The following is a 144,033-nucleotide window of genomic DNA, read 5'->3' on the forward strand; positions in this document are numbered from 1 at the left end:
GCAATGTTTAACTTTCTATTCCTGGCTTATCTTACTTAACATAATGTCCTACAGTTCAATCCATGTTGCTGCAAATGACTGAATTTTATTTTGTGATGTATATGCACCACATTTTCTTTATTTGTTCATCTGTTGTTGAACATCTATGCTGAGTCCATATCTTGGCTATTCTGAATAGTGCTGCAGTAAACATGAGGGTTCAGATGTGTCTCTGATATAATAATTTCCTTTTTTTGGATAAATTCCCAGTAGTAGGATTGTTGAATCATATGGTAGTTCTATTTGCAGTTTTTTTTTTTTTTTTTTTTTTTTTTTGAGGAACTTTCATACTGTTCTCCAAAGTGGCTGTAATATTCTACATTCGCATCAACAGTGGATAAGAGTTCCCTTTTCTCCCCATCCTTGCCAACATTTGCTGTTTATCATCTCGTTGGTGATAGCCATCTTAACTGGAGTAAGACGATACCTCATTGTCATTTTCATTTGCATTTCCCTGATAATTAGTGACGTTGAGCATGTTTTCTTCATATACCTGTTGGCCATTTGTATATCTTCTTTTGAGGAATGTCTGTTCAGATCATTTGTCCATTCTTTAATCAGATTGTTTTATTATCTAGATATTTCAGTTCCTTGTGTATTTTAGATATTAATCTCCTGTCAAGTGAATAGTTCAAAAATACTGTCTCCATTCTGCAGATTCTCTTTTCACTCTGTTGATTGCTTCCTTTGTTGTGCAGAAGCTTTTTAGATATTAATCTCCAGTCAAATGAGTAGCTTGCAAATATTTTCTCCATTCTGCAGGTTCTTTTTTCACTCTGTTGATTGTTTCCTTTGTTATACAGAAGCTTTTTAGTTTAATATAATCTCATTTGTCTTTGCTTTTGTTACCTATGCTTTGGAAGTGTTATTCATAAAATCTTTTCCAAGTCCAGTGTCCTAGGCTTTTTGAAATATAAGATAAGACCATGTCATCTGCAAACAGAGACTATTTGACTTGCTCTTTTTCAATATGAATGCCATTTTTTTCCTCTTGCCAGATTGTTCTAGTTAGGACTTCTAGTACTATGCTGAATATAAATGGTTAATGTGGGTATCCTTATCTTATTCCAGTTCTTAGGCAAAAGCCTTTCAGTTTTTTTCTCCATTCAGTATAATGTTAGCTAAGGGTTTGTCATATATGTACTTTATGATGTTGAGGAACTTTCCTTCTGTACCTAATTTATTAAGAGTTTTTACTATTAAGTGAGATTAAATCTTATCAAAAGCTTTTTCTGAATCTATTGAATTGATATGATCATATGAGTTTTGTCCTTCATTCTATTGATGTAATGTATAGCACTTATTAATTTGCATATTTTGAACTATCTTTGCATTCCTAGGATAAATCTCACTTGACTGTGGTATATTATTGTTTTGATGTGTTGTTGGTTTCGGTTTGTTGGCATTTTGTTTAAGATTTTTGCACCTGTGTTCATCAGGAATATTGAATTGTGGTTTTCCTTTTCATTGCTGTGTCTTTGTCTGGTTTTGGTATCGGGGTTATGCTGGCCTCATAAAATGAGTTATGAAAAATTCCTTCTGCTTTAAATTTTGGAATAGTTTGAGAACAATTGGTATTAATTGTTATTCAAAGGAATGCTACTTTAAAACTTCTACTCATCAATTCAGCATCATTATCTGGCACATTTCCTTTTAGCATGATCAGGTGAACTAGTGAGTTTACCTTGGGTTAGAATAGAGCTACTTGGCTTACCAGAGTTTTAGAAGTAATCATTCTGGATTTATTTCTGCTCAGTTGCATTCATTTTTAACTCCAAATCTGGCTTGTGTTTCTCTTTCATTCTTCTCCTCCTCATATTACCACCAGATGGTTTCTGAGGTCAAGTTATCCTAGCCTCAGAGGCAGTTTTTCTTATGGTATTTGCAGTGTTGACTTTGACTTATTTAGAGGTATCCCCTGAGTCTTTTGTGGACTTCACATACTCTCATTCCTCCTTATTTTACATAAAATGTCTTAGGAAGAGTCTTTATAGATCTTTTGTGTTACTTTAAGATGTACTGGTTCATTGCTTTATCCCTCACTTTGGTCCACATTTTATTGAAACTAGTAGATTGTGTGTGTGTTCCCATAATTATTTATTTGTTTTGCCACTCATTTCTGAACTTGTAGATATTACATTCTTTAAATTTTAAACTGTTTTTGGTACTATTGGTAGATTCCAAGGAAGGGTGTAGAATAAATATGTCTTTAATATGATATATTTTCCTTAAATTCAAAACCCAAACAGTTTCGTAAAGATAGGGCTAAATGTAAGGCCCAGCTTGTTTCTTTTTCAATGTAAACCTGGAGGATAGTCCTTTGATGTGGTATAATAGGAGAAGCTAGCTGCAAAGTGGCCAAACCAAACAGCAGAACAAGGAAAAGAGTGCATGCACTATAAACATCTTTTCAAAAAAAAAACATTTTTAGAGGAATCCCTTTCTCTCATGTTATTTGTATCATGAAGTGACACCTTGCATTCCAGTTTTTATCCTCCAGAGTCTTATAGCATTTTGAATACAAAAACGTTATGTGAGCTTTCACTATACCTGACCCTCTCTGTAAAACTCAGACACTGGTTCACATTGAGAGTGGAATATGAGCCAAAGGACAAACTCAGACAAGAGTAACCTCCAACAACAGAAGCATTTTTACAATATATGATCATGTTGAGGTCTTCTTAAGATGTTTCTCTGTCTTGTCATTATGGCAACCTGATGCTCCATGGGACCCAATATATTCCTGACTATGTTTGTACAGAGTTGATAATTTCTATTCAAAGAACATTATTGGGTGGAATTAAAATTTTAGTCAGAATTTGTTTAATACTTACTGTATATACTCCAGTACTCTTCAACTCTAAGATATATGCTATCTTGGATGGGCACGATGGCTCATGCCTGTAATCCTAGCACTTTGGGAGGCTGAGGTGGGTGGATCGCGAGGTCAGGAGATTGAGACTATCCTGGCTAACATGGGGAAACCCCATCTCTACGAAAAATACAAAAAGTTCGCCGGGCATGGTGGCGGGCGCCTGTAGTCCTAGCCACTCAGGAGGCTGAGGCAGGAGAATGGCATAAACCTGGGAGGCGGAGCTTGCAGTGAGCCAAGATCACACCACTGCACTCCAGCCTGGGTGACAGAGTGAGACTCTGTCTCAAAAAAAAAAAAAAAAAAAAAAAGTGCATAGTATCTCCCCACTCTCTCTCTCCCTCTTGCTCTGGCCATGTGAAGTGTCTTACTTTCTCTTTGGCTTCTGCCATTATTGTAAGTTCTTAGGCCTCCCCAGAAGTAGATGCTGCCATGCTTCCTGTGCAGCCTGCAGGACTGTGAGCCAATTTAACCTCTCTCTCTCTCTTTTTTTTTTATAAATTACCCAGTCTCAGGTATTTATAGCAATGCAAGGACTGACTAATACAGAAAATTAGTACCAAAGAATGGGGCATTGCTATAAATATACCTGAAAAATGTGGAAGCAACTTTGGAACTGGGTAACAGGTAGAGGCTGGAAGAGTGTGGAGGGCTAAGAAGACAGGAAGATGAGGAAAAGTTAGCAACTTCCTAGAGACTTGTTAAATTGTTGTGACTGAATGCTCATCATCACTGGCCATCAGAGAAATGCAAATCAAAACCACAATGAGATACCATCTCACACCAGTTAGAATGACAATCATTAAAAAGTCAGGAAACAACAGGTGCTGGAGAGGATGTGGAGAAATAGGAACACTTTTATACTGTTGGTGGGATTGTAAACTAGTTCAACCATTATGGAAAACAGTATGGCAATTCCTCAAGGATCTAGAAATGGAAGTACCATATGACCCAGCCATCCCATTATTGGGTATATACCCAAAGGATTACAAATCATGCTGCTATAAAGACACATGCACGCGTATGTTTATTGCAGCACTATTCACAATAGCAAAGACTTGGAATCAACCCAAATGTCCATCAGTGACAGACTGGATTAAGAAAATGTGGCACATATACACCATGGAATACTATGCAGCCATAAAAAAGGATGAGTTTGTGTCCTTTGTAGGGACATGGATGCAGTTGGAAACCATCATTCTCAGCAAACTATTGCAAGAACAGAAAACCAAACACTGCATGTTCTCACTCATAGGTGAGAACTGAACAATGAGATCACTTGGACTTGGGAAGGGGAACATCACACACCGGGGCCTATCACGGGGAGGGGGTCGGGGGGAGGGATTGCACTGGGAGTTATACTTGATGTAAAGGACGAGTTGATGGGTGCTGACGAGTTGATGGGTGCAGCACACCAACATGGCACAAGTATACATATGTAACAAACCTGCACGTTATGCACATGTACCCTAGAACTTAAAGTATAACAACAACAACAAAAAAGTGTTGTGACTGAAATGCTGATAATAATATGGACAGTGAAGGCCAGGCTGATAAGGTCTCAGATGGAAATGAGGAACTTATTGGGAATTGGAGCAAAGATCACTTTTGGTATGCATTAACAAAGAGGTTGGGATTGTGCTCCTGCTCTAGGGATCTGTGGATCTTTGAACATGAGAGAAATAATTTAAATTATCCAGAAGAAGAAATTTCTAAGCAGCAAAGTGTTCAAGATGTAGCCTGGCTGCCTCTAACAACCTAAGCTAAGATGCATGAGCAAAAAACTGACCTGAAACTGGAACTTACATTTAAAAGGAAAGCAGAGTGTAAAAGTTTGGAAAACATGCAGCCCAGCCATGTGGTAGAAAAGAAAACCCATTTTCAGAGGAGGAATTCAAGCAGGCTGCACAAATTTGCATAACTAAAAGGAAGGCATTTCAGAGAGGTAGTTCCTGCCATCATAGGTCAGATGCCTAGGAAGGAAGAATGGTTTCGTGGGCCAGATTCAGGGCCTCATTGGCCTTTGCAGCCTAGGGACATTGAACATCCCAGTTGCTCCAGCTTCAGCTGTGGCTAAAAGGGGTCCAGGTACAGCTTGGGCCACTGCTTCAGAGAGTGCAAGCCATTAGCCTTGGTGGCTTCCACATGGTAGCAAACCTGTGGGTGTGCAGAGTGCAAGGGTGAGGCTTGGTAGCCTCCAACCAGATTTCAGAAGATGCATGGAAAAGCCTGGAAGTCCAGGCATAATCCTACAGGAGAGGTGGAGCCCTCAAGGAGAACCTCTACCAAGGGAAGTGTGGAGGAGAAATGTGGAATTGGATCCCCAAACAGAGTCCCCATGAAGGCATCGCCTAGTGGATCTCTGAGAAGAGAGCTATCATCTCCAGACCCCAGAATGGTAGATCCACTGGTAGCTTGCAATCCATGCCTGGAAAAGTGATAGGTACTCAATGCCAACCCATGAGAGCAATTGTGGAGGCTGAACCCTGAAAAGACACAGGAATGAAACTGCCCAAGACCTTGGGAGCCCACCCTTTGCATCAATGTGCCCTGGATGTGAGACACAGAGTTAAAAGAGATTATTTTGGAGTTTTAAGATTTAATGACTGTCTGCTGGGTTTCAGACTTGCATGGACCCTGTTGCCCCTTTCTTTTGGTTGATTTCTCCCTTTTGGAATGGGCATATTTACCTAATGCCTCTACACCCATTGTATCTTGGAAGTAACTACTGTGTTTTTTATTTTATAGACTCATAGGTGAAAGGGACTAGGCTTGTCCCTGATGCAACTTCGGATTTTGGAACTTTGAGTTAATGCTGGAATGTGTTAAGTCTTTGGGAACTGTTGGGAAGACATGACTGTATTTCAAAATATGAGAAGGACATGATATTTGGGAGGGGCCAGGGCAGAATGATATATGGGTTGGATCTGTGTCTTTGCCCAAATCTCGTGTTGAATTGTAATCTTCAGTGTTGGAGGTGGGGCTTGATGGAAGGTGATTACTTGATGAGTGTGAATTTTTCCCTTTAACTCCATTCTCATAATAGAATTACAGTGAGATCTGATTGTCTAAAAGTGTGTAGTACATCCCCATTCTCTTTCCCTCCTGCTCTGGCCATGTGAAGTGCCTCACTTCCACTTTGCCTTCCATCATGACTGTAATTTCCCTGAGGCCTCCCCAGAAGCAAATGCCACCATGCTTCCTGTCCAGTCTATGGAACAATGAGCCAATTAAACCTCTTTTTTAAGAAAATCAATTACCCAGTCTCAGGTATTTCTTTATAGCAGGGCAAGAACAGACTAATGCATATGTCTTTCTCAGGACTCACATAACTGGTAAAATTTGAAAGTATCCTATTCTATGATGACTAAGATCTTGAGTTTGTAGTCACATCGCTCTGGAATCAAACCTTGTTCTTACTTTTTACTGGGTTTGTGATATTGGGCAGGACATTTCTCTGGGCCTTTGTTTCCTGGGCTATAACATGAAGATAATAGCAGCACCTACCTGTAGGGATTTGTAAGGATGCAATGGGATAAGTTATTAATATGTATAGCAATTAGCACAATGGTTGGCATATAGTAAGCATTCAGTAAGTGCTATCTACAAGGACTGTAAGTAATTTATTTATTTCTCTATTGAATGCAGGAGGTTATATCAGAGGAGAGAATTCTTGCAAATCAGTGTGACAGTCAAAGTTTAGTAAAATTGGGATCTAGTGATAGTGGTGAAAGAAAAATAAAATGGGAAGAGTTTTGCTTATAAATTCTTTTGAAAAAATAACTCCCAAAATCCCAATATAACTTTCATGAGCTCTTTAAGAAAATAATACCAAACAGTCAGACTATATCTCATGTGATACAGTTCCTTTTGAGGAATTTGATTCTGAAAGGTAAACACCAGGAGGCTGTAATTGGTAACTGGAAATATTTGAACAGAAGCTCATGAAAATTACCAGTCTTGGCAAAGAGTACAGTAAAGTAGTTGAAAATTTGGCCTTTGGAATCAGATGCCAGTATTCTCTAATAGTTGTGTGACCTTTGCCTATTTCCTCATCTTTAAAACAGAGGTTAAATTGTTGCATAACTCACAGAGTTGTTGGATGAGTAAATAAGGTCATTAGGCAAATCAAAACCACAATGAGATACCATCTCACACCAGTTAGAATGGCAATCATTAAAAAATCAGGAAACAACGGGTGCTGGAGAGGATATGGAGAAATAGGAACACTTTTACACTGTTGGTGGGACTGTAAACTAATCTAACCAGTGTGGAAGACAGTGTGGCAAGTCCTCAAGGATCTAGAACTAGAAATACCATTTGACCCAGTGATCCCATTACTGGGTATATACCCAAAGGATTATAAATCATGCTGCTATAAAGACACATGCACGCGTATGTTTATTGCAGCACTATTCATAACAGCAAAGACTTGGAATCAACCCAAATGTCCATCTGTGACAGACTGGATTAAGAAAATGTGGCACATATACACCATGGAATACTATGCAGCCATAAAAAAGGATGAGTTTGTGTCCTTTGTAAGGACATGGATGCAGCTGGAAACCATCATTCTCAGCAAACTATCACAAGAACAGAAAACCAAATACTGCATGTTCTCACTCATAGGTGGGAATTGAACAATGAGATCACTTGGACTTGGGAAGGGGAACATCACACACTGGGGCCTATTGTGGGGAGGGGATGGGGGGAGGGATAGCGTTAGGAGATATACCTAATGTAAATGACGAGTTAATGGGTACAGCACACCAACATGGCACATGTACACATATGTAACAAACCTCCATGTTGTGCACATGTACCCTAGAATTTAAAGTATAATAATAATAAAAAAATTAAAAAGAAAGAAAAATATAAGGTCACTAGTGGAGGCTCTCAGTACAGTGTCTGGTCCATAAGAAAGATTCAGCCAGTGTTAATTATGTTTAGAAACTGCCATACTTTGACTTCTGTCTTCCAAACTCTTTTAAAAGGATGAAAATTGAGAAACATTTTCACTAGTTCTAGAATTTCTGTGTATTTATAGATAATCTCACTTGAGCTCCTGTAATGCAGATCATTACTTTCAACTAATAAAATTCACCTTGTATAAATCCACATTTGGTGCTCTTCTCTAGAAACTCTGCTAACTTTTCCAGAAATGCCTTACAGCGAAGAAATTTCCTGATTTTGTGAGCTTCTTACTTGAATATATTCTCTTTCTTTCTAAGCCTATAAACAAGGCAAGTTTCCTATTGTTACCTGAGCTTCTAAGGTAACAGGAAGAAGTGTATTTGTGTAAAGAGGTGGTTAATGCCCTGCCACTGATAAAATGCTCCAGATGTAATTACAGAGGGGGATGCAGTATTTTAAAGGAAAATTGAAAGATAGATTTTTTTTTTTGAGACAGCATCTCACTCTGTTGCCCAAGCTGGAGTGCAGTGGTGGTCACAGCTCCCTGCAGCCTTGAACTCCCAGTGTCAAGTAATTCTCCCACCTCAGCTTCCTGAGTAGCTGGAACTACGAGTGCATGCCACCAAACCTGGCTAATATTTTTAAGTTTTGTAGATACAGGGTCTCACTATGTTGCCCAGGCTGGTCTCGAACTCATGGTCTCAAGTGAGCTTCCTGCCTCAGTTTCCCAAAGTGCTAGGATATTGGTTTGAGCCACCACACCCAACTAATTCTTGTAGTTTTAAAATTTCTTGAACAAATGTTGGTTTTCTTTGAATACAAGTTGATATACCTTTGCTATCTATGTCAGTGAAGACCCTGTGAAGTAGATGTGCAGGTGTTTTAGATATTATTTACCATGAGTCGGGTACTTATAAGGTAGTATAGACATTTATAAACATCTCTAAGCTAGAGACATTTATTTCTTCTGATAGCCCCATGAGATTGATTTTTGAATCTTTATTTTATAGTTAAGGACATTGCAGCTCAGAAAGGTGAAGCAACTGGCCCGAGATCAGTTTCCGGTGAGAGGTAGAGTATGGATACAAACACGTCTTTCTTATTAGGTACTCTGTGCTTTTTTTTTTTTTTTTTTTTTTTTTGCAATACCATAAGGCTTTCCAGTCAAGTAGACTAAATACATGGATTAAGCTATAATGCATGGTCTTGCCTTTGATATATATATTTTTTAGATTATGCTAAAAAAAATGCTAGTTCTTTTCCCTCCATTGGTGGAAAATATTATTTCCAGAGTAGCACACTGATACTTGCTGATGACCACAAAAGGAAAACTTGTTCTTTAGTTTCATATCACAAAAAATAATGAGCACCATCTCCAGCCCCATTATCCAATTTACCTTGGTTATTTTACCATGAAACATTCTGTATAAATACTTATTTAGTGAAGCAATACCTTCAATTTTAACTGAAGTACCACTTTTATTTATTCATGTTGACAAAACATCTTCTGTAACTGGGTAAAAGAGTTTAAGGCTCTGAACCTTTAAATTTCTTCTACCCTTTGTGATGTGGCTAAATGGAGCTGAATATTTCCTAGATGCCATGAGCTGGTAAAACAGGATGTTTACAGTTACATTGAGACATACAGAAGTAAACTTCATACAATTTTCTACAACTTAAGTCTGCTTTCATGATGTCCTTATGGAAATTTGATTGCATCATTTATAAGGCTATAAAACTAGGTTTACCAAAGTACCTGGGCCATGAAATTCAAGGTAGACATTTTCTATCAGAAGCCTTGTACAATCATATTTGTACTTCAAGGACTTAGTCTGAGACCCCATGCTATTCTTCCACAAAATACAAAGAATCCTGGGCATTATCCCTGTGATACAAACACAGATTGCAGACTTTTTCTCTTATTTGTTACTGTTCACCTTCACAAATACAAAGTCTTGACAAACATAACATGATTATTTCAAATTCTCTTCACAGATAGTTTAGACCTTTGCATTGCCTGGCAGCCTGGTAAACTGCTCCTAGATTAGCCAACAAAGAAGACAGAAAGAAAGAAAGGGGAAAAAAAACAGAGAGGAAAGGCCTGAAGTGCAGTGGCTCAGAGCTTCAATTCTCTGCAGTTTTGCTTTCAGTGTTCATAAAGGTTGGCTCACTCGACTCATCTTTCACTAAGAGAATTAACTTATTGAACCAAAAGATTAGGTTTGGATTTTTTTTCCACTGAGAAGCTCATTAGAGGTTCTAAATATGCCTCTCTTGAGTAGACTCAGTTTAAATTTTTCTGTTAACAAAGACACTTCATCAGTCTTGGCCACCTTTTGAACTCATTCAGTTCAAAACCTCCTCAGTTCAAAAGTACACAGAAGCTGATAATTAGAAATGCACGGTTTTTTTTTTTTGCACTTTCCAGGCATATTTCAGGTCTTTGTTTTCTATTTTTTTAATCGTCATTGCCTTCGCATTTTCTTTTTCACTTTTATTTTGTTTTCTCTGCATTTTTTACATCTCTGCTCACCAAACTTTATTAAGATTAGATAACATGTTGGCGGGGCTTAATGAAACACTGTGCAAAATCTATGGTCTTGTGTAAAATGTAAAGACAGAACTAGTCTGTTACAAGAAAGAGACAGAAAATTTTACAAACCCTAGGATCCCTGGTCTTCCTACAATGATCACAAAAGCTAGAGACAATATTTATTTTTGTTCCCACAGGTCTCACAATACAATGCTTTGTAATTCTTTCATATCTGGTCAATGCTTCCTCATTCTCCAACCTTCTACTGTGTAGATACTCCTTATTTTTAATGTTACCTTTGAACTCCTACCAGGAAATACAGTGAGCACCATAAGATAGACTGAGAAATAAAGTATATAAGTTGTTGCCTTGATTCCTTTTTTTATTTTGTAAATCACATCAGTCAGAGGAGCACATTGGTTTTACCTTTATAGTATATCCTAAATCTGACCACCATTTTTGCTACTCATCTCCCTGCATTGGTAATCTAAGCCATCAGCTGTTTTTGCCTATACTACTGAATGTTTCAAATATCTAAATGATTTCCCTTCTTTCATTCCTATTTCCACCCCCATCTAACCAGAGTAAGCTTTTAAAATATAAATTAAATCATATTACTTCTTTGCTCAAAATTCCCCAATTGTTTCTCATTGAACTTGGGTTAAATCCATTCACCTCCACAATTATTGTTGAGGGATCTGTCTCTTGCCTACCACACTGACCATATTTCTTGTATTCTTGAGGGATCTGTCTCTTGCCTAACACATTGACTGTAATTCCAACCATACTCTGACTTCTATGCTTCAGCCACACTGGCCTCTTTTCTCTAAACATGACATGCTTACCATTGTGGTTCCCTGTGGCTATAATTGTTCTTCCTGCCAGGGTTTGCTTGGCAGGCTTCCTCTCATTCAGTTCTTCACTTCTTAGAGAGCTTGTCTTAGTTACCTAATCTAAATAAGCTCTTCCTTTTTCCCATCTCTGTTGATTTTCCTTATTCTATTATCATTAATTTTCTTTATAACACTTACCTTCATCTGAAATTATGTATTAATTTATTTCCTTGTTTACTGTTTGCCATATTAAAAAAACAGAATTGTGGGTTTATTCAAGCATTGTACTCATTTGTCTTGTTGATTGCAGTATCCTGTGTCCTGAAAACAGTGCCTGGTACATTGTGCATGCACAACAAATGCTTGTTGAATGAATGAATATCCAAAGAGAGTCATGCATTGAGAAAAAAAGAAGATATGTGGCATCTCCTACTTAGATCATGAGATCTTTATAAGTTAGCCACATCAGGAAGATACGTTTCAAACAAATCTAGATTATGAACATAAAGATATTTAAATAACTCATCCTCATGTCATTTCAGTAACCAAGAATTTACTGCAGCTTTTCAGCTGCTCAGTGAAATGATTCCCAGAGGCTAAATGTGTAACACATTAAAATAAACATTTTTTAAAAACACCTTGGATATGTGTATGACAAAAACCACACAGGGCATCTATTTTTAGAGTAATATGTCATGTGATGCTTAATTATTATCTCTGCTTATGCCAGAGAACAAGAAATGTGTCATGACAGTCTCCGGGGTGTTTCCCCTAGGATTTCTTGTCTAAGCTGTAACTCAATTTGGCTTGCACAGCTTAATATGAAATATAAAATAATTGGTGGTTCTATACTTATGAGTCATTCAGGAAAATTAAATGGTAGAAAAGTTGGGGAGAGAAAGAGGAGAACTGAGGTAGAAAAGCTGAATGGTAATAAGTCAGTCATCTAGGAGGATGCCTGAAAATTTTTTGCCCACTTGAAAATTTTAAATGTCTAATTTTCTTTTGTATGCCAAACAGATATTCTATAGTTGTTTGAAAAAGCCTATTTTGCTAGCTGAGGAAGACAAAATCAATGATATAAACTATTTCTGGATTATTGGTTAAGAGTATTATAAAGATTTTGCAAGTTATGAAGAATTATCATACTGGTAAAATTTAATTTCCACACCTTGAAAGTCCAGTGATGATTTCTCAGTTTTCAAATGGGGAAACTGAGTCTCAGACAGATAAAGAGATTTGCTTAAATTCAGCATGTAAGAGCCAAGGTGGAATGTGTAACACACTTAGGTATGCCTGTATGTTTATATCTTATTGTCATTTCTCTTTGATCTCACTTATTAATAAAAGGTCTGGATTAGAAGCATCTGTTGGAAGAAGTAATAGTATTTCAATTAGGCTGTATTAGTCTGTTCTCACGATGCTATAAAGAACTGCCCAAAACTAGGTAATTTATAGAGGAAAGAAGTTTAATTGACTCACAGTTCTGCATCACTGAGGGTGGGGGAGTTCAGGAAACTTACAATCATGGCAGAAGGGGAAGCAAACATGTCCTTCTTCACATGATGGTTGGAAGGAGAAGAATGAGAATCAAGCGAAGGGGGAGGCCACCTTATAAAAACATCAGATCTCATGAGAACTTGCTCACTATCATGAGAATAGCATGGAGGAACTGCCTCCATGATTCAATTCCCTCCCACCGGGCCCCTCCCATGAGACATGGGGATTATGGGAACTACAATTCAAGATAAGACTTGGGTGGGGATGCAGCCAAACCATATCATTCTACCACTGGTCCCTCCCAAATTTCATGTCCTCACTTTTCAAAACACAATCGTGCCCTTCTAAATGTGCCCCAAAGTCTTAATTCATTCTAGTATTAACCCAAAAGTCCATGTTCAAAGTCTTGTCTGAGACAAGGCAAGTCCCTTTTGCCTATGAGCCTGTAAATTCAAAATCAAGTCAGTTGCTTCCAAGATACAATGGGGGCACAGGGATTAGGTAAATGTTTCCATTCCAAATGGGAGAAATTAGCCAAAACAAAGGGGCTACACGTTCCATGCAAGTCCAAAATCCAATAAGGCAGTCATTAAATCTTAAACTTCCACAGTGATCTCCTTTGACTCCATGTCTTTGACTCCAGGTCACGCTGATGCAAGAAGTGGACTCCCATGACCTTGTGCAGCTCCACCCCTGTGGCTTTGCAGGGTACAGCCCCCTCCTTGCTTTCATGGGTGGTGTTGAGTGTCTGTGGCTTTTCCAGGCACAGAGTGCAAGTGTTGGTGGATCTAGCATTCTAGCATCTGGAGGATGGTGGTCCTCTTCTAACAGCTCTACCAGGCAGTGACCCAGTGGGGACTCTGTGTGGGGGGCTCCAATCCCACATTTCCCTTCTGCACTGCCCTAGAAGAGGTTTTCCATGAGGGCTCTGCCCCTGCAGCAGACTTCTGCCTGGACATCCAGACATTTTCACACATCCACTGAAATCTAGGCAGAGGTTCCCAAACCTCAATTCTTGACTTCTGTTCATGCGCAGGCTCAACACCATGTGGAAGCTGCCAGGACTTGGGGCTTGCACCTTCCAAAGCCACAGCCTGAGCTATACCTTTGCCTCTTTTACCCACAGCTGGAGAGGCTGGGAGGCAGGGCACCAAGTCCTGAGACTACAGAAAGAAGCAAGGCCCTGGGCCTGGCCCAGGAAACCACTTTTTCCTCCTAGGCCTCCAGGCCTGTAGTGGGAGGGGCTGTTGTGAAGGTCTCTGACATGCCACGGAGACTTTACTTTGTCTTGCTGATTAACATTTGACTCCTTCTCTATCGCATCACCAGGATGCACACTTTCCAAAGTTTTACACTCTGTCACCTCTTGAATGCTTTGCTGCTTAGAAATTTCTTCTGCCAGATACCCTAAATTATTTCTCTCAAATTCAAAGTTCCACAGATCTCCAGGGAAGGGGGAATATGCCACCAGTCTCGTTGCATAGCAAGAGCTACCATTATTCCAGTTCCCAACAAGTTTCTCATCTCCATTTGAGACTACCTCAGCCTGGACTTCATTGTTCATATCACTATCAGCATTTTGGTCAAAGCCATTCAACAAGTCTCTAGGAAGTTCCAAACTTTTCCACATTTTCCTGTCTTCTGAGCCCCCCACATCTCTAGGAAGTTTCAATCTTTCCCACATTTTTCTGTCTTCTTCTGAACCCTCCAAACTGTCCCAACCTCTGCCTGTTACCCAGTTCCAAAGTTGCTTCCACACTTCCAGGTATCTTTATAGCAGTGCCCCACTCTCTGTGGTACCAATTTACTGTGCTTGTCTGTTCTCACAATGCTATAAAGAACTGCCTGAGATTGGATAATTTCTAAAAGAAAGAGGTTTAGTTGATTCACAGTTCCACATGACGGGGGAAGCCTCAGGAAACTTACAATCATGGCAGAAGAAAAAGCAAACATGTCCTTCTTCACATGATGGTTGGGAGGAGAAAAATGAGAGCTGAGCAAAGGGGGAAGCCTCTTATAAAACCATCAGATCTCATGAGAACTTGCTCACTATCACGAGAATAGTATGGGAGAATCCACCCCCAGTGATCAATTACCTCCCACCGGGCCTCTCTCATGACTTGTGGGGATTATGGGAACTACAATTCAAGATTAGATTTGGGTAAGGACACAACCAAACCATATCATAGGCTTTGTATTAAATATGATACCAGTAAACCTATTCTTTCCATAAGCCCTAATATTTTTTTAATCAATATTAAGAAACAATAATAATGGCTTAGAGCTATACATTCATGTAGTAGAACATTAGTGTTGGAAGGGACTTTTGAGATTTTATTTAACCTCTAATACACAACAGAAGCATCTTCTAGAGTATTTCTATGAGATGGTGGTCCTGGATAGTCCATTTATAGTGTCCACCATTTATTCCCTCTTAAGAACTTCCTTCATATAGGTTGCAGTGTTTGCTGTCTTGTGACCCTAATGTTCTGGTCACAGCTGAGAGGATTATGGCTGGGTAGCTGCTACAAAGGCAACTATTTGGAGAAAGAAATTTGTAAGATGGCCTGGTGAGAGGAACTTAAGAGTGATGCACTGTATTCGATGTTGACAGGACAATTAAATAAGATTATCTAGTCTGGGTGTGGTGGTTCATGCCTGTAGTCCCAGCACTTTGGGAGGCTAAGGTGGGTGGATTGCTTGAGCTCAGTAGTTTGAGACCAGCCTGGGTAACATGGGAAAGCCCTGTTTCTACAAAAAATACAATAATTAGCAGGGTGTGGTGACATGCACTATGGTCCCAGCTACTCAAGAGGCTGAGATAGGAAGATCACTTGAACCTGGGATGTCAAGGCTGCAGTGAGCCTGCACTCCAGCCTGGGTGGCAGAGTGAGACTCTTTCTCAAGAAACAAAAAAGATTATCTAGCAGGGCATTTTAAAGTAAATCATGGAGAAAAATCAGCAGATAGCAGAGACGTCAGAAGACAAAACACCATAGAAAAAAAAAACTGGTGTGGAGAAGTCATGGGGCAGGAGAAGGCTAGAATAGGAGTAGCCATGAGAAGCAAAGACATCAGTTGCTTGTGGGGGAGTTACATTATTTAGAGCAGAAAAGAGAAGTCAGATCTCAAGCGTAGTTGATGCCATTGAGTCAAGACAGCAGTTCTTTGATGACCAAAGATGCTATTGAATTATGGACATCCATACATACATTTCCATTTCTTCTTTAAATTCATCTATGAGATTTCTAATATTTCCTTTTTTACTAATAAATTTCCAGGGTAAGTAAGGTAAGTTAGGTAACTGGACAATGCCTCTTTTCTGTGGCAAGTTCTAAGAAACTATTTAATTTGATTGGATTTTCACTAATTTTCATCAGCCTATTTTCTTCTGAGACAGCTTGTTGAAACATTTTATTTATGTTAAACCTAAACTTAATTCCTTATCATTTGTTAGTCCTCGTCCAGGACTCTAGAGAAATACCAATTAAGTCTACATCTTTATTTTAATGGCGATCTGTTAACTATAGGAACATAAGCATCACATCTTAGATACCCTTAACAATCCTAAACCAGCCATGTATTTATGTCAATTAAAATATTATTTCCAATTTCTCCAGTAATATTATATAACATCATTTCTACAACTTTCAACTTAATTGTCAATGTCTGTTCCTCCTTTTATTTGTCAACATTCTATTTAAAGGCTTAATTCAGAGCCAGACATAAACCTTAACCTCCCTTGATATAGACAGTACACTTCTATTAATTTAGCCTAAGATTTCATTAACCATCAGTTTCATCATCATCTTCTGACTCATGGTAGCCCACCTCCAGGGCATTTAAAAGGCACTCTTGGCCTGAATTTTGTTCTTGAATAATGGGACTTTAAAAATATCAATGCTAGATTTAAATTTGTCTCTATTAAATTTAGCATTAGTGATTTGGCTCTATTATAGCTTTTTGCTGTCTTTCCAAATTGTGTTCTGTGGAAGATTCATGTCCACAAAGGTAGTAATTACACACACACATTTATACAACACATGCACACATACACATAGTTCCCACCATGTTATAAGTTTGATAAGTTTTAGGGTAAAGAAGGATTTAACAAGTTATATCTGTATAACCTTAGAGCCTAATCTCTAGCTGAGAGAAATAGTGTTGGCTGTTTCTCAAACATTTTATTATGGAACTATTTTGTTGAATGCCTACTAATATTTACAGGAACACAAATACCCTTTTGGCCTTAAACACGTTATTAATCTTCCTGAATCATAGCCTCCTAATCCATAACATGGGGATAATATTTGTCTCATAAGGTTACTGTGAATGTTAAAGGAGATGATGTATTTGAAGCACCTCTTTTAGTGCTTGAACCATATAAAGGGCTCAAACAATGTTTACTCTTATTACTATCTTTTAAGATTTTTATTTCACTATGTGATTTTTCTTGGTATATTTTTATATTTTGTCATCAAAATTTACAAAAAATGCTTATGTACATCTTCATTTTTAAATAAAATTACCAGACCTCTTCTCTTCTGAATTATTTATTTATTCTTCATATTATGTACTTTTATGTAGAATTATCTTAGTCTCTTATTCAAATACCAAACTAAAATTTCAGTTTACCAGCTAGTTTTGATTAAGTTCAATTCAACAGCTGTTTCTTGAGAATTCTTGTCGTTCACACTGACTTTGGCTTTCTTTTGCTATGCCTCATAAATCTTTCCTCTTTTCCATCCTTTTTCTCACTTCTCTCAGTGTCATCACATTGGGTCTAGGGGTTTTTAGATTTTGTTGACTGTCTCAACCCAACCTCTAAATCAGACACACAGCTTTTGCATACTGAGCCTGTTGAGATGATGGCTGTTTATAATAAATACTCCAAATGAGAATTCAATCTCAAAATAATATTTTCTGATATTTGCAAATGTTTTCCAGGTTAAAAATCGTTTTGTCTCTTGCTATTTTGCCTGTGGCAGAAATTGAAAGAAGAATTAAAGAAATATATGAAAATGACACAAGGATTAGGACCATATTTGTAACTTCTCTGTTTCGGTGTGCCCTTTCTTCATGCAAAATAGTAATGCCTCCCCTGTGTCTCTCCACTCAGATGTCTGGGGGTAGTCCCAGAGAATATCCCAGCTGCCTCTTTCACCTGTGATGTGAAGTGACCCAGAAATGGAAAAGACAGGGAAGAATGAGAGCTGGTGGGGGAAAAGATGTGGCTAAGACAGAACATTTGTTTTAGGCATCTGTGTCAGGAATTGGAGCCCGTGGGGGACAGAGCTAATACTAAAGATGCTGAACAAATAGAGAGGGTAGAGAGAAAACTATGGCTTTTGCCTTTCTTGCTCTCTGTGTTCCAGCAAAGCCCTATCTGTATAATTCAGCTGACATAGAAGCCTAGGAAATGCAGCCCCAAGTAATCCAGACCAGGGAAAGATGAATACATTTGAAGTCAAATAGGTTCAGGACTTAGCACAGAAGTCCCTGGCAGGGTACATAGACCATGAGTCCTCAGGTTCCTCATCTATGAATTAGGAATAATAAAAGTACTTGCTCATGATTAAGTAATATTATATACAAAAACGTTCTGAACAGATCGTGTAACCAGTAATGGTGATACAAATAATGTAATAGAGTACCTAGAGCAGACTAAATTTTAATTTTTGTTGTTTCCGGCTATTTGTTATTTTGCAGGCTTAACTTTATTAAAATTTGTTACTTGGGAGGTGAAAATGGAATCTTTGAGGCAGAAATTGCATTTATTCTAGGAAGGATTGCCATAGTGAGCCTGGCAGATGCAAGTCATGCATGCATCTACCCATTGCTTTGGGAAGACTGAATCAGTGAAGTCATCTGAGTGCTGATGTATCACAGAAATGTTGAATCCAACTTAGTAATACAGATTGCATACATTTTAGCTTTATACCTAAAGACTTAGAGACACTCCTTTCCTAAGTCTTGATCTCTTCCACCTTTTGGCTAAAATATTTGTTTGTTCTGTGGTGATATGTGGGACTCTGCATTCAAGTCCTCAAGATTTGGAGGTGAGTCTGAGCACCATCTGAAAGATGTGTTGCTTACCATCTCTCTGTATCAATTCGAAGGTTAAAACAATCAAGTAAGCTAGATAAAGCTTGACGTAATACAGTGCGATGTAATACAACTAAATGTTTGGTACATCTCACATGATTGTTTAAGACTAAGACTGGGAAATGTGCTGTCATATATGATGATTTTCTTTTTGTCTGGCCATGGAGTAAAAAACAGACTGTAAATACAGATAGTGTGTGATTTCCTCTAAAGGAAATGGACATTCCCATTGTCAATCATCTTAAAGCAAGAAAGAAAGCAAGTCTGAAATTAGGATGTAGACTAACCTGCTTCTCTGTCTGAGACTTACAGAATTATGATCAGGACCCTATAATGGAGGGATTCCTGGATATTCCCACTCGTGGGGACAGAGTGGACTCCCTGTGACTTGGAACGTGCCAGATCCTAAGCCTGGAGAGGGAAGTTTGGTGAAGATTGGTAGTTCTTTAAGAGTACTTATTTTTTTCTCAGGATACTAAGCTTCAAGCATTTTCAAGCTTTTAATAAATATAGCCCAGGGAATTAAGAACTGAGCCTCATTCCATGTTTTGAAGGCAGGACAGTGCAAACAGCATTTGTTCGAAGACTTCATTTACAAAATAGCAAAGTGAGACCAGTGGGAAAGCTTGAGTTGGGTCTGAAGGTGCTAATCAATCATACCACTCTCTGTGCCAACCTGTCCCAACTAAGAAACAGTCGCAGCAGTAAGACAGGCATGAGAAGATCTACTTCATTGTTATTATATAATGGAGAATGTGTCTTGAATCAAAGGCCAAATACGCTTCTTGCTACCTTCTCTTGAATTGAACTTATATACCTAGGCAGACGCAGAACAACTGGACAGCAGTAAATTTCCTCTAATGACAGGAACAGAGAGAGAAGAGAGAGAGGTGTAAAGGAAGAAGGAGCTGGAAAGAAGAATATATTCAATCTGCAGGAAGGGAAGGTCCTGAAGTAAGAGAGGAGAAAGGCAAGAATAGATTGGGCTACACATGCTTAGTTTCATCTCCTCAGTGTCAACAATAAAGGCATTCCTCCAGAGTGAGTCATGGTGGAGAAGAGAAGGCCATCCTCCCAAACTGCTTTCTCTTAGGAGAGGTATGGAAGTTTGTTCTCGATGGGAACTGAAGAGTGGTGGTAATAAGCTGTCCCACTAAACGATAATGATAGTGGGCTTTCTTTCTCCTTGCTATTTTGTTGGTATTTCTGAAAACTGCATCCTAAGGACTTTTAGAACTTCACAAAAGCATTCTTGGGGTGGGAGAGCCTGTTGTGTTTTCTCCTAACACTTTGTTTGTTGGAAGAACTCAGGAAAATGTGGCACAAATGTAGAAAGAGGGTATGTTTCAGAGAGTAAACCGAAAAAGAATTTTGACTTACAGATACTATGAAGGAAGAAAACTTTGTTCAGAGACGTGAAGACAAAAATAATCTGGATATAAAATGAACATACTCTAGAGTGCCTCTACTGCAATAAGGAGATGCCAACACGCATTGCTGGTCAGAAAATTTCAGAATCACTGACTTCCGCATGGAAGCTTTTTGCAGGCAGCCAATTATTCCAAACTTTGTTTTCCTCTAGATGGAATCTTGTCTTCTTTGAGCAAGCCAAGGGGATCATAGGATATTTCTCCACGGCCTGATTATACATACATGGGGGAAGTGATATTTGCAGAGTGCTCAGGCTTATTACATTTCCAATTGCTGTTGGTAGGTGGGAGTGTTGTTAAAGAGCTCCAGGAGGTATGACTTTCTTGAACTGGATAAAAAAGCAACAGTCAAAAGTTAGTGGTAAAAAAGAAACCACAGAAGGTAAATAGAAAAGCAGAATTTAAACAGCAGCTTAGGAGTCTGAATGACAGACCATTATAATTGGAAGCCCATTTTTTTATATTGTTTCTGGAGAAGGAAAAAGGCATAGTATCCATCTTTCATTCTAATCATATATATACAAGCATACCTTGGAGATATTGTGGGTTTTGTTCAGGACCACCCTGATAAAGCAAGTATCACAATAAAGTGAGTTGCACATTTTTTTTTTTTGTTTCCCAGAGCATATACAAGTTATATTTACACTATACTGTAGTCTATTAAGTGTGCAAGAACATTATGTCTAAAAAATGTACTACCTTGATTCAAAAATACTTTATTGTTAAAATGCTAATGATCACATGCAACTTCAACCTGAGTTGTAATGTTCTTGCTAGTGCAGGGTCTTGCCTTAATGTTGATGGCCACTGAGTAATCAGGGTGGTGGTTGCTGAAGGTTGGTGTGGCAGTGGTAGTTTCTTAAAATAAGACGACAATGAAGTTTGCCGCATCAATTGACTCTTCCACTCATAAAAAATTTATCTTTAGCATGTGATGCTGTCTGACAGCATTTCACCCACAGTAGAATTTCTTTCAAGATTGGAGTCAGGCCTCTCGAATCCTGCCACTGCTTTATCAACTAAATTTATGGAATATTCTAAATCTTCTGCTGTCATTTCAATGATGTTCACAGCATCCTCACCAGGAGTAAATTTCATCTCAAGAAACCACTTTCTTCACTTATCTAAAAGAAGTAAGTCCTCATCTGTCAAAGTGTTATCATAAGATTGTAGCAATTCACTCTCAACTTCAGGATCCACTTCTAATTCTATTCCTTTTTCTATTTCCATCACATCTGCTGTGACTTCCTTCATTGAAATCTTGAATCCATCTGATATGGTTTGGCTGTGTCCCCACTCAAATCTCATCTTGAACTGTAGCTCCCATAATTTCCACATGTTGTGGGAGGGACCCAGTGGAGATCATTGAATCATGGGGCAGTTTTCCCCATACTGTTCTCACAGTAGTGAATAAGTCTCACAAGATCTGATGGTTTTATAAGGGGTCTCCCCTTTCACTTGGTTCTCATTCTCTCTTCCCTACCACCATGTAAGAAGGGCTTTTTGCTTTCTGTCTTTCTGATTATGACTCCTCCCCAGTCACATGGAACTGTGAGTCAGTTAAACCTCTTTTTCTTTATAAATTACTCAGTCTTGGGTATGGCTTTATCAGCAGTGTGAAAACGGACTGTTACACCATCTAAGTCACCCATGAGGGTTGAAATCAATTTATTTCTAAATCCTGTTCATGTCGACATTTTGACCTTCTCCCATGAATCATGAATATTCTTAATGGCACCTGGAATAGTGACTCCTTTACAGAAGGTTTCCAATTTTCTTTGCCTAGATACATCAGAGGAATCACCATCTATGGTAGCAACAGCCTTATAAAATACATTTCTTAAATAATAAGACTGGATACTTTGGGAGGCCAAGGCTGGAGGATTGCTTGAGCCCAGGAGTTAAAGACCAGCCTGGGCAACATAGTGATGCCCTGTCTCTAGAAAAAAAAAATTTAAATTAGCTTGGTGTGGTGGCAAATGCCTGTAGTTCCAGCGACTCAGAAGGCGGAGGAGAGAGGACAGCATAAGCCTAGGAGGTCAAGGCTGCAGGAGGTTGATAATAATACTTTCGAGTCAAAATTACTTCTTGATCCATAGGCTGCAGAGTGAATATTGTAGTAGCAGACATGGAAAGAACATAAAATTCCTTGTACATTTCCATTAGAGCTCTCGGGTGACCAGGTACATTGTCAAGCAGCAGTAATATTTTCAAAGGAATCTTTTCTTCTGAGCAGCAGATCTTAACAATGAGCTTAAAATATTCAGTAAATCGCTGGGTGCGGTGACTCACATCTGTAATGCCAGCACTTTGGGAGGCCGAGGTAGGCAGATCACCTGAGGTTGGGAGCTTGAGACCAGCCTTACCAACATAGAGAAACCCCGTCTCTACTAAAAATACAAAATTAGCCAGGCATGGTGGCGCACACCTGTAATCGCAGCTACTTGGGAGGCTGAGGCACAAGAATCACTTGAACCCAGGAAACAGAGGTTGTGGTGAGCCAAGCTCATTCCATTGCACTCCAGCCTGGGCAACAAGAGTAAAACTCCATCTCAAAAAAAAAAAAAAAAATCAGTAAATTATGCTATAAACAAATGTGCTGTCATCCAGGCAATGTTGTTTTATTTATAGAGCACAAACAGAATAGATTTAGCAAAATTCTCAAGGGCCCTAGAATTTTTAGTATGGTAAGTGAATACTGGCTTCAAATTAAAGTTACCAACTGTATTAGCTCCAAATAAGAGAGTTGGCCAGTCTTTTGAAGCTTTGAAGCCAGACGCTAACTTCTCCTCTTTAGTTGTAAAGTCCTAGATGGCATCTTCTTCCAGTGAAAGTCTGTTTTACTTCCTTATCATTCATGTTTTGACTGGAGTAGTACTTTTAATTTTCTTCAAGGTATTTTCTTTTATATTTACTACTTGGCTAATTGTTTGGCACAAGATGCCTGGCATTTATCAATCTTGGCCTTCAACATGCCTTCCTCATTAAGCTTAAGTATTTCCTGCTTTTGATTTAAAGTGAGAGACTATTCCTTTCACTTGGACAATTAGAGACCAATGTAGGGTTAATTGGCTGAATTTTGATACTGTTGTGTCTTGGAAAATTGTGGATGCCCAAGGAACTGTTGGGGGAGGGGAGAAATGGCTGGTCAGTGGAGTAGTTAGAATACACACAACATTTATCAATTAAGTTCACCGTCTTATACAGGTACAGTTTGTTTGTGGCACCCCAAAACAATTACAATAGTAACATCAAAGATCAGTGATTGTCCAAGCGTGGTGGTGCATACCCTGTGGTCCCAGTTACTCTGGAAGCTGAGGCAGGAGGATCATGTGAGCCCAGGCAGTTGAGGCTGCAGTGAGCCATGCTTGTGCCACTGCACTTCAGCCTGAGTGAGAGAGTGAGACCCTGTCTCAAATTCTCAAAAAAAAAAAAAAAAAAGAAAGCAAACAGACAGTAGAAGAAGATCACTGATCACCATAACAGATATAATAATAAAGATAAACTTTGAAATATTGCAAAAGTACCAAAGTATGACACAGAGGCAAGATACAAAGTGAGCACAGTTGTTGTTAAAGAGATGCTGATAGACTCGCTCCATGCAGTATAGTTTCCCCAAACCTTCAATTTCTAAGAAATATCTGCAAAGAGCAATAAAGTGAGGAACAATAAAACAAGGTATGCTTGCATGAAGCAACAGCAGCAGCATTTGAATATTGGAGTTGTTTTATCATCAAAAGTTGCTGGAGATGATATTTAACAGCTGTTAAGAGTTGAGTATCTGATTGGACAGATGAGGAAGAATAGTGGCTTCCTAAAGCAAGTGATAAGCTGATATTAAAGACAAGTTAATATTTCGTTTACTATTGTCAAGTTTTCTTAATATTCGCTTTTTGAATAACACCATTATGGAGCTGGCTGGTATAGTAGAAAGAAATGGATTTTCCCATCCTACAGACTTGAATTTTAACCACACTCTGCCCTTCACTAGTTCCATGACCTGGAGCAACTTATTTAACTTTCTAAGCTCAGGTTTCCTACTCCATATGATACAGTTAATAAGACCTATCTTATTGGGCTGCTGGGAGGATGATGGGAGAATTCATATATAAAGGGAAAATCAGGGCTTGGCTTTTCCCAGATTCCTTCCTGAGGGCAGATTAGATGGAAGTCTGGTTGAATGTTTGAACCATCAGCTGGCAGTCAGCCAGCCTGATATTCAAAAGTTTCAAAATCTAGGCTCCAATGGACCACCTAGCAACCCAGACAAATGTTAGAATTTTGGATTCTAGCCAATTGTGTATGTATATGTATGTGCTTGTCAGCCATCTGTGCTACTTTTTAATTAAGGACTTTAACACCAAGAGTCAGAGATAAAGGAAATGTATAGAACTAGTTGAGAGGATTACATAGATTTAGAGAAGATGCTAATCAAATGGAATTGGTGTGAGTTCTACAAACACAGCTTCAAGGGCAGAACATTTTAAATCTACTGTTAACTTGCCTACTTCTGCAGCCTTTGGGTTCCTCTTTAGATATTTTAATGGTAAATAATGTTTCTCATGAACATTGAAATATCTCACTCAAGAATTCTGGCAACATTTTGCATACTGTATTGGGCTTAGGACTTTGAACAATTTCTTTGTGATCAGAAGGTAAAGATATTATTTTCCCCTTCCTATTAGTTATATAGAATGTAAGTTCTTCAGACATTAAAATTACAAGAACCCACAAGCAGAGAAAATGGATGTGGATAAGATACTTGAAGAGAAAAGTCAAAAGGTCTGATCTCATGACTGTTGGTAAAGACTCTCTTTATAGGATGTGTGTTGTCATGGCATTGGAGAGCAGGGACTGAATTGGGAAGAAATTAAAGACTTTACACTGTGGTAAAGGGACTTAGCATATATAAGCAATGGAGAAAAGTATATTTCCTTTATCTGGTCTTGACATCATACAGCCAGCTTACAGGATGCTGGCAGACATTATGGAAATGACAAATAGCTAAGGCTTCTGTGATTCAGACTGGTCTCCACATTATCTCAGCTATAACTTCAGAGTTGAGAGGGAAATTGGGTGGAAATTGCCCTGGTAATGTTAACAGCTGGAGGTTCTTTGAGAAGAGCAGGGGAGGCACACATACATCAACCACAAACATTTTTGACACACCTAAATGTCAATTCAGCACATTTGAATATTTACTTAGAAACACTTGTGCACTCAGCCTTCTAATAGATGCTGTAGAGCATATAAAGAAGGTAGATATTACCCCTAACCTAGAGGAAATAAAAGTCAGATATCAAATGCAAACTTTCTTTTTATAGTGAATCTTTTAAAACCTCTGTATGAGAAGCTTCGAGAATCATGCTTAGGAACCTGTAAAGCACAAATTTTTCAAAGACTTATTTTTTAATAATTATTAGTAAAAATATAACTTCATTGATAATAACAGGCAAATAGATTAAAAATATGTATATTACATTTAGAATGTTTCCTCAAACTTCCGTATACTAACTTTATAATTTTTGCCAAACCTCAAATCACCTGTAATACATTTACTTATTATTTAAAACAAGTTATTTCTTTTTATTTAAATTAATTCATTTGAAAAAGAAATGGGAGGCAAGAGAATCGCTTGAACTCAGGAGGTGGAGGTTGCAGTGAGCTGAGATTATGCCACTGCACTCCAGCCCAGGCAACAGTGCCAGACTCCGTCTCAAGAAAAAAAAAAAAAAAGGGAACTTGAAAAGAAATATTGTTTGCCATAATAAAATATAATTGTAAAAGTAAGTACAATTAAAACAAAATAATGTAATTCAATTCAAGAAAAATACTTCTGCCTGCTGAAGGAAGGCCTGTTACCTACTCTTCCTTTGCTTAAAAGGGAGAATAATAAGTGCTAGAAAGTGTGAAAACATACTGGCACCAAATAGGGATTTTCCTTTTTACATAATTACAAGGATTAAAATAAAATTGAAGTAATTTTCATACCATGTGGTTTAATATTATTGAATGCATGTTCAATAGTCATCTAAAATCATCATGTTCCATACTTTGGTATTCACTGCCTTAAGGCTTCCAAGGTCAAGTGTATGTACTTAATTTTGTTTAGACTTACAAGAATAACAACATATTCATTTATTAATCCAGTTTTACAGATGAAGAGACAAAGGCACAAAGAGGTTAAAAGGCACCCATCTGTGTTTAATCAGTGGTAGATATGGACACAAACCCAGATTTTGGAGGAACAAAAGTTGTTTCCCATTATACAATGATTATATTATTATGTTATATACTATTATGTATTATATATTGTGCAGCTATTATTTCATACAATTTTATTATTAATGAACTCAAATAAGTGAGTAATAACAATTACTGAATTTTTTTTTATCAAGCTATAGGGAGCTGATTTTTCCATATTTTAATACCCTGATGATAAGCATTTTATTAATTAGAGAAACACTCAGCCTCTGCTAATGGTGTGCTTTAAGAGGGACGTAGTTTGGTAAGTAAATTTTATTTGTCTGTTTTTGTATATTGTAATAGATATATGGAGAGGAAAGAGATGTGACCCTGGGTGGCAGTATAGAGAATGTACTCCAGTGACCTCAGATTTAGAGCAATGGAAATGGGGTCTCCTAACGTTGAAAAATACAAGGCAACTATAGAGGGAGAAGCAAAGAATTGAAGATAAGATTTAGAAAGACTAAAGATATAAAATGGGTTGCAACTTTTGATAAAGCCAATGATAACCAGAAGACCCTAGTTACATTAGGGTAAGAATCAGATCATCAAATGAATAAACTCAGTGCTGTGGTTTAGAGTGTAAAGTTTGATGGTTGAAGTAGGAGAGAACTCTTTAATCTCTATTTTGCTTTGTCTTTTCTCTTAAAGAGACTGATTTCAACACTAAGCTGTGTAGAACAAACACTGATTGGGAGGAACAGAAGATGAAAATGGGATAAAATATTATAAGAGATAATCCTACTGCTAAAAATGAGTTCGAGTTTCATCCTGTGAGCAAATTTAACCCCAGAATATAATATTCTAGTGTGCAAATGAGGACAGTGATATGTGAAGGAGAAAAGGAAAATGGAAAAGAGGAAAATGTAAATGTAGATTCACATTTTAGAGGATAGAAAGATATATGCTGCTATTCAGGACTAGAGAGCTTTAAGTTGACCCTGGACAAGGTCCTAGAATGAACTATTAAAGATACGATTCATAAAAATCTAGAGGAGATCCAGTAAGAGATCACTAAGATTACTTCACAATGGAATAACATCATTTTGTTCTTTAGCAGGAAATAGTGACTGTTAAATGAGTGTATCTGATATTCCACAGGCATTTTGGGAACACTTTCACGATATTTCTGGAGAAATCATGAAGAATGGGTTTAATGCAATAATAAATACCCAGTTGGAAGTTGGTTCCTATGTATCCGAACAAGGGCTGCTTAACAAAATGACAGCATTCAAAGAGGAGGTTCTTAATGTTGCTTCCCAGGATTTTTCCATGTTTAAAATTTGTTGCAGGCTAGATCTGCTGGTGACGAAGCTTAGTTTTTGTTTGTCTGAGAAAATCTTTATTTCCCCTTCTTTTATTTTTATTTTTATCTTTTTGAGATGACATTTCACTCTTGTTGCCCAGGCTGGAGTCTGCCTCGGCCTCCTGAGTAGCTGGGATTACAGGCACCTGTCACCACACCCGGCTAGTTTTTGTATTTTTGGTAGAGATGGGGTTTCACCATATTGGTCAGGCTCGTCTTGAACTCCCAACCTTAGGAGATCCACCTGCCTCGTCCTCCCAAAGTGCTGGGATTACAGGAATAAGCCACCATGCCCTGCCTTTTTTTTTTTTTTTTTTTTTTTTTAAGATGGGGTCTTGCTCTGTCACCCAGGCTGGAGTTCAATGGCATGATCTTGGCTCACTGCAACCTTCGCCTCCTGGGTTCAAGCGATTCTCCTGCCTCAGCCTCCTGAGTAGCTGGGACTACAAACATGTGCCACCATGCCTGGCTAATTTTTGTATTCTTAGTAGAAATGGGGTTTTGTCATGTTGGCCAGGCTGACCTAAACTCCTGACCTCAGGTGATCCGCCAGCCTCAGCCTCCTAAAGTGCTGAGATTACAGGTGTGAGCCACCACACCCGGCTCTCCTTCACTTTGGAAGGACTATTTGACTGGATATAGAATTCAAGCTTGTTGGGTTTTTTTGCTTTCAAGACTAAATATTTTATGTGACTCTCCTTTTGTTTATATAGTTTCTGATAAGAAGTCTATTTTAATTGCTATGTTCATTCATCTAAGGCAAAGTTTTCTCTCCCTCTAGCTTCTTTCATAACATTCTCTTTATGTTTGGTTTTCTGCAGTTTGTTTTGTTTTTGGTATTTATCTGGCTTGATATTCTCTGATATTCCTGAATTTGTGATGTGGTGTCTGTCATTAATTTTGGAAAGTTTTTAACCATTACTACTTCAGCTATTTCTTTTTCTCTGTTCTCTTTAATTTTTTTCCTTCTGATATTCCAATTACATGTATGTTATACCTTTTAAAAGTGTCTATAGTTCTTAGAGAATACGTTATTTTTTAAAAATTCTTTTTTCTCTTTGCATTTCAGTTTGCTATTGATGATCTTCAGTCTCACTGATTGTTTTTTCTCAGCTGTTTTTGTTTTTTATTTTGATCATCTGGTTTGCTTCTTAGAGTTTCCATCTCACTGCTTACATTACTCATCTCTTCTTACATGTTGTCTACTTTTTCTACTAAAACCCTTGACATATTAATTATAGTTATGATATTGCAAATTCCATGTCTGATCATTTCATCATCTGTGTCATGGCTAAGCCTGATTCTCGTGATTGCTTCGTTTCCTTAGACTGCTTGTGTTTGTTTTTTCTTGGCATGCTTTGTAATTTTTTGTTCAAACCAGACAGGAAAATAGACAAATAGGCAAGTAGGCCTTTATTGTGAGGATTTATGTTAATCTAGCTAAGTGCTGGGCTATGTTTACTGTTTGCTATTGGTGTAAGTGTCAGAAGCCTCAAATTCTTCCTTAATTTTGTCTCTCACCTTGACTTTAGGCTTCCCTAAGTACTTCTCAGAATCTCTGTTTTGCAGATTTTTCAACTGTAATCAACTGTCATACAGGAGCACTATTGCTGAGGTGAGAAGGTTCTGGGAGGGAGAAGCATTCCGTAATTTTGTTAAAACTCCATCTTTTGGGGGGCCCATGTTTCTTAACTGTCAGCTGCACAAGTGTTTCTCTAGTGTCATAGCTTTTTAATTTTTCCTTTAGAGGGTACTAGAAGGCTAGAGAAGACAGGAGAGAGAGGAATACCTTTCCTTCCTTAATTCCTCCCTCCCTCCCTTCCTTCCTTCCTTCCTTCCTTCCTTCCTTCCTTCCTTCCTTCCTTCCTTCCTTCCTTCCTTCCTTCCTTCCGTCCGTCCTTCCTTCCTTCCTTCCTTCCTTTCTTCCCTCTTTCTCCCTTCCTTCCTTCCTTCCTTCCTTCCTTCCTTCCTTCCTTCCTTCCTTCCTTCCTTCCTTCCTTCCTTCCTTCCTTCCTTCCTTCCTTCTGGAATAAGGCCCTGGAAAAGTCCTTCCCCTGCAAAGTAGGCCTTTGTTATGGAGAATTCTCCAAGGGGATTTCATCCTCTTTTCCTGTCAAATCTAGGGGAGGATCTTTCTCACATCCTTACTATGAGAATTTGGTCATGTTCTTGGAGGTGAAGCTCACAAATGTGTGAGGGTACCCTTAGAACTGTGGCCCCCCTGAACTTTTTTTCTCACATGAGTCCACACACAGCCTCCAGCAATTTGTCAATATTACCATGTAAGTGCTCCTAACAATTTAAGGCTCCAGCACCTTCTTTTCCAGGTAAGGAGATCCCAACAGCTTCTTTCCCATGTAAGCAGATCCCAGCTGTGTGTCTCTAGATACACCTGACTCTCCAAATTTGGGGGTAGTGTTTTGCCCTGAAACTTCAGTTATTTGATGGGTCCAAGAAAAGTGATTGTTTTTGTTTATCTAGCTTGTTGTTCTTGTTGTTGTAGGAATGGAAGTGGTGACTTTTCATGTCATTACAGTTATGTGCATCCATGTGAAGAGACCACCACACAGGCTTTGTGTGAGCAATAAAGGTTTTTAATCACCTGTGTGCAGGTGGGCAGAATCCAAAAAAGGAGTCAGCAAAGGGAGATAGGAGTCGGTCAGTTTTATGGGATTTGAGGAGGGAGTGGAAAATTAGAATTAAAGGGGGTTGTTCTCTTGCGGGCAGGGGTGGGGGTCACAAGGTGCTCTGTGGGGAACTCCTGAGACTCATTGTCCAGGAGAAGGAATGTCACAAGGTCAACTGATCAGTTAGGGTAGGGCAGGAACAAATCACAATGGTGGAATGTCATCAGTTAAGGTAGGAACTGCCTATTTTCACTTCTTTTGTGGTTCTTCATTTGCTTCAGGCCATCTGGATGTATACACGCAAGTTACGGGGGATATGATGGCTTAGCTTGGGCTCAGAGGCCTGACATTCCTGCCTTCTTATATTAATAAGAAAAACAAAACAAGATAGTGGTGAAGTGTTGGGGTGGCAAAAATTTGGGGGGATGGTATGGAGAGATAATGGGTGATGTTTCTCAGGGCTGCTTCAAGTGGGATTAGGGGCAGCATGGGAATGTAGAGGGGAGATATTAAACTGGAGAAAGATTTTGGGGTAAACGGTGATATTTTGGGGTTTTAGAAGGAGCATTTGTCGTATAGAATGATTGGTGACGGCCTGGATTCAGTTTTGTATGAGCTGAGAAACCAAACAGAAGACACAAGATCTGAATAAGAGAAGGAGAAAAATAGGTATCAAAGGACTAAGAATTGGGGGGACCCAGGACATACAATTAGAAAGTGCCCAAAGGGGTTTAGTATAAGTGTTTGCTTGGTTGGCGAGTTTTAGGGCTCTATCCTTGAGTTTTTTTTATGTTGTCATATACCAGGCCAGACTGATTTAGGTAAAAACAACACTCTTCATTTAAAAATACACAGAGTCCTCCTTTTTCAGCAATGAGTAAATCAAGGCCTCGGTGGTTCTGGAGGACAACTGCAGCTGAAGAGTCAACCAGGGCTTGGAGGACAGATAAAGTTTGTGATATATCTGTAATGCTAGCAGAGAAGTCATTATAGAGGCTGCGGAATCTTGTGACAGAGGTTGATATGGCCGGTATTCCAGTTCCAAGTGCAACAGTGGAGGAAGAAAGTCCTAGACCCACCAGTAAAGGGATTACTGGGATGACTTTTTTGTTATGTTGGTGTCATGAAGGGGACAGGCAGTTGTTCATTCCCATCTGCAAACTGGATTTTGGGGGTAAGGAAGACTAGAGTACATGTGCCCATCCAGTTGGCAGGTAGGCACATGTAGGTGGAAGAATCACATAAAAGAAGAGACTTTGTGTCAGGCAGAACTGGAAATGTAAAGTGAAAACATGAGAGGGTGTACTGAAAGAGGAGTCCTGCACCCAAAGTGCTAGAGCTCCAGCAAGGGCAGCAGCCATTACAGGTTGTAATGGGGATTGATGGTGCAGCTCATAGAGGGAGAGTTTTGGTTTTCATGGTATATGAGAAAGCACATAGTGTCTATGAGTAACCTTTCACTGCTATTCATGGGGCAGGGTATAAGAAAGCAAGAGGAGGGGCTAGGAAGAGATTCAGACAAGCAGGGGGAGGGTAGCCAAGGATGGAGTGAGATGCAGGATAAGTGTCTTCCTAAGCAATAGTGACTGCCAATGTTTTTTAGTTTGTCAATAATGATAGAGGGCTTATCAGTAATGCAAAGTTGGAATACTCCCATCTGTTTGGTAATGTATGTGGCTGGGTTCTGGAGATAGAGTGAAGGAACATTTGGACGGTGGAAGGTTGCCTAAAGGGATTCCAGTAGGCTGATGTTGGGAGATGCATAAAGGAGTAGCAACAGGAATAGTTGTTTGTGTCATGAGGGGTCCAAATATTGGGGGAGGGGGTGGAATTGACATAAGGAGAAAGTTGCCTTTCTTTCCTTTTGGAATAAGACTCTGTGACCTGCACATATACATCCAGATGACCTGAAGCAACTGAAGAACCACAAAAGAAGTGAAAATGTTCAGTTTTTGCCTCAACTGACATTCCACCATTGTGATTTGTTCCTGCCCCACCCAAACTGATCAATTGACCTTGTGACATTCCTTCTCCTGGACAAAGAATCTCAGGAGCTCCTTGCCGAGCACCTTGTGACCCCCACCTCTGCCCGCAACAGAACAACCCCCTTTAACTCTAATTTTCCACTATCTACCCAAATCCTATAAAACTGCCCCACCCCTATCTCCCTTTGCTGACTCCTTGTTTTGGATTCAGCCTGCCTGCACCCAGGTGATTAAAAAGCTTTATTGCTCACACAAAGCCTGTTTGGTAGTCTCTTCACATGGACATGCATAACATTTGGTGCTGAAGACCTGGGACAGGGGACTCCTTCAGGAGACTGGTCCCCTGTCCTTGCCCTCACCCCGTGAGGAGATCCACCTATGACCTCAGGTCCTCAGACCAGCCCAAGGAACATCTCACCAATTTTAAATCAGGTAAGCGGCCTCTTTTTATTCTCTTCTCTAACCTCTCCTGCTAGCCCTCCACTCTTCAAACTCTCCCTTCCTTAATTTTGGTTCCTTTCCCTTTATGGTAGAGACAGAGGAGACACGTTTTATCCATGAACTCAAAAATCTGGCGCTGGTCACGGACTCGGGAAGATAGTCTTCCCTTGGCATTTAATTACTGCGGGGACACCTGCCTTGATCCCTCATGTTGGTGGCAAGTACCACCTTCCCTGGGTGGCAAGTACCACCTCCCCATCCCCCGCCCCCTGCACCACCTCCCCACCCCGCACCATGTCTCTACCTCTCTTTTCTCTAAACTTACCTTTTAACTATGGGCAAACTTCCACCCTCCATTCCTCTTTTTTCTCCGTTAGCCTGTGTTCTCAAGAATTTAAAACCTCTTCAACTCACACATGACCTAAAACCTAAATGCTTTATTTTCTTCTGCAATACTGCTTGGCCCCAATACAAACTTGACAGTGGTTCTAAATGACCAGAAAATGGCATTTTTGATTTCTCCATCCTATAAGATCCAAATCATTTTTGTCAAAAAATGGGCAAATAGTCTGAGGTGCTTGACGTCCAAGCATTCTTTTACACATTGGTCCCTCCCTAGTCTCTGCTCCCAATGTGACTTGTCCCAAATCTTTCTTCCTTCTCTCCTATCTGTTCCTTCAGTCTCCACCCCAAGCTCTGAGTCCTTTGAATTCTCCTGTTCTATGAACCCATCTGACCTCTCCCCTCCTCCCCAGCTGCTCCTCACCAGGCCAAGCCAGGTCCCAATTCTTCCTCAGCCTCTGCTCCCCCACACTATAATCCTTCTATCGCCTCCCTTCCTCACACCCATTCTGGCTTACAGCTTTGTTCCGTGACTAGCTCTCTCCCACCTGCCCAACAATTTCCTCTTAGAGAGGTGACTGGAGCTGAAGGCATAGTCAAGGTTAATGCTCCTTTTTGTTTATCCAACTTCTCCCAAATCAGTTAGCATTTAGGCTGTTTTACATCAAGTATAAACACTTAGCCCAGTTCATGGCATGTTTGGCAAGAACCCTTAGGTGCTTTACCACCCTAGACACAGAGGGGCCGGAAGGCCATCTGATTCTCAATATGCATTTTATTACGCAATCCACTCCCGATTTTAGAAAAAGCTCCAAAAATTAGATTCTGGCCCTCAAGCCCTACAACAGGACTTAATTAATCTCGCCTTCAAGGTGTACAATAATAGAGAAAAGGCAGCCAAGTGGCAATGTATTTCTGAGTTGGAATTACTTGCCTCCACTGTGAGGGAGAGAAACCCTAGCCACATCTGCATCGCACAAGAACTTCCAAACACCTAAACCGCAGTGGCCAGGCATTCCTCCAGGACCTCCTTCCCCAGGATCTTGCTTCAAGTGCTGGAAATCTGGCCACTGAGCCAAGGAATGCCCAGCTTGGGATTCCTCCTAAGCTGTGTCCCATCTGTGTGGGAACCCACTGGAAATTGGGCTGTCTAACTCACCCAGCAGCCACTCCCAGAGCCCCTGGAACTCTGGCCCAAGGCTGTCTGACTGACTCCTTCCCAGATCTTCTCAGGTCAGTGGCTGAAGACTGATGCTGCCTGATCACCTTAGAAGCCTGCTGAACAATCACAGATGCTTTGGGTAACTCTTACAGTGGATGGTAAGTCCACCTCCTTCTTAATCAATACAGAGGCTACCCACTCCACATTACCTTCTTTTTCAAGGGCCTGTTACCCTTGCCTCCATAACTGTTGTGGATACTGATGCCCAGGCTTCTAAGCCTCTTAAAACTCGCTGACTCTGGTGCCAACTTGGACAACATTCTTTTATGTACTCCTTTTCAGTTGTCCCCACCCACCCCGCTCCCTTATTAGGTCGAGGCATTTTAACTCAAGTATCTGCTCCCCTGACTATTCCTGGGTTTTGGCACCAAATGTCATGTCTGTCTGTGTGAAGAGAGTCTACCAACAGGCTTTGTGTTACTCTCTTCACATGGATGTGCATGACATTTACATATCAGACCTGAAACTGGAAGTCCTCAATTCTTCTATGTTTAACATTTATGAATTGTCTAGGTGAAGATGTAAAGAATTTGGTCAGCCAGTTGAAGATGAATTAAACCAATAAGAACAGTGACAATATAAGGTGGCAGGTTTGTGATACTATTAAACTGGACAATGACATGAATTTAACCAAATGTATCATATGAAGGATAACTTTAAGTTCCTGCTTTGGTTTCAAAACATACCTTTCATGGATAGGAAAGAGGAGTGGATCCTTAACGATGACATTCATGGAAACAATGTGGGGCTCTGAGTCATCATTTTTATTATCATGAGTCAACAGTGGGGATCAGCTTCCAATATAATTAAAGCATCAGTTTGCCAAAGTGCTTGTGTCAGAGGTATGTGAACCAGAGCAACTGTATCTTAAATAGGAGCTGGGTAAAATGAGGCTGAAATTTACTGGGCTGCGTTCCCAGACGTTTAGATCTTTAAGGCTTTCTAAGTCACAGGATAAGATAGGAGGTCAGCACAAAATATAGGTCATAAAGACCTTGCTGATAAAACAGGTTGCAGGAAAGGGGCTGGCCAAAACCCACCAAAAGTAAAATCGCTATGAGAATGACCTCTGGTCGGCTTCACTACTACACTCCCACCAGAGCCATGACAGTTTATAAATGCCACGGCAACATCAGGAAGCTACCCTATATGGTCTAAAAAGAGGAGGCATGAATAATCCACCCCTTGTTTAGCATATCATCAAGAAATAACCATAAAAATAGACAACCTGCAGCCCTCAGGGCTGCTTTGACTATGGAGCAACATTGTTTTATTCCTTTACTTTCTTTTTTTTTTTTTCTTTTTTGAGACGGAGTCTCGCTCTGTCGCCCAGGCTGGAGTGCAGTGGCCTGATCTCAGCTCACTGCAAGCTCCACCTCCTGGGTTCACGCCATTCTCCTGCCTCAGCCTCCCGAGCAGCTGGGATTATAGGCGCCCACCACACACCCGGCTAATTTTTTGTATTTTTAGTAGAGACGGGGTTTCACTGTGTTAGCCAGGATGGTCTCAATCTCCAGACCTCGTGATCCGCCCGCCTCAGCCTCCCAAAGTGCTGGGATTACAGGTGTCAGCCACCGCGCCTGGCCTATTCCTTAACTTTCTTAATAAATGTGCTTTCACTTTGCCCTGAGGACTTGCCCTGAATTCTTTCTTGCGAGAAATTCAATAATCCTCTCTTAGGGTCTGGATGGGGACCCCTGTCCTGTAACACTTATAGGTATTAAACAAGAAAAAGACCCAATCTCAAATACACTGGGTTAAACCTCTTTCTTTAATGAAGAACTTCTTAGAAACTTTCATTGCTCAATTTCAAGTGAATAAAGAACCTGTATTATTTTTCAAATTTATTTGACCGTAAATCTGTTTTGGAATTCTTGTTCTGGAATTTAACAATTGTGAAAACACTAGGCAAGACACTCTGAGGATCTTAGTTAGCTTATTTATAGAGTAGAAATAATGATTCCTATTTCACAGTCTTGCTGTGAATATTAAATAAGGATAAGGTTAAAAACACGCCATAATGCTGGGCAAATAAGCAGTTCTGAGTAGATGTTGGTCGGTTCTTTTTTTTAAAGTTTTTTTTTCAATTGATTTCTGGACAAAATCTTTAAAAGGATATTTAGGAATGAGTCTGACTTATTTAGTAACTGGTATGATTTGGGCATTTACCAATGAAAAAGGACATTGATTCAGGAACAACCCCTTGGTTATTGGTCATAATGATGTCAGGAGGGTCCCAAGTGATGGGCACTTGGTGAGAGAATTAGAACTATGGCTTTTTATCAACTTTAGTAAAACCATTTCCATATTTTAATTCACATTATATCTATCCCAGTATATATCTGTCCACCATCAGCTTTGTATATAGGCAAATAAGAGTATGTTCAGAGAAGAATACTAAACAGGGTGAAGACACTCACTATAAAGGTATATGAGGATCTGTTAAAGGAAGCAGAGATGTTTATTCCAGAAAGGAGAAGACTTGGGGGAAGGGGGTTGGCATGAAAGCTGTCTTCAAATATCTGTCTTCAAATATCTGATTGTCAGGTGGAAGACAGGCTAGACTCATTCTGTGTGTCTCCAAAGGGTTCAATCAAGAACAATCAACGTGTGAAAGCTTTAGAGCATGAAAGTTCAACTCTACACAAGTAAAAGTTTTCAGAACTCAGAGTAGTTCAAAGAATAGCTGCCCCCATCAAGTGCTGAATTCCCCATTACCTTAAGATGTTCAAAAAGGCAACAGTCAAATGCCTGGAATGGATGTTGTAGAGAAGATACAATTATCAGATAGTCAGTTTTATAGACTCAACTCAAAGATCCCTTAGTCCCTGAGCAACTTTGTTTCTATGACCAAAAGGTGGAGGTTCTTAGTGGTAATTCTCCCATTTCTGTAAACCATATGCATTACGTTGAGTTTATTTGCATCTTTAGCCATAAAAAAGAGAGCTAAGAACTATATAAATTAACTAGCAAGACAAGCTGCTGGTAAATTAGAACATGAGTTGAGAACTTCTTCATTTGTCAGGGCTATTAATCCAAAGAGAGACAAATAAAAGCAGTTCACTATCACAGAGGAGTACGCAACTCAAACCTGAGGTCAGTTTATTTTTTAAGGAGAGTTTTAAAATGCCGACATTTGCCTTAATTCTACACATAAACACATTTTAGTTACATATTAATACTAGTTACTTTAGTAAAGAAGGAACCAAAGGAGCATAAGAAAGACTCAGAGACATACAGAGAAAGAAGGATGAGAAAAACCTAGAAAAAGGAGGGAAGCAGGCAGAGGGAAGTTCTCTTTTATTTTCCTGACTCCCTTGACTAATCTTCATGCCTTCACTGCTGCCTCATTAAATTTTCCACCTCTATGAAGTCTGGGTCTTTCATCTATAAAAGGAAGCAGATGGGTGTGATACTTTGTTTATTCATTCAACAAACATTTATGAAGTACAAACTTGGTAAGCAGGCACTGTCCTAGCTCTCTGTGTGTGATGAAAAGACACAGGTCTTTGCTCACCCTCAGCTTCTCTAAGCCCATGTCATGTCAATGACAAGACGTCTGTGATCCCAGGCTGCCAGGTGTTGCCTTTGAATAGCTCACGATTGCCTTCAGCCTGAAATGATTTGCTTCAATCATCGCAAATGAATGGCTGGTTGTGAAAGGGCTGTGAAACCTGGAACACGCCATCTGCATGCATATTATTATTATCCGAAAGTCTGTGCAGAAGGAGCATGGGGGCTTAGACATGGGAAAGAAAACAAATCACTTTTGAATTGCCACGAATTTCTTCTTAGGAATGACTGTGAGTTCTGATTCCTGCCATTCTCTTACTCCTTTTCCTCTTTTCCCTCAGGATTTTGGATGGAAAAAGTGGCAAGTCTCTCCTTAAAATTTGTTACAAAAGTCTGCCCTAGGCATGGATTTTATTCTTAGGTATAAAATCTCATGAGAACATAGCCTGGGAGATGCTACCCATTAAATGATATTTCTTATTGTAGATGGTAAAAATGAGCTGTAACCTTTAGGCTTTCTGCTGTATGTTATTAATTTCCCTCAAAACTGGCCTTTTATAGAGGTTGTGATAATATAAAAAAAGAAGCAGAGACCATCCTGATTCAGATTAACTAAAACACCACACACACACACACACACACACACACACACACACACACACACACAATGGTAGAATGCATCAGAAAGAGAGTCAGTGACTGCCATATTAATTACCTTTTCTCCCGGGGCTACCACTAAATAGGAAAGCACTATAGAAAACTTGGCCTCTTATATGGAAGAGGTCTATGTGATTTGGTGAGACAGTGAATTTTGCTATAGTTTTAATGAAGTACAGATTTGTGTTTAGGAGCATAGGTTCTGAAGCTGGACTTCTTTGATTCAAATCCTGGCTTTGTCCATTTCTATATAGATGACTTAGGCAAGGTGCTCAAACTTTCTGTGCCTCAATTTTCTCATTTATAAAATGATGAGAATAAGAGTACATGCCTCAAAAAGTTGTTGTAAAGATTAAAGCGTTATTGTATGAAAAGCTCTTTGACCAATGCTTGAAATATCATAAGTGCTAGATGTGTGTGTTATTATTATTAGTTATTCCTAGTTTATTGTCACAAGGCTTTAAGTTCTTAAGTAATATGAATGAAAAAAGTTTTGTCTTCCAAGAGAGTTGCTTTCATTTATCTCTGTTTGGGTTGAAAATTGCAAACTATAGCATTGCTTATTAGGATTTTTACTAGAATCACCTAAGTGCTTATTTATAATGCACATTTTGGGCTGGGCGTAGTGGCTCAAGCCTGTAATCCCAGCACTTTGGGAGGCCAAGGCGGGCAGATCACGAGGTCAGGAGATGGAGACCATCTTGGCCAATACGGTGAAACCCTATCTCTACTAAAAATACAAAAACATTAGCCGGGCATAGTGGCAGGCCCCTGTAGTCCCAGCTACTGGGGAGGCTGAGGCAGGAGAATGGCGTGAACCCGGGAGGCGGAGCTTGGAGTGAGCCGAGATCGCGCCACTGCACTCCAGCCTGGGCGACAGAGCAAGACTCCGTCTCAAAAAAAAAAAAAAAAAAAAAAAAAAAAAAAAAAAAAAAAAAATGCACATTTTGGTCTGCAACAAAATCAGAATATCTGGGAGGGTAATCTAGAAATGTGTATTTTAAATGAGGTGCCCAGAAGATCCTGAGGCAAATTGAAGACAACGGAGTAAAGCAAGCATGGCCGGTATTAGCTTAATCACAGCAACAAGTCAATTTCTGGAGGGTACATTATACACCAGCCACTGGGCTCTTGGGATATAATCTTATTAAATCCTCACAAGAGGCCTCTGAGGGCAGATGCTATTATGAACTGAGTTTTTCAGATCAGAAATTGTGGCTTTCACAATATCTAGGTTAAATGATTTGCTCAAGATCTGCTGGTGAGGGGCGCATCAGGAATGGAATTGGGTTTACCTGTTCCGAATTGGTATTCCTAAACATTCTGAACATTTTACATCCTGTGTGAATCCAAGCTCCTCCTCTGTTGAGGCTTTCTGTTTTGGGGAACGTGACGCATAATATTCACCTCCCAGTTAGTCAAAGATGACACAGATCCACCTCCACATGAGTAATACATTAGCCAATGTATATCTTCCTGAGCAGGGGCTGTCCGCAAACAGCCAGGAGGGTGGGTGAAGAGCAAAGGCTGGGAGAACCATCTTCTGTTTGGTCGTGGTTTATTTCATTTTCTAACATCAACTCTGCCAGTAGGGGGCGTCTGCTAAATGCACACCCCAATTCTACACCGTAGGAAATTCGATCCTTAGACTCTGAATCCCTAATATATTTTTTTAAACAGATAGAAACAGATTTATACAGGAAGAATGGAAAATAGGGCAAGGAATATGTTCAGATAAATGTACTGTCACACTATAATGCTGGAAACCTCTAATTATTGCCAACTCAAAGCATATTTATGTAACATAAACCATGAACCAGGTGCTATGCTTGTCTACGCTGGAATGCAAGAATGAATCACACAAAGTCTGCAAAGACCTGACAACATTTTAATAAGTAGCGCTGTTACTATTATTCAGCTCTCACTAGGTGTCAGGCACTGTACCAGATGATCTACACATATTTTGTCATGCAATTTAATCCTTTTAAAAACTCCACAAGGTAGGCATTTTCCAGATGCCCTGAGGCTCTGAAAATTTTAAAAATTGCCTAAGTTCAGGTAGCTTTTCAGTGGCAGAACTGAGATTTAATTTGAGGTTTTTCTATTGCAATATAAGCTTTTCTGGTAACAAAGTAAGACAATTGCTTAAATAATAATGGAAGGCCAAATAATGAGTATCATTAAAACAACATAAAGATAAATTACTAAGAGGGCTCAAAGAAAAGTACAAGTAGAGCCTTTGGGTAAAAGTGTCATGAAGTACATAGTAGAGGTTGTAACATATGAGCTGGGCTTTGAAATGTGGCCCTGGCTTTGGTAGAGACGGTGAGAAGGATCCTAGGTGATTGTGAGGAGGCAGATATTCCAGACATGAGGAAATAATAAGCCAAGACATGGAAATGGAAACCATGTTTGGAGATACAAAAGAGTTCACTGTGGCAAGAGTAGAATAAAGGGACTGGGCAATTTGGGTGATAAACCTAAATGGTAGTTAGATCCTGTTATAAGGAGTTTGTACTTAATATGACAAGCAATGGTGGAAAGGAAAAAGCTGAGTTTTTAAGTGTGTCTATGTGTGTGTGTGTGTGTGTGTGTGTGTGCGTGTGTGTGTGTGTGGTGGGGGGGAAATTTGGGCAAGTAGAGAATCTTTTAAAAATTACTTTTTTAATCAAACACTATGAACCAGATAATGTGCTATCAGATTTATGATAATATCTTAATTATTTTTTCTGCCCATGTTTAGAAACTTGCTGTCAGAATATATGAATCTGGTGGTAGTGGGAATGATGGATGGAGGTGGGGAGAAGGGGATTAGAGATCAAAAGTGGGAGACCAGTTAGATGACTATTACAATGGTGCGGATGAGCAATTCTGAGAGCTTCCATTTCAGTTACTGGGTAGATCCCACTGAGTGTGCTGCTCTTCCCACGTTTCTCTGAGTGGCATGACTCCTGAAGAGCATTTCTTGTCTGGCTTCAAGTTCTTGGGGGTGAGTAAGCTAATTATGGAGTATAGGTTTAAAAATCATTGTTCTCCCATCCAAAATGTCAGTAGAATCTGCACAGCTGTCCAATGTTCCTTTCTTGGATTCAACACAAAAGCTTGACAAGAGATCCTGATATATCTGCATTTATTTCACTCAGGGAGAGTGTATGAATTTTTCCTACTTACCCTGAGACAAAGTTTACTCAGCTAAATTTTCAAAGATATCCTAGGAGAAATTGTATTTGTTCATAGTCACATTACTATCACTTTCTTACAAAGCAGGCTCACAGCAGACTTGCTTTCTCTTTTTTTTCCTTAAGGAAAAATGTGTTTAATTATTTTCTTGCCTTTCTCCTCTGAAAAACAACATGTTGCCTTAACTCCTAGTGACATTCAAAATAGTTTGGGAGGAATGACGCTGACAGTGATATCACTTTCCTACAGTTCTGCTTCCCCAGGCGGACTGAAAATGCTTTCAAACGACCAAAGAGCGTGTATGCATATATAATTCAAAATTCTCTTTCTGTGGTTTTATAAATACCCACACAAATTCCATTTCTATCTATTTAACACTTATGGAGTCTCCATGAATAGAGAAACCATTCTTTCTATTTAAAATGCATCAAGAAATATCCCATTGTAAGTAAAACAGAATTATAATTGCCTAGCTAAAAGCTATAGAGAGCCCAGTCCACTGGGGACACTCCTTTATCCATTTAGGATGATATACTCTTAATATTATGACCAAGAGAGTGAGATGATTTTATTTTATGGGAATTTAGCCTTTCTTACGTGTACAATTGCTCTGCAACAGTTTAAAATACAATTCATTCTCTACCTGCATGGATTCTTGTGAGAGACAGATCTATAGGTCAACGTCTACGGAGTCACCCCACTATTTTATATTCTCATAGGGTCAGTTGCTACCAAGTCCATGCATTGGGATGTTTGTGGTGGTCACAGGCCGGTGCTCACACACGAACCTCAATCAGAGATGAGAAGGTGAAGCCGTGTTACTTGCCTGGGTGTGTATTATTAGAGGGAATAGATGCCACTCGCCATTATTTTCAGTGACCCCCAACCACAAGCCATTCTAAAGGGTGCCAGTGACTGAAGCTTTCCCCAGGACTACAGCAAGGAACAGGACTGAAATCATATTAGATGTGAACTCCACATCAATGGGCCAGTGTTAGGAGCAGGCGCATCTCTGCAGCTACCCTGCTTCTTACTGAGTAAAAAGAGCTCTTCAGTAATCTAACCCTAGACCATCTCAGAATTCGAATTTTAGAATTTGGCTTGTAAAAAGATTCATGAATATGTAGATGAGACATGTGTATCTTATTCCTTCAGGAGACTTTCCTTCTTAAATAGCAATAAAAATAATATCATGTATCCACAGGTCTCTACCATCTGCCAGTCCTGTGCTAGGTACCTTGTGCCTATTAACTTTCATTGTTTTGCTGCAAGGTGTGTGTCATCGGCCCTTTGAAAAGAAGAAGAAATGAGTCAGGTGGGTAAAGTGACTTTCCAAAGTTACATGACTAGGAGTAATAATAATAGTAATTAACAGTAGTAGTAAGAGTAACACAATAAAAACACATATTGAAAGAACACCTACTATGCCACATTGTGCTAAATGCTTTCCCTGGACTAATTCATTTCATTTTTACAGCGGTCCTAAGAAGTATATCATATTATTATCCACCTGTAACAGATGAGGGATCTTCGTTTGTTAATGTTGTGGGCATCTGCTTCCTTTCAGTTTGTTTATTTTGTTTGTTTGCCTTACAGTCTCTCATTTTCTATGCCCGTTTTTCTGCTCAGGGGTGGACACTGTCCTAGACCTGGACAATTGGAATATTCTATCCTTTGTAGTCACAGCATCTGGCTCGGGGATTAACTCATATCCCAAACTAGCTCAGTGAGGGCCATCCCAGGGACTTGGGCTGCAATTAATGAGAAAGAAAGGCTCCTTTCTTTTGAATCACTAGTTATCTTGATAATGTAAGCTTAGGGATGCCAGAGGAATATTTGCCATGACCTAGGGAGAACCTACTTGAGAAAAATCCAATATAAAAGAAAGTAGAACAATGAGAGTGGTGAGAGAGAAAGACAGAGAAGGAGAGAGAGAGAGAACCTCCCAGAAGCCAGATTAAGTCCCATTTCTGTTTAATCTGTTTTGGATTAAATCTCTTTCACTGTCAACCAATGAAACATTGTGTATATATATATATAAAAGGGACACCAAGGATGGGATGCGATTACAGACCCAAGGATGGGGTTGGCTCATTAGAGGCGCAATGGGAAGTGGTACAAATTCACCCATCCCTACTTCTGAAAGCTGACCGTAATTACTATAAACGGTCTTCGGGAATCTTGATTCAAACCACTTCCTACTGAAGGTTAAATTTTAGAGACTTGTTGGAAAAATATCAGGATGCTGGAGGGTTTGTGATTTTCTTATACCTTTTATAAACTGTTACAAGTAAGTTTCAGTCAAACCTGGACTGTCAGAAAGCTGAGAGAAAAAACACAACCTTGCAAAGAGAGGTGTTTTCAGTGAACAGAAAGCAATCCAAGATAGCTGAGATTCAAAAATACATATCCTGTAAAAGGTTGGAAAAGCTAAATTTTCTGGCCTTTGCCAGTCCATGAAAATGAAGGCAGAGGCCAGGCAAGGTGGCTCACGCCTGTAATTCCAGCACTTTGGGAGGCCGGGACAGGCAGACCACAAGGACAGGAGTTTGAGACCAGCCTGACCAACATGGTGAAACCCTGTCTCTACTAAAAATACAAAAATTAGCTGGGTGTGGTGGTGTGCACCTGTAATTTCAGCTACTCAGCAGGCTGAGAGGCAGGAGAACTGCTTGAACCTGGGAGGCAAAGGTTGCAGTGAGCCGAGATCGTGCCACTGCACTCCAGCCTGGGCGACAGAGTGAGACTCTGTCTCAAAAAAAAAAAAAAAAAAAAAAAAAGAAAAAGAAAATGAACGCAGAGAAGCAGGAAACTAGTAATTAGTTTCTTATTACTACTGTAACAAATTACCACAAATTTAGTGACTTAAAAGCAGTACCACCCCATTCAGTTCTGGAGGTGAGAAGTCTAAAATCGAGGTGTTGGCAGGGCTGCATGCCACACAGAGGTTTCAGAGGAGTACATTTCCTTGCCTTTTTCAGCTTCTAGAGCAAAGCTTGTCCAACTCATGGCCTGCAGGCTGCATGCAGCCCAGGACGACTTTGAATGTGACCCAACACAGATTCATAAATTTTCTTAAAACATAAAATTTTTCATGATTTTTTTTTCTCTATCTCATCAGCTAGCATTAGTGTATTTTATGTGTGCCCAGGACAATCTTTCTTCTTCCAATGTGTCCCAGGGAAGCCACAAGATTGGACACGCCTGTTCCAGAGGCTGCTCATGTTTGTTAGCACATGACCACTTCTTGAATTACTACAGCATCTTGCTTCCGTGTCACATTTTCTACCACTGTCTTTGACCTTCCTGCCCCCCTCTTGTTAGAACTCTTGTGATTATTACATTGGATCCCATCCTATAATCCAGGATAATCTCCCATCCTTAATTTAATTAATCCCATTTGCAAAGTCCCTTTTACCTGGTAAGGTAACAATTCACAGGTTCTGGGGACTAGGATGTGCACATCTTTGAGGGTGGTCATCATTTAGCCTATAAGTCAGCTAGAGCCATTAGGGACCCTCAGATCCACCCAGGTACCTCCTAATATGCACTTTCTTTGTGATCAAAAAAGACCAGTTACCTGGTACATTGTTTAAATCTTTGTTTTTGTTTTGTTTTGAGATGGAGTCTCACTGTGTCGCCCAGGCTGGAGTGCAGTGGCACAATCTCAGCTCACTGCAACCTCCACCTCCCAGGTTCAAGCGATTCTCCCCTCTCAGTCTCCTGAGTAGTTGGGACTACAGGCACATACCACCACGCCCAGCTGAATTTTGTATTTTTAATAGAGGTGGGGTTTCATCATGTTGGCCAGGTTGGTCTTGAACTCCTGACCTCAGGTGATCCACACAGCTTGGCCTCCCAAACTGTTGGGATTACAGGCGTGAGCCATGGTGCCCGGCCTTGTTTAAATCTTTGGATCCAAAAAAGTACAAAGCCACTTCTGAACTTACCAGTCAAATTAGCTATTGAGTTCAGAGTCTATGATTCTTTGAACTAAGTTTCTGTAATCTCTAACCCAAATGTGCCTGATTTGTATACTTGCCCAAGGTCATACAGGAGTAGGCTAAGACTCTCCTCTTTACCTTATGAGGGTCACTGATGAGAATGCTTGTTTGTCCACTATTCGAAGGGGACTCTTAACTGTCAGTTAGTACTCTCCCTCCCAGTCTCCACTTCTGCTCCTTTTGGCCACAGGGTCCTATGTTCAGGGCTATACTCTCCTCTTATCCTCACCAAATACTCAGCCTATTTATTTCAGTGCTTTTCTTTAAAATGGTATTCACTGGATCACTGGAAGGGCAGGCTGCAGATGCTAGAACCACAGAGATATACCTTTCCTAAAGTATAAAAAATATTTTATCTTTAGAGGGAGAATAGATAATTCTCCCCTCCCCTGCCTCCAACATTGAAAACATGCTTCTTATAAGATGCAGTTAAATTTTGAAATTCTGTTACATTAAATCCTTAATACTCATGAGCTACCCATAGACTTCACTATTGGTTTCCTGGGAGAAACCATTATTTACTTCAGGAATCTGTATAATCAGAATGGCAGTCATTATTCCACTCTTGGCATAAAAGTAAAAGCAAAGCATGAACACGGCACAGGATAGTCAATTTAATCTGATTTATACCAGGTGGCAGGCAATTATTGTTTTGTGAAATAAAATATACGGCTGTTGATTGATTTTATTGTGTTATGATAGTCTGTATTTCTGTAGCAGTTCACTTTAGCTGGGATGTCCCTTCAATTTGGAATTTTAATCCATGAAGTGAACCAGTTGGGACGATCCTGTCTCCTCAGGCTTGTTTAGGGTTGCACATTCCCTGGGGCTTTGCTCCATTCCTTATAGAAGATTCTGTGGGTTATTGGTAGGATTGTGACTGTTGCATGTCAGTCTGACTAGGCTAAACTACATTTCCTTGAATTTTCTTCCCTGAATGTTTCCTGAAAAAGACACGTGAGCCAAAGTCAACATTGTTCTGTGAACTTGGTGGGGCAGAAGTGAAGCAGCTATTTTGTAGCTGGCACACACTGCTGCCCGTCTGCTGTCTCACCTGGTGCATGGGCAGCAGCTGGGCCTGCAACTGTTCCACCTCCCTGGATCTTCCTCCAGCTTCTATGATTCCTGGGCCCAGCTTCTTTGGGAGGGCATTCCATTTGCTAAGGTCAGAGGCACTGAGAGCCGACACAGGTTTCAGTTTGCCCCTGTGTGTCCAGCTTACACCTGGGAATGCAGTTTATTCTTGCTCCCCACCTTTATGTTTCTATCCATCTTCCCTTCCCAACTTTCTGCCCTGCAGACTTCAGGCTCCAGCATCAGATGCAACAGCAGACAGATAGAGGCAGCTTCACTGGCACCCACTATTGTGTAAAGTCAAATCCCTTCTGATTGATCAATCAGTTGATCGATTGATAGATGGATTGTTCCATCTCTTAGTGGTTCTACCTTTCTGTTTCAACCCTAATTGAAACAATACCCCTGTCCCAACTGTGTAAGTCAATGTTTGTATAAGATTGACTTCAAGCTGCCAGGATCAATGTTTTCCTTTTAAATGTATTTCTTGTTTTTATTCAGTACTGTGTGACCATATCTTAGCCATAACATTAGCTTATGACTTTTCACATATGATTAAGATTAAAGATCAAGATTTTATGACTTTTCCCCAAATCCTGATTCTGGACCTAAGATAGCCTTAACAAAAAGCATTTGGCATTGGACAAAGGGAATGTGAATATTTACATAATTTTATTTTGATTCTTTACATTCTTATATGAAGATCTTTTCATTATCTTTTTTTGACTTTAGATTTAATAATGGCTACATTTGTACAATGTCCTTTAGCATTAAGAATAATAACTAGGGGCCAGATGTGGTGGCTCACACCTGTAATCCCAGCATTTTGGGAGGCCAAGGCAGGCGGTACACCTGAGGCCAGGAGTTTGAGATGAGCCGGACCAACATGGAGAAACCTCGTCTCTACTAAAAATACAAAAATTAGATAGGTGCTGTGGTGCACACCTGTAATCCCAGCTACTCAGGAGGCTGAGGCAGGAGAATCTCTTGAAACCAGGAGGTGGAGGTTGCAGTGAGCCGAAATCATGCCACTGTACTCCAGCCTGGGTGACAAGAGCAAAACTCCATCTCAAAAAAATAAAAAAAGGATAATAACTAAGGAAAAAGCCACATGATCCAGTAAACTACATAAAACAGTCATGTTTCATACAGTGAACATTCTGCAATTGTATTTGAAGTAAGGATCACAGGGCAAACTCTCACATACTTTCTAAGTCGTAGGTTGTTACAAATAATGGGGGACAACTTACCTCGTTATGAACAAAATAGCCTATGTTTTATCTAGTGGATAGACTCATCTTGTTGCTAAATGTGTCTCATGTTGCCGTCTACTTGTAGGAAAAAATAATACACATTACAAACCATTTACCTGAACTCCGTTATTCCCTAGGGCAGCATAAGAGCGTGTTTTTAAATAAAGGTAAACACATGGTTAGCCAAGGCTGACAGAACTCTGGATCATTTCTCTATCTTTCCAAATCTAAAATAATTTTAAGGCCATAAAAAATGTCAGAACATGGTTTTAGAAAGAAGGCAATCCAAAAATAAAGACACAAATTTCCATAAAAGCTAGGCTGTAGGTATGAGGTGCGTGTTGCCATGGGGTAATAGAAATCTAGGAGCAGGAGAGACTCTCTCCTGTGAATGAATCTGAACTCTCTCAACTTTGCTATGTCCCTGGATTGAGGTACTTGGCAGCCCCAAGGGAGTTGGGAGTGGTTGGAGGCATGTCCTTTGGAGCTAATGCATTTCTATACTTCTGTGTGTATTGCAGGGCATTTGGTTGAATTAGTGCCACTTCCTGCCCTAAGGATCTCACAATCTAGTATGTCCCTGTTTGTTCCTAGGCTTGGTCTTAGTTTCTGCATTCTCCCATATGATTCCACTCAAGATTTTCTCAGCAGTAAGCTTGCTACTTGAATTTCTTGGGAGGACACTCCCACAATAGGGTCCTCAGCAGCTGCAGTGTGTCTCTGGGGCAGGTCTTGAGACTGCCTTAGGCTCTCTGCTGCTCTCTCGTGGCCACAACTGCCTCTACTGCCAAGGTGCTAATGCTGAACTCCTGTGGGATCTCTGGTCCGAGGAAACATCTGCACACAGGCCAGGGATGGTGCTTAGCTTCATCTGTGCTGCAAGCTCTCATCAGTAGGCTTGCTGGCTCTGTGACCTTACTAGCTGAGCTCCTTAATCTCTCTGCACTTCATTTTTCTAGTCTATAAAATGGAGATAACAACAGCACCTACCTCGGAAGACTGTTATGAAGATTAAATGTATTACTGTTTATGAGTCAATTAGGACAGTAACTTGCACATAGTAAGTGTGATAGGAGTGTTTGTTAAAACAGTTAAACAATCAAATGAACATAGAATTCGTGTGCTGACTAGAGAAGGGTTGGTGATGATGAGGGAGGGAGATCTAAGATCTACTAGAGATGTCTTCCAAGGACAAGGGAGAGGGGATTATCCAAGAATGAGGGGTTGTCCCTGACATAGACCCCAGTGGACTCAGCCCTAGACACAATTTTAAAGGTGATACACTTATTACAACTCTCCAACACCTATTCTTTTTCTCTTTAAAAATGATCTGAAATTTATTCTCTTGGGGATAAAATTTATTATATATATAATATATAATTCTTGTTATATATGTGTATATATATAATTGTGTGTGTGTGTTTGTGTGTGTGTGTGTGTTTGTGTGTGTGTGTGTGTGTGTGTGTGTGTATATATATATATATAATTATTTTTTTTGCGTGCTATTTTTTCAAGTCAGATGCCTAGAGCTGGGGACACATGTAAGCAAGTTAAAATGGCCCCTGGCCTGATGAAGCTTAGATTGTAGTTGGTGAAACAGACATTACAGAGATAATTGTGCAGTTGCTTATTTAGTTACAACCATGAAGAATACTCTGAAGGGCAAAGACAATGTGTAACAGAGTCCTGTCCTAATCCTGTGGGTTAGAGATAGTGTAAAGAGATGATATTTAAGCTTAAAAACAGAACTTAGGGGAGCTAGTTAGCCCAGGGGCTTGGGCTTAAGGAAGAGAAGGGCATTTCACAGAGAAGGAGCTGTGTGGGCAAAGGCTCTGGAACCATTTTGTACTATGAGAAATCCAAAAAAGAAAAAGACTTAAAAAGGAAGGGGTGGTCAGTAGCAGTCATTTAACATAATCGCCTTTTTCTCCCAAGGGCAGATTGCATTGGCCCTCTACATTTTACCAGCATCATGCAATATCAATATGGAACAGAGAGAATTCTAATTCTGATTGGGGGAGGAGAAAACTTCATGGCGATAATTTTATTAGGGTTTTAAAGGATTGGTTGGGCTTCAGTGGACATAAACTAGAGGTCAAGAAGCTGTAGACTAAGTAAATGACTCTGAAATTATAAAACTTTTGGTATTAGCAAGTTGGTAGAATTTGTTTTTTTCTTAGGTCCCCTCTCCAGCCCGCTGAAAGCACACCGTGAAATCTGCAGCCAGAACCATTTACAGTAACGTTGTCCTGTTTATAGGTTTTTTGATAAGCTGTTTTTATTTTTTATTAAATAAAAAACGATGCCATTGTCCTTTACAAAATAGCTGAGGTTTTACTTGAACAAAATCTGTTTGGAAATGTTAAGCTGGTTACACAGAACTAATATGCCTCAAGGTGGTCATTCTCTCTGGATTAAAGCTGTGGGACAATTGTGGCTCCTGTTACAGGGAAAATTACAATGGGCCATTATGAAAAGGGACAAAAATCTCTGTTCCCAGAGGGGGACTGACAAGCTGAAAGTCCCTCTCTACATGCTAACACAAAAGCCTGATTGCTTCAGATTGTTTGTTTATGTAAATCAAAAGGGTGCCTTTAACTCTGCCAGGGGACTGGCAAGCAACAAAGAAGGTGGTGATTGGCTGGATTCTTGCTCATGGCTCCTGGCAGATCTCACAAATCCTCTTGCTTTTGCTCTAAGCTCTGTCTGGATACTTTTAGGAAAAGAACCGTGTTATTATGTACAAAAGTGAATAATTTGTGCTCTTAGAGTAGGGGTTGGAACTATAGGACTTGAAGGCAAGAGCAGATATCTTATCAAGGATCTACTCACTCAGTTTCCCTAAAACTCTCTCTCCAAATCAGATTCAACCGCACATCATGACAGATACATTTACCCAGGCTGAATGTAATGGGGATAAACCACCTGAATACGGTCAACAAACAATCACTAAAATTAGTGAGGAACTGACTGATGTGGACAGCCTCCTGCCACACTACAGGGTAGAACCCAGTCTCGAAGGTGCACCCAGCAAAGGAAATCAGGAGGAAAGAAGAAAATTACAAGGGAACATGCTGCTCAATTCATCCATGGAGGAGAAAATTCTAAAAGGTAAAGTATTTCCCTTCTCCTTAATTTTCTTGTTTTGACTTATACATTTGCCCTGGATTTTTTTTTTTTTTTTGATAAGCTATTATAAGAATGAGCTGGACACCCCAAAAATGTAGCCCTTTTTTCTACTATGCATAGCATAAGGACTAAACCTCTCCCTCTGGTGAAATCCAGGCTTGTCTATTTGACAGCTCTGTGACCCCAGACAACTTTCTGTCTCCCGAAGCCTGAGTTTTTTCACTAGAAGAAGATAGAATACTAGTAATAATACCTACAAGTGTAGGGTAAGTATTGGCTAAATGTTCACTACTGTTATTTATTATGATAATGGGCAGCCCCACTATTATTTGAACAAAGAGAATTCAAAATTTTTTATTTTCCTCCTAAATATACCTGAAGTCTGAATTTATGGTTCTATATCTTATATATATAAATATCTTAGATAAACATTAAAGGAGAGATTACCAATCAATGAAGTGATCATTAAGTAAATAAATTGAATTGATAAAGAATGAATCTGAAGAGTCAAATAGTAATTTTTAGTGATCAGATTTAAGATTAAAGACATCTACCTAGAGTTTAAATTGATAACTTATTAACCATTGAACAGTAAATATTTTAAATGTTGAAATACTAATTTTATATTTTTTTCTAGAAAACTCAGAAGAGAAATTCTTTATTGTTCATAAGGCTATCACAGATCTTTCTCTCCAAGAAACAAGTGCTGATGAAATGACATTCAGAGAAGGTAACAAGAACTACAGTTTTGTACACAGAAATTGTTTGACTGAATATGGATGACAGTTTTTCCATGAAATGTTGCATGAGTGTGGCTTTGACAAAGCAATCCAGGCAATGACTTCAAATTTTCAAAGCTGCTGTAGGCAGATAAGAGAGTATAAACTTATCTGTGGGTTCCACCTTATAAAGCATTCCAGACTGTTCAAGGCTGAGGCTGCACGGATTGGCATAGCTGATTGGCATGCCAACGTGATGTCTATCTCTTAAGTTAGTCCACTGAGTCAACCCTACTTTTTGATTTGGTGTGTCCAAATCTGTGTGTGCACCTTGTGAAATGTAAATGTTTCAAAAACAGGTCTTTCCTAAAAGTCAACAATTAACATACAGGTTTATTTATTTATTTATTTATTGAGACAGAGTTTCACTCTTGTTGCCCAGACTGGAGTGTAATGGTGTACTCTCGGTTCACTGCAACCTCTGCCTCCCAGGTTCAAGGAATTCTCCTGCCTCAGCCTCCTGAGTAACTGGGATTACAGGTGCCCCCACCACGCCCAGCTAATTTTTTTTTTTTTTTTTTTTTTTTTTTTTGTATTTTTAGTAGACGTGGAGTTTCACCATGTTGGCCAGGCTGGTCTTGAACTCCTGACCTCAGTTGATCCACCTGCCTTGGCCTCCCAAAGTGCTGGGGTTATAGGCGTGAGTCACTGTGCCCGACCAACATACAGTTTAAAGTAATCTCATGAAATGATTTACTTTATAGGCCTCTAATGTAAGTACAAAATTGTTAACTATTTCATGTCAAAGAAAAACAGGGTGATAATGTTAATTTTAATTGTGTTCTTTAAGATAATGGAAGAATAAAAGAAACACTGAAGTGCTTATGTTAAATTTTAAATAAACTTAATAGACTAAGAGACACAAAATCCTTTAGATTTTTCTTCTAAGAAGATACCTACATTTAAACAGTTTCCAAATAAAGTGTAGGATAAAATCTATTAATTAATCATTTCTTTCCTCTCTTGCAGCCATACACATCTTATGTCCAATTGAAGTCAGCTTGCTAAACCTAACCAATTTAGCTTTGTTAGGACTTTAACAGGCAAAATATTGAAGAGACTATTAGTTGAAATATTGGAACATCACATAAAATAGTAGATGTCAAGGAGGACAGGAATGTGATTGGCAATTTCCTACATCTGCTCCCTTTGCCTGAACACCTCTCATACTATGTCTGATTAGCAATGTACCACCACTTAAGGAAATATGTAGCAAGCAATAGCCAGTGTCAAGCTGTTACATTACCAGAGATAATTTGTAAGACTTAAGACTCCACAGTGTGAACTAAATAACCTATTTGCCCTAATTTTTCTTCTTCCAATGTAACAAGCTCTCAGAGGCAGAATCTCAACCTTCTATCATCTAGATCACCTTTCAAATGTTTGATCAGGAGTCCATTGCAGATAACAGTTGTCTAGATCTTTCATTTTCATCAAATGGAGAATGAAAGCAGTCTGTAGTTTTCAGCTAGATGGTCTTGCCGGTTAAGTTTTCCCTCAATGAATCCTTTGCGGTTTGACGGAGTATGTTTTTCCTCTATAATAGAGGCACAGATTTTGGTGTCTTTTATCTTCACAGTGGCAAACAGCTATAAAATCTTCAAAAAGAATGTTACTGGATTAAAACATATAAAGATGCTAAAAATATTGAGGAAAAACTATAAATTCAAGGAGTAATTTTATATGTGACAATCTCATGCCTGAGTCATGAATATAAACAAAATATCACTTACTTTGCTTCTTGTGGAAAACAAAATAAAACAAAACAAAGCATAAGATTATAGCAAACATTCTAATGTGTATTTATGGATAAAGTTAGGAACATTGACAGGACACTAGCGACCTGAGAGCAGCTGTGTGTAACAAATTAGGGTGATCACCCATTTTTACTTCTATCTCTGTAAGTTGACTATGTATTCCCTAGAGTGAGAAAACAACAAAAAAATAAAAAGAGAACTAAACACCTTGGATGAAAATGGACTTGTGAACATCTTTCAGAGAGAGTAGAATATTGTGGAGGAAAAAAACAAAGAGGAACATTGCCTCTCACCTTACTTATAGACTCTCATGGTGTCAAAAGAAAATGGTGAACTCGGGCCTGACAAGGGGTGTAACCCAGACAGATTTCTGAGTTGTGTACACCACAGACTGAAACTTCCCACAGAAGCCTTGCAGGGGTGAAGGCTCAGAGAACAACCTTAGCTTCCTTATAATTAATTCTTACCAAGTTCAATAAATATTGTTGAGGGTATATGCTGGTATGATCTAGCTGTTTGAAAAGTGACCAGACATGGACAGTCATCATTTTCAGTATTGGAAACAAGGATTTTTTTCTTTCTGAAAATTTTCCTTGAGGTGTGAGTGTGTATATGTGTGTGTTTGTGCGCATGTGTGTGTATGTGTGAGAGAGAGATAACTCCAAACATTTCATTTTACATGTGCACATATCCAGTTGTGACTGGCTAGACAAGATTTTTTTTTTAAGTGTGTCTCAGGGAATATGAGTCTCACTAAATATAGCAGTCCACAACAGAGTTCCACAGACAAATAAAGTTAGGTTGTTGACTTTCTTACAGATTTAAAATACTCATTAACATTTCGAAGGCTTGTAAAAATTCTGAAGATGCTTATTTAACTGTATTTAATGCAGTGTTTTCGAAATTACTTTGACTGTGTAGCCTTTTGTGCAAAACATATTGGTAACCCACAGAATCATATCCCATAAAACACGTGTTGGGAAGTGATTAGCAAGAAAAATTATTTGGAGAATGACAGACTAATGGCTGGGTATTTTGGAATCTCTACACATCTCATCTACCAATTGATTTTGCTACAGGGCATCAGTGGGAGAAGATTCCTTTGAGTGGCAGTAACAAGGAAATAAGAAGACAGGAGAGGATTACTGAGCAACCTCTTGAAGAGGAGGAAGATGAGGACAGGAAGAACAAAGGTCACCAGGCAGCTGAAATTGAATGGCTGGGATTTCGAAAACCTAGCCAAGCTGACATGTTACATTCTAAACATGAAGAGGAGCAGAAGGTTTGGGATGAAGAAATTAATGATGATGATGATGATGATGATAATTGTAATGATGACAAAGATGAAGTTCGAGTGATAGAATTTAAGAAAAAACATGAAGAGGTTTCTCAATTTAAAGAGGAAGGTGATGCAAGTGAGGACTCCCCACTGAGCAGTGCCAGTTCCCAAGCCGTGACACCTGATGAGCAGCCAATCTTAGGGAAGAAGAGCGATATCTCCAGAAATGCTTATTCCAGATACAATACAATATCCTATCGGAAAATCAGAAAGGGAAATACCAAGCAAAGAATTGACGAATTCGAGTCTATGATGCATTTATAAACTAACTGGAACTGAAAAAGTCTCATGCCCACTAAAGGAAAAGCTAATTCTATTGTCCCAGGGTGCATATTTCTATGCCTTTTTTGAGTTATCACCTGGGGGGAGGTGGAAGTTGACTCTCTTTTTCACTATAGAATAATGTGGAAATAACTCTAGATAAAATTCAGTCTGATAACCTCAAATCAAAAAGCTTTAAATTCATTCTTGGGCGTTTGTCTTTTAAAACTTCACTAATATAGCATTGTGTGATCAGCACTAAGCAGTCAGTCCCCTGGGGGAATCTGGCATAATTTGGCTATCAATGTAGCAATGCTTGGAAAGGTGGTCATCAAATGAGACTATTTGAGGGGACTATTTGAAAAGATTCCTGTGTTTCTTTTGGTGTCTTCCTTTGTACATTGGAGTGATGGAAAGTCTGGTATTAAAACCTTTCTTACTTTTAAACATGGTTTTACAGACTCTGGCAATAAGCCTTCCAAAATTCTGCGCCTTTTCTATTATCACCAAACAAGATTTTAAGTGGCTTTCCTTGGCATCTACAGAGAGAAAATTCTATAGCCCTCCTTCCTAGGTGTTACCATTCACTGAATCTTCTCACAGAGGGAGATGAGCAATTGTCAGTCAGGAGAATTCTGTTTGCTAAATGTTGCCTTTATGCTTTCAAACTGAATTAAACCCATTGTGAGGTTGACACTGGGAGGGGCTAGAAGATTGGTGGGCAGCAGACTAAAGAGTTATGTTGGATAGTTTTATTTCTGTGGCTGAAAATAAAATCTTGTCTAGCACAGTTAAAGTCATTAAAAATAAAAATGACAGCTTTAGCACAATTTTAAGAAAATGCCCCTCTCTATTACCACATTTTCTCTTATTAACAGTATCTCAGAATAATTTTCTTTCCTTAGAAACCTGAGACAACGCTAGTCATAACTGTACTAGTTACTATGAAAATGGAAATAATTATCTTAGAATATTTTCAAAGTAGAGCGTGAGCATGTATTTTTAGTGAGAGAGCTCTGATAGTTGTTGGGAATATATAATTTACTGGACCTCAGCCCAAATCAAGATGCTTAAAATTGTACTTGTGGAGCTTCACTCAAACCAATGTGTCAAATAACGTATTGAATATTTATGAAAAGAGAGACTATATTTATATTCTTAGATAGTTTGTTCCACAATTTTTCATTTCATGCTTCCATATATATTACCCTGAACTTTCTATCACCACAGATAAAGATTTTGTTTTGCCCTGCAAATAAAAAGACAATTCCTTATTGTCTGAATGTAATACAGTCTTCATTGTACTATTCAACCCTTTGTTTATTTCTTTTTCATTTTGTGAAAAACTCTGGGTTAGTCCTCTTGGATGATGCTTATTTATGTGTAACATAAATCCCACATATTCTAATGACAACTTCTTTAATCCTTCCAGGTCATATATTATATTTCTATAGTATCACATACTATTATTTAGTTATTTACAAGACTCAAATTTGAATTCAGGATTACAGTGCTCCTTTTATTCTTTCAAACAGATACCATATAAAAGTTCTGTTACCCTCATTCTATACAACCTATAGATTTCATGTGTTACAATGTCAGTTTCCAGAATAAAAGTGAGGGAAATCAGGTCTTTATTGATAAAGTTAGGGAGATTGATGCAATAGGACAATTTCCAGTTTAGTTTAGATCATCTAATTTTTCTGCCTGGACAACCTGTTTTCTGGGTTACTGATAACCCCTATAATTTTCTACTGAATTTCAAAACCTGTTATGTGTTATCTATCACATAACAGGACTGTGTTTTTAACCTACTGTCAAGAGCCTGTATTTTGAGTTATTTCAACAGAAATGATGGATTCCTGTAGAAGTAGAGGTGGGTGACCTATGGTTATGTGGCACAGCAAAGCAAGTAGCTCTTATGGGACTCTAATATATGCTAACACTAGTCCTCTTAGTTCTGTGCTGTCACCAGACAATGAATGAACTATGAAAGATTTAGTCAACAGAAACTATTTTAGGGTGTGTTTAGTTGGTAAATGCTTCATGTTCATGGATGATGCAATGTTTTTGCAAAAAAAAAACCCTGAAACTACTCTTTGGCTTAGTGTCCATGGCCCTATACCGGCATCTTACATGAAAGCCACAGAGTTAAGCTACCTTAGGTAATATAATGGTGATGTTTGGCCATTTGAGTCTTTGTAACCTAGGAAACACAAAGGTCTGATTCAGATAGTGTGGGGGATTTTTAACATATTTGAAACTCAGGGGGAACATGATTAATAACACAAACTGTTAGCTACACATGAAGGTTTACTTGAGCTTTTGTGATTCAAAGTTCAGGGGTGGTACGGACTCTAAAACCAGGGAAGAGGGAGAATTAATTTATTCTGCAAATGCTGGTATTTCTTACGTGACTTTTTGTTTGCCTTTGTTGCTAGATGAACAGAAACTAATAATAGCTCTATTTCTCTGCCAATATAAAATCTACCTTTCATATAATGCTACATTGAAGGCACAGAATTTGCTAGCATCTCTCTCTCCCCCTACCTACCTATCTATCTACAATTTAAATAAAGAACTGCTGTGTATGACTTACTCTCAATAAAAGTTTGTCTCTTTATTTCTGGTTTCTAGACTTTATTTTCTTTAGCTGCCTTTTAAACTTTAGAAAGAATCCTTGTATATCAGCAGCTACTAAGATAATTAACGAATTCCTCTTCAGAAATCAAGAGAACACTTTATTTTAATTCATTTGCATTATTTATTTCAAAAGGGTCTTAAAATGATTGTATATAAAATTGTAAAAAGGATTTCTGGTAGGTAGATATGTAATATACATGAAAAATTTTTATTATTTTTTAAGGAACTGAGATACTGTTTAAGATGCATCTTAACATGAACAACTTGAAAAAAATCTCTGTAATCATCAAAGTAATACATTTAAACTATGCTGACATTTTCATAGTAATTGTTTCTGCATATTTACATGGGATAGTACTTTTGGCACATTTTCAAATGGAGAACGGACATTTAAGTTTTTCAATGTGATAGGGAAAACATTTATAATAAGTAATAATAGAAAATTATGGAGAAGGATAAAGCACCAGAGTATAATAAAGAAGAAATATGTTTGACAGTATGAGAAAGGCAACCACTTCTCTTAAAACTTGAACTTTCATCACTCTAAAAACCAATAGGATTGTAAAATGCAATGTTAAAAACTATATTTGCCAACATTAAAATATCAGAAAGAAACATAACACAATGAATATGGGTTTCTGATAACCCGTACAATATTCTACTTAACTTCAAAACACAGTATTGTTTAAAGACAATGAAAATGTGTACATAGTTCACGAAGAACATGAGATAACTTAGCCAGGCAATCAATACAAACACAATGACTTGGGTAGCAGTAAACAGTTGAAGTCACTCAGAACACGGCAAACTGCAAAAGCAAATGATGATCTCTAGTAGCTAACTGCCAGCACAGGAGAATTTTGGAAATGAATTTAGAAAATAATTTGGATGTTTACCTAGAATTTAAAGTTACATACTTGATTCCTTCTTTATAATAACTTCAGTTGGTCAGATGCAGAAAAAATGTACTTAAAGATGTTGAATTCCAACATCCTTTATACTCCATAGTTTTAGTTTTATTCTCCCCTTAGCAAACGTTTTCAGGCAATCCTTAACACAATTCACTTAATCTTTGGCTTCTCTTGTTTTTAAGCTAATATGTATAAAACTAGCAAATTTGGGGTAGTTGTTTGAAGCAGAAGATGTGTGTAATCTTCAACTAAATAACAAGCACCCTGATAACTGAGAATTTGATTATTCCTTCAAGTTTGTAAAACGGTATCCAGAGTGAAAGTTCACTTGAGATACTTTTGTACAGAAGGTCAGATGCAGACAAAGCTATACACCTGAAAGAGTTAAAAATATCCCAAAACATTTAATTTTCTTTACGTTGTGAGTAGAAACTCTTGATATTTCTTTCTTCCAGATCAAAGCATCAACAAATATTTAGATACATATATATATACACATCTACACACATACAGTATATTTACAAAAATTGCTGTTTTTGAATGGTCACTTAAAAATCTATTCATGCTATCAAAAATTTTAATTTAACATCTAATATAAAAGCTTTATTATATAGATACTTATGACCAATATCCTTAAACTGGTAAATATCTGTCAATTAATAATAAAACAGAAAGCTCTTGTTTTCAAAGAAATTATTATTTTTTTGATGGCAACTCATTATTAGAAACTCAGCATAATAGAAGTTGCTGTATTTGCTGGAAAATGAGAATTTTCCCTTGTGTTTTGTGTTTTTACAAAGCAAAGATTCACATAAACTTGCAAAGGGACCCTAATTGAAATGATAACTATTGTTCCATTAGGTTGAAAACAGAGGCATTAATTTTGTTTAGTGTGATGTTATTTTTTTTCTTTCTTTGAGGTACAGACACCACCAACACCTGGAATACCATCCATTAAGCCTGATTAGGGATATATAATACTTCATATGGCTTATTCAAAACTGTCAAAAAATAAATATTTTGTACAATATCTCTGGCTAATATTATTTTTTCTAATTGTAACGCATATTGTCTTGTAGCACCTATTGAGTAACCCGTGCAAAAGTTGTTGCAAAAGCACAGTAGTGACAATCTACACAATGAGTAGAAATAAAAAGTCATGGTTTGTGTTTTAAAGGACTCCAACTTTTTAACTTTTTATTTCTATTCAAGCTGAGCAATCTGCTAGCTTTGTTTAAAGGTTGGAGGAATCAAGAGTTGGTAATATTAATACAGGAGTCATTAAAAATTCATTGTAGGCCATTAGAAAGGGTAAAATAGTTCTCGGTGAATTTTTCCTTTAATAAAAAGCAGCCCCCAAACCATTTGTTTTCTAACAAAAAGCAGCCTGAAAAGTCAAGTTGCAATCATAGATATGCAAGCTAGAGGCTCGCACATGTAAAGCTAGTAGCTGTACCTGGAAGCCAGGCACATTCAATATGGTGATTCCTGCTCCCTTTTCCTTGTCACCAGGTGTGTGGGTGTCATGGTGCCAGTCAAGTAAAGCCACGTGTGCAAGGTCATGGTGACAGCCAGGTAGAAGCTGCGTTTGCATAATAAAAGATTAGGGTGGGAGGGCCAGTCTTTTCACTGGCTATGTAAATAGTACACCTGGTTAAACCAATCCCCTGGCTCTATGTAAATCAATCACCACCTCCTCAAACCTCTGTATAAAATCCATCAAATCTTGCCCCAAACCTGGAAAACCCTCTCTTGAGCAACTCACTTTCTCAACATGTGTAAGCTTTCTTGCTCTCTTCTTCTTTACCTATTAAACTTTCCACTCCTAGACCCACTCCTCATGTGTGTCTGTGTCCTGAATTCTTTCTTGGCATGAGACAATGAACCATGGGTATTTCCCCAGACAATGGAGCTGTATCAATATTATTCACTGAGGAAGAACCTTCCACATGTTCACTTCTTTCTCTCATATTTGGTCCAGGAGATGAAAAAGAATAGCTTCTGCACGAAGTCAAAGAGACAGATCACAGCAAAACATGTGGGGGTAGCCATGGTTATACCTACCCATCAATTGGTTACCACAGAGAGACCTAGTTTCTTTTTTCTGTTTATACAATATCCAAAAGAGACCAAAGAAGTTTAATTCAATCTCATTTCAATACTGTGGCATCAGTAATCTGAGACCAAGAAACTTTTAAATGCACCCACCTGAGATGACAGCCTTATATAAAGAAGAAAATTAATTATACAGCAGCATGGTATAGTGAGAGAAATGTTTTTTAGAGCCAGATAAAATGGAAATTGGGCTTTATCTCTTACTTGTGGGATGACCTTGGGCAATTTACCAAATTCTTCATCTGTATATGGGAGTTATCCTTCTTCTTCGTATAACAGGGAGAACGACACTCACTTTGTGAGTTGTACCCATCAGTGAGATGGGACACATATAGTGCCTACACAAATAGTGCCTACACATACTCAATGATAATTAGTTCCTTTCTTTTTCCCCATCACCCATTGTCATTTTTTCATTTTTAATCCAAGATTTTGGGGCTTTCTTCTGAGGTAAAAATTCTTCTTTTTCTTCTTTTTTTTTTTTTTTAGATGGAGTCTTGCTCTGTTTTCTAGGCTGTAGTGCAGTGGCGCGATCTCTGCTCACTGCAACCTCCACCTCCTGGGTTCAAGCAATTATCCTGCCTCAGCCTCCCAAGTAGCTGGGATTACAGGCGTCCACCACCATGCCCAGCTAATTTTTGTATTTTTAGTAGAGATGGGGTTTCACCATGTTACCCAGGCTGGTCTTGAACTCCTGACTTCATGATCCACCCACCTTGGCCTCCTAAAATGCTGGGATTACAGGCGTGAGCCACTGTGCCAGGTTGGTAAAATTTCTTTCTTGTATTCTGAATACAGGAATTCAATCAGAGATGTTAAAACAAAGAAAGATGGTACTCTCTGGTATGTTTAAACCTCATTCTATTGCATGAGTGCCCACTAAAAATAATTACAAGCCATTCATGAAATCAAGGTTGGTTGGGAATATTGGATTCCTATACACTGTAAATGGTATCTTTGCCCCTCTTCAGTCCCAAACTAACACTAGAAGCAAGGTGTTTTAATATCTAAGAGAATGTTTCCAAATTAGTGTGGTGAAGCTAATAATACATTGTGATCATGGCACATGGTGGTTTGCTGTGAGTGACAGCTGAGGGGATGTCAGCAAGCAGTATTAAGCAAATTTGATGCTGGTGATAAAACACGGTTGCACCAACAACAGCTGTGTCAGTTTACAAGAGAGTAGGGCAGAAGCGCTGGGTAACTATTGAAAAAGAGAAAGAAATTGTGCAAACTGAAAAGTCTCAGAAACACTTAGATGGCTTGGTAAGTTGGTTAGTCCTGTCAAATACTATCAAGACCACCCTTGTATTTAAGGTAACAAGATGCATAGACTTTTTTTTTTTTTTTTTTTTTTTTTAAAGAAAAGGCAATGACCTAAATTAATTCAGGGAAAAATCTGTAGCTCCTATAACACAGTCTCCTATTGAAGAATTCAGTACTGATTAGTACCTGTCTCATCCAAAGGTTTATCATTAGAAGTACCAGAAGATCAAGTAGCATTTATACCTTTATTCCAGTCTCCTGAAAAAAATTTAGAAGGTTCTGCTTGAGAAAATGTTGGTAGTGGATTTCATAATAAATCAATACACTCAAGTTTAGGCCCATATAGATTCCCAACTAGTGATCAGTTCCTTGCTTCTTAGAGTAACTGAGCAAATATATGACAAAAGCAATGTATAAAATTCTATCCAAGAACAAATTTGTGATGTTTGGAAACAATCCTTTGTTATATTGGCAATATAGATTTAAATATAGCTTTATATAATAAGTTGGTCAAGGTAAAGTCAGAAAGGATGTGAACTGAGAGGACTGCAGAAGGTTCTGTTAAGGAAAAAAATCCAACTTCCTTTAGATGATATACCCAAAGATGAGTGTATTCAAAACACAATTCATTTTTTTTTCAGAACAGAGTTGACTTCTTTGTGGAAAGTATTTTTGGATAAAAAGAGAGCCTATATACCCGGGGCAAAAAACCTCTCAGCATTTTTTAGTTACATGAAGAATTACATGAGGCACCTAGCATATTCAGTTTGTCACTAACTCAATTAGTCTTTTGGCAACTGACTTGTGTCCCCCCACCCCCCTTGCCCCATATGGCTCTGTTTTGAAAAGAATTACAGTCATGCATCATTTAATGACACAAATGCATTCTGAGAAATGTGTCATTAGGCAATTTCATCATTATGTGAACATCAGAGTGTACTTACACACAACTAGATGGTGTAGGTGGCCAACTACACCCCTAGGTTATATGGAATCCCTGTTGCTTCTAGGCTACAAACTTGTACATGTTACTGTATTGAATACTGTAGGCTATTGTAACACCATGGTGAGTATTTGTGTATCTAAACATATCTAAACATAGAAAAGGTAGAGTAAAGATACCATACTATTAATATAATCTTTTGGGACCAATGTCAAATACGTGGTTCACTGTTGACTAAAACATCATTATGTGTCATATAACTGTATCTCATTTTCTAGTCATTCTCTTACTCATCTGCAATTTTCAATTATTTGAAGAAAACATCTTAAATATGTTACAAATGTGCAGAAATAGGTCTTTTCCCCATTCTTATAGTTTTGCTTTTACGTTAACTCACTGGAAGTTAAAATTAAATGTTAAACTAGAAGTCAGAACGAAATATATCTAGTTTCACCATCATCTCAACTGAACAAAGGTTTACCTTTTAAAAAAAAAAAAAAAAACATAATAACAAGAATATAGTATGGTTGTCCTCCAGGGACCCAATCCCAGCAAAGAAATTTGTGTACCTCTTTCTAAGGAATTCTGTGAAGCAGATTTGTTCAGCCCAGTGACCTGAGGCAGCAGAATGAGCCCTGTCTCTGGAAACCTGAAATCTAATCTTGATTCTTTGACGGACTTGCCTGGGTTTTAAGATTTTTAGGTAATTTGTCCTCTCAGCATCAGTTTTCTTAATGAAATAAATGCAAAGGCTATCCTGATTTCTAAGGCCTCTTCTGGTATGCCAAAGTATTGGTATACTTAAGATTAGAGGCTTTATTTGGATGAAATCAGTATTTAATTTCCCCAAATTTTCAGTGTTTTCACTGGGTTCACACTGAGGGCTTTACTCTTTTTTCCTTCATAGAGATACCAGATCCCCTTCCTTCTTTGGTTAAGTCCAGGGGAAATTTTTCTTAACTCTCTTCCTAAGACTTGTTCACCTCATTTCTTTCCTGTTTCATGATGTTTCCTTCACTTTACTTTCCCTCTGAAATATTTTAGAGCCCATTTTTAGCATATTTCATTCCTGTGACCGCTACTATATCTAGAGTTGTATTTTATTATTTTTATAAAAAAGAAACTTTCAGCAGCTCTATTTCTGGTTTACTCATTTCAACTCCTCTTACTTGGCCCTGCACTAGAGTGCATTCAATGCTTAAATGCATTTTTGGTTACTACAGTGTGTTATAATCCAGCCTTTTTTCATTGCCTTTAAGAAAAATCCACATGAATCTAGGAAGTTATTGGTATCACAAATCTTTAACATTGTAGTTTTAAAAGCACAAAATGAGCTGAAACAGTGTTCACACCTAGAATTAAACAAGCATTTGAAGCCCTCTTCTTCCTCACTTAAATTTTTTTCCACTGATTCAGATTGGGAAAAACCATTATGTAATTTAGATCAAAATGCTACTGTCAAGCAGGGCTACCGGCAGTAGATCAATACCATTTCAAACTGTTAGGTAAGTATGCATGTAGTCTGGAGGGATTTCACAAATGTGATAGCTGTGGGCATCTGAGGTCTTCTAGCCATAAGAACTCAAGAAAGTTTTGTTTGATGAAAAAATCCCCAAATAAAGGATTAAATTAAGTTCTTGTTGATCATTCCTACTTGTGGGCCAGAAGAGCTGATTATTATCAAACACAGTCATTGGGAATACCCTCATGCTTTCTCAAGTCCTTCTGTCTTCATTTCCGGTTACCTGTTAGCTTCATAGGGAAATTGGCGGGATGAGTTCTAGCACAGGGTGGAAAGCAGGCAATTCAAAAGTCCACCCAGTTCTGAAGAAGGACTTCAGTCCAATGTTGGACTGTTTTCCTGAGTTATCTTTTGGTATTCCAAATATTGTGATTTATAAAAAATCTTCCATTCAAATTCTATTAAAATTGAAAATTTAAACCACCTCTGAGAAATATAGTTACCAAGTTCAGTGTTATTTTCACAGTATTTAATGCATTTACTATATAAAAACATCAGTTTCATTTCAGGCTTCATAATATTTTTCAAATTTCCACTTTTGATATGGCTTCACTGGGTCACAGACAGCTACTTTCAGGATCTTTTGAGAAAAATTTCCTTCCAAGCATAATAATTGCTGATTGTTTTCAAAAACAATGTGATTCACCTGGAGAGAAAGAGGATCTGGGAATGAGGTTGAATTTGATAACTGCAATATAAAGAAATGAAAACCAATTTAACAAAACTGACAGGCAGTTATATTTTTGATTTTTAAGAACTCTTCTGAACTAAATTATTAACATAAACACAGACTTTGAAAAGTATTAAATTTGTCTCTGTCTCAGACTAAGTAATCATCCTCCTCCAAGCTCTAAGACTTTCAAGTCCTCAGGAGGCAAAATAAAAATTTTTTGATGATATGGCTGAGAACTATATACTCTTTAAAGAGAAAACATTACTGATGACATTTATTGGATTTGATAGATGATAACTACTTCATTGACGGTAAAGAAAAAATACATACCGCAACAAAAAGTTAATTAATTTTTAAAGTAGGTGTCTTTGTGAATCTGGATTACAAAATTCTGGAAGTGATATATTTTATTTATGAGCTCTTTACCATAATCTCTGACAATTCATAATAACTGATGTCCAAAATCCAGATTAGGAAAAGCCAACAGCATTAAAGAAAGTTCTATTATTGCTTAATATTGAGTGAATATCCTAGAAACGGTAGATAAATTACATAGAACTTACTAATGGCTTATATTTTTTTTCATCTATAAATTCTCTCAATTACTTATGACTATGACAAAGACGATCTTAATTACACATGTTGTTTTTAAACCTTAGTAAGTTATCAAAAAGGGATGACTTTCATAATAATTATTTTAAAGATTGTTCCTACAAAAGTATCATCACCCTTGCAGGATTTTGGAAACATGATGCTTGAATATTGTCAAGGATTTGTAAAGAAGTCTCATTTTATACTTCTCTTGTTGTTTAAGACTTACATGTACTGGGGGACCTAGGAGGTATAGCATGAAAACTACTGAAAAACTGAAAAAAGAAGAAAGCTGATCACCAAGCTACTAATCTCCAGGACATTCGGTAACATCAAAAGGGAAACCCAAGACAGAAGGCAGCTGTGTCAAATGTCACGAAGTCATAGGTACAAACAAGGTAGGGAAAAGGTTTTTTTCCTATTTTTTTCCAATTTCCTATTTTTTTTTTTTTTCCAATTTTTGCTTTCTTAACTGAATTACCTCCTTTACCAAATCAGCTTACTGCTTAAGAGAAATTGCTATGCTTGAACACTTTCCCAAGATTCAATTCTGGAGATGAAGAATGTGTTTTAGTTCTCGTTCTTATTCATATTCTCTCTCTCTCTTAATCACTTTCTCTCTTTCTCTCCTTATCCCACTCCCCCTTTCTCCTTCCCTCCCTCCTGACTTTGGCACAGGGAGAAGGTAAGATGTAAGTTATTCACTACACTGCATGTATATGGATTTCTTAACACTATGCAAAAATAAAATTAGCAGCATATATACTAATAATTCCTAATCTTTCTGAATAACTCAACAATAACCATTATTACTAAAGAGAAAAAAACTGTCCAGAAAGAATTGAAATACAACAGAGAGGATCTAATGGGAGAAAGGCTGGAGAACACATTACTCAGGCCCCAGTTTTGGCCCTGAGCAGGAAGAAAAATGTTGAGAACAGTCATTGGCTGTGTTGTTAAAAGGAACGGAGGTACCTCAAGGAAGAAAAGGTGCTTACTTTAGGGATAGCCCTGGGCAAACTGAGAGTCTCTAAATACCCAAATATTTACTGTAGACAGTAGATTTGGTGGCCACCTGCTAGAGAGATGGTAGAAAATGTAAGAAGGCAGTTCTGAGACTATTCTCGCCAACCTTAAGCTCCTACACCAAGGCTTATGACTCCATATTCTGTTAAAATGTAATTGGGAAAAAATGGAGAGGACTTTGAGAATGAATACAGTAGACCGGGAATGTTCTGGTAAATAGAACAATGGGACCTTCAGAAAAGTATCCCTGATCCAGTAACATCTTCCGATTTCTGTGGTATAAATACTCCCAATATGGCCAGTTTCAAGCTACCAATGTGGTATGATTGAATGCAAAGTTGGCAAGGGCGCACACAAGCGGCTCCAGCGAGCTGGTGAAAGCTGGGACCAGCAGACCGTTAGAAGTCCCGGTCTCTGGGTACCGCAGGGGATGAAAAAGTCTCCTTCTATGGAAAGGCGACAGAATGAGGAACCAGATTCATTCTAAAGTGCAGGACTTGTAGGAGACATGCAGCTTCCTGTGCTGCCCCTATCCTCTCCTTCTAAGCATTTCTGATAACGAGTGGGGACCAATTCTAGTCCTTAAGCCTGACTTTTGGTGTTGTCGATTGACTGAAGCAACTGACAGCAATGTAACTACAATAACTTGGTGACTTCTATTTAAAATAACTCATTTGAAATAAATTTTGAAAAAGAAAAAAAGAAGGACTTGTCAACTTTCAAAAGATACCCATGTATCTCTATGAGTGAGCTTTTACATATCCCATTGTCACAAACACACAAAACTTCTGACTGAGGCAGCTGATAATGAAAATTTTATGTCCTATTTGATCAAAAGTCGTATTTGTGGTAAAGAAGAGGTACCAGTCTTTTGCTTACCAGTTCTGGATGAAAGACTGATGTTGATTTATGCAGCCATTTTAGCCCTTTGTTTCTGTTATCACAAGGGTGCAGGCTTACGCCTCCTTTATCTGGGGTGGGGGCTATACACCATTCGCCACATTTAATAAGTCTTAACCAGGTGTAATTAAATTGTTGAAGCTGTGGGGGAAATGAATAAAGGGTCACTTTAGGCAGCAGACACAGGCAGGGGCTTTGTCAAACATTTTTGTTAGCAATAGTTAAGAATATAGGAACTATGATCTGACATTTTAGATTCAAGTCCTGGTATTATCATTTGTAATTCTGATAGTATGGGCATATTATTTACCCTGTCTAATCTTATTTTTCTAATTTTTAAGTTGGATAGCGATTGTATCTATCTCAGAGGGTTGGGGTAATGACTATCATGTGTTTAGCACTCAATAAGCCTTCAATAAATGTTAGTTACAATAATAAAAATTATTTAGTGCAATTAGTTCTGTCTGCACATGGATATCATTTCAGTGTTCTGAATCCCAAACAAGCCTGGTGCTTAAAGAATTGGAATGTTCAGTCTACCACATGATTAAGGTTCTAAACCACAGGTGGCTACAGGGAGATAACAGTCACAGCCCTAAATTTCTTGCGTGGATTTTTGACGCTTCCTTGTACGAAACTATCATAAAGGCTTTGTCCAATTGTAGAAAAGGTGAAAGTCTTTCTTTGCTACTAGCACGAGGAATCATCAGGTTGCTACCAGGTTGGCATCCCCCAGTTCATAGAAACTGCTCTTGGAGAAGTTGCCAGTGTCTAAAATAAGCGCCAATTCAGGTAATGAAACTACGTTTTTAATCCTTAAATATTTTTCTTCAGTTGTTTACAACCTGGTATTATCTGCCTGCTCAATTTACTCTAATGCTCTGGGTCTGTGGGAAATTTATTGTTTTGTACTAACATAAATATATTTGAAAAAATAGGCTTCTGGTAAATATCTAAATGCCTTTACCTCATGAATCATTTGTATTGTAACTGAAGTTTAACTTTGATTATCAGGTTAGATCAAAGTCATTGTGTTGGAACTTGACATTGGAATGGTGGTCCTTGGACCAACATCCATATCACCTGGAAGCTAGTTAGAAGTGCTGAGTCTCAACCACATCATGGACCTACTGATTCAGAATCTGCAGTGTAACAAACTCCCTAGGTGATTTGTGTGAACATTAACATGTAGGAAGCATGGAAGCATGGTATAATATAAGGAAGTTATGTGCTACTAAGAGAAGCTAGATATTACCTTGGAAAAATATGTCTCAACTGCTTAAAAGGTTAATAACTAAGGAGACATTTTAGGTAGAAGGTAAAGGGACAGAATTGGATGATTCAGTCTAAGGGTCTTATTCTTTTTGAGCCTTTTTGGATGAACGTTGTAGTCATTGGCTTGGTATTAAGTCTCATTAATTCTGCCGAAAATGAGTTAACCTCCTCCACATTTCTTTATTTTTTATTACCCAAGCAAACCATGAGAGGCAGAAGCTAAAAATGAGCAACAAGACTAAAAGGGAGCTGGGGCTTTGTGGAAGGTGAAGGCTGAATAATTTATACTTTTGCCTCCCAGCATCCAATTGAGAAAGACTCAATGGTCATCAAAAATAGAACTTGGGTTTTCAGATAAAATACTGGTTACTCCGGCACAAAAAGTCCCTGCAATGATCATTCCTCCCCCCCAAAAAATGCATTATTTAATACTTTTCCTTTTATATAGTGTGAAATAACTGTGGTTTTGTTTTTACAATTTATGACTTTATTTCCTCTTTGTTAGTAAGTGAAAGTTATTTCTTTTAATGGGTTTTAACACTTTTTCACTTCCCTTTGACTCCTTTCTTTCCTAATTAAAAAAGAGTGGCCTTGGCTTCAGGTTTACAATTCATAGCTAAATATAGCAACAGAGATACCTTTTCTTCTAGTAGCAGCTTTGAGTGAAGAGGTAGAGATGGGATGCACCAAAAAATATAAACAGTATCTTGAAGTCAAAACAAAGATGTAAGACTTGACAAGCCTAGATTACCATTGCAAAATAATCTCTGTACCAAAGAACAATCTGCAATTTTGGGGACTGATTTCTACTCATGAATCCATTTTCCTCTGAGTCTTACTTGCCACTCAAACCAATAACTGTTTCCACAAACACAGAACTGTTAGGGAATATATGTTAGAGAGGGAAGTGTAATCACTCAGAGCTCACCTCCAGCACTGTGGAAGGAGTCTCTATTCCCTGCTTCCTGGCCCTACTCCCTTTACTAACCATTTTGCTCTGAGTTTGTGGAGTTTTCCTATGGAAGTTTCTACCATGGATCATGGATTTGGTTATTTCCATTATTCCCTTAAAATGCGGGAGAATGAGGGGAAAGGGGAATGGAATCAGAGAAGAAGACTGCTTCCTTAGAATGATTATGTAGAAATATGTTCTCTCTTTAGTATCTTTATCTATGTTACCCATTTTTTTACATTTTTATCTTTATTATTATTACAGCAAACATTTACAGAGCACTAAGCATTAGGTATTGTTCTGCAGGCTTCATATGTATTACCTAACTCCAACCTCACACCAGTTCTAGAAGTAGGCATGATTATCACTACCATTTACCCAAAGGTTAATGAATCTGCAGAAGTTAACACGCTTTGGCAAGTGATGGTGCCAGGACTGTATTCATTCTGGATCCAGTGAGTTGACTGCAGGACTCACACCTTTATTCCCTCAGTCACTGTCTTTGTGTTTAGTGATGGATTCTCTAATTACAAAGAAATTTAGAAAATTATTTTTCTATTGGGGAAAGATGAATTTCTCAATTGAGCAATGAATGTGTCATACCCTGCACCTGTCAGCTACCATGAGATAGAAAACAGTTTAGCATACCTCTTTGCTCCCATCACAATCTTCCAGAATGACTGTACTGTTTTCAATGGAAATGCATTTACCCAAAGCCACATTAATAAGCTAAAAAGCAAAATACGAAACAGGAATTAAAAAACAATTTAAAGTAGAACAAGACATTCAGACACATTTAGAAAATACAGAATATAAAACTATAATAAGGTTAAAAGATAGTTAATAGCTTAGCATTACTTAGCACTATCCAGTTTTATTGGTTGCTGTCTCTAACAGAGACATAATGTAATCTTGTAATAGTACAGCTTCAATCTGTTAATTTTGGCCTGTGATCAGCCATAGAGCCAACACACAGAAGCTTTTAATTAACCCTTGCCTGGAATGCTAAATAACAAATGAGCAAAGGTGGCAAGAAAAGTAGTTATTTTCTGGTCTTAAGTTTATCTAATGCAGATACTAAAAGTCAATGCACTAAAAGTCAATGCACATATAAGAGTTATGAGCTATGTTCCCTGACTGACCCCTTCAAGCCTTTTGACTGCTTAAGCACTGAATCATAGATAAATTGAGTCCTTCAAAGAACAGCAGATTCCAGCTGATTCCCTGTCAGAATCTCCTTAATGACTCAAGCAAGCTACAATTCATTACAGGAAAGTCACAAAAGCTAATCTAGAGCCAAGCATAAAGGCACTTTCTGGCAGGCCCCCAGGTTTTCAATGGATTTACAGGGTCAAATATGGAGGTAGCTTTCTTTAAGTCACCATTTATTGCAGAAAAATGTTGATTTCCCTTCCTCCTTTGACATCCTGGGAAGGGCTAACAAAATGATGGGCTAACAGTGCAACTTAGGGTTTTCAGATTTCTAGAACAGCTGTGCAGAGCCGAATCTATATGACATGTCCCGGGAAAGCCTCCTGAGCTGGGAGGAGCTGAAGTCTTTGTTGCCAGGGATACTATTTGTGCCCTTCCTGTTCTACGATGCCTAACAACGAGCTCTAACTCAGGGTGCTGCACTGATGGTGGCTGGATTCTCACAGAGTTGCCAGACTTCATAAAAGGGGGCTCAGTACATTGGTCCTCACTTTTACATGCTTAGCTTAGTGGACAAGAAAGTAAAGGACATCTTCAGGGATCAGAATACGCAGAAAAAATTAAAGGCTACAGGGAAACATGCAAAGGTTGGCAAGAAAGACTTGCTCCCTCATATGGATGGAAGAAAAACAGAGGCATGGGTAAGCCAAAAAGCTGGAATTCAGGTCTTCCATGTAACAGCGGAAAAACAGACCTTCAGTTGAATGCTGCACTAGGAAAAACAATTTGCCCATTAGCACAGGGAGAAAACAAGGAAGCTGGATTCTCCCTGAGAATCTGAAACTTTACACCAGCCTTCATTTGGGTTTGAGATGAATATTTACACCACCTGCCTTGGACAGGAACCATCACAGACTTTCAAGGCATAGAAACAAATGCTAAAAATAGTACCAGGTTGATAATGACTTCTGAGGTGCCTGGCACGGACAGAAACAAAGCAACTGTGGAAGGATGGCACCTCTATCAAAAATCCTCAGAGAAAGCTCTATTCGCAATTTAAAATGACAAATATGGGAGGAGACAGCTCGCTGTTAGTAAATGTGGGCATCACAAGGCACAGAAGGATTTAGTGCCCCCTAGTCCCAGCCCTGAACTTCACTGAGAAGAAGGTGAATAGAAAGACGTGATGGTAGAATAATCTCGGGGCTTAAAAGAAGGAAAGCATGCTGCAGTTGCTCTCTGTACTTCAGCAGAGATAAATATTATATAAGCTCCTATATTTGTGGATCATGCAGAAATATTCTATCTTCAAACAAATTTGGAAAATGCAGGTTTCCACAGAGCTGAACAGGTGGTTCTACTCCAGAACTTCTCAAAATCTTCAGGGTGTTTATGTTCAGCTTGCTGCTCAGAATGTTGTACGAATGTTTCTCAAATGTACTTGACCATGGAACTCTGAGACAGCACAAGTAACATTGGTCAGGACAGTGTTTAAGAACCCCCCGGTTAACTGATATTTGTGTTTATTTTGTATAATCCCTCCAAGAACCGAAAAGCATTGGAAGGAAAGATAAAATTTTCTGTCCCTTACATGCCCCTCTCTCACTTGACCTGAAGATTTTTTTTTCCCTTCTTCTTAGAAATTACCAAGGAAACTATTTAATTGCGGTTTTTGCCATTGAAGGAACTTTCACACCAACCTAATACTTTCCTTCTTATAGACATCGTCTCTGAAGTGCTTTGGAATTGTTATTCTTCATTTCATTATGAACCATTTTTAGAATTTTTCCTTTTTATTTAAAAATAATTGATCCATGTTTTTACTGTAAACCATTTTAATCTTTAAAATAATCAGCCAGTGCATAAATGTCAAAGTATCCATGTTGTATTATTTCACTTTCCAATTTAGGAAGTAGACATTCCCCATAATTTATGACAGAATTGTTAAACATTAGGCTATTTGCCAGCAGTTTAATCCAGTGTAAAAACACATTATTGCTGAGATTCTTTTATTAGCTTCAAATATTTTCGTTTCAATAAGAAAATATTTCTTCTTATTACAAAAAACATGAACTTTCACTGGATTTAAATTCCTACACGTGGAGGTTGAAAAAAGGGAAACAGAGCTATAGACTGTTTGCCAGCAGTTTAATCCAGTGTAAAAATACATTATTGGTGAGATTATTAGCTTCAAATATTGTTGGTTCAGTAAGAAAGTATTTGTTCTTATTACAAAACACAAAACTTTCACTGGATTCAAATACCTACGTGTGAAGGTTGAAAGAAGGGAAACGGAGCAAGATACAAAAAGAAGTTGTGGAGTTTATTTTCTTGGAAATTTCCAGGATTATCTATCCAAAGTAATGATCTACTTAATATACTCCAAATTACCTGGAGAAAGGTCCTAATTTTTTAAAAATGGTAATAACGCTCCCTGCTGGTTGCTTCAGAAGGGAGCAAACTACATCTTCACTGAAATTTGTTTAAGGAAACAACAAAGGAAAATAGAAGGAATTTGTTAAAATCAGTTTTTAAACTACTTGCTGCATTTTGATATGTTATAGCGGAGGCATCAGCAGAAGGCTGTTTCATTAGGGGAGCTCTTCAGAAATTTCGTAGGAACTCACACAAGTTAGCCTAACAGTGGAGCCAAAACGTAGTTTTCTAGTGCCCTCTGGTGGTTAAAGTTCAGTATTACTCTTACTGAGATTGTGCTGTTGGAATGGGAAAAATTACAATAGTGGGAATTCTTTTTTTTTTTTTTTTTCTGCTCAGGGGTTGAAATTAAAAATTGTAAATTTACTTTACAGTTATATTTGACATGTTGTCATTTGAACAGTGTGTATATAAATCCAAAATGTCTGATAAGTTACCAGGTTGAGCCACCTAAATTAGCTGCCATTCTATTTGGACCTATAAAAATGGCAATTTTATAATACAGTACATTACCTAAAAACAGGTCGCATATACTTATTTATCAGTTGAATTTTGTAAAAAACAGAACCATTTTTTTTTTTTAAACAGAACCATTTTTTAAGACTAGTTTTCTGTCTCTCATAGCTTTCCTGGATTTCCCTAATACTTTCAAGGGGAGTATTATAATAAGTTTTTGCTATCAGGAGAATTTCCAGATAGAAAGCATGGTATAACCCACCCTCTAGAAGAACTGAAAAAATTTGGCCTAAAAGGGCAGGATAACTAATGGTCACATTTTAAAATAATGTCTTGGATGAAGAAAAAGGAAGCTGAAATAAAACAAAAACACTGGGGATAGTTATAAGTCAAATCAAATTGGAAATAAAAGATTAGAAATAAGCATGAATGGCGAAGAACCCCAGCTGAAGGCTTGGCTAATCATATTTAAACCCACGTGTCTTACCATCCTCTTCAAATGCAGCTTCACTCCTAGAATGGGTTTGAAATGGCTTTTCCCCAGCTTTTCCTCTTCCTTGATGTTTTCTTAGTCTTGCACTCTGGCCACCTTATCTGGCTTAGCTTCTTCCCTTTGGATACCATCTCTCATGTCCTGGAATGTTATCTGCTATTTTCTGATATTTTCTGTTATTTTAAGTCCCTCTTTGAAATCTTTACAAACCCTAATTAAATCTTATCACCCCCTTGCTTAACTCTGCTCAGTAACTTCCCACTACTTTCAGAAGAAAGAAGGAAGTAAGGAAGGAAAGATGGAAGGAAAGAAAGAAAATCCTTACTTTGGTTACAAGGACCTGTGTGATCTGGCTCCTTCCTTCCCCTTCCCCTTCATCTGATGCCATTCTTCCCTCCTTCACATCCTGACAACAACATTTGTCTTCTTTCCAGTGCTTGGATGGAGAACACTCACCTGTCTGACGGCTTTACATGACCTTCACCCTCTGCCTAGCACTCTTCTTTGGAGTTTTGCTGACTGACACTTAGTGTTTTCGGCCTGAGTTACAAAGTCTCCTTCTCAGAGAGGATTTCTCGACCACTCTAACTGCGAATTCATCAACTGTGGCCGGCTCCCTAAATGAAGGCTATTATATTTTGTATTTACACTTGACTTGCTTATTTGTTTATATCTTTCTTCCCTACCCAAATTAAGCTCCACAAGGAAGGGATCAAGTCTGCTTCATTCATCGCCCTGTAATCCAAGTCTGAAATACTCCCAGATCTATGGATACTCAATAGATATCTGTTGAGTTAATCAATGAACATGACCACTTGGTAGCCTTCCTTAAGTTTACCTATATTAAATTCTCAGCTATGCTTTGTCCCATCTATGATCATACTTGATGTTTATTTATGATGTAATTATTCATTCTTTCCACACATTTTTGAAAGAGATTTTGTGTTTTGTTTTTATGGAGTAAGATTTTAAGTTGTCACCTGAACTTACCACACCACTAGCTCTCACAATGGGAGCCTTTAAGTCAGGAAAGACGTTCTCCAAGTACCATTTGAAACTTTTGCACTTCAGTTTCTTTCGCAGCTCCCTTTGCTGGGTGAGGTTGCCAACATCTAGCCCTTGGTCGATGAGGTGGTCTCCATGGCCATAGAACAGCTCCTTATACTCATCCAACCAGACCTCAGCAACCCGCACCAAGTTCCGCTCTACTGTCTTCATCCGGTCTTTGGGGAAGGAATACGGATTGTCATTTCTGAATATATGGCCCACTCGGGAGCAGGGAATGATCTCAATTTCACCACCACACATCCACACCTGGAAGAATTTGATGATAAGCATCAATTATCAAATGATTATCCACAGATCATGGGCACTTAACAATGACAAGAAACCACCTGGCTGGCGACCTGGTTTCCCCCTACCTGAAATAATATTCAACTTCAAAAACACTGTTGCAATAGAAAATCAAACTCAACAGGCTTATTTAATTTTGTGTATTGCTGTGGATCATTTTAGGATTAGTGAAATGTAGTTTTTTCATTTCCTAACCTGCAATGTAAGTTTTTATTTTAATTGGTAAATAAATCTTCACAGAATCCCATTTTGTAAAATATGAGTTCTTGTTTTGGTTGAATCAGGAAAAGAAGTGTAGATGTCCATTTGTTCACATTCCCCTACTCTCATTTTGGGAGGAACCAAAAGGCTTGTGGTACACAACTCAAAACCATTTTTCTTGATCAGCAGCTCCAAAATTACACCCTTTTACCTACATACAGAACACCCACCCAATAGGAAAGCAATTACTTTTTGGATACTCTCTACTACTGCTGTTGCCAAGGCTTTCTCAGAAGTTAATTGGTGATTGTATAATAGATGGTATAAAGTATCCAAAGGAGCTGTACTATGAGCACACTTGACCTGTCGGTGACCTGCTTTAGAGGTATTTTTACCTCCTTCTGTCATTTGTGTTCTCCAAGATGATCCAATACAGATTGAGTCTATTCCTTCCAACATACTAGACAGATGTCCCAGAAGAGTTATTCTGTATCACGTATGACTCCCACAACATTTACTCTGAGTGGCAGAAAGTCATTTCCCCCATATTTACAAGCAGAAATGGTGTTGTGAAAGACTAGGGAATGCTAATAAATTTCACAACAGCAATTGATTCCTCCAAATTCAATCTGAGATATGAAAAAATTAATCCAGAGACCCTAAAATTTCTGCGAAATTTCCTCTTAGTGGCAGTCACATATCTGATTATAGTAGTAAAATCAAACCATTTAAATTAACTCATTATTGTAAAGAAAATTTGGGAAACACCTGGTAATACCTTGAATGAGAGCTCCATATTTTCCCCACCCCAAACATCAAGGCCAGGGTCGTATGTTCCAAGTTCAAAAAAGTAACTTTTGTCAATAGAAAATAATCCACCAGCCATGACAGGGCACCTACAAAAAGAAAAGTTTGTTGTTTAAACTTGCATTTCATGAAAGTTCGACTTTTAGAGTTGGTCCTCTGTACATTTGTACTGGAGGTAGAAGGCTTTTCAGAATAGCTATCTGATGCAGGGAAGCCCTGGGACGGAGTCACAAATAGGGCTTAAATGATGCCATCCCTCGATCATTGTGGCAGAGCTTGATTAGGTTCAGCAAAGATGTATCCTGGAACTAGTATTATTTGCCCTTTATACTGTGACACAAACTGTCCAGGAATGTTGTTTTTAACACTTATTCAGGGCTGAGGGAGTATCAGGCACTATCGTAAGTATTATATACATACCAGCCCAGACTTCACAAAAAATCCTGTGAGTATGTATGATTATTAAGAATCTGCAACACTGGGCCGGGCACAGTGGCTCAAGCCTGTAATCCCAGCACTTTGGGAGGCCGAGACAGGCGGATCACGACGTCAGGAGATCGAGACCATCCTGGCTAACACGGTGAAACCCCGTCTCTACTAAAAAATACAAAAAACTAGCCGGGCGAGGTGGCGAGCGCCTGTAGTCCCAGCTGCTCGGGAGGCTGAGGCAGGAGAATGGCGTAAACCCGGGAGGCGGAGCTTGCAGTGAGCTGAGATCTGGCCACTGCACTCCAGCCTGGGTGACAGAGCGAGACTCCGTCTCAAAAAAAAAAAAAAAAAAAAAAAAAAAGAATCTGCAACACTGGATGTGAGGGCGATCTGGCTGCGACATCTGTCACCCCATTGATTGCCAGGGTTGATTCGGTTGATCCGGCTGGCCAGGCAGGTGTCCCCTTCCTCCCTCACTTCTCCGTGTGCGTCCCTCCCGGAAGCTGCGCTCTCTGTGGAAGAGGCCGACCATCCCCGACAGAGGAGGGCCGGTCTTCCCTCAAGGGTATATGAGCAGCTGCGCTCCCTGCTAGAACCTCCAAGCAAGCTCTCAGGAATTGGCAACACAGAGAAGGTAAGAAACTTTCCCAAGGACAGTTGACACCTTGGGTTTGCTCTGGGCGGTCTGAGGGGTCGCTGTGCCACTGACTCCACTGTACTGCCTCTCAGCGGTTACCGGAAGGAAGGCCGTGAGTGTGAGTTATCCAGGTTCTGGGTATTTTGAACAAAGAATTGAACAAAACACTAACAAAGGAACGAAACACATGAAGGAAGCAGCACAAGCAGGGATTTATTAAAGCGAGAAAGCGCTCCACAGGGTGGGAGTGGGCCGGAGCAAACGGGTTACAAAGTTTTCTGAGTTTCGAGTACTCCTTCCGAGGTCCCTATCGGCTGCCCCTTATCTGGGTGAAGGATTTGGTTGACTAATGAAAGGCTGAGGTGAATCGGCGCCCTATGCAGATGAAGGGAAGGTCCCTGCTTGGCCAGTCCAAGGCACCCTCCCTTTCCGTCTGAGACGTGGTGGAAGGGGAGGGCTGTAGGGAGAGTAGCCTTTGATCCTTTTTTACTCGGGTGTGGGGAAATGGAATTTTCCTTCTGGTTTAGCTTTAGGAGGTGGGTGTTAATCGGCCTTCGATCCCCTGCCCCTAGACCCAGGTGTTTTCCTTTTGATCCGGCTTTGGGAAGTCAGCAGGAATTGGTCTTCGATTCCCTGCCCCCCAGACCTTGGTGTTTTTCCTTGATTGGACTTCAGGAAGTCAGCATGAATTGGCCTCAAGGTTCTTGCCTCCAGACCCTATTCTCCTGCCTCACAACCACACACAAACTTTACCCACAGCATGTTATATGGCAAGCACCTTTCAAAGCACTTTATGTATTATCTGATTCAGTTCTTAAAACAATCTAAGTAGCAGCTACTTTTATAAGTCTTCATGTAAAAATGAGGAAACAGAGGCTCAAGATGATAAGTAGCCTTTTTAAGCTCATACCACTTCTCAGTAGTAGAGTGGAGATTCAAACTGTCTCCAGAGCCTTCACTAATAATATTGATCATGGAGAATAGAAACTACATTTTAGTCAGCAGTTAGCGAAGACTGGAATCACTTCCTATGGTGGTCACCACTCAGCCAGCTGAAGTAGTTTCTGTGGAGAGTCTGCTCTGTGCTTAGTGTATACAGTGATCTCAAGGGGGAGGTAATTCCTGTCCCACACCTCTCTCCCCTCTGCCACCATTTATGTTCATGTTCTTTCTGCACTCCAATTTTCCTACTAGTCTATCCAGAATGCATTCTCTTCCTAACATTATGTTGAATGTAGTCTGAACTCAACCACTGTATTGGCCCTCAACATGAGAGTTTGGAAAAAGCAGAGGTTCTTTAGGTGTAGGTTCAGAATAAGAGTGTTAAATCCAGGTAGTTCTGGGTTTGAGTCTCAAATTCTTCTTTCATTAACTGTGTATCTCTAGGAAAATTACTTAATGCTTTTAAGTCTCAATTTCCTCATCTCTTTAAGGTGAATACTTCCACCTGCCTCCTAGAGTTAGGAAGAGAGTTAGGTGCCTGGCACAGAGTGCTTAATAAATGGTAGAACCTTCACTTCTTTGGTTGGCGGAACAATTCTGAAGGTATCACAACTGGCAAGGAAGGTGGTATGACTGATTGAGGGGTAAGTTTGGGGAAAACATGCTTCAATGCACAGTCTGGGCTTGGCTTTCTCTTGGGGCTGGCTTGCTTGTGTCTGCTTAAGTGGTGACTACAACAGGGAAAATTTAAGCTCCCTGCTGCTCTTTCTGTGGCTGGCTGAATGCTTGTCCTGTAGGCCTAGATTCTGAAGAAGTAATGGGAGGCCTCCACTTCAGCTTCAGGTCTAAGCTGTGTTCTTTAATGCAGTTTCTTGGGAATAAAAGCCCAAACTTGAATTCATATCCAGCTTCTGAATCGATTTTTAAATTTATTCATAGAATTTGGCACTTTTCTCATGGAGGGGGTAGGATTAGTCTGTAAAAGAAAATCCTAACCATTGCTATCATTAGCATGATATTTTATTACTATTATTTACTTTTAATTTGTATTTATGTTTACTTTAATATTACATGTGTTTATATAGTATGTATGCAGCACATTTTGCTAGTTTGTGTTTCTTAGGTTACAAATCCTAGGGGACAGGATAGCATTAGTGAATTTTTGTGTGTTCAGCCCTGAGTAAGGTACGAATGACCAGTGAAGAATTCGTTTTGGGAACAAATTTCTCAGGAATATTGTGTTTGCTTTGGTAATCTATTGGCTAGAACTGTGATTCTTAATGTTCTATAGAATAATAAGCTGTTTTGTAGAATTTTTTATGCTTTTACGAAAAGATATATGACTGCTTTCTAGTCTTAAATTTCACACACTTACCTTATTGCATCAGTTTCTTTAATTCTGTTTTTTGCAATGACATCTGGAGGAATTGTTCTCCAACCAAAGTTCATGGGCCACACAAAGATGCCTCTTTGAAAGTTGTCCACTGTCATGTAACTAATCCAGGAAGAAAAAAACCAAAGTGTTATCTGGGATTATATAAATCTTTATGTACTTTATCAATTTGGTTTCACAACGTAGTCAAATGAATGAAACAAGTGCTTATGATGATTTTAGAGCACCACCTTTTAATAATAGTTCAAGAAGTTCATTTACAAGTACAATTTGCTTTAGTAACTAATTGGCTTGATTATTTGTGCTTAACTTATACTTTTATTTTAACACTATTCTGGTCAGTTTTGAAGAAAAAAAGTACAAGGGCAACTTAGAAGCACATACACGTTTCCCACAGAAATAAGAACTAAACTTGAGGTAAATAAATATTTGTGGGTTCAGCTAAATATAAAGGGGGAAAAAAAGATAATGAGTATTAGGATTTATTGTTATTTAGAGTCAAGAATTTGTAGTGACCAGATAGATTATTGCATCAGCAGACTCTGATCCCAAGATATCGACCATGCTTTTCCATTTATTTAAGTAAACTATGTATGTTTTAGATTTTCAAAAAACGCACATATTGGGCATATACTCAGCACTTTCTGCTGCTTGTGTTTAAAGATGTGCTTAGAAGTATCTTGTGGAATGTGTCAATATTACCTCATATCCTTATCATTGATGACTTCGATTACTGGACAGGCCACTTTCTTTCTACTTAAATACACTCTTTCCAGAAGAGGTTCCAACCAACCAACGTTACATTCCACATGAGAATCTAAAAATGTCAACACATCACCTAGAGAGCCAAAAACACAAAAATCTTTGAAAATACAATATATTGAATGTGTGTACTTCATGTTCAAAGTTATTGATGATTGCTCCAGAAATGTGGCTGTAAATGCAGTAATCTTTTTTTTTTTTTTTTTCTGAATTCGTAGTCAGCATAATTTCATTTCATACTGAAATGAGAGAAACTTTGCTCCTAGGAGTCCTGTGGTGCAAACTTAATTTATGTTTGGAAAAAAATGGTAAGCCATTTAGAATGGGTAAACGAATCTGAAAAGAATACTTGGTATTAAAGGTAGTTGCTGAAGTCCCCTCTAAGAGAGTGTGCCCATTAACGCTGGGGATGCAGGATTTGGGACTTTGTTTTTAAGAAGCAGAGAGACTGAGATGACAAGTTTGTCCTTAGGAATGATGAAGAGGAAAAATTACTTCACACAATAGGGATGAAAGAAATTAAAGTGGACGAACCGGCGAGGCTAGGAGGTACTAGAAAAGAGTTATAGGAGACGGGAGTGGGGAATGGGAGGTTGCTGATTAATGGCTATGGAGTTTTATTTTTGCAAGGTGAAAAGAGTCATGTAGACTGCACATCAATGTGAACGTATGTAACACTATGGGCCTGTACACTTAAAAATGGTTAAGATGGTCCATTTTTATATTCTATGTATTTTACACAATTTTTAAAAAGACTTAAGAGGAAGAAAAAAAAAAAAGGAAAAGAAAGTTGGAGACCAGAAGTAGTATTAAGAACTCTTTTTTCCCCTGTTAGTTGTGTGAAGTAACACTCTTTCCCTCCCCAGTGAAACCTCAGTAGCATCTACATTGCTCCAGAGGATCTTATACAAGTGAAGTATGTGTATGTGTGTGTGTGGTGTGATGTGTGTGTGAGAGAGTGTAACAATCTAGGAAATAAGCTCCTGGTCCAGATCCTATGTGTGATCTTTCAGGCCCAACCACAGGTAAAACAAAGGCTCTACCTAGTGGGGCTCATGGGGGAAACCTGCTTTCTCACTCAGACTTGGTGCCCAGCCAGTGTGTTGAAGTCTCTAAAGGGAGTTGTGGTCCAGGACTCAGACCCCCCACTCGGCTGCAGGACTTGCTCTTCTGCCTGTCTGCATTCCTAACCCAGGTGCCTCCATTCGGGCCAAAACCTCTGCCAGGACCACTTTATTGGAGAGGGAATGGGTCTCGAAGACACTTTGCTCAACTCGGACTCACTATTCAGTGCTTTCCCACTCCTAGCCTTTCCCTTTCTTACTCTGGATCCCAGGGCCACATAACAGAAGGACCCTTTTGTGCTGGGTTCCTTGAGCAGGCAGTGAGCTGCCCCTCTTGTCTGCTCTGCTCTGACCCACCGCGCAGCAACATTCCAGGGGGAAAAATGGAACCCAGGAGGAGCCAATGCCTTCTCCTCTTCAGCCTCCTGCTGATACTGTTGCAGTAAGGGATTAAGGCTTGACTACTGCTTTCATTTTGGTTTATCATTTTAATTGACTACTTTGATACCTGGATGCTCAGCTCAGCTCTTGACATACCTGTAAGAACAACCATCATCTAAGTGCTTGTTCTATGCCAGCCTCCATTCTAAACATTCTTCATGGATGTTTTATGTCGTCCTTACAACAACCCTGTAGTATAGAACTAATTTTTATTCCCACTTAAGAGACAAGGAAACTAAAGAACAAAGACCTTAGGTAACTTTTCTATGGTTGCACAGCTAACAAACAGCAATGTGATATTAGAAAACAAGTAGCTCATTCCATAGATTACGTTCCTTAAAAATTGCTAGAAGGAGGCAGAGCTTTGGGTATGGGAAGGCTTAGAGAACAAAATGAGGACAGTTATCTAGATGATAGATCATTATCACTGAAATCTGCAAACTACCTCTCAATTAATGGAATTTAGCATCATATTAATTACTTGGTTAACAATGGCATTTTTGCATCAGGGTAAGGTATTGGTGTGGAGTGTTCTTGAGGAGTCTGTTTAGTGAAACCATCTGTGAGAGGCAACTCCCCCACCATGTAGTCCTCTGTTCTTGGAGATGGCAGTTTCATCTCCTGACCAGGCTGGAAGGGTCCTATTTTCAGGGCATTAATGCTTGTTTGACAATGACAGAGTATTGTCCCCTGCATGGTCTGAATGTGTGTGTCAATCCAAAATTCATATTTTGAAACCTAACCCTAAGGTGATAGTATTAGGAGGTGGGGCCTTTGTGATAAGATCATGAGGGTAGAGCCTTACTTAAGTAGGATTAGTGCCCATATGAAAGAGGGTGGAGAGTGTTTGTGAGCCCCTTTTGCCCTTCCACCATGTAAGGTCACAGCAACAAGGTGCCACCTTTGAAGCAGACAGTGAGCTGTCACTAGACACCGAATCTGCTAGTGCCTTGATCTTGGACTTCCCAGCCTCCAAAACTGTGATCAATAAATATATGCTATTTATAAATTATCTAGTGTAAGGCATTTTGTTATAGCAGCCCAAAAGGACTAAGCCATCTCCTAAGGGTGTCCTTTGGGGATAGCACTTTTGGGACAACCCTCTCCCTGGTCATGGGAAGACTCACAGGGTCATGTAGGTGTATGAAGCATGGCCTGCTAAAGTGCACTTGGCTAGTGGTATACAATGTGGTAAAAAAAAGATTCCTGGCCAGGCGTGGTGGCTTATGCCTGTAATCTTAGCACTTTGGGAGGCCGAGATGGTAGGATCATGAAGCTGAGAGATCAAGGCCATCCTGGCCAACATGGTGAAACCCCATCTCTACTAAAAATACAAAAATCAGCTGGGTGTGTGTGTGTGTGCCTGCAGCCCTAGCTATTCAGGAGGCTGGGGCAGAAAATCACTTGAACCCGGGAGGTGGAGGTTGCAGTGAGCAGAGATGGCGGCACTGCACGCCAGCCTGGTGACACAGTGAGACTCCGTCTCAAAAACAAAAAACAAAAAAACAAAAACAAAAAATAAGATTTCTACTTGTGGTCCATTCAGACCTAGAGTTTAAAGAGCAGTGTTTACTACACCACCTGTCCCTATCCCCCTAGCAGCCTTATGAAGTCACAGGGGCCTGGATTATCTTTTGCAGTCCCCAGTGGCAGCAGGATGGGTCCCCAAACCTACATTCACTTCCCACCTGGCCCAGATCCCTATGAAAATTCTCATTCATTTGCTGCCAGGACCTAAGGGAAGCAGCATCTGCTCAAAACATAGTCTGGAATTTTATATTGTTTTATTTTGGGGAAGAGGAGAATCCTCCCATGCATGCATGCTATTGCTCTACTTTCAGACATTTTGTTTCAAAATAAGATCTTAGGACTATGTTAGGTGAGAAAACAGGGAGCTCTCTGTGTAGCTGACTCTTGGTGGGATTTGTGATTGGCGTGGTTATTGTCTATGGACATTGTACACACTGTTCCTGATTTGGAGAGGCTGAGAAGCACAGTGAAATAAGCATAGCATTAAAGTTACATACAACAGCCTTCAATCCGAGCTCTGCTTTTCCTAGCCAGTTTAGATAAGTTACTTAACCTTTTTGAGCTTTGCCCTGTAAAGATATTTCTAAGATCTACCTGATACCTAAATTCTTTAAAAATGGCTAGTATAATTTACAGTCAGAATAATCAACCCAATCACTTAAAATTTTTAAATTGACACATAATAATTGTATATATTTATGGGGTACATAGTGATATTTGATACATAAAATGTGTAGTGATCAAATCAGGGTAATTAGCATATCAATCACCTCAAACATTTATCATTTATCTGTATTGGGAACATTCAAAATCCTCTCTGATAGGTACTTGAAAACATATAATAAACTGTTATTAACTATAGTGACCCTATAGTGCTATAGAGCACTAGATTTGGAAAGGGTAGGGGAGAGGGAATATAGGGAGAGGTTGGTTAAAGAATATAAAATTTTAGTCCAATCTTGATTGCTACCTGGTAGGATTTTCTTTTTTCTAAGGATAGGTCACAATAATACTGGATTGTTTACAGATGGGTTTCATTTGTAGCTTAAAAATTTGGAGGGTGGGGGGCAACATAAAACTGTTCAATGTGCCAAACAATTTTGGGTCCTTGTTGAGCATGGACCCCCACTTATATCCAGTGTACCAGCCTGGAGTATTGCTGCAGAACCAGTTAATGCTGGATGGTTATGTCAAGGGTTCCTCGAGAGATGTTGGCTTGGCATGCCATTTAATTTTACATAATGCCTCCTAAGTAATGCTAAGGAAACAATTTTTACCTGCAGCAGATACAAGTTATAAAAGTTTGCAGAAAGATGTCTACTGTTGCTTTTTAGGAGAGGAGTTTGCTAGGAGTTAGATGTCACCTGTCCAGTTACTTAAAGTTAGCCAAGTGATTATTTAGAATGCTCATAGAAATGTCAGGAATTTTGCTAAACGCCATGTCATGAAGGAAATGAAAACCTAATATTTACTTCGACTCTCTACTGCCTGACTGTAACTCCTCTTGGCAGGGCAGTAAATCACTTGGTCTGTTCCATACTAGGAAGGAATGTGGGTGATCTACTTGTTCCCTGATATCTCATTTACTGCATCTTTTTAATTCTGTTGGCTTCATATAGTGAGCAATTCTTAGAGATCCATTGCCCCGGCCTACCTGTTAAATTTTGAAATCCTACTTGGGCCTCTCAACCTCCTCATTCACAGCAATGAACTGATTGGACCTAATCTTTTTGCCTGAAATAGATTCAGATGAAGAACTAACATGCCCTGGAAACGGAATGCATAGTAGACATCGCTAACGGTAAGGCAGATCAGTGCTTGGCCCCTTATTATTTTGCAGATGATTGCAGACTTTCAGAGAGCCTCTTGCAGACCTTCAGAGAGCCTTATAATACCATGGGACCAAAATAGGCCATCTGACTTCTATTTTTGCATGTCTTTGGATCTCTGGATCTCACCCTTGCCTGTTAATTCCCTTTTGAGTCCTAAAGGGCAAATCTTTAGGGAACAGTTGCGCCAAGGCCTGTCAGATTCTGGACTCAGATTCTTATCTTTAAACTCCTTGTTTGGTGAGGCATCCTACAGAAAATTTTTGTCTGCTGTCTTTGCTGACCTCTAATTTACAGGAACTCTTCAGGAGGCCCTTAGTCTCTTATTTATCTCTACTCTTGAGAGCTGTGGCACACCCAGGGGAGTTTGAGAGGACCCACCCTGCCTGCCATCTCTGCTCAATGCCAGTCTCTGAATTACATTCTCTGCTAAAACTGATCCTGCATTGCCTTGAATTCCCCACCGGGGACAGGTGTACTTCCTGGCATTGGATGTATCCCTGGGCAAGGATACATCGAGACACACCTTTCTTCTTTCCAAACTCTCAGGTACCCAAGCTCCACTAATGCTGCTCAAAGTGTAGGTCACAGACCCTGCTGTCTACAGGGAGATAGCAATAGAAATTGAGAACAAATATTTTGAAACTTTATAGCAATTTGCCAAATTTATAAATTTATTATTTACTGTTTTTATATACATGTAGATACATATGCATATATATATATATATATATATATATATATATTTTTTTTTTTTTTTTTGAGACAGAGTTTTGCTCTTGTTGCCCAGGCTAGAGCAGTGGTGTGATATCACCTCACTGCAACCTCCACCTCCTGGGTTCAAGAGATTCTCCACCTTAGCCTCTTGAGTAGCTGGGATTACAGGCACCCACCACCACTCCTGGCTAATTTTTTGTATTTTTAGTAGAGACAGGGTTTTGCCATGTTGGGTCTCGAACTCCTGACTTCAGGTGATCTGCCTGCCTCAGCCTTCCAAAGTGCTGGGATTACAGGTGGGAGCCACTGCACCTAGCCATATATATTTTATATATAATAAAAATGGGTTTGTGTTTTATATATCTACTTTCCTTTTTGAGTAATATTTGTTATAATTTACAAAGGGGTAGGTCAATAAAAAACTGGAAATTAGGGGAAAAAAGTCCTTTTCAGATAGTTTGGGAAGCATCACTCTACTAGGCAGTGGCAAGCAATTAAGATACACCTAGCTGGGGTTTTTCAAACTGAGAGCTGTAGATCCTCTTAGTGAATCAATCACCAAATCAATTTATTGAGATTGGCCAGGATCTAAAAAATAAATAACATAGAAAAGAAGACATGAGAATCTATTCCACATGTTATTTGATAAAATGTCTACTGTAGTTATATGTGTGATTACACATGTAGTGAATTGTGATGAAAAATTTATTTCTACACAAGTCATCATCAAAATGGTTTGAAAGTTACTGAGCTAATATTTTCAAGGGTGTTAATGAATCTGAATTTACATTCAGATTTGCTAAATTCAAAGAAATTACTTTATGGATGTAACTGCAAACACTTGAGCAAGCAGTTGCAACTGCTTTAATCAAGCTCATAACACCCCTTTTAAGACACGCCACACATGTCGTCTAATAGTTTGGACTGTGTTGGAGGCCATTACTAGCATACTCTGTGCTCCATGCAGGCAGAGAGAACATTTTTAAATAATCCATATTTGGTTCTGTATTCTACTTTCTGCACGTGAATATCTAATTTTCATCTCAAATTTATATGGACAAAATCAAAACTCAACTGCAATTCCAAACCTGCTCCTCCAATTTTGAGCCTACCACCCACCAAGCTGTTCAGATACAAGTCCTAGGGTTTGTTTCTGATTGTTCTCATTCTTATTCTCTTCACATCCTATCTGATGGCAAGTCCTATACGTTCCATGTGCACAATCTATGATGAAGCTGACCATTTCTCCCATTTACCCTGGCACCTCCCTGGTACTTGGACAACTAAAATAGCCTCCTAACTGGCCTCCCTGCTTCCTTTTTCATCTTCCTAATATCTGTTATCTACACAGTGGCCAGAATGAACTTTCAAAATGTACATCAGACAGTTTTGTTCCCATTTAACATTCTTCACTGGCTTCACCTTATACTGAGAATAATGCCTACAATCTTTAAGTGATGCACAAAACTTTAGAAAAAGTTGCTTTTTTCTTTCCCCCCAAATGAATCTTTTATGACTCTCCCCGTGGTCAGCACCCATGAGTCAAAATGAACTTATTTCTTTACCTTGAATATGCTAAGCTCATTTCTTCATTAGGACATTTGTACTTCTTGTTCCATTTGCTTGGGAATAGTCTTCACCTAGACCTCAGCTCAAAAGTTACCTACTTAAACTAGTTCTTGAGTATCCTATTTGTACATCATTTATAGATAATTACTTTACAAAGGAAATTAAGCATGGAATACCATTAGATTTTTCTGAATGCAGTCTCTCATCAAGAATCTTAACTGTCACTGCAATGCCAATTTTGGTGTGATGTATTTGTTGTTCACTTAAAATTTCCTCTATAAAGAGAAGACATTTGTTAGCAAACCAATGAAATGAGAAGAGCTTCAAACATGGGGTCCAGTTACGAGAAAATTAAACTCACGTAAGCAGATAATTTCCCATCAGAACATGCTTGAATTTAAGCTGGTGAAGAACTGTAAAAGCAGGGCGTACAGGACCAGAGTAGTGACTAAGTGTCTAGAGGCCTCAAGGTGTAGTAGATAAGAGGATGGCCTCTGGAGTCAGGGCATTCAGGTGCCAGCTTTGGATTTACCACTTACTAGATGGGGGAGCTTGCATAAGGCACAGCCTCACTGCACCTCTATATTCTCATATGTAGAATGAGGATGTGATTGTACCCATCTCATAGAGTTATTGTGAGGATTCAATCAGTTAATATATGAAGTATTCAGAATGGCACCTAGCATATAAGTCAGCTAGTATCACAGGGCACAGATCCTTCCTTAGAAACTTATGAGTGTGAACCCAAATGTTTGATGTTGTTTTTAGAATACTCATAAAATAGACTCACTTCTCATTCACTCACCAACACCTGCACACTAAATAAAGGAGAGAAAAAGAGGGTATATGGCCTTTGGGGAAGGCGGAAAGAACCTAGGAAGAACAGACATGGGTCAGAGAAGAGAGGGGTGAGGATTGTAGAATTAAAACTTTATGAAATCTTGAAATACTGATTGGTCAGGTCAAAAAGGCGCAGGCTTGAAGAAGCTCCTAGTGACCAAATTTGGGACAATTGGAGTACCAACAAGAATAATGGTGATATAATACACATTTAACTTCTAAGCCATGAATCCATATTGGTGAGGGGATGAGAGGGAGGGGAGAGGAAGATTGAGGGGGAAGGGAGGAAGAGTTAGAAAACAGGAGAGGGAGAGATAGAGATTTTTTCCTTACACATGAGTGCCAGCTAAATAAAAAAGAACGAATTATAGAAAAGCAATTTTTCAGTCCTCAGTGTAATAATTGATTTAAGCAAGGATCATCAATGGATATTAAAAACCATTGGGTAAAACATTGTTAGAAAAACAGAATATTCTCATGGGTTAATGTATCATTCCACAAATTACGTCTTACTCCCAAAGTAAAGATCTAGCTGTCAATATCTTAACTAACTTCTCAAAGTTAGTATCAACAATACTGGTGATATTATGTTATATTATATACCTCTTGATGGGAATGTATACCATTTCTATCACCTATGTAGTAGCATTCTATATAATATTTTCACTCCAAAAACATCCTGCAGGTAACAAGAGGAAATCGAAAATTTCAGAACATGGTCAGTTGTACCAAACAAATGGCATGAACTTAAAATACATACATACACACACACACACACACACACACAAATGTTTAAGCAAAGTGTGAGGAGTTGACTATTCTAGACTAAGAAGACCAAACTATCAAATGCAGGGTATGAAACTTAATTAGTTCCTGAATTTAAAAAAAACGTTTTGCGGCCTGTAATCCCAGCATTTTGGGAGGCTGAGGCAGGCGGATCACGATGTCAGGAGATCAAGACCATCCTGGCTAATGTGGTGAAACCCCATCTCCATTAAAAATACAAAAAATTAGCCAGGCATGGTGGCAGGTGCCTGTAGTCCCAGCTACTTGGGATGCTGAGGCAGGAGAATGGCCTGAACCTGGGAGGCGGAGCTTGCAGTGAGCTGAGATGGCGCCACTGCACTCCAGCCTGCACTCCAGCCTGCACTCCAGCCTGGGCGTCAGAGCGAGACTCCGTCAAAAAAACAAAAAAAAAAAAACAAAAAAAAATCCAAAAACAAAAACATTTTGGGAACAATGATAAAACTTGAAAACAGCATATAGTAGGTATTATATTTAGTTATGAAAGCTGTGCTTATTTAAGAGAATGCTCATGTTCTTCAGAGATGCCTACTGAGGTCCTTAGAGGTACAGTATGATGATGTCTGTAACTTCTTTTTCAAAGGTTCAGGAAAAAAAGTATATACAATAGGTGTCTATGTGTGTTTATGATAGAGCACATATTATAAAAACTTTAAAACTGATGGAACTAAGTGATGCATATATAGGCATCATTGTGCTGGTCTTTCACATTTTCTGTATGTTTGAGAAACATTTTAAATTAAAACAAAATGTAACACACAAAAAAAATGAGTAGCTTCTTACCTGTTGCATTCTGTGCTCCTGCCAGCCTGGCCCTTATTAAGCCATGTCTCTCTTTGAGATGAAGAATCCGAACTTTTGGAAACTGGGACATGTATTTATCCAAATTATCTTTTAGGTAGTCTATATCAGAGTAAAGATAAACCAGAAACACTTGAATTAGCTAAGTCTGGATAGTATCAGAAGTGCCTTCCCAAAGTCAAATGCCAAAAACTATGACATTACCATCATCACTGAATTTTATTCCTTGGGTCATAATTTTATTTTCTGATGTCATTTTCTTGGAAGGATTCTGTCTGGTTTCAATATTCAAAGCTGTCTGATTTTTCAAACCCCAAATCTTTGTTTTCACTGTTGCAAGGTGATATAGTGGCGGGAATACCTTTCTGAGTATTTGTCAAGGTAGGGGAAGATTTGCCTTAAAATAAATGTAGCTCAGGCTTCTGCACAATTCCATTTCTACTCTCAGCCCCACCTCTTGCAAAAGCCCTTTCCGTGACCCAAGGAAGAGGCTAAACAATGTGTGCAAATAAGACCCTTTCATTTCCTACTCTGACATCCTCTTCCATTACACTTTTTCTCTCTTATTAGATGGCTTTGGAGGGATCCAGCTAAAGGAACAGTTTTCTGGGGGCTTTATGAGCCATGTTTATGTGACTTACAGTCACTTCTGTGTGTAATTAAGCTATTGACAGCTATCCTAGGTCAGAATGGCTTCCAGAAAACTTTCTAAGAAAGTTTTTCTTAGGACCCTGGAAACTGAATAAGCTTCAGGTCCCACAGAATTTGGACCTACCCCTCATGAAGTGATTCTTATCTACTTTCTAATTGGGTGCTATTTTTGTTTATGCTTTCAAGGCCACATTTTATGTTTTTCAGCCAAGTTTTCTCTGTCATCCCACAGTTTCTTGAGCTCAATGTGATTATGGTAGAAACTCTGAAGCTAAAGAAACTTCCTGTGTTGCTGTGGTCACAGCTCAAGGCTAAGGCTTAGCTTAAGGCTAAGTATATTAGCATTGCCAAGTCTTTGCTATTTTCTAAACTTTTCTGAAAAATGGGTTCTATTTTGGGAATTTGTAATGTGGCTGTCAGACCACCTACATACATAAGTTATTTGACAACCCAAAGAGTGAGATTCTTCACTGTAATAAACAAAAATGAATGTAAAGGTGGATTCTTCTTTTGAACTTGGTTGGAATTCCTCATCTCTCTTGTCCTATTGGCAATTTGTGTTCTTAACACTTAACTGAACACATCATATGCCTTGCTCTCAAGGAAGAAGCCATAAGACCTCAATTTCTTTGCCTTCCATAAAGTCCAACTGTAACTCTAGTTATTACCAGTAGGCAAGGCCTCCCTTTAATTGTGATTCCATTAAAAGGGATTTATGCAATTATAGAGGACATCTAAACTCCAGTACTTCAAAGTACCCATCTCCAAGGAGCCATAGTTAGAAGATCGTTCCAACATGGTAGGAGAGTTACAACTGAGACAACTAACTGAACAGAGCTCCAAATGACTTTTGATGTCCACACATGCTTAGACTTATGTCTCTGAGGCTCCACATAAAACAATGCAGTTGTACAATGTTTATGCTTCATCAAATTATCCTGTAATTTTGCCATCCAAACTGCTACCAAACTTTGCTTCCACCAAACTTTGACATTTCAAGAGATAGCCCGAGTAGTTTTCTTACCTTTGGTGCTGAAGTCATCTACCAGCAGAATCTCCTTGATGAGGTATGGAGGAGAGCGATTGAGTACACTGTGAACAGATCTCAGGAGAGTGGACCATACTTCATCCACAAAGCACATGATGACACTGGTGGTTGGGAGGTTATTGTGAACTAGCTGCTCTGTACATCTGGGCCGGAATATAAGCAGAGCACAAGAGATGTGCTAAGGAGATCCACAAGATAGTTTTAAAAGTCACAGAGTGTGATGGTGTGCATATATACACACAGTCTGTCATCGATCTGTCTGGTCTATCAATCATCTATTTATATATACCAATGATGATTTTATTATTTATCATGTGCCTTTTCTTGAGGAGGGGTACATGCAAAATAAAAAAGCAGAAGGATTACCTGTAACAGTGGTTGTTATAAAAGGACTAGAGATGCAAGACATGAGAATGTCCCATGGAGACATCAAACTGCGGTGGAAAGGACATGGGCTTTACAGGTAGTTGGACTCTATTTTAAATCTCATGGCCAATATTTCTCAGGTCTTTAACCATTAATGCCTTCTTTAACTTCTCTGTGCCTCAGTTTCCTCATCTGCAGAATGAGGTAATAAATGGTTCTTATTCAATAGAGTATTGTAGCCTAGTGATAATGTACATACAAAGCCTAGCAGGGTTCCTGGCACAGGAATTTATGAAATGGTAGTTACTGCTATCATTACTAGTTTATATGTTAGAAGATAGCATTCTGACTTATTTAATGTTCCCAAGTAGTTTATGATTGCCTTTCCAACTGGTCATCTGCCAAGTGCCACGGGATCTATTCATTTCTCCCATTCTGCTTGTGTATGTACTTATGGCATAATATATATGTGCCAAATAATTAAACTCTTTTTAGCTTCCCTATCTGGGGCTCCCTTGCTGATACTCTGCTACAGAATAGCCACAGCTGAAAAACCATTTTGCTGGCATAGGAATGCAATCCAGGCTACAGTGGGAGTTAGTATTCAGGTGGGTTGCAACTGGCCTGGGTTTTTTCCCATGCCCTGCGGAATACACTGCCTCACTGCTGGCATTCTTTCACCCCCTGCCTGTGCCACTCTTCATAGGCAGTGTCCAGTGGAACCTCACAAAATGTATTTGCCATCTTACTAACACAGCTACTGTCAGTAATGTGATCATTAATGATGATGATCATAAACATTATAAGCATTCCATATTATTTCAATGTCAACCTCAAATTACCAGCATCTCTTTCCCTTTTTATTGGTGAATAATCAAAATCATGGAAAGACTAGTCCGTGATTCTACTGTTAGTAAATGGCAGAGCTGGGATATGAACACTGATCCAGTCTGGCTCCAAAATAACCATTGAGGAAGCCTTAGATCCACAAGAATAGAAGCAGCTGGCAGTAGATGCAGCATTTTGTGAGAGCTGGCACTTCTGCCAAATAACATGGTTACACTTTACTTATTCCATAAATAAAAAATAGGTAAGAGCAAAAACCATAGTAAAGCAAATCACATTTGCATGGCACTCTAGTGTTGCCAGAGTGCTATTCTGTACATAATTGAATTCGGTCTTCATGACAACTGCTTGAAATACATATTATTATACACTTCTTCAAATAGAGCAAACTAAATCTTGGGAAGTTAAATGACTTACCCACATCATCCATCTAGAAAGGATATATAAGGAAATGTGAACAAATAATGTTTTCACTTTACTGCTGGTTTTTCTGTAGGAGAATAGGTTTTGGAAATAGATATGTGCTCAAATATCAGTTTTTCTAATTACGGACTTGGAACAGCTTTACTACTTCTTTGAACCTCAATTTGCCAACTACAAAGCTGAAATTAAACATGTACCTGTAAGGTTACATATAAATATTATGTAAAGCTCATCTAATATATATCTGACACATAGGGAGTACTTAAGAAATGGTAGACAAATCCAGCTATGCTTCATAATATCAATGGTTTCCTAAATGGTTGTTTATCATAATAATTGACAAAGCCTTAGAAAAACATAAATATCCAATCCTCAGCTCCAGAAAATCAATGTACAAGGTTTGCAGAGGGCCCAAGAATCCATGTCTTAAAATACAAACAAATAAAACAAAATGCAAAGAAACCAACCAACCAATGAACAAAAGAACGACTCACAAATCATTGATTGGTGAGTTTAAGAACTTGAGCTCAAGATAAAGTTAATTTATTCTTATTATTTGAGGCTAATATTAAAAAAATAAATTGAGGGCTGATAGGGGCATGTCCTAAATATTCAAGTGACACAGAATTAAAATAACACATTTTGATTCAGTATCTTGATGTAGTGATTAGGTATCTAATGCTAACTTAAAATAGCAGACTGTCTAAACTAATATTAGTCTACACAAAGGATCCATGCATTGGCATTTCTGAATAATATGAGAAGATATTCCTCTCTTCACTTAAGAGCTTTAGCAGTTTACTTTGGTTGCCATAACAAATTACTGAAAATTCTGCTTAACAGTTCCTTCCTGAATGTATCTATTCATTCAGGATTTTTTACTCTGAACAGAAAGAAGATAACAGTCTGCATCCTCAACATTTTGCTTGGTACTCTCCTCAGCTAAATATCCGAGTTCATCATTGGCAAGTTCTGCTAATTTTCACATGACTATAGGACACAATTAAGCCAAGCTCACTGCCACTATGTAACACGGATCATTTTTCCTCCATTTCTCAATCATGTGCTCTGTATTTCCTTCTAAGCTTGTACCAGAAGTACTTACAATGCTCATATTTTTGCCAACATTCTGCTCAAGATAGCATACATATTTTCAAAGATGACTGATAGAAGCTTGCTTTCTTTCTGTTTTTTTCTGAAACAGAGTCTTGCTGTGTTGCCCAGGCGGGAGTGCAATGGCGCAATCTCGATAGAAGCTTTCTCTACTATGCTGCTCACTTCCTTCTGAGCCCTCACCAATAGCGTACTTGATATCCATATTTCTACCACCAGTGACTTCAGGGCATTCTAGGTTTTTTCTATGATGCTTCACAGAATTCTTCCAGCCTCTACCTATTACCTAATTCCTTGGTGTATTAGGCCATTTTTGTGTTGCTCTAAAGAAATCCACCTGGCCGGGTAGCAATTTGGGAGGCCGAGGCAGGCGGATCACTTGAGGTCAGGAGTTCGAGACCAGCGTGGCCAACATGGTGAAATCCAGTCTTTACTAAAAATACAAAAATTAGCTGGGTATGGTAGCAGGTGCCTGTAATCCCAGCTATTTGGGAGGCTGAGGCAGGTAGAATTGTTTGAGCGCTGGAGGTGGAGGTTGTAGTGTGTAGTGAGCTGAGATCATACCACTGCACTCCAGCCTGGGTGACAGAGTGAGACTCCATCTATAAAAAAAAAAAAAAAGAAATACCCGAGACTAGCTAATTTACAAAGAAAAGAGGTTTAATTGGCTCACAGTTCTGCAGGCTGTATAGGAAGCATGGCTCTGGCATGTGCTCAGCTCCTGGTGAAGCCTCAGGGAGCTTTTACCCATAGCAGAAGACAAAGCGGGAGCAGACATGTCATGTGACAGAGCAAGCAAGAGTCAGCAAGGTGAGGTCTCCCACCCTTTTAAACAACCAAATCTTGTGTGAACTGAAGGAGAACTCACATATCACCAAGGCGATGGCACTAAGTCATTCATTACAGATCTGCCTCTGTGATCCAGTACCTCCCACCAAGTCTCACCTCCAACACTGGAGATCACATTTCAACATGAGATTTGAAGGGGACAAACATCCAAACCATATCACTTGGCTATTCCTTAGATGATACTTCTGTATTTTGGGGTATTTGTTATAGCAGCACCTCACTCCTTGATACCAAATTTATATTAGTTTCTTCTGACTACCATGACAAATTACCACAAACTTGGTAACATATTCTGTCACATTTCTGGAGGCCAGAATTCTAAAACCAAGATGTCAATAGGGCCTCACTCCCTCCACAAGCTGTAGGGGAGATTCAGTTCCTTCCCTCTTTCAGTTTCTGCTGGCAATCCTTCACTTGTTATGTCACTCAAATCTCTCTCTCTGTCTTCACATCACTTTCTCTGTGTCTCTCTGGGTGAAACCTCTACCTGGCTCTCTTTTTTATAAAAGTGTTTATACATGTGATTTAGGGCATTTGGGGCCTATCTGGGTAATTCAGGGTAAATGTCTCCTCTCAAGATCCTTCATCACATCTCTTGCTTCAAAAGGTAATAGTTACTCTTTTTCCAGGTGAGGTAATAATCACAGGTTCTGACAATTAGGAAGTAAATATAGTTTTGGAGAACCATGTCTTTTAGACTGACACAAGGGCTTATTGAGTTAAGGCAAGAAATAGGCTGGGTGAGGTAGCTCATGCCTGTAATCCCAGTGCTTTGGGAGGCCAAGGCAGGCGGATCACTTGAGGTCAGGAGTTCAAGATCAGCCTGACCAACATGGAGAAACCCCATCTCTACTAAAAAATACAAAAAATTGAGGTCTGCTCCAAGATGGCCAAGTAGGAAGAGCTCCGGTCTGCAGCTCCCAGAGTGACTGACACAGAAGACGGGTGATTTCTGCATTTCCAACTGAGGTACCTGGTTCATCTCACCGGGCCTGGTTGGACAGTGGGTGCAGCCCACGGAGGGTGAGCTGAAGCAGGGTGGAGCATTGCCTCACCTGGGAAGTGCAAGGAGTCTGGGGATTTCCCTTTCTTAGCCAAGGGAAGCTGTGACAGATTGTACCTGAAAAAATGGGACACTTCCGCCCAAATACTGTGCTTTTCCCACTGTCTTAGCAACCGGCAGACCAGGAGATTCTCTCCTGTGCCTGGCTCGGTAGGTCCCACACCCACGGAGCCTTGCTCACTGCTAGTGCAGCAGTATGAGATCAAACTGGGAGGCAGCAGCCTGGCTGGGGGAGGGATGTCCACCATTGCTGAGGCTTGCATAGGTAAACAAAGCAGTGGGGAAGCTCAAACTGGGTGGAGCCCACTGCAGCTCAGCAAGGCCTACTGCCTCTGTAGACTCCACCTTTGTGAGCAGGGCATAGGTGAACAAAAGGCAGCAGACAACTTTTGCAGACTTAAACGTCCCTGTCTGACAGCTCTGAAAAGAGCAGTGGTTCTCCCAGCACAACATTTGAGCTCTGAAAACGGACAGACTGCCTCCTCAAGTGGGTCCCTGATCCCTGTATAGCCTAACTGGGAGACACCTCCCAGTAGGGGCTGACAGACACCTCATATAGGCGGGTGTCCCTCTGGGACGAAGCTTCCAGAGGAAAGATCAGGCAGCAATATTTGCTGTTCTGTAGCCTCCACTGTTGATACCCAGTCAAACAGTGTATGGAGTGGACCTCCAGCAAACTCCAACGGATCTGCAGCTGAGGGACCTGACTGTTAGAAGGAAAACTAACAAACAGAAAGGAATAGCATCAACATCAACAAAAAGGACATCTACACTAAAACTCCATCTGTAGGTCACCAACATCAAAGACCAAAGGTAGATAAAACCACAAAGATGGGGAGAAACCGGGGCAGAAAAGCTGAAAACTCTAAAAACCAGATGCCTCTTCTCCTCCAAAGGATTGCAGCTCCTTGCCAGCAATGGAACAAAGCTGGATGGAGAATGACTTGGACAAGTTGACAGAAGTAGGCTTCAGAAGGTCAGTAATAACAAACTTCACTGAGCTAAAGGAGCATGTTCAAACCCATCACAAGGAAGCGAAAAACCTTGAAGAAAGGCTAGATGAATGACTGACTAGAACAGTGTAGAGAAGACCTTAAATGACCTGATGGAGCTGAAAACCTGATGGGCAAGAGAACTTTGTGATGCATGCACAAGCTTCAATAGCCAATTCAATCAAGTGGAAGAAAGGGTATCAGTGATTGAATATCAAATGAATGAAATGAAGTGAGAAGAGAAGTTTAGAGAAAAAAGAGTAAAAAGAAATGAATAAATCCTACAAGAAATATGGGACTATGTGAAAAGACCAAATCTACATCTGACTGGTGTACCTGAAAGTGATGGGGAGAATGGAACCAAGTTGGCAAACACTCTTCAAGATATTATCCAGGAGAACGTCCCTAACCTAGCAAGGCAGGCCAACATTCAAATTCAGGAAATACAGAGAACACCACAAAGATACTCCTTGAGAAGAGCAACCCCAAGATACATAATTGTCAGATTCACCAAGGTTGAAATGAAGGAGAAATGTTAAGGGCAGCCAGAGAGAAAGGTCGTGTTACCCACAAAGGGAAACCCATCAGACTAACAGTAGATTTTTTGGCAGAAACTCTACAAGCCAGAAGAGAGTGGGGTCCAATATTCAACATTCTGAAAGAAAAGAATTTTCAACCCAGAATTTCATATACAGCCAAACTAAGCTTCATGAGTGAAGGAAAAATGAAATCCTTTACAGACAAGCAAATGCTGAGAGATTTTGTCAACACCAGGCCTGCCTTACAAGAGCTCCTGAGGGACACAATCAACATGGAAAGAACCCATACCAGCCACTGCAAAGCAGGCCAAATTGTAAAGACCATTGATGCTATGAAGAAACTGCATCAATTAATGGGCAAAATAACCAGCTAACATCATAATGACAGGATCAAATTCAAACATAACAATATTAACCTTAAGTGTAAATGGGCTAAATGCCCCAGTGAAAATACACAGACTGGCAAATTGGATAGAGTCAAGACCCATCAGTGTGCTGTATTCAGGAGACCCATCTCATGTGCAGAGACACACATAGGCTCAAAATAAAGGAATGGAGGAAGATCTACCAAGCAAATGGAAAAGCAAAAAAAAAAAAAGCAGAGGTTGCAATCCTAGTCTCTGATAAAACAGACTTTAAACCAACAAAGATCGAAAGAGACAAAGAAGGCCATTACATAACGGTAAAGGAATCAATTCAACAAGAAGAGCTAACTATCCTAAATATATACGCACCCAATAGAGGAGTACCCAGATTCATAAAGCAAGTCCTTAGAGACCTACAAAGAGACTTAGACTCCCACACAATAATAATGGGAGACTTTGACACCCCACTGTCAATATTAGACAGATCAATGAGACAGAAGGTTAACAGGGATATCCAGGACTTGAACTCAGCTCTGCACCAAGCAGACCATATAGACATCTACAGAATTCTCTACCCCAAATCAACAGAATATTCATTCTTCATAGCACAGCATCACACTTATTCTAAAATTGACCACATAATTGGAAGTAAAGCACTCCTCAACAAATGTAAAATAACAGAAATCACAACAAACTGTCTCTCAGAACACAGTGCAATCAAATTAGAACTCAGGATTAAGGAATTTACTAAAAACCGCACAACTACATGGAAACTGAACAACCTGCTCCTGAATGACTACTGAGTAAATAACGAAATGAAGGCAGAAATAAAGATGTTCTTTGAAACCAATGAGAACAAAGACAGAACATACCAGAATCTCTGGGACACATTTAAAACAGTGTGTAGAGGGAAATTTGTAACACTAAATGCCCACAAGAGAAAGCAGGAAAGATCTAAAATCAACACCCTAACATCACAAAGTAAAAGAAGCAAGGGCAAATTAGAGAAGCAAGGGCAAACACATTCAAAAGCTAGCATAAGGCAAGAAATTACTAAGATCAGAGGAGAACTAAAAGAGCTAGAGACACAAAAAACCCTTCAAAAAATCAATGAGTCCAGGAGTGGGTTTTTTGAAAAGATCAACAAAATTGATAGACTGCTAGCAAGACTAATAAAGAAGAAAAGAGAGAAGAATCAAATAGACACAATAAAAAATGATATCACCACTGATACCACAGAAATACAAACTACTATCAGAGAACACTATAAACACCTCTACCCAAATAAACTAGAAAATCTAGAAGAAATGGATAAATTCCTGGACACACACCCTCCCAAGACTAAACCAGGAAGAAGTTGAATCTCTGAATAGACCAATAACAGGCACTGAAATTGAGGCAATAATTAATAGCCTACCAAACAAAAAAATCCAGGACCAGACAGATTCATAGTCAAATTCTACCAGAGGTACAAAGAGGAGCTGGTACTATTCCTTCTCAAACTTCCAATCAATACAAAAAGTGGGAATCTTCCCTAACTCATTTTATGGGGCCAGCATCGTCCTGATATCAAAACCTGGCAGAGACACAACAAAAAAAGAGAATGTTAGACCAATATCCCTGATGAACATCGATGCAAAAATCCTCAATAAAATACTGGCAAACACGAATCCAGCAGCACATCAAAAAGCTTATCCACCATGATCAAGTCAGCTTCACCCCTGGGATGCAAGGCTGGTTCAACATACACAAATAAATAAACGTAATCCATCATATAAACAGAACCAAAGACAAAAACCACCTGATTATCTCAATAGATGCAGAAAAGGCCTTCAACAAAATTCAGCAGCCCTTCATGCTAAAATCTCTTAATAAACTAGGTATTGATGGAACGTATCTCAAAATAATAAGAGTTATTTATGACAAACCCACAGCCAATATCATACTGAATTGGTAAAAACTGGAATCATTCCCTTTGAAAACTGGCACAAGACAAGGATGCTGTCTCTCACCATTACTATTCAACATAGTGTTGGAAATTCTGGCCAACACTTCCAATTGTGTTGGAAATCAGGCAAGAGAAAGAAATAAAGGGTATTCAATTAGGAAAAGAGGAAGTCAAATTGTCCCTGTTTGCAGATGACATGATTGTATATTTAGAAAACCCCCTCACCTCAGCCCAAAATCTCCTTAAGCTTATCAGCAACTTCAGCAAAGTCTCAGGATACAAAATCAATGTGCAGAAATTACAAGCATTCTTATACATGAATAACAGAGAACCAAATTCCTATACAGGAATAACAGAGAGCCAAATCATGAGTGAACTCCCATTCACAATTGCTACAAAGAGAATAAAATACCTAGGAATCCAACTTACAAGGGATGTGGAGGACCTCTTCAAGGAGAAATACAAACCACTGCTCAATGAAATAAAAGAGGACACAAATAAATGCAAGAACATTTCATGCTCATGGATAGGAAGGATCAAAATAGTGAAAATGGCCATACTGCCCAAGGTAATTTATAGATTCAATGCCATCCCCATCAAGCAACCTATGACTTTCTTCACAGAATTGGAAAAAACTCCTTTAAAGTCCATATGGAACCAAAAAAGAGCCCACATTGCCGAGACACTCCTAAGCAAAAAGAATAAAGCTAGAGGCATTACGCTACCTCTCTTCAAACTATACAACAAGGCCACAGTAACTGAAACAGCATGGAACTGGTACCAAAACAGATACATAGACCAATGGAAAAGAACAGAGGCCTCAGGAATAACACCATACGTCTACAACCATCTGATCTTCAACAAACCTGACAAAAACAAGAAATGGGGAAAGAATTCCCTATTTAATAAATGGTGCTGGGAAAACTGGCGAGCCATATGTAGAAAGCTGAAACTGGATCCCTTCCTTACACCTTATACAAAAATTAATTCAAGATGGATTAAAGACTTAAATGTTAGACCTAAAACCATAAAAACCCTAGAAGAAAACCTAGGCAATACCATTCAGGACATAGGCATGGGCAAGGACTTAATGACTAAAACACAAAAGCAATGGCAACAAAGTCAAAATAGACAAACGGGATATAATTAAACTAAAGAGCTTCTGCCTGGCAAAAGAAACTACCATCAGAGTGAACAGGCAACCTACAGAATGGGAGAAAATTTTTGCAATCTACCCGTCTGACACAGGGCTAATATCCAGAATCTTCAAATAACTCAAACAAACTTACAAGAAAAAAAAACAACCCCATCAAAAAGTGGACAAAGGATATGAACAGACATTTCTCCAAGGAAGTTGTTTATGCAGCCAACAGACACATGAAAAAATATTCATCATCACTGGTCATCAGAGAAATGCAAATCAAAACCACAAGAGATACCATCTCACGCCAGTTAGAATGATGATCATTAAAAAGTCAGGAAACAACAGATGCTGGAGAGGATGTGGACAAATAGGAACGCTTTTACATTGTTGGTGGGAGTGTAAATTAGTTCAACCAGTGTGGAAGACAGTGTGGCAAGTTCTCAAGGATCTAGAACTAGAAATACCATTTGACCCAGCGATCCCATTACCAGCTATATACCCAAAGGATTATAAATCATGCTACTATAAAGACACATGCACATGTATGTTTATTGTGGCACTATTAACGATAGTAAAGACTTGGAACCAACCCAAATGTCCATCAATGATAGACTGGATTAAGAAAATGTGGCACATATACACCATGGAATACTATGCAGTCTTAAAAAAAGGATGAGTTCATGTCCTTTGCAGGGACATGGATGAAGCTGGAAACCATCATTCTCAGCAAACTATCGCAAGGACAAAAATCCAAACACCACATGTTCTCATTCATAGGTAGGAATTGAACAATGAGAACACTTGGACACAGGGCGGGGAACACACACTGCGGCCTGTTGTGGGGTGGGGGGCTGGAGTAGGGATAGCATTAGGAGAAACACCTAATGTAAATGACGAGTTGAGGGGTGCAGCAAACCAACATAAACCTGCACATTGGACACATGTACCCTACAACTTAAAGTACAAAAAAAAATTACAAAAAATTACCCGGGAATGGTGGCAGGCACCTGTAATCCCAGCTACCTGGGAGGCTAAGGCAGGAGAATTGCTTGAAGCCGGGGGGCAGAGGGTGCAGTGAGCTGAGATCGTGCCATTGCACTCCAGCCTTGGCAACAAGAGTGAAATTCTGTCTCAAAAACAAAAACAAAACAAACAAACAGCAAGAAATATGATGTTTTCAAATAAAAATTTAAAATGGTTTCTCTACCCCTCAACAAAAGGTAGATTTATTTTGAATTTACAGAATTGTTAGTCATGCTGTTTTTTTCCCCCCTAAATTTGAAGCTTCTTTGTAGTTTTAGGAATTTGCACATTGTAGTCCATGAAAGTGTTAATTGGTGGTACCAAATTATGAACTATTGTATTGAAACTCAATTTTAGAAAAGAAAGATAATTAGAAAAAAAAGAAGAAAGAATATAAATTGAGGAGCTTCCAAGAAGTACATAAAAAATTGGTCTATTTGGTTGCATGATTACCAACAATTCCAACAATTAAAGGACAATTTTTGGAACTGGACAAACTTTAAACTCTGAAATGTTTTTCATAAGGCAAAAGAGGAAACATCTCCAAAATAAGATTCTAATTCTCAGAATCTCTTGTGGTGAACATTAAAGACCATAGTGATGAGACTAAAGTTTCCCAACGAGAGATTGGTGGGGCGAGAGCACAATGAACTACAAAGTAAAAGGTAAATGAACAATGAAACACCATCTCATACCACTTAGAATAGCAGTTGTTAAAAAGTCAGAAAACAATGGTTGCTGGCAAGGCTATGAAGAAAAGAGAATGTTTATACACTTCCATACTGTTGGTAGGAATGTAGTTCCTACCAATTACTTTATGCACTGTACAAGGCAGTTTGGAGATACCTCAAAGAAGTTAACATAGAACTACCATTTGAGCAAGCAATCTAATTACTAGGTATATATCCAAATGAAAAAAGTCGTTCTACCAAAACAATTCAGCACTATTCACAATAGCAAAGACATGCAATCAACCTAAGTGCCCCTCAATGGTGGATTGGATAAAGAAAATATGATACATATATACCATGGAATCCTATGAAGCCATAAAAAAGAATAAAATCATTTCCTTAGCAGCAATATGAATGCAGCTGGAGGACATTATCCTTAGCAAATTAACAGAGGACTAGAAAACCAAATATCATATGTTCTCACTTGTAAGTGGGAGCTAAGCATTGGGTACTCATAGACATAAAGATGGCAACGATAGGCACTGGGGACTACTAGAGAGGGTAAGGAAGGAGGGGCAAAGGTTGAAAAACTGATTGTTGGGTACTATGCTCAGTACCTGGGTGACAGAATCATTTGTAATCCTAAACCTCAGCAGAATGCAATATACCCATGTAACAAACCTGCACATGCACTCCCTGAATCTAAAATGTTGAAATTATTTAAAAAAGGAGTAAAACGTAAATGAGGGAAAGGATAGTATTTTACAGACAATTTTGGGAGAAAACCTAGAAAAGAAAGAAATAGGAGGGTAGATAGGTGGGATACAAGGAAAATTTGTCATCCCTGTCCTCCCTTCCTCTCTTGAGTAGAAATGGACAGAATCATTTTTATGAGCATCAGAGAAGGTACAGATTGAACTAAGAGTTGAAAAAAATATCAGTAATTGATAGGATTATCAATGAAGCAAGGTCTCCTTATGTTAACCCACCTTACAGTGGCAGTTGATGCAATTAACAAGTCTAGCTTCTTTTGGTCACTCTCCATTTTTAAATTTTTTGTCCCATAAGACACTATGCTCTCCTAGTTTTCACCCATCACTCACTGGCTTTTCACCTTCAGTTTCCTTCTCAGCTTTCCTTTCCTCTTAAGAAACACAAGATTCTCAGAGCTGGGTCTGGGGCTTTGTTTTCTTCTGTGTATGATATGACTGTATGAGCCCATCGTGCCCACAGTTTTAAGTGTGATAATATCTTCCTAGTTTATATCCAGGTCAGCTTTCCCATCAGAATTGCAGACTTACCTTACATCCAAACAACTTTTGAACATCTCCTCTGCATGTCTCACAGGCATCTCACTCATAATGTGTCTGAAATAGAAACCTTGACTTCACCCCACTCAACCCAACTAGCTCCTTTGCATTTCCCTCATAATGGCATCACCGTCCACCTTGCTGCAGAAATATGGATTCTCGTCTAGAATTCAACCTCTTCCTGACCATAAATATAATCAATCCATCAACTTCTATTCTGTGTATTGCCAACAAATATCTCAACTCTAACATCTTTATACCTCCACAGTTGCCTCCCTTGGCTCTTGAGCATCCATTCCCTTTCTCCAGGATTATTGCTGGAGTCCCGTAATGGGACACTACTTCCACGGTTCGTCAGATCAACACCACTCTCCTGTCTAAAATCCTCAGTCAATTTCTATGGGACAAAGTGAAAAGGAAAAAAAAAAAAAATTCCACGTTCTTTAGTTTATAGGACCCCTGCTCACCTTTCCAACTGCCTGTCATTCCACTTTCCCTTCACACACTCCACCTTGGCCTTCTTTCAGTTCCTTGAAGAATGCTCCAGCTTTTGTTATTTGCTTAACTTCTAGCATTTTTGCTACCCTTCCCATATCTTCGTGGCTGGCTGCTTCTGTTCATTTAGTTCCTATATTAAATATTCCCTTCACAGAGATGCCGTCTCTGACTACCCTCTCAAAATTTAGGTATTCTTTTATTATTCCCTATTGCAGTCACTTGTGTTTCTGTCATAGCATTCATTTATCAATCTTATTTCCTTATCTTCTGCATCCAAAATTTTCTGAGGGCGGGACAAATCTGCCTTGCTTACTGCAGTACCACAAGCTTCCAGCACAATTACACAATAAATATTTGATAAGTATGTATTGAATGCATGAATGGATGGATGGAGATGAGATGGAGCTTAAATTTAAAGCAAAATAGTGGAAGAAATATTTCCCTTTGAGATAGAAAGTACAAAAAGGGGGTAATGTATACAAATATATTTATGCACATGGGATGAGAAGTAGAAAATAGTCGTAGCTCATACTGGAGGAAAGGTTATCTGTTAATGTAATAAGCTAGGGGCTTGAGGAGAATGGGGAATATTTTGGACAGATACTATGGGCAATGGGAGAGAATACTAGCCAGCTAGCTAGGATTTCAGATGGGCAGTGAGCGCTTTTCTGAAACTGGAAATACCAAAATTTTATGAAATTTCAATATATGATTTGCTCCACCAGTGCCTGCCAGCCTGAGTGTAAGAAGAGATAAAGCAAATTGCTGGATTAATATGAGTCTAAGGGACATCAAAGCACATGAGGTAGAAAGAGAATGGGTAGTGAGGTTTGAGGGAACTGGTGTAAGGTGGTTGAATATTCCAGGATGAGCTCTGAGTCAGGGAAAGAGGAAGTAAAGCTAAGAGAAGTATAATAGCCTGAGTGAAAGGGAGGGTACAGAAGAAAACAGCTACGGCCTATGACTTCCTCATCTCTAATTTTAGAATATAAATGAATGAGAAATGCACATTTCACACTTAAAGCTTTTTAACGGTATTTGGTGCTGAAAAAAAATCTAATCAATTCTAAATAGAAAGGGTCAATTACACAAATTCTGCATAAATCAACAAGCCCAGCTGTGAAGTCCTGAGAGTTGCTTTATGGTTAAAATTTGGTTGATCTTAGAAACATCCAGTGACAAAAGGAATTGTATGAGAAGGAGTTAACTAAGCAGGCTCATGCAAATGACTCTTCCTATATTTTAAATTAGTAGAGTTTTTGTCTTTTTTAGAAGGAAGTTCTAAAAAGTGCTAGACAGTCTGAAATTGGAGGTAAGAAAAACTCTCAGAAATGTGAGAGATTTGGGGAAGGCACCTGTAATCACCAAATATCTAATCCTCCATTCCCCCAATGTGTCATGGTGCCTTAATTTCACCATTTGTACCCTACATGAGTAGATCATGAGGGACTGCACTAGATGCTAATATCCCAACAAATAAGTATCACCTCTGCCAATTGTTGACAAATATATATCTTAGATGTGTTTAAAGAATTACAATGAAGAAAATTCTGTGGAAGATTATATGGTACAGATCATATTAGTGCCTGGTAAAAGCAGTATTATAGGATGCCAAAGAGGGACCCAGAAAGAGATGCCAGAGATTTCCAATACAAAGTTTCAGGGTGTGCCTTGTTTTGGGGTCACTGACATGTCAAGGCACTCTAACATTTACAGAGGCCTGTTCTCCTGCATTACTAAACAGATTAAACATGTTTCCGGGCATCTAGAAAAACTAGTGTGCTTGTTTCATTCAAAGGAACAGTGGGAAACCCCAGCAAAGTTTTCAGCATTTTAAACTCTTACTCCAGTCTTTTATACTGGAAGAAAGGTTACTTGCTATTGTAATAGGGTAGGGGCTTGAGGAGAATGGAGAATATTCTGGACAGACACTACGTCATCTAGTTGGCATAGGTTGTAAAAACCATTTCAAGTTATCCTACACCAACTTAATTCAAGCAAGTTTCCTTTATTCCAATTTTCCCTTAATTTCTGCCTATATCGTGGGAGGAGGAATTGCTGCTAAAGTTTAATTTGATTGCCAGATATTTCTAGGTTTGTAACTTTTTTGAGGCTAGGAAATCACATTTATATTCTATATGCCTATTTATTAAACAGATTAGGTATTTAGAGTCTACTGGTCCCATGCTATACTTAAAAATTAATCTGTTTTATCTGACGAGAATCTGTGCTTAGATTACTGTAGCCAATCCAAGTTCTAAAAACAAATGGGCCTCTAATGTGGGGAGTTTCACTATCCTACACTTAGCTGACATACTACTGTGGTGGACAGAAAGACCCTGGACTTGAGAAAGATGACGAGGGACTAAGTTTTCTGTTCATTCTAGCATTTATTGGCCCTATGGCCATGGGCAAGTGAGTTAGGCTCCTAGAACCTTAGTTTCCTCACTTTCAGGATGAAGATTACAATGCCTTCATCACAGAACGGTGATGAAGATTTGATGAGATAATGGATGTAAAAATATTTTGTAAGCTTCATGCTGAAAAACTCAGGTGAGAACCTACGATTACCCATAATGCAAATACACACATTTTGACGGAGCACACTGCCCTTTTCTGAGGCAGTCCTTTAATCTGAATCTGTCAAGTGCTCAATCATTTATCGAGAGACCCAGAAAGTGATGCATCCCACCCTCCTGGCTTCTGTGTGCTGAATGCTGAGCCACTAACCTGATTTGAATGTAGCCTATCAAATAGAGAAGGTTTTAAATCCTAAGATTGAGAGAATGATAACATTCTCTCATTTCTATGAATTTTTCATTTTATTCCGAGACAGTCAAGATGTACTATGTGGGTCAAGTCTCAGGCTTCACAGGTTTGAACAGAAGGTCAAGCAGAATATTTTCTTAACTTCTATTTGCAATTCAACTACTGCCTTGATGTGAGCCTTCAGGGGCCTTCACTCCCCAAGCGCTGGTATCTCAGGAACATCAGGAGGAGAACTGAGCACACAGCTGAAGAGCTCTGCCTGGAATTGTATTATTTTCTCCCAGACCTTAGAACTGTTGGGGCCGCTTGCCCTCTCACTGATAAGACGGTACAGCGATATAAAAATTGTACTTTCACGTTTTGTTCTTTCTAGGGTAGACTATCGGTGACATTCAGTCAAAATCACCTGGCTACTGACTCAGAAAATTTAAGTCACACTCATCACTTCTACTCCAAAGTTCTCAGCCAACTGCGGCCATGGTTGCTGTGGTAAATGTAGAGTCATCAAAGTGACAGGACTCAGGCTTAGAAATATAAGCCACCAGCATCAACATTCACCACTTCAACAATAGTCTATTTTGAGCAGGAAGCTGTCACAGTGAAATTGGGATGGCAGGGAAAAGAGGAGGAGGTGGTGTGATGTGACAGAAATAGTACTAGGTGGGGATGTTCTGTCTTTCCTGCTGTGTATGACCTTGGGCAAGTCATTTTTCTCCTGGAACCTTCTCTGTAACATAAAGGACTAGATTAGATAACTTTCAAATCTTCACCTAGTATTAACATTCTGTGGTTTTCTATGCAACTTTAGCATTTACCTGTAAGTGCTTTCCTTTGGGTCATAAGACCCCCAAGAAAAGGCAAATTAAATTGTTATTTCTATGGTTTTAAATCCCTTAACGATTTCCCACTGGCCCTTAGAAGAGCCTGAACAAGGTCCTGAGTGATCTGGACTCTACTCTAATTTATATCCTCATTGCTCTCCTGCAACCCATGTCAGATTTCCTCGGTTTCTCAATGGATCATCCTTTTTACTGTTTTCTCCATTTCTCTGACTCTCTACTCTTTCAGGTTGCAGCTCAAACATTTCTGTCTCTCCCAGTTCAGGTTTAGCCTTTTATCTCCTTTTTCCCAATAGTCCCCTGTGTTTCTGCATCACATTTTGCTGTACATGCCTTGAAGTCTATGACCATGCTCTGATGCCATACTGTGCAGTAGCAGTCCTGAGAGATTTGTTCACTGCAGGGCTGTGTTATGGCCTAGTTTTAAAGAATCACCTTTGCTTAGTTCTGTATAGGAAATGGTTTTCTATATTTTTTTTCTCTGATGAGGTACATGTCATGCAAACTTAACTCCCGTCATGCATCTCTTACCCATGTACAAGGAAGAGAGGTGTTTTAATTTCTGCCAAAGTCATATGACTATAAGGAAACAAAGGAAGGAGGAGCTGTCACCTGTGGAAAGAATTAAAAATTGGGAAATTTTCTTTTGAATCCTAAATTTGCTATTAGCTTGCTGGGACAGTGGATAAATCATTTATTCTTTTACAGTCTCACCCTTCTCAACTGTAAAACATATGAAAGTTAATATCTCATAGCGTTACTATGAGGATTGCTTAGAATACACACACATATGCAAACGTAAGTCTACATGCATACATATATGCATACACACACATCACTGACTGAAACAAAACTAAGCAATTCTTTTGTGTGTGAAGCTGAGCAGTGGAGGGATTCCCCTTTATGCACAGGGCCTTGGCAAGTCAAGGAGAGGTGCAGGTGATGACGGTCACTACATGGGGAGAGTTGCTGGGGGTGGAGAGGGAACCAGACTGGTGCAGTGGAATTATTACTGAGTGAGGAAGAATCAGAAAACTAGAGGCTGGGTCCCAACATTGGCACTTGTGAGCTGTGAGGCCTTGGGCAAGTTACATTACCATTTGCTCTCTTTCCCCCTCTTATCTGTTAATAAAGAGATGAAACACGTTGCTAATCTGGCATGACCACAAGGATCAGATGAAATAATATGCCTGAAGGATGAAAGGCCTCAACTGCCCTGGCATGGTGCACCGCTCCTGATTGATAGGCAATGAGCAAATATCATGTGCAATGAAATGAACTGCCACTGTCTGAAATATCTGCTATTACCTGAAACCTCAGCTTCCTCTGTAAATCTCAGTTTTTCTATAGATAAAGCCGGGATGATGATAGTATCTACCTTGAGGAATTGTTTTAAGGATTAAATGAGAAGGCAAGTTGTGAAGACCTTTGTAAACACTGTTTCTTCACATTGCTGCTTCTCACACTTGTCCATATTATCAACATTTTAGAAGCAAGGCCAATTGAGAAGGTACGTGAGTTTGGTATGATATAGCTGTTTTTCCAGGAGACTCTAAAAAGCTCCTTTCATTTCGAAAGCAAACAGCAAAATACAGCTTCTAAACATTGCTATTTTCTCTGAATTTTCTGAACCTTGAGCAAAAAAGTTGTTTCTCTCTTGAGAAGCTCTGTTCTGATTGGATCAGCCAGAAAAGCCCAATAGGAAGTTATTTTCAGGGCCAAGAGTACCAGGGCAATATTACAGCAAAAGTTTGATATATTATGCTGATGGTTAAATTGGGCCTTGTGTTCAGTATATGAAAAAGTATACTTCTTTCAAATTCCTGCATTTATTAACTACTCTCTCCCAGGAGTGTTTCTAGGACTTTCACAGTATTTAGGAGGAAAAGTCAGGAATTTGCTGTAACATTTCTCAGTTTTATATTCATTAGGCACCGTTTAGCTGTTTTCTTCTCTTTGAACTAGAGGCAGAATTGTGCTTTCCATTCTTCTCTGATCTTTGTTGTCTTTGTTACTCCCTTTGTTATAAGGAGAGTGGGATAAAGAAAAGTATTCAAAGGCCCAGTTCATTGTCCCTTGGCCATATTTTACCTTCATTATGTTACAGTCTAGTCTGAACCTTTTAACAAGTTTTCCTTTTTATTTCCTGATCTCCTACATGACTTTTGAGTGAAATAGAGCACTGTGCCCTAACACACAAACACATGCATATCTTCACAAATGCACGCACGTGCCCACAAAAATGAACACATACACACTATTCAAAAGGTACCACTGCATTGCTTTTACCCATAGAGGTGAAAGCAGGAAGTAAATCCTTTTGAATTCATCTTGTGAGGTTTTTTTTTTTCCTGCCTCCAATTAGTTTCTCAAGGAGATCTCATAGCTTCTCCAATGAATTTTAATTAATATTCTCCAATCGCTATTAGTCACAAAAGTATGGTTCATTTCATCCATTAAGATTTGTATCCCATGTAAAAATTAAAAATTTAAATTTAATTTAACTTTAAAGTTTCTTTTTTCCTCTCAGCCTGATAAACTTAGAAGCTCAAAGTTTGGGAGGATACCTGATCACTTTATTTTCTCTCTTCTGTATCCTCCTGCTCCTCCCCTTCCTCCTACGGTAACTCATCAGTTATAGTTTCTAACCCTACTAGGATCAAAATTAGGGTTCCAGAAAGTTTTTCTTTCCCCTCAGTAATGTAGATTGGTTTGTGGCAAATGCATGGTGCTATCTTTTGCTTTTCAAATGGGCCAAAAAAAACTTTCTTTAGCTGTGTAGGAAGGAATCAAATTATTGGTTGACAGTCCTGGCTCTGGGCTAAGAGAATAAAGACCCATTTTAATTGCTTTATTGAGGGGCTTGCCAGAGTTTTGTAGGGAAAGCAAAGCATTAAATTAAGCAATTGAGTAACATTATGAGGACACAGCAGTGGCAGACAAGCACGCCAGAATTCTTATTGTACTTTAAAAACTGAATGCTGGCAGCAAAAATTCCTTTGAGTCATTTTTCTCTAAATTCAGATTCAGGAAGTGCACTCTTAAAATAAGTTCATTTTTGGAGTTCCATCTTAACTATAGCTTCAGGCCAAAAGACAGACTTCTTCAAGTAGAATTGCCCTGCACAGGATCACATTTTAGCAAAACCTGTGTTTACATATGTATGTGCATGTGTGGTGTGTATGTATGAGTATGTGCGTTGATTGTTACTGACAGAAACAAACTTCAATAATTAGGAGCAAGAACTGAAAGGATTAGCTTTTAATTAAAAAAAGATTAAATATGGAACTTTAACTGTCAAAAAAGCATTTTATTTCAAGCAAATTTCATAGGCAAAATTTCTAGGCAATAATGAAGTTGTATTTTACATGCTGACATAAAACATTCTTGTAAATAAAATAGGCTTTCCTCTCTTGAAAGCCAAAACATTAAAATTAAGAACAAAAACAATAACAAAAATATAAAATAAGGAATAAACACAAATTAATGAATAGATCATAGTGTTAAACAGAATGTATTTGCCTTAAATCAGATTTTAATATATTCCATATATTCATAATGAAAAATTAAGAAGTCATTAATAATTTATAAATAGACTTGTTGCAGGTTTCATTTGAATTACTACCTTTTGATTATTTTTAAGGTAGTATCAGTGTTCAAAAATCATTTCAGAGAAACAAATTCAGAGAAACAAATTTTAAATTCATACTGTGTAAACCTGTTGCTTCTGAATGCACAGCACTGTGATCAGTGCTAAAGGAGTACGAAATAAAGCTAAAGACACAGTTTCCTTCAGAAGCTTATAATTTCACTAAGGAGACAAAACAGACGCAGTAAAGAGTGTTTCAGTAACTAGGATGCCTGTGTACACTAAGAATAATTGCAATTTAGAGGTCACAGCCACCTCATGGTCCAGGTGGAGGGAAGCCACAGTTGAATTTTGAGTAATGTTGGATTAGAATGTGTGCAAGAGAATGGTGAGGATGGAGGGAGGCTGTGGGAAGGGACCAGTGAATGAAAACCTCAGTGGATGGTTACAACCATAATGGGTGGAGAAGAGCAGAGATTAGCTTTTCTCACGCTGAGGGCCCAGCTTGGAGAAAATGTCATGTGCGGGGTGCTATTGCTATACCACAAAGGGGAGAAACATGGGCAGACAGAAAAGGACAGTGTGAGTAACCCTGAGAACAGAAAGGGGTTCTTGTACTTTAGAAAAGAGGTGTGAAATTGCATCTTAACATTTTAGCAGTGGTCCTTTGGGACTCAAGAGAAAAAGGAGGAAAGAGCAGGTTTGGAAAAGAGAATCTGATTTTAGAACTAGAGTAAGAGAAGTTGTCCTGGAAATCCCTGCCTGTCTCCTCTGCTTTTGTTGTTGTCGTTGTTTTCTGCGACAAGGTCTTATTCTGTCACCTAGGCTATTGTGCAGTGGCACAATCTTGGTTCACTGCAACCTCGACCTCTCAGGCTCAAGTGATCCTCCCTCCTCAGCCTCCTGAGTGGCTGAGACTACAGGCATGCACCACCACCCTTGGGTAATTTTTAAATTTTTTGTAGTGATGAGGTCTCACTATATTGCCCAGGCTGATCTCAAACTCCTGGGCTCAAGGAATTCTCCAATCAGTGGCCTCCCAAAGTGCTGAGATTACAGGTGTGAGCCACCATGCCTGTCCTCTACTTCTTAATGGTAACCTCACCCTAGCACATCAGCTAATTCATCTTTAAATGATGTTAACTACTGACTAGTTATTATCTTCACTGGGGGAAGTTGAATTTAAATGATTATACCAAATCTGTGTGTGTGTTTTTTGTTGTTGTTGTTTTTTACATTTTTTGGTGTGTTCTGTATTCAATGAGCAGTAGTGATATGCCAGTTATGTGTTAATTCATCTATAATGGTGGATTTTGGGGAAATGAATAGGTCAATAAGGAAGATATTCTCCAAAACTCTCAAAATTTAAAGGTTGCAGTAGGATGCTACTTCAGCTAATTTTAAGGTAGCCCTCTTGTGTTCTTATAGTTGTTTCTCTCTCTCTTTCACACACACATACTCATTTTCTTATTCTGTTTTATGACAATTTCCCCTTATGCTGACTTTGAAAACTTATTATCTTAAAAAATCTTGTTGCGTGCGTTCCTGTAAGCAGCTACCTCAAACACATTTTGAGCAAGGCTGAAAATAAATAAATCCAAAGTGAAAAAAGAAAAAAAAAAAAAAAACACTCCAAATCTTGCCAGCCTGATGAATCAAATGTTTTTTGATCGTATTTTCTTTAACCGTTATCTGCATGAATACATAATTTACACATATTTATAGTCAGGGTGTTTGGATAAAAGAACAAAAAAATGATTTATCCTCTTTCAAAGAAGAGGGCTACAAAAGGACTGAAAAATACTTTGGGAGGCCCCAGGTCCAGGATCCCTGGTGGTAGACTCCTGAGTGGAGCGTAGCATCCGCCAGGCAGCTTGAGAACACGCCTATATTTAGCCAAGGTGGGTTATGTGATAAGAGGGAGGAGGCCTGGCCACATGCTCTCTGACTCATCCTTTCAAGCACACGTGTCAGTTTTTCCTACAGTTGGGACAACCTCCTTCAGAAGACAGAGGACAGAGCCTGACTGTAACTTTTCTGGGCTGCAATGCTCACCTTCTACAGACCAAAGTATAGAAACTAGAAAGCACTGGGAGCCACTGAGCCTTCAGTGAGCCACACTGGTGATAACATTGTTATTACTTGCTTTGGGCACCCCCACCCCGCCCCATATGTGCCTTTTCTCTGGTCTGGAACTGGAGCTTGTGCTTCTGTGCAGTGTCTAATTCCTCCCCAGACTCCCTAGCAGCCTGCTGGGTCAATAAGGGCATGTTAAAATGAAACTGCTTTAACAGCTACTTCATTTCCCTGCACTTTCTGTTCACAGCTAGCATGTGTAATCCTGTGATACACAGGACTTTAGATTACAGCTGGGCCAACATAATTTTTAGGATCCTTTTTGAGGGGAGATTGGTAAGAGATGGAGAAGAATGCAGAATAATTTTGAGCATGAATTTTAATCATTTATCTACAATGACTAGCTTTGTGACCACAGGCAATCTAGCATCCCAAGGCCTCAGTTTCCTCATCTTTGAGTATGTCTGTGTCCTCCTCAAGGCTGTGATTATCACCAGGGTGAGAAGTGCGAATGGCACAGTGCTTGACCTAAGCAGTACATGGCTGATAGCCATTTGCTGATGGCTAAGAGATGGAAAATGACCTGGTTGTAGCCGACGTCACAATGAAGAGACTCTTCTTTCTAATATGGATAAAGCTTCCCCTGTATCTGTCTTCCTTCTAGTAACACTGACTAAAATGTAATGCTGATTACCTAGATCACAAAGAAGAATTTTCTACAGAAGCCACAAGGCCATTGTTTACATGCCACGTGTGCTAAGTCTCAATCTTGACATTCCCCAATCCAACTTCCTGGCAAATATTGTTTGACTCAGGGAACTGAGTTAACAGATATTGAAATACGGCTATTGAGTACCTTCACTTATCAGTGGGCCAAGAAAAAAAATGCCAGGAACCTAATTATATTTGAATCAGATTAAGTATCTATGCTTTGATCTACGTCTGGTGATATAGGAATTTAACTTTTTGAAGGACTGGTTCCTGAAGGTCCACTGGGCAGCTTTAGAACTGAATTACTTTGAGAAAGTGTTGTAACTTCTGAGCACCCTTGCCAGCTTGTTAATTTGAACCATAATGCCAGCCTCCTCCTTTCCAGGGCTCATATGGAGTTCATCTATGTGTATGCAGGCTCTTTGTAAATAGTGAATGTCTACAAATAGAAGTGATTATTATCATGCTTTTTATACCTCCTGTAGGTGTTTGCTGGTATGGACTGATTGACTTTTTCCAACATTATTATTCCTATGTAACTGATCTCCTGAAATGTCTACCATCTTCATCTATAAAAGACATTAAATTTTAGGGAGTAAAGTCACTTCTTCTCTTGCTATCCTGGTTATCATTACTCATGATTAGGCAGAATTCTGCTGGCTGAGATATGATTCCAGGGAGGCCTAGAAGAGTCCTTCTGTGTGCTTCTTTCTCAAATATATTCCTGACAAACTTGCTAATAATGAAAAGCTCCAAAATTGGGAATTCACTTCATTGTCACTATTCTAATGGAATTACACTTTAAGCTCTACCATTTATATATATGTTATTATGAACTGAGTTCATCTAATCATTTTAATAGGTTTTCAACAGAGAGAAGGAAATTGAACATGAGCTAATGGTGGGGACCAAAGTCTCAGAGAATGAGAACTCTGCAACTGCTGATATGAGAATTTTTCTCTGTGTAGTTGGTGAAATATTTGAATGATATCCAATGATTAATGTTTCTTTAATTCTCTAGGTGACCAAAAACCACACGGAATTATCTAGCAATAAATCCTCTCTTTATAAGAACCAAAGCACTTGGGGTTGAGGAAAGAGAAGATAAATAGGTCTTACCCAGCAGGTCTGGTGTCTTCAATGGCTCTATCCACTGGGATCAAATCGCTAAGGTAGACATTGAAGTTCCCTTCTTTCCATCTTCTTTCTGCCTCCTTCTCCTTTCCATGGGGGACAACTACAGGACGCCCAAACTGCCCTGGAGCTTTGGGGTCCCTTGGAGAAAACGTCACATCAATTCTTAACACCTGGTGCATTCCACTGTCTTCAGGTAAAAGGGCTTTTGTATGACTCTGGTTGTATTCTGTAGAGGGGGCTTTGGCAGCTATGTTGATTTTTGCTGGCTCTAGCCCTCCAGCTAAAGCATGGTTAGTTTGGGACAGTGGTACTCTATGTGGAGCAAGTGAAGAGAAAGACATTTCACTTCTATTCCTGGAAATGTGTTTACCTTGGCTTTTACCCAATACTTTAGGAAATATAGTTTTGGTTTTAGAATTGGAGACCTCCTTGGGGTCTGCCTTTTGCTCTTCTTCTTTGGTTATAACCACAACACGGCTTTCAGAGAAATTGAGTTTCTTCCCATGAACCCCTCTAGCTCCATCATCCTTTGACAAACTTCCCAAAGGTGTCTCATTAATAGATTGCTTCCTTAAGCGATTTGAATTGACAATGAACTTAAGAAAAGGAAGACTTGTATTGGCCTTGTGTTTATTTGCATTGACTTCTTTGCTCTGAGACTTAGTTTTGTTTAAGGACATGGCTTCCCCAGACTTCGGCTCTGCTGTGCTGGCAGGGTGTGCCCTCTCTTTTGCTACTGCCTGTGATCGCTTCTTTGATCTGTCAGTACTAAGACTGATGGTCACATTCAAGTCCCTTTCAGCTGCTAGTTTTGATGTGTCACTGCTGTGACTGTGACTCTTCAGGGGCTCCTGTTTTAAACTGACACGTCCCATGTGTGCTGATATTTTGACTAATGGAGTTCCTTTTGCTGCTATGAATGAGGTTTTTGGAGCCCCCTGAGCTGTCATTTGCTTTGGTGTCCCCTGGTGAGAGGAGGCTTCAGGGTTGGTGCCTCTCCCTTCTGTCTTCTGCTTGTTAGGAGGCACAGGGAGGGTCTGCAGATGTGCAGGATGCCACAACGGTACAACCTTGCCCCTTCCCAGGGCATTCTGCATTTTTCTTTCCCTCTGGGTTTGGTCCAAGTCCACCTCAACCTTGAGCACACTCTTCTCAGTTTTTCTAAAGTTCTCTTTGCCCCGTGCCCCTTTCCCATGTCCCCTTAGGGGAGGTTTCATCTCTTTTATGCTGCTGTAAAAAATTTTCACTTGGTCTGGCTGAACTCTGAATCCTATCCGCTCCCTCCTCACAATGTCTTCCTTGATGACCCGAGTGTTGATCTCATTGAATGAGAGGCGGAGAGCTGCCATGTCAAAGAGCAGCCAGATGACAGAAGCTACAAAGATAAATGCCAAGACTCGCCCACTTCCTCGGAAAAACTTTCGGATCCTGTTCATGGTACAAAGCTTTCCCTAGCAGCCTGCCCTCCCTTAGCCTGCTTACCTTGAGTGGAGAGGGAGCTGAAGTAGCAGCAGCAGCAGCAGCAGCAGAGTTGCCAGAAAGTGACCCCCTCCCCTGAACACAGCAGGAAGCAGCAGTCCAAGGGGAAAGCTCAGCTCCTACCGCTTGTCAGTCTCTGCCTGCGTGGCATTTCATAGCAGAGCATCTGTGCCTGCTTGGCTGGCCCTAGCTAAGTTCTGGTAAACACTGGCCTTAGGTTACTCCAGGAAAAGTTGATTCCAGTCACCGAACAGTTCAACATATTACTTGTCTTGTCTCCGGGAGCCCATGTCCACCTTCCTACAAGCCCAAGAAAAGGTGGGGGCCAGATTGAGGCTGCTGTTTCTCTCCTCCCCGTTCTCCGTCTGCACGCTGTAACTCAACACCACTTCTCATAAGGAAAACATTTCATGCCATTACCCAGAAAACTTCATTCAGCTCTCACCTTCTGTGTTATGTGAGAGCGTGTGTGTTTTAAGGGCAATTAAAGAGAAAAAAAAGCTATCTAACTTGGAGGGCATGTGTTCCTGGTTTGTAACCCCACCTACCCCACTCCTGCTCATTAACCCTGTTGTACCCAGGTGCCAATGCTCTGCCTGAGGAATTTATCACTGAAGTTAATATTTCAGCTTTAAGACATAACAGCTTAAAGAAGGGGCCCAGTATATCCTCACTTCCAGAGATGTATATGTTTAGTTATTTAGACCATTCCTTCAGGGGGTTTCAATGTATTTCTTTATAAGCCAACTATTTTTTTTTTTCACTAATCCATCTGTTTTTATTATTACATTCAATTAAGAATAAACTTAATTTGTCATATTGCTATAAAAGTTTCTGAACACTTTGTTATGGTCTGAATATTTATGTTCACCCCAAATTCATACGTTGAAACCTAGTCATAAATGTGATAGTATTAGGAGGTAGGGCTTCTGAAGATGATTTGATTATAAGGATAGAGCCCTCATGAATGGAATCAGCACGCTTACAAAAGAGGCCCTATGGCCTTGCCATTCCACAACGTGAGGACATAATGAGAAGGTGCCATCTATGAACCAGGAAATGGGCCTTCACCACTCAACAAATCTGCTGGTGGCTTGATTTCTGACTTCCCAGTCTCCAGAATGTGAGAAATGAATTTCTGTTGTTTATGAGTCACTTAGTCTGCGTTATTTTTCTAGAGTAGCCTGAACGCACTTACTCTCAGTTTCAGTACTTATCTCGTCGTGAGCCAGCTAGAAACAGTTTGAGCCACACCAGGACTTGGACCAGATTTTGAGTGATGCTGGTTGTCTGGTAGGATAGTGGCTCCCCCACAGGCTTTTCATTAGAACCTCTTGAAAGAAGATTCCCCCAAACTCAGATCAATTGATGAGAGAGGAGGCGGAGATGACAGGTGGGTTGATATTTTTTTTGCGTGTATGTATATATATATGATATTTTTGTGTGTATATATATATATATTTTTTTTGTTGTTGTTGTTGTTTTGTTTTTTTTTACAGAACTTCCCAGGTCTTTCAAATGTGCGGCTAAAGTTGAGAAACACTGGTCTAGAAAAAAAGTCTCATTTTTTTTTGTTTGTTTGTTTTTGTTTTTGAACATTGCCCATGAGACGTTTAACTTTAGGTGTCTACTTGACTGGGCTAAGGAATACCCAGAGTACCAGTAAAGCATTATTTTTAGGTATATCTGTGATTGGTATTTCCAGAAGAGATTGGTATTTGACTCAGTGCACTGAGCGCGCAGGAGATGCCCTCACCCAATGTGGGCAGGCACCACTAATTGGTTGAGGGCCCAGATAGAATAAAAGGCAGGGGAAGGGTGGATTCTTTCTCTCTTAATGAGATGGGACATCTTTCTTTTCTGCCTTTGGACAAGAACTTTAGGTTCTCTGGCTTTGGCCTCTGGGGCTTGCACCAGTCTGCCCCCACAACTCCTACATCCTCCACTAGGTTCTCAGGCCTTTGGCTTCAGACTGAGAGTGATGTTATTGGCTTCCTTGGTTCACAGGCCTTTGGACTCGGAATCTGCCATGTTACTGGCTTTCCTGGTTCTCCAGATTGCAGGTGGCCTGGCCTGAGGTTTCTCAGCCTCCATAACCATGTGAGTCCATTCCTCTAAGAAGCTGCTGCTCATTTATCCATCTCTATGAATCCTATTGGTTCTGTTTCTCCAAAAAATCCTGGCCAATACAGTCTACAACTTGTGTAACATTCCTTCCCTGACAAAGTACAGTCTAATAAAAACTATGCATTTCAGTAACAACCAAATCAACATGTACATTTTGACATTGCCAAATAGAGTCCATTTGACTCTATGGACATTGTCCATAGAGTTTGAGAAGCACTGCTCAAGACCACTGCCCATCTCTCTAAGGAACTCTGAGTGATTTGTAGACAATACTGCCATTCATTACTCTAGTGTGGGGAGGGTCTAGCTTCCATGCTTTGAGGTAAACTTAGGTTTCCAGTGACTTGAGAGGGGAAGGAGAGATTCCAAATTCTTTATACATATGCATTGCTTTCTACAGCTTTTGGCCTTTGCCCCATGGGAAGGAACGCAGATAAATGCAGCTACCATAGCATGTTTGTTGAATGTCTGATTCTCTTTTCTGTTCAGTGCCTGCGCACTTTGACTTGGAATATCCACATGGATGGCAGCATCATTGACTCAACTATTTCCTGTGTGCATCCCTGTCTCAATTTGTCCATCTTTCCAATACATATTGCTTACATTCCACAGCTCAGGCCATGTGTTGGGTGTTGAGGGACACTAAGTAAAAGGATATAGTTCTTGTGCTTGAGGACCTCACAGTTTATTGATTGACACAGACAAGTAGAAACATATTATATGTTACAATATGCAATAAGTAATTTGGGAGAAATAATATCCTGGATTCTATGGGATGGAGCTTAGTTTTGGGAGGCAGGGATGATTTTGAATAAGCTATTCTTAGACTTGAAAAATGAATAAGAGAATAGTTATCTTTGCCCATATTGTAGTCTGAGAAAAGAAATATTAGATGGTAAAAGGCACATAAATTAGCAAAAGCATAGAAATGAAGAGAGAGCATAGTACCTTAGGAGAATCACAAGTTTTTGAGATCTAGCACGACTGGAAACACAGGCCTTAGTGTTTTTCTGCATACATGTATGTGCATGTGTGTATGTATATACATATGTGTATTTATTTTATATATATATAACTATATATATACCTTAAAACTCCCATCAGTAGAATGCCACCAGCAAAAAACAGCACACATCTTTAGCATCCACAATCTAAAATAAAGTGAGAATTTTTTTAGCATCATGGATAAATGATTTGCATTGCAATATTGTTTTAAGCATTTTATATATATATATCTCAATCACTTGGCTGAGTTCTTTCCATTGACTATCTCACTCAATCCTCACAAGAATCTAATGGGAAAGAGAAAATTACAATATGCATTTTGTAGTCAGTAAATGAAACCTTAGAGAGGTAAAGCAACTTCCAGTAGAGACTGGAGGAGTTGGGTCTTGAATACATGACTGTAGTCCCCGTGCTTCAGTATCACACAGTACTGCTTCTCTAGCTGTGTGACCTTGCAGGACAGTTAATTTTACGTGGTTGCTGAGCAATAAAAAAATATTCTGCTTTGCAGGTTAATGTGAGAATATTTACAAATGGTTTAAGTTATCGTTACACTGAAGGTACGCTGTAAATGTTAGCCACTGCCATTCATATTGTTGCTAATACTTTGCTGTAATAGGAGTGTTGGGTGCATGTGGGAGGCAATGTACCCAGCTCTTCCCAGAAAACAAGTAGAAAACTAGTGACTAACATGATTCTGGCAATGGGGAAGAAACATATCTGAGTATTTTATTTTATTCTTGCCATTCTTATTTTCTCTAATTATAGATTTAACAAGACTATTGTTCACTGAGAACTCCCTACATGCCCCAAACATGAAGTAGGTGACATTGTCTCTGCCCCAACAACCTTAAAACTCCCCTCAGTAGAATGCCACCAGCAAAAAACATAGCACACATCTTTAGCATCCACATTCCAGAATAAAGTGAGAATGTTTTTAGCATCATGGAAAAATGGTTTGCATTACAATATTGTTTTAAACATGAAAATAGAATGCTTTAAAATTATTTTACTCTGCATGATTCAATCTTGTCCAGCCACCATCCCACCCCAAATGGCAGTTGGAATTACTCAAATGTCTTTTAGGAAAGTCAACACTTGTTACATTCTATGCCTGATAGTTTAAAACACTGCTTGAAATATATTCTTGTTTCCATATAAATGTTATCAAAGAGTACTGATTTCTTTTTATCCCTCTCTGGTTTGTCCTTACAATCAAAACACAAATTACTTGCAACAGGAGAGCAACATGTTAAGGAAATTAAAAGGGAATCTTGGCTTATCTATTATGGGTAAAGCAACATATTAACTCTGGCTTAGTCTTCAGTCTATCTGACATACAATTCAGAATGAGATGTGAAGAGTAGGTAAGAGAGTAAGTAAACATTGATTAAATATCCTAGAAATAGAGGAGTAGATTGGTTGTCAGACCTGGTCTCAAGTACTGACTTGGCCACTAATAGCCATATGACCTTGGATGTGTCACACATGGAAAAGCTTGTGTAAGGTTCTCTTCCCAGCCTCTTCTTGGTCTTTTCCCTTGTAAGTTAATGATAATCTGTGATGATGGCAGAAGTTGGTTATAAGCCATACCACTGATTCAACACTATGGGTCTTCAGGGACTCAGTAACAATTTCTATGGCCCCCATAGCTATACAGCTCTCTCCTTTTTCTTCTCTTTTCTGACACACATGCTGTTTCACATCTTAGATCAATGAATTTTATAGGTAAAAGGAATAAAAAAAGAAAAGGATATTAGGAAATTCTACCTTTTCATCAACACACGTATTGCCCAACACATGACCTTTATATATTGGTAAATGATGGTGCTTCTAAAATTTTAGTTGTATTAATTTCCATGTTATCAGCAGGAAACTAAATATGCAAGTTGGTTGGTTATTTGAGGTACCCCACAGTTAGGAAGCCTGGCTTGTCATCCCAAGTGGTAGAATGCAAGTACCTTTGGCTGGTCAAATTTTTCAAGAATCTGCACGTACTTAGTTGGAGATGATATCCGTCTGAAAATCTGGAGTTATGAATTATCCTTGGGAGACATTTGGAGGGGTTATTCCAATTATCAGTCTCACTCCAGTTGGTACAAAAAATTTAAAAACAGATTTTAGTTTCTTCTTCTGTAAAACAGGTATAATAGTAGGAGGACTTGCTCTCTACTCTATTTGGTTGTTCTCAGGATAATCATATTAATAGCAACCATTCATTGGGAATTTACTAAGGGCCTGCCACTAGTCACTTGACATTATCTCATTTAATCCTCAACATTTATTTTCACAGACTAGATCATAAAGTGTTCAGTAAAACTGATCTGCATAAAGTTAGTGTGAAAAGTATATTTGTGTAATATTCTCATGGCAAATATCTTTGAATCATCCTCATTGTTAATCAAGTAGGAGCTCAGTAAACACTGTTTTATATCTAGCCTTAAATCTCCCAGATGGGAATACAGAATCTTAGAAACATCAGTTACAGCTCTCTGGCTGTGCATCTAGCATTACTTTCTCTGGGTATTTGAAAGTTTCTTGACTATGTGAGTATATCCTGAGTAAATAATATTTGTTTTATTTTATGATATTCACTCAACTACTCACCCCTAAGTAAAAAGAAAGATGTAAAAGGAAAATTAACTTAAATGTATATTTGACAGAGAATAGTGATTATCCATAGATGCATTACTTAATTTCTTTTCCCTAGATTTATATGAGCTATAATTGACTAATAAAAGTATATATATTAAATATTTAAGGTGTACAACATGACTTTTGATAACCTTATATATTGTGATATGATTGCCTCAATGCAGCAGATCTCCATTATCTCACATAATTATCTTTTTTTGTGTGTGGTGAGAACATTTAAGATCTACTCTCTTTGCATGTTTCAAGTATACAATATATTATTATCAACTATGGTCATCATGCTGTACATTAACTCTCCAGAACTTACTAATCCTGTATAACTGAAACTTTGTAGTCTTTGACCAATATCTTCCAACTTTCTCCATCCCCCAACCCGCAGTAACCACCATCCACCATTCTACTCTCTACTTCTAAGAGTTCAATTTTTTAGCTTCTGCATATGAGTGAGATCATGAAGTATTTGTCTTTCTATGCCTGGCTTAGTTCACTTAGTGTAATGTCCTCCAGGTTCATCTACAATGTTGCAAATGATAGGATTTTCTTCTTTCTTTGAGGTGAAATAACATTCTTCTCTCCCTTTCTCTCTCTCTGTGTGTGTGTGTGTGTGTGTGTGTGATGTATATATGTTTGTATGTTGCACTTTCTTTATTCATTCATCTGTTGATGGACACTTAGGTGAATTCCATATCTAGGCTATTGTGCATAATGCTGCAATGAACATGAGACTGCAGCTATCTCTTCAAGGTACTGATTTAATTTCCTCTGGATATATAGCCAGAAGTGTGATTGCTGGGTCATATGGTAATTCTATTTTTTCATTTTTTTGAGGAAACTACACACTGTTTTCCATAATGGTTGTACTAATTTACATTCCCACCCTCAGTGTACAAGTGTTTGTCTTTCTCTACATCTTTATGAAACTTATCTTTTATCTTTTTCATCACAGCCATTGTAAAATGTATGAGGTGATATCTTATAGTGGTTTTGATTTGCACTTCCTTGCTGATTAGTGATGTTAAGCATTTTAAAGATATACCTGTTGGCCATTTGTATGTCTTCTTTTGAAAAAGGTCTACTTTTTTTTTTGCCTATTTTTAAATCCAGTTGCTTTCTTGATACTGAGTTAAGCTCTTTGTCAATCAGTAGGAGTGCAAGAAACATGGTTATATATTTGAGATATTAACTCCTTATCAGATGTATGGTTTACAAATATAGTCTGTCATCCATAGGTTGTCTTTTCACTCTGTTGATTGTTTTCTTGGCTGTTCAGAAACTTTTTAGTTTCCTGCAGTCTCATTTGTCCTTCGGAGTTGCAAATAATCACCACTCAGACTAACGTCAAGAAGATTTTTCTCTATGTTTACTTTTAGTAGTTTTACACTTTTAGGTCTTCTGTTTAGGTCTTTAATCAATGTTGAGTTGATTTTTTACCACAAAGAAATTAAACAAACAAGCCTATTTACAATAGCAGAAAAATACTTAGGAATAAGTTGTTTTTTAACCAAGGAGATGAAAGCATTTTTAATGAAGAAGGTGAAATATTTGTGTACTGAAAACTATAAAATATTGATGAAATAAACTGAAGATATGAACAAACGGAAAGGTATACTGTGTTCACAGATTGAAATAATTAATATTGTTAAAATGTTCATACAAACCAAAGTCATCTATAAATTCAATAAAATGTCTATCAAAATTCTACTGGCATTTTTCACAGACATAGAAAAAAAATCCTAAAATTTGTATGGAACCATAAAAGATATTGATTAGTAAAAAAAATCTTGAGAAAGAAAAAGCTAGAGGCGTCATAGTACCTGACTTCAAAAGTATACTACCAAGTTATAGCAATCAAAATACTATAATACTGTCTTGAGACAAGCCTGGGCAACATTATGAGGCCCCCATCTCTACAAAAAATTAGCAGGGCATGGTGGTGCACCTCTATGGTCCTAGCTGCTCAGGAGGCAGAGGTAGGAGGATCGCTTGAACTCAAGAGGTTGAGGTTTCAGTGAACCGAGTTTGTACTGCTGTACTCCAGCTTGGGTGACAGAACAAGACTCTGTGTCAAAAAAAAAAATATGTGTATATATATATGATACTGTCATAAAATCAGACACATAGACCAATGGCACAGAACAGAGAGCCCATAAATAAATCCACAAGTTTACAATCAGTTGTTCTTTGACAAAACAGCCAAGAATGCGTAAAATGGAAAAGGTAGTTTCTTCAATAAATGGTGTTGGAAAAATTGGATATCCACATGGAAAGTTAATTTCAACTTATTGGGACTTTGAAAATGCAAAATCCTGTGAAACAAATCCATAAAAGGAAAAAAAGTTTTAAAATCATATACTAAAAGGCAGGCATTGTTGCAATATCAACAGGTAGACTAAAAATACAAATGGAAACATTATTCCATTTTAACTAATTCTTCCAATGAAGATGAAGAGTTACAACTTCTGGCAGTCATTAAACATTGGTGTATGTCTCTATTTAAATAAAATTTGGAAGCTGATGACCTTATTTCCTAAGACCAAGAGAATCAGGATACTCTTTAGACATTTGTTATTGAAAAGTGTTGCCTATATTAGTCATAAATCAGAACTGATTAAGCCTAAGTTTAAAAAAAAAACAAGAACCCTATCATTCAAAGACAATGTATTGTGTTTAGACCTCAGTTTTCACTGATTTTTGAGTAGTGAGGCTAAGCCAACATTTGTGCTATACTACTTTATAGTAGTATAGCCAATTTTTACTTAAAAATATTTTAGTTTAATTAGGAAAAATTTTATAAATTTAAAAGAAAAACATTAATTGAGTATCTTCCTTCGCCAAAGAACTGTGCTAGTTATTAAAATGAAGAAAGCGCGTGGGTTCCTGAAGGACAAATTGTCAGTGAGCCCAGAACTGGCAACTCATAATCTTAGTTAACTGAGTGATTAGTATTGGTTAATTATAGATTTGGGTCTAAAAAGAGAAAATAGCTCAGGGTGGCTCTGTAAGAACTTCAATAACTTAAACAGGAAAGGTAGGGGGAACAATGATAGTTTGAGAGACAAGAAAAGTTCAAATTTAAATATGTTGTATTTGAAATACATGAAGATTTTGTAACTAGGTGTATATTTAAAAAATATTTATGGAGTACTGACCACATACTAGACTAGGCCCTGTGCTAAGCTTTGGGAAAATAAAGAAGCCAAAGCCCATAATTTAGTGTAGTTGTTTTCATTTGTGTGTGTGTCCATCAAACATTTCATGAGGAAGGGTTACTAAAATATAGGTTCTGACGTTCTCCCCTCAGAGATTTCGAGGTTGGGTGTAGGGCCTTGCAATCTGGATTTTAACTGGAGTAGATAACGATTCTGATAGAGTTGGACCACCAACCAACCATACATTGAGGCTCACAGGTTCAGCGGCAGAAGCATATTAGTATCAAAATAAGAAAACTGGAATAGCTTATTTGTAGGGGTGTTTGGAAAGGTGTCCTGGGGGTAATGACTGAGTGTTAATTCCTCTTATGGATAGGGAAAGGATAATTTAGGAAGATCAGTCTATGCAGAGGTAAAAGCAGGCTCAAAACATTGAGGGAGGAAGGCATGAGAATAACATGAATGGATAATTAAGATTTGTTTGATAGTACTAGATTTTACAGTAGATTGGCAAGCAATGAGGTAAAGATTGTTGGCTGAGCTTTGGTTGTATTTGTTCAAGACTTTGGATTTTTACTGTTCAAAGGATAGAAGCTTTTTAAAGTTGGAGTGTTATACTCGCAGGGTTTTGGATAGAGAGCGGGTGAGTGTATGAAGAATAAACTGGTAGTAAGCAAGCTGCAGGATGGGAGACCAATTAACATAAGTGCTACATATTTACTGCCCTTCTTTCAAGCTGTCTAATCACACATGGAATAAAATCTGAGCTTTAATTGTACATGTTAATCTATTTAGAAGATATTTTTCTAGATCAAGTGGGAAGACTGGAAGCAGTTCCATTTCTACCAATAGAGTGGGTCTTCATTAAAGACACGGTCTCTTAGAGTACACATAAGGGACAAATATACAAAGCTATGCCCTCTGTTTCTAAACCTAAGGTGTGTTTAACTTTTAAGAAACTGCCAAAATGTCCCCAAAGTGCTTGTATCATTTCATATTCCCACTGACACTTCCCCACATTTTCACTAACACTTAACTTTTTAATTGTAGTCATTTTTGTGGGTATATGGTGGTATCCATTTGTATTTTAATTTACATTTCTCTAATAACTAATAATTTTGAACAGCTTTTTCTGTGCTTATTTGCCATCTGTCTACATTCTTTGGTGAATTATCTCTTCAAATTTTTGATCCATTTGTTAATGGATTGGTTTTCTTATCATTTAGGGACACAAAGAAACCTTTAAGGATGATAGATATGTCTACTATCTTCATCCTGGTGATGGTTTCAAAGGTATGAACACAGTATCAAAATGTATTCGATTGCACACCCTAGAAATGTGCACTTTGTTGTGTATATATTATACCTAAATAAAGCTGTATTTAAAAAAAAAATCTAAGGAAAGAATAAGGATAATTCCTGGACCAAAGAAAGAGTGCCGTGTTTTAGTTTCTTACCATTCCAGGCAGGAAAAAAGTGGGCGATGCCATTATTACAGATTGTAGATTCTCAAGAAATGAGGCCCCTACTTCTGTGGTCCTAAGGAGGAGCTTCAGTTCTGGTCTCCACAAGGTCAGTACAGAGTCTCTGGTTTGTGCGGCGCTGCCTTAGGCTGTTAAAGAGAGTAGACCATTGTGTGCTCCCTGGATGGGCCCAGCCAGATGCCCTTCTCACTCTGTACCCCGGGCACAAAGTACCCATCAATTCTTTAAAAAATTTACATGGAAGCCGGTCTCAAACTTAGAGTTCATCCCATTGCCTCTACATTCAAATTACTATGTTATCATTGAGTTGTATAACATTTAAAAGCAAGGCCTATAGGCTTCAATTACAGTATTGTTTGAAGAAAATCTTTATAAAATATGATATTTGTGGAGCAGAGTTGGGTAGGAGCTCCAGACTCCAGGTCCAGAGTCAAGATTGTGCCAGGGGCTCTTTCTAAGAATGTTGGTGAGGGCTTTGGTAGTATAAAGAGAGTGGATACGGCCTAATCAGATAAAAGTGTGTCCCCAGAGGAGACAGGAAATGAGTTTACAAACACAGGCTGATAATTTAAGTGTAAAAAAAGATTAGAGACACCTTCTGTTTTGAAATTGTACCAGTTTCAGGACAGATAAAAAGGAGTGGAAGAAAGCAAAGTTCAGAGTTCGGACCTGGTGACTTCTGATTTTCTCAGAGAAGTACAAGATAGACCAGTGGTGAACAGTGAAGAGTTGAGGGTGAGTGGTGTCAAAAGGCAACACTGTAACAAATTTAGTTTAAAGATTTAACAGGAATTGAGGCAGCATCTCCTCCACAAATTTAGAAAAGGTGCTCTGATGGGCATGGTAGAACAGTTGGTTTTTATGACAGTCTAAGCAGGACCAAACATATAGCATAATACAAAAAGCAGATGGGTGAGCATCAGGTTACTTTCCTTGCGGGGTTAAAAGATAGGATGTTTCCTGACTCTACCAGCTAAAACTGGCCTGTTTGGGTACTCGGCAATGGTCTTTCTCTCCTGATTTCTTGAAAGGCAAAATAAACAACTTTTTTAGTTTGGTACCAAGGAACTTTAGCATGAATGACTCCATTTTGATGTGGTCTGTTGGGGCCTAGTTCAGGAGCTCTGTCCAAATCAATGGCCTCATATAAATTTTATTTAACAGTGGGTAGGAGGTGGATACATTTGGTAAAGTTTGGAATCAGCTGTTAAGAGGAGAGAGAAATGTACTACCTCAGAACAAGAGTAAGGATTTCTCAGAGAGCTTCGAGAGTCCTGCTGGCATTTTAACCAATGCCTCCAAGCAAGGAGAAAACACAATGAGTGACAGTAGAACAAAGAAGGCATGTGGACACTCCCACAGCATTCCTGAGACAGAGTGACCAAAGGTGACAGGGAAGCAGATATGGAGTAATGATTTCTGACAAATGTGGAAAGAAGGGGATATCATGAAAGGATTTTAGAAAGTGGAATTGCCATATCTAAAAGCATTAGGAGAAATTCTATAGGCTAGAATAAAAAGAAGGCACTAGAGATTTTTGTTGTTTGTTTTATTTGTAGAAAGAGACATTCTTTAATGACTGCAGGCATGTTAGGACTTTGCCCTTTGAAAATCTATTAGTAATGATATAAAAATCTTTCCTTTGTCTCTTTTGGCAGAAGCTGAATTAAATCTTCAGCCGCTCTCTGAATCACTCATTTGAAAGTTTCAATGATTCATATGCAAAGCTTGAGTTAAGAGAACAAAGACCTGGGCGAGTTTCTGTAGGGCTTGGCCTGAGCAAAGTGGTCATGCAGAACAACACGAGTGCTGGGTCCCCGACCTTTGGCCCTAACAACCTCCATCTGAGCAGCGACCTCTATCCAACTTACTGCTGCCCTGCAGCCTCCCAGGTGCTGCCCTGGGAATGCCCTCAGAATGGGTCATGTCATCTGATCCTGACTATCCTTCCTCTTCTCATCCATCCCCCTGAAATGATCCTATCCTCTTTATGGCCTCCATTATAGCAAAGAAAAGAGAAGGAAGAAGAGAGGAGTAGAAAAAGAAGTCTTATGGGAGGAGCAGACAGCAGACAGCAGGTGCTATGGAGGGCATTTGAGGGCTCTTTTCATGTGCTGTTAAGAAGTGGGATGAAATGAAAATCTTTTTGAAAAAGGTGGAAGCTGTTTCAGATCTACCCCTACCCTGCTCCCCACCAACTCAATTCCTGCTCCAGGGGAAAGTGCAAAATAACTTTCTGTGGGATGAAATGATGACAATGACTTTGGGATCCAATAACATTATAATAACCTGGAAATAACCCTTCCATCTGAGGCTTGCAAAGGCACTGAAATGTGAAACTCAGACTACGGTCAGAGAAATGAAGGAGACTTGAACTCAGGGCCCTTTGGACATTTCCTTCAATATCAAAGAAAAGTTTTTATTTCTCTCCTCTGAAAATAGGGTAGGAAATGGGTAAGTGATAAACAGAGAAAAAGGCAGAAGCAATACCTAATTAGAAATCAAACTAAGAGAGGAGAAGAAAAATGGGTTTAGATTCATGTCAGGTTGGGTTATTCCAGGCTCTCGACTTCTTTGCTTCTATCACATACTTTCAGAGGTATTCAGGTCTTGTGATGCCGAGTGCTTGATTGTTTTTCTTACTCTTGGAAGCTGAGGATTAATACTCAGGGCTGGATCCACAGGAAAAAAGGGTGTGTTAAGCATCCACTCCTGGTTAAGCTAAAAAATGTACATAGAACTCGAAAGCACCCAACTCATTTCCAGAGGGATGAAATAAGCCTGAAAATAGGTGAGCTCTGATTGTATTGGGGCTGGCCTGGAAGCACACAAGAAAGGAGCACTTTAAAGAGAAGGAGAGAGGAGCAATGTGCATATTTTACATGGATGTACACATTTGTGTCTACATATTATATACAAATGTACAAACTCCATGTGTACTTCATGTTTGTGTGTGCATATTCATATTTATACACCTGTGTATATGCAGAGTTCACATAGCATACCCACACAAATACACACCAGAGGTGTGACTTTGAGGTCTGTAAGAAAAAATTTACTACTCAGGAAGAAATGAAACAGGCCTTTTGAGGACATTGGCCATATACTACCAGGTATTCTACTTTTTGGAGGGCAGATCATATGTTTTGCATATGTTTATTTTGGGTAGGAGGAGACTCAGGAGCAACATAATAACTGCTTCAAAATTTTAGAGGAATATCATGTGGAAGAAGGGTTTAACTCATTCCATATGCTTCCAGAAGAGAGAACTGAGACTGAAGCATAGCAGATTTCTGTTCTAAATGAGGATGACTTTCTAACAATTAGTACTAAACAAAAGACATGTGGATTTCTTCTAAAAGTGGTTAATGATATGCCTGCTCTTGTAAATGACATGTGGCAGAGGATGAATGGCCATCTGGCATAGAAACTGTAGGGGGTATTCTTCCATTCGGCGGGGGTTTGGACCACAGCATTAACTGGACCAACTCCATTCTGAAATTCAATGGTTCTCTGAAATACGTAAACAAGTTTTGAAGCAAGGTAAGTCAGATAATGGTTTTGATTTACTGATTGCTTTTACTTCATTCAGTGACTTAGGAGCAGATAACTCCTAACTCAATAGTTCCTATAGATACCTTTTTTTTTTTTTTTTTGCCTTCTGTTTGATTTCTATTCTTCCCTCTTTTCTCTTTACCTTTAATTTTTGTGTTTCTATTATCTTTTCCTTTTCTTTTCTTCTTCCTCCCCATGCCCTCTAGATATAAGGGATGGAGTTGAGGCAATGTTTGTCAAGAAAGCAACGAGTAAGAAAAAAGAATAGAGAAAGGAAAACTTTGAACTCAGTTAACTTTTGTATTTTCACTTCGAATCTTGGCTGTATGTATGTGAATACGTATATGTATACTGGATTGTGTGCGTGTGCGTGTGTGTGTGTGTGTGTGTGAGAGACAGAGAGAGAGAGAGAGAGAGAGAGAGAAAGAGAGAGAGAGAATGTGTGAGTAGACCCTCAGATGTTTGGAAATACTGGAGGTTAGGTACCACTTCTTGTTGTCACGATGCCTAGGGGGTGCTAGTCGTAATTAATGGCAGAAGGGGAGGAATGCTCTATGTCCAGCAATATGCATGTCAGTGCCATCCAATAATGTATTATACTACCTTACATAACAGAGTCACATTGAGGAACACTAGGCAAAGGCTGTGGAGACAGACTGTCTGAGTTTGAATCCTGGTTCTGCCATTTTTAGCTTTAGTGAGGAACAGACATCATATATGACAATAGTCCCATAAAATTATAATGAAGCTGAAAAATTCCTATTGCCTAGTGATATTACAGCCATCTTAACTTCGTAGCTCAATGAATTACTCATGTGTTTGTGGGGATGCTGGTGTAAACAAACCTACTGCGCCGCCAGTCATATAAAATTTTGGACAAATACTTTAAGCTTCTTGGGTGTTTGTTTTCTCATCTGTAATGTGAAGGGTAACAAGAGCACCGACCTCACATTATTGTCAGAATTAAATGAATTAGTATGAGTCAATTGTAGCACATGTAATTACGTACAGTACATAATACTTGATAATAATAATAAATGATTATGTTTCTGGTTTATGTATTCACTGTAGTAAATTTATATTTACTATAATTTATTATTGTATTTACTATACCATATGTTTTATCATCATTTTAGAGTGTACTTCTACTCATTAAAAAAAGTTAAATATAAAACAGTCTCAGGTGGGTCCTTCAGGAGGAGTTCCAGAAGGCATTGTTATCATAGGAGATAAAAGCTTCATGTGTGTTCTTGCCCCTGAAAACCTTCCTCTGGGTTAAGACATGGTTGTGGAGGATGGTGATATGGGTGATCCTGACTCTGTGTAAGCCTAGGCTAATGTGTGTGTTGTGTCTTAGTTTTTAACAAAAGAGTTTGCAAAGTAAGCCATAAAAAATTTTGAAAATAGAAAGAAGCCTGTAGAATAAGCATATAAAGAAGGAAAATATTTTTGTACAGTTGTGCAATGTGTTTATGTTTTAAGCTAAGTGTTATTACAAAAAGATCAAAAAGTTAAAAAATTAATAAAGTTAAAAAGTTACAGTAAGCTAAGGTTAATTTATTATTGAAGAAATTTAAAAATAAATTTGGTGTAGCCTAAGTGTACAGTGTCTATGAAGTCTATAGTAGTGTACAGCAACAGCCTAGGTCTTCATATTCACTCATAATTCAGTCACTGACTCACACAGAACAACTTCCAGTCCTGCAAGCTCCATTCCTGGCAAGCGCCCCATGCAGGTGTACCATTTGTTTTTTATCTTTTATACAGTATTTTTACGGTACCATTTCTATCTTAGATGTATTTAGATATACAAATACTTATCATTGTGTTACAACTGTCTACAATATTCAGTATAGTCACATACCATATAGGATTGTAGCCAGAAGCAATAGGCTATGCCATATAGCCTAGGTGTGTAGTAGGCTATACCATCTTAGTTCATGTAAATACACTGTATGATATTTACACGATGACAAAATCACCTAAAAGTACATTTCTCAGGATGTATCTCTGTTGTTAAATAACACACGACTTTATACCCAACCATTCCCCTAATCCACATACACCACGGACAGATGCATTTGTAATAATAAAATGTAAGTCCTAGGATATTTGTCACATGTATTTGCTTAATAAGTAGGCACAACAAATGCATTTACAATATGTGGGAGGCTATGGAATTTTGAAAAAGTTTTTTCTTTAATTCCTTGTGCTTGATAAGGTTCAAACTTCATACAACAGACCATTCTTAATCCTACATTAATACTGAATATTGTTTTATCTTTTAAAAGATTGATTTAGTAAGCAATTCAAGATTTTGCCACAATCCAAGTACATAATCACAGACTGTAATGATCATTCTGTCATAAGTCAGTTCTAAAAGGCACATCTGATTAAATGGAATCTGTTAAAACATTGTCATTCCATAGAAATTGCTTTTAGAAAAAATCACCAACATTAGCTTGTTTACTTTTCATTTTTAATTTATTTTATGAAAACAGAGTCAAGATTCTTCATAATAGTGTGTGCTTTGGTATGATGAACAATATTTCCAATTGATTTTGTCCCATCTGTTTAAATAATTTCTCTTTCCCATTTGACCAACTCATTTGGAGGGAAATATAAGTACATATGCAACATGTGGACAGAACCATACGATTCCCCCATGATATGATTATTAAATTTTTCTGCTAATACATATGGAGAAGTGTTAAACTTTTTCCTGCCATTCGTGGACACATTTGTTGATGAACATCTGGCACATGTAAACTGCATGTGCTGGATACCATAAATTACATGGAAAGGCAGGAGACATCTCCCAGTTTATTAAAATATGTATACTCATGCATTTTTCACTATTTGTTCTAAGGATTAAAGTACTTCATATGGGTCAAGTGCTTAGAAAAGCTCAGATGCATAAGGCATATTTGGAAAATGTCAGCTATGATTTTGATTTTCCTGAAATGACTGGGAATGGGATATTAGGACTCGTATTACAGGTTAGTATCTCAGAGTCTTAATATGTCTTAATAAGTTTTTAGGGAACTGGAATTAGTACTCAAAAGTCCCATGGAGAAGAAGGAGATGTCTTTTTTTTTTTTTTTTTTTTTTTTTTTTTTTTTTTTTTTCACATTAACTCAGCCTTTATTAAACAACGAATATCCCTGGCTCTGTGGTAGTGACCATTTCCCGCCGTAATTACTGTTGAACGCCAGCTCTGGGGGTGTGACGCGGGGAACGCATAGTGAGGTCCACACTCCTTGTGACTGCAGCCTGAGTTCCTGTCCAGAGGCTTCCCTGCAGCTGGGTCCACCCACAGCCTGCTGCTGAGCGGTAGGTGTGTGTGGAGACTGCAGAAACAGGAAGTGTATGTGAAAGAGCACGCTTTATTGGGAAGCAGACTGCTGCAGTGACCAACAGACAGACCACCCAATGGGCACTTACACATAGTACTCCAAAAGACACAGGATGCTTTGCTAATAAAAATCAATGGGAACAGGGATTCTTCTGAGCAACTCCCCCAACCTCATCCCTTTCAGGGATTGAGAAATTTCCCAACCATTTTCCTGATGGCAGCCGTGGTTCACTAGAGATACAGCCCCTCAGGGGTGCCTTCCTGTTTCTTATAAAGAACATTTTCTTTAGATTTTTTGAAGTCTTCATTTGTTACTTTCATTCTACGTTCTCTTAAGGCCATCAGACCAGCTTCTGTACAGATTGCCTTGATGTCAGCACCAGAGAGGTCATCTTTAGCCATGATCAAGTCGTCCAGGGTTACATCATCAGCCAGTGTCATCCTGCTTGTGTGAATCTGAAAGATGCGCTTCTTCGTCTTTTCATCAGGCAGGGGGAACTCAATCTTCCTGTCAATGCGGCCTGGCCTGATAAGTGCTGGATCCAGAGTTTCTATTCGGTTTGTGGCCATGATAACTTTCACATCTCCCCTAGAATCAAATCCATCCAACTGGTTCAGCAGTTCCAACATTGTTCGCTGAATTTCTCTCTCCCCACCAGAATTGGAGTCATATCTTTTTGTCCCAATGGCGTCAATTTCATCAATAAACACGATGGACGGTGCATGTTCTTCAGCAACTCGAAACAATTCCCGTACGAGTTTGGGCCCATCACCTAGGTACTTCTGAATGAGTTCAGAGCCAACCACTCTCAAGAAAGTGGCTGAGGTTTGGTTTGCTACAGCTTTGGCTAACAAGGTTTTACCTGTGCCAGGTGGACCATAGAGAATGACCCCCTTAGGAGGCTTTATACCCATCTCTTCATAATATTCAGGATGGGTGAGAGGAAGCTCCACAGATTCCTTAATTTCCTGAATTTGGTTGTCCAACCCCCCAATATCCGCATAGGTCTCCTGGGGGGCCTTTTCCACCTTCATCACTGTGACCAGGGGATCCGTGTCATCCATCAGTACCCCTATCACAGCATGCACCTTGTGATTGAGCAGGACCGAGCAGCCAGGTTCCCCAGATCCTTGTCTACAAATGAAAGAATGCTGACGTAGTGTTCTGAGCCCACAGATGTAGACACGATGGCATGATTGTCATCAATGATCTCTTCCAAGGTTCCTACTGACATCGGGGTCCCCCTCAGATCATCCACTTTTGATCTTTCCTCCTCTTGCTTTTCTTCTAATGGTTTCATTTGTTCCTGATTTCTAATGAATTCTTCCTCCATGAGAAGATAGTCTTTAATTCTCTCTAACTTCAGTAATTTTAACCGGCACTGAGTGTGAGGTGTCACCAGTGGCAGTTTGCTGGCAGCGTCTGGTCCCTTCGTTTTCTTCTTCTTTTTCCCCACTCTAGTTGGTACAGGAGGTTCATATTTCTTCTTCTTGTCCTTATCATCCTTCTTGCCACCTCCAGGACCATGACCACCACTCTGACTTTGACCCATCTTGCCTTTGCCACTTGAGCTGCCGCTGCCGGAACGGAGATGTCTTATAATTTATTAACCATTTTCCCGTTTGCCCTGAGAATATTTGCTGGCAGAGCTTATGGCTGCAGCATTTACCCTAAGACAGCTTTGCCGTGAAATATCTCAGTTTACTTATTGTTTTTGCATCATTTTAATGTATCGACTTTGGACACAAAAGACATCATTCTATTTACAGCATTCTGTTTTTAGTAGTGGTATTTCCATTTACAAAATATAGTAATTCTTGATTGTGGAAAATGTCAAATCCTAGAAAACGTAGCATTCCTATGTGTGATGTTAACATTGTTCACGAACAGTTGTTGGCCGAAGATTCATTTGATGAATCTGAGTTTTCTGAAATAGATGATTCTGATGATTCAGACGATTCTGATGTTAGTTCTGTTTAGAAATAACTCTAAGAACAGTTTTTATATTTTACTTGCACATCGAAAATCAGTCAGATTTGCTTCAGCCTCAAAGAGCATGTTTATGTAAAATTAAATGAGCGCTGGCAGAGAGCTGCACTTTTTTGTTTCTAAACAGGAAGAGGGTTAAAATATGAGTGCTCAACTTACCACTTTGCTGCAGGATATTGATACTGGGGGAGGCTATGCATATTTGGGGACAGGGAATACATTGGTATTCTGTATTTTCTACTCAAGTTTGCCGTGAACCTAAAAATTCTCTAAAAAGTAAAATTTATTAAGGACTCAGAAAAATACTATTGGCATTATAAGATAATAATCATAATAATATCTGAGAAAGTCAGGGTCCATAAAAACAAACTTTAAATTACAGCCTTTCTCTCATTTATAGTCCTACCCACAACACCAATAAGTGGGTTACCAGAATTTGACTTTATGAGGAATTTCATTTATCGATTTGTGTTTGTCTGCCTTTGAGGTAGCTCAGCCTGGAAAACAAAGCTGACAGTCCTTTGTGGCGGTGTGATTGGCCTACTCAGGATACTACTGACTTGCCTAAAGTGCTCCTGTTACATTAGTTTATACAGTAATGGTCTGGGTTATTTTCTTCTGATCTGCATTATTTTCTCTTGTCTTAATTCTTTTGTGTTTTGTGTATTAAAGATTTATCACATAAAAAATAGGAGTACTCACCATCCATTTATTCCTTGTTATCAAAGACACAAAAGCATTGAATAGAGAACTATGTTTGTAAAAAGTTCTGTCCAGGAAGGCATGCTGTAAATAGAATGATGTCTTTTGTGTCCAAAGTTGATACATTAAAATGATGCAAAAACAGTAAGTAAACTGAAATATTTCACGGCAAAGCTGTCTTAGTAGGGTAAATGCTGCAGCCATAAGCTCTGCCAGCAAGTATTCTCAGGGCAAACGGGAAAAGGGTTAATAAATTGTAAGACATCTTCTTCTTCTCCATGGGACTTTTGAGTACTAATTCTAATTCCCTAAGGTAATAAAAAGTAGAGTTTGAGACAACCAAATCTTAAACTCAAATCTCAACCCCATTATTTTCTTGTGATGTGTCTAAGGCACCCCGGTATCTTCACTCAGCTTTAGTTTCCTCACGTGCAAGTTATGGACTTTAAGCCTATTTTGTTAGAGTTGTGAAAACAGGAGATGAAGACGGTAAAATCACTTAACTCGGTTTTGGGTATATAGTAGATGCTTATAAAATGTTAGGTAGTAACTAACAGCCATGGCTATTACTATCTTTATGCTGACATTATTTTTAATTTTTTGATTTTTAATTTTTGTAGGTAGGTACACAGCAGGTGTATATATTTGTGAAGTACATGAGATATTTTAATACAGGCATGCACTGTGAAATTATCACATTACGGAGAATGGAGTATCCATGCCCTTAGGCATTTATCCTTTGTGTTACAAACATCACGATTACACTCTTTTAGTTATTTTTAAATATACGGTTGAGTTATTGACTACAGTCACACTGTCGTGCTATTGAATACTAGGTCTTATTCATTCTTTCTAATTAATTTTTATACCCATTATATGTTGAAATTTTTGATAAATGCATACTATTAAAGCATTGTCATTTGTTTTCAATTACAATATTATGAAGTAGTGCCTACAGCAATAATAGCAATGAAAAGATTGAGGAGTAGGCCCAATGATTTGCTATACAGTTAGCAGATAGAAACCTAACCTACAGTCTTCAACAATATAAGCTACAGACTTTAGGGACAAGATACAAGAATGCCCTATGTGACTGAAATGTACACAAAACTGCTCAGCATGCATGGAATTAGTGTGTGTTTGAAAGTTTCCCCAAAGTAACAACATGGGTTTGTGATTTGGATATAGGTAACAAATGAGTGTTAGGTGTGTGTATATGTATGTGTGAATGCTCCTTAATTTATAATTAGAAGGAGCAAGGCTAAAGTGTAATACAAATAAATTACAAACCAGGACATTTATTTAACAACTATTAATGGCACATGTTATGTGACAGATACTGCGGTATATGCTACAAGTAGAGGTGTGGAAATTTGTAAGACATAGTCCTTAAAATCAAGTTTTTGGGGGGGGGCGGAGCAAGATGGCCGAATAGGAACAGCTCCAGTCTCCAACTCCCAGCGCGAGCGACACAGAAGACCGGTGATTTCTGCATTTTCAACTGAGGTACTGGGGTCATCTCACTAGGGAGTGCCGGACAATCGGTGCTGGTCAGCTGCTGCAGCCTGACCAGCGAGAGCTGAAGCAGGGCGAGGCATCGCCTCACCTGGAAGCGCAAGGGGGAAGGGGATCCGTTTTCCTAGCCAGGGGAACTGAGACACACAACACCTGGAAAATCGGGTAACTCCCACCCCAATACTGCGCTGTAAGCATACAGGCACACCAGAATATATCCCACACCTGGCCGGGAGGGTCCCACGCCCACGAAGCCTCCCTCACTGCTAACACAGCAGTCTGCCGCGATCTATCCGCAAGGCAGCAGCGAGGCTGGGGGAGGGGCGCCCGCCATTGCTGAGGCTTAAGTAGGTAAACAAAGCCGCTGGGAAGCTCGAACTGGGTGGAGCTCACAGCAGCTCAAGGAAGCCTGCCTGTCTCTGTAGTCTCCACCTCTGGGGACAGCGCACAGCTGAAGACCAACAGGGGAAGTAGCAGGAGCCGGTGCAGACGCGAACGACTCTGTCTGACAGCTTTGGGGAGAGCCGTGGATCTCCCAACGCGGAGGTTGAGATCTGAGAACGGACAGACTGCCCGCTCAGGTGTGTCCCTGACCCCTGAGTAGCCTAGCTGGGAGAAATCCCCCACTAGGGGCAGTCTGACACCCCACACCTCACAGGGTGGAGTACACCCCTGAGAGGAAACTTCCAAAGGAAGAATCAGACAGGTACACTCGCTGTTCAGCAATATTCTATCTTCGGCAACCTCTGCTGCTGATACCCAGGCAAACAGGGTCTGGAGTGGACCTCAAGCCATCTCCAACAGACCAACAGACAGTCCTTCTGACTGTCAGAAGGAAAACTATCAAACAGGAAGGACACCTATACCAAAACCGCATCAGTACGTCACCACCATCAAAGACCAGAGACAGATAAAACCACAAAGATGGGGAAGAAGCAGGGCAGAAAAGCTGGAAATTCAAAAAATAAGAGCGCAACTCCCCCTGCAAAGGAGCGCAGCCCATCGCCAGCAACGGATCAAAGCTGGTCAGAGAATGACTTGGACGAGAGGAGAGAAGAAGGCTTCAGTCCATCAAACTTATCAGAGCTAAAGGAGGAATTACATACCCAGCGCAAAGAAACTAAAAATCTTGAAAAAAGAGTGGAAGAATTGACAGCTAGACTCATTAATGCAGAGAAGATCATAAACGAAATGACAGAGATGAAAACCATGACACGAGAAATACGTGACAAATGCACAAGCTTCAGTAACCGACTCGATCAACTGGAAGAAAGAGTATCAGCGATTGAAGATCAAATGAATGAAATGAAGCGAGAAGAGAAACCAAAAGAAAAAAGAAGAAAAAGAAATGAGCAAAGCCTGCAAGAAGTATGGGATTACGTAAAAAGACCAAATCTACGTCTGATTGGGGTGCCTGAAAGTGAGGGGGAAAATGGAACCAAGTTGGAAAACACTCTTCAGGAAATCATCCAGGAGAACTTCCCCAACCTAGTAGGGCAGGCCAACATTCAAATTCAGGAAATACAGAGAACGCCACAAAGATACTCCTCCAGAAGAGCAACTCCAAGACACATAATTGCCAGATTCACCAAAGTTGAAATGAAGGAAAAAATCTTAAGGGCAGCCAGAGAGAAAGGTCGGGTTACCCACAAAGGGAAGCCCATCAGACTAACAGCAGATCTCTCGGCAGAAACTCTACAAGCCAGAAGAGAGTGGGGGCCAATATTCAACATTCTTAAAGAAAAGAATTTTAAACCCAGAATTTCATATCCAGCCAAACTAAGTTTCATAAGTGAAGGAGAAATAAAATCCTTTACAGATAAGCAAATGCTTAGAGATTTTGTCACCACCAGGCCTGCCTTACAAGAGACCCTGAAGGAAGCCCTAAACATGGAAAGGAACAACCGGTACCAGCCATCGCAAAAACATGCCAAAATGTAAAGACCATCGAGGCTAGGAAGAAACTGCATCAACTAACGAGCAAAATAACCAGTTAATATCTAATGGCAGGATCAAGTTCACACATAACAATATTAACCTTAAATGTTAATGGACTAAATGCTCCAATTAAAAGACACAGACTGGCAAACTGGATAAAGAGTCAAGACCCATCAGTCTGCTGTATTCAGGAGACCCATCTCACATGCAGAGACATACATAGGCTCAAAATAAAGGGATGGAGGAAGATCTACCAAGCAAATGGAGAACACAAAAAAGCAGGGGTTGCAATCCTTGTCTCTGATAAAACAGACTTTAAACCATCAAAGATCAAAAGAGACAAAGAAGGCCATTACATAATGGTAAAGGGATCAATTCAACAGGAAGAGCTAACTCTCCTAAATATATATGCACCCAATACAGGAGCACCCAGATTCATAAAGCAAGTCCTTAGGGACTTACAAAGAGACTTAGACTCCCATACAATAATAATGGGAGACTTCAACACTCCGCTGTCAACATTAGACAGATCAACGAGACAGAAAGTTAACAAGGATATCCAGGAATTGAACTCATCTCTGCAGCAAGCGGACCTAATAGACATCTATAGAACTCTCCACCCCAAATCAACAGAATATACATTCTTCTCAGCACCACATCGCACTTATTCCAAAATTGACCACATAATTGGAAGTAAAGCACTCCTCAGCAAATGTAAAAGAACAGAAATTATAACAAACTGTCTCTCAGACCACAGTGCAATCAAACTAGAACTCAGGACTAAGAAACTCAATCAAAACCGCTCAACTACATGGAAACTGAACAACCTGCTCCTGAATGACTACTGGGTACATAACGAAATGAAAGCGGAAATAAAGATGTTCTTTGAAACCAATGAGAACAAAGATACAACATACCAGAATCTCTGGGACACATTTAAAGCAGTGTGTAGAGGGAAATTTATAGCACTAAATGCCCACAAGAGAAAGCAGGAAAGATCTAAAATTGACACTCTAACATCACAATTAAAAGAACTAGAGAGGCAAGAGCAAACACATTCAAAAGCTAGCAGAAGGCAAGAAATAACTAAGATCAGAGCCGAACTGAAGGAGATAGAGACACAAAAAACCCTCCAAAAAATCAATGAATCCAGGAGTTGGTTTTTTGAAAAGATCAACAAAATTGACAGACCGCTAGCAAGGCTAATAAAGAAGAAAAGAGAGAGGAATCAAATAGATGCAATAAAAAATGATAAAGGGGATATCACCACTGACCCCACAGAAATACAAACTACCATCAGAGAATACTATAAACGCCTCTACGCAAATCAACTAGAAAATCTAGAAGAAATGGATAATTTCCTGGACACTTACACTCTCCCAAGGCTAAACCAGGAAGAAGTTGAATCCCTGAATAGACCAATAGCAGGCTCTGAAATTGAGGCAACAATTAATAGCCTACCCACCAAAAAAAGTCCAGGACCAGATGGATTCACAGCTGAATTCTACCAGAGGTACAAGGAGGAGCTGGTACCATTCCTTCTGAAACTATTCCAATCAATAGAAAAAGAGGGAATCCTCCCTAACTCATTTTATGAGGCCAACATCATCCTGATACCAAAGCCTGGCAGAGACACAACAAAAAAAGAGAATTTTAGACCAATATCCCTGATGAACATTGATGCAAAAATTCTCAATAAAATACTGGCAAACCGGATTCAGCAGCACATCAAAAAGCTTATCCACCATGATCAAGTGGGCTTCATCCCTGGGATGCAAGGCTGGTTCAACATTCGCAAATCAATAAACGTAATCCAGCATATAAACAGAACCAAAGACAAGAACCACATGATTGTCTCAATAGATGCAGAAAAGGCTTTTGACAAAATTCAACAGCCCTTCATGCTAAAAACACTCAATAAATTCGGTATTGATGGAACGTATCTCAAAATAATAAGAGCCATTTATGACAAACCCACAGCTAATATCATACTGAATGGGCAAAAACTGGAAAAATTCCCTTTGAAAACTGGCACAAGACAGGGATGCCCTCTCTCACCACTCCTATTCAACATAGTGTTGGAAGTTCTGGCTAGGGCAATCAGGCAAGAGAAAGAAATCAAGGGTATCCAGTTAGGAAAAGAAGAAGTCAAATTGTCCCTGTTTGCAGATGACATGATTGTATATTTAGAAAACCCCATCGTCTCAGCCCAAAATCTCCGTTAAGCTGATAAGCAACTTCAGCAAAGTCTCAGGATACAAAATTAATGTGCAAAAATCACAAGCATTCTTATAC

General features: G+C 39.0%; 3 protein-coding genes across 6 annotated transcripts; 1 reads left to right on the forward strand and 2 right to left on the reverse strand.

The window, feature by feature from the left end:
* Positions 1 to 50,591: 50,591 nt before the first annotated feature.
* ERMN (ermin) lies at positions 50,592 to 56,629 on the forward strand. Of its 3 annotated transcripts, none has more exons than XM_010359038.2 (3): positions 50,592 to 51,187; positions 51,843 to 51,935; positions 54,821 to 56,629. In XM_010359038.2, exons 1-3 carry the CDS (start codon positions 50,956 to 50,958, stop codon positions 55,342 to 55,344), a joined length of 849 nt encoding a protein of 282 aa, XP_010357340.1. In that variant the 5' UTR covers positions 50,592 to 50,955; the 3' UTR covers positions 55,345 to 56,629. The 3 variants fall into 3 exon arrangements, with proteins under 3 accessions (XP_010357340.1, XP_010357341.1, XP_010357342.1); XM_010359039.2 differs by having other exon boundaries at positions 51,852 to 51,935; positions 54,821 to 55,558; XM_010359040.2 differs by having other exon boundaries at positions 51,903 to 51,935; positions 54,821 to 55,558.
* Positions 56,630 to 58,091: 1,462 nt separating this feature from the next.
* On the reverse strand, positions 58,092 to 118,702 carry GALNT5 (polypeptide N-acetylgalactosaminyltransferase 5). Of its 2 annotated transcripts, XM_030917089.1 has the most exons (11): positions 116,767 to 118,595; positions 109,803 to 109,883; positions 92,490 to 92,656; positions 90,797 to 90,916; positions 81,160 to 81,295; positions 80,440 to 80,559; positions 77,028 to 77,145; positions 75,686 to 76,009; positions 70,807 to 70,887; positions 67,911 to 68,072; positions 58,092 to 65,387 (listed from the first exon to the last, which is right to left on the reverse strand). In XM_030917089.1, the coding sequence occupies exons 2-11, from the start codon at positions 109,844 to 109,846 to the stop codon at positions 65,247 to 65,249; spliced, it is 1,413 nt and encodes a 470-aa protein (XP_030772949.1). In that variant the 5' UTR covers positions 109,847 to 109,883; positions 116,767 to 118,595; the 3' UTR covers positions 58,092 to 65,246. The 2 variants fall into 2 exon arrangements, with proteins under 2 accessions (XP_030772949.1, XP_010357339.1); XM_010359037.2 differs by lacking the exon at positions 109,803 to 109,883 and having other exon boundaries at positions 116,767 to 118,702.
* Positions 118,703 to 135,604: 16,902 nt separating this feature from the next.
* Positions 135,605 to 137,174, reverse strand: LOC104658905 (26S proteasome regulatory subunit 4). Its single transcript, XM_010359036.2, is given in 2 exon segments — positions 135,605 to 136,717; positions 136,720 to 137,174. Coding segments are annotated over 2 exon segments (1,320 nt in total). The 5' UTR covers positions 137,147 to 137,174; the 3' UTR covers positions 135,605 to 135,824.
* Between the last annotated feature and the right edge of the window lie 6,859 nt (positions 137,175 to 144,033).

The sequence above is a fragment of the Rhinopithecus roxellana genome, chromosome 14 (assembly GCF_007565055.1).
Source record: "Rhinopithecus roxellana isolate Shanxi Qingling chromosome 14, ASM756505v1, whole genome shotgun sequence".
NCBI lineage: Eukaryota > Metazoa > Chordata > Mammalia > Primates > Cercopithecidae > Rhinopithecus > Rhinopithecus roxellana.

Excerpts from the sequence above, each read along its gene's own strand:
- ERMN (XM_010359038.2), top strand. The coding sequence starts at position 50,956 with ATGACAGATACATTTACCCAGGCTGAATGTAATGGGGATAAACCACCT. Across the intron at positions 51,188-51,842 it reads GGAGGAGAAAATTCTAAAAG|AAAACTCAGAAGAGAAATTC; the intron begins GTAAAGTATTTC and ends ATTTTTTTCTAG. Across the intron at positions 51,936-54,820 it reads TGAAATGACATTCAGAGAAG|GGCATCAGTGGGAGAAGATT; the intron begins GTAACAAGAACT and ends ATTTTGCTACAG.
- GALNT5 (XM_010359037.2), bottom strand. The coding sequence starts at position 118,220 with ATGAACAGGATCCGAAAGTTTTTCCGAGGAAGTGGGCGAGTCTTGGCA. Across the intron at positions 90,917-92,489 it reads AGATGACTTCAGCACCAAAG|ACTACCTAAAAGATAATTTG; the intron begins GTAAGAAAACTA and ends ACTCTGATATAG. Across the intron at positions 68,073-70,806 it reads ATTGTGATGGGAGCAAAGAG|CTTCAACAATTTAATTACAC; the intron begins GTATGCTAAACT and ends TTTCCCCCACAG.